Source organism: Salmo trutta, chromosome 15 (genome assembly GCF_901001165.1).
Source record: "Salmo trutta chromosome 15, fSalTru1.1, whole genome shotgun sequence".
NCBI lineage: Eukaryota > Metazoa > Chordata > Actinopteri > Salmoniformes > Salmonidae > Salmo > Salmo trutta.
In genome coordinates this window covers 46,066,251-46,184,069 of record NC_042971.1, presented here as the reverse complement: position 1 = coordinate 46,184,069, position 117,819 = coordinate 46,066,251, and the positions used below count along the sequence as shown (strand labels likewise).

Sequence of the window (117,819 nt, the reverse complement as noted above, 5' to 3'; positions counted from 1 at the left end):
TTTAGTGCAAGACCAGCCAGCAGTGCACTGTCATTGTAAGATCTGACAAATTTGAAGTCACTGTTGCGTGAGCCCGTTGTCAGCGATGCGTCATAATTATTGCTACGTCGGGTTCCTTCTCCGTCCACCTCTGAATAGTTGGGAGGGAAATACGCACTGGGAACAGAAACTGCTCCATCAAACAACATTCTAGGCTTTCTCCTACGGCAGAACCTCACGGCAGGAATGACAATAATGAAAGTCAGGATAAAGGTGGAAACAGAGACCAGTGCGATGATCAAATAGAAAGTTAGTTTGGAACTATCCTCATAAGCCATGTCTTTCAGTTCTGGAACTTCAGCCAAGTTATCTGATATGAGTAAATATACATCACACGTTGTAGAGCGAGAGGGCTGTCCGTTATCTTTCACTGATATAACAAGGTTCTGCTTCATACTGTCAGATTCAGAAATGTCCCGCTGTGCCCTGATCTCTCCAATGTGGAGACCAATAGTGAAAAGTCCCGTATCAGTCGACTTCACTATCTGATATGAAAGCCACGCGTTCTGTCCAGAGTCAGCATCCACATCTATCACCTTGGAAACCAGGGACCCCACCAGAGCAGCTTTGGGGACCATCTCAGTCATCAAGGAGTTCCTTGCTGGAGCAGGGTATAATATCTGGGGAGAGTTATCAATCTCATCTGTTATGAAGACACTCACAGTCACGTTACTGCTGAGTGGAGGAGAATCATTGTCTCTGGCTGCAACGTGGACTTTGAAGATCCCAAACTGCTCCTAATCAAATGATCTAACAGCTTGGATCCCCCCGTGTCTCCGTTGATGGGAAAAAAATGAGGACACCGGAACACCGTTGATCTCACTGGGCAATAGAGAATAGACCACCGTGCCGTTCTGTCTCCAGTCTGGGTCTCTGGCTGTAACAGAACACATAGAGGAGCCAGGCTTGTTATTTTCAGTCACATAGGCGCTGTAGGATTATTCTTCAAACACAGGTGGGTTGTCATTCACGTCTGACATAGATACATGAATAGTCTTTGAGGGGGATAAGGGTGGAGACCCCTCGTCAGTGGCAGTGATAGTTAAATTATAATCTGATATATTATAATCTGATATAATCTCGCGGTCTAGTTCACTGGTTGTTACCAGATAGTAATAGTTTTTAATCAAAGATTTTAGTTTAAAAGAAACATTCGGTTGAATGGAGCAGCGGACCTGTTTATTTCCCTCAGAGTCTTCATCCTGTATATTAATGATGCCACCTCTGTGCCAGGTAACACGTTCTCAGGGATGGGATTTTTCAAAGATTTTATGAATATCACAGGTGCATTGTCATTTATATCTGTGATTTCGACAATTACTTTTGTCATGGAAACTAAAGCAGATCCATCTTTCACCTGGATAGGCATTTCATAATGTGTTTCCAATTCAAAATCTATTAGTCCAATTACGCTGATATCTCCAGTATCCTTTTGAATAGAAAACAGCTGCACTGCTTTATCAGATACACGACAGAAATCAGAGCTCACTTTCCCCATTTTGTCCCGCGTCAGCATCCGTGGCACTAACTGTAGCTACCATGGTACCCAAAGGAGAATTTTCCAGAAGACTGACTTTACAGGCGTCTTGACTAAATACTGGAATATTATCGTTTGCATCCAACACAGTGACGTGTATCACTACAGTTCCAGATCTCTGTGGAGTCCCACCATCAACCGCAGTAAGTAACAATGTCACCTTCTGCTGTTGTTCTCTATCCAATTCCTTCTCTCACACCATCTCGTCATATTTACCACCGTCTGTATCTGTACGAACAGCCAAAACAAAATGTGCATTCCTCTCGAGCGTATAGCTTTGAACTGCGTTTAATCCTATGTCCTCATCATGGGCTTCATCTAGGAAAAAACCTTGCCCTTTATCCGCTGATTGTCTAATTTCTAATTCTATGTGGTCACTAAAAAATACCGGTGAATTGTCATTTAAATTCTGATTTTGAACAGTAATACGGTGTAACTCTAAAGGATTTTCAAGTGCGAGCTCGTATTTCAAAGTACACGAAACCCTTGGACCGCACAGCTCTATCTATTGTTTCAGCGATAATCAAATCCTCCGAGTTAGCATTGATATCACAGTAGCGTGTTCTGCTGCCATCCGTGTCTAAACGCGCCAACGCGCCGACAGCCTCTTAGCATCCAACCCGAAATCCTTTGCTATATTTCCGACCACAGATCCACGTTTCATCTCTTCCGGAATAGAATAGCTCATATCTCCGTGGCTCGTGTTCAGTTTTAACAGAGAAAGGAGAGTCACACAGAGTATTGAGTCAGAGAAAAGGTTGTGTCCCGTCTTCGAGGTACTGAAATGCTGCACAGTCTGGTTGTTCTTGCTGAAAACATTTTAAATAAAATAATATAGGTTTACAGCAGTAGGCTAAACGAAGAGAAGAGACGCAGCGCCTACAACCAGATTATCCAGCGAAATGATTATGTCACTCAGAGGTTGTTTTCTTGCTTTGAATATTACCGTTGTGGGAGGAGAGGCTGAGGAGAGATATATCTCTTCACGGCTGGTGTATAGCGACACACTGAGTATTTATATCAACACTGCCGTTACTGACTGTAAAAAAGGGTGTGGATTTGAGGTCCAAAATGCTTAGAGACCCATTTTTCTATGTCTGACAGTTTATGAAATAAGCGATAGTCTACACTTCACATGCTTTAGGCTATACTAAAGTAAATAATGGAAGTCAGAGGTAGCCTATACGGTAGTCTGCTATCATAAGGTCCGATATTGAACTACAGAAGACTTCGCAAGACGTTGGAAAACGTCACAAAGAATTGCAAAAACAGCAGCAGAGTATAAACAAACAAACAAACATCATACTAAATCAAACCAGTATTCACTGTATTCTCAAGTAAATCCTCCATTTTAGAAACGGATGTATGCTAGAATTCAAATTATTAGATTCGTTTTCCTGAAGCACCATTACATGACACTTTTATTTAAATCTAAAATAACGAATAATCATATGAAATAATGATTTCAAATGGTCGTAAAAATCCCTGATGAGGTTCCTTAGAAAAAGGTAAGACCAGAAAAAGTTAAACTATCGATATCTTTAGCGTTCCTGCTGTGTTCCGGTCGAATTGGACCGATATACTAATTTTCTCTCTGAAAAATTTAGTTCATTAAATCTGATTGCATAAGGTTCCATGACTTTGTCCACACAGGGTATCTGAACACACAATATACATTTTGATGATTGTCATTACATTTTTGGTGTTTTATTTAACTTTTGTGCACCTGTGGTGTTCCCGGTCAAAAAATGACTTGTCATTAGAAATGAATGGGTGAGACTACAATTAGTGTAGAACATTGAGTTCAGGCACATGCCCATTCATCAGATGCACACACTTCCTCTCCCAGACCCCAAATGCATGTGTGTTTGAGCACACACACGCACACACACCTCACTCCTCTTCTTGTCTTCCACTGCAACCCCCACGGGAACCTTTCCCCAATAGAATCTTTCCTCCACGGGAACCACACCTGTTGGCATTCTCACAAACAATCACAACATTGTTTCAATAATATATAGAACTTTTCTCGCAGCTCTGGTATATAAAGCTTTTTTGATGCCTGTGGCAGCACAATGGCCAAACGATATATTGTATGTGAGGCTCTTGATCATATCTTTGATCATGACACTGGTGAGGAGGAGAGAGTCCTTGTTAAACTTTGACACAAAGTAGCCTGTGATAAATAGAACAATATGTTTCATCTGAGTATTTGTTATAGTCAAAATAATCCATACATTATGCTTTTTTTACTCAAAAACGAGTTGTATGAGCTCAGGTCAACGAGGCCTACAGGCCAGAAATAGCAAATAGAAGTTCAAAACGTGTAATGTTCACAATAACTTAAGTTGATAAAAGATCAAACACAACATTAGGTGATAATATATGTATTATTATGGATTTATAATCAGCTATAATGGGGAGGTCATTTTAGACACAGGAACACAGAATGAATTAACATGAAACGAACACAACAGGAGGGTTAATGGAGCCTCATAGTAAATATGTCGTCTGTATTGGCCATGCAGCATTTATGGTGACATGGCCTCTGCAGAAGTCAGGGCAGTCATACTTCTTGCGATTCACGGAGCAGCGCAGAGCTGTTGAGCAGGACTGTTGTGAAGGAAGTTGTCAAGGAAGTGAGTTTGTGTTTATACGGGACCTCCCGCCCCCACTTACCATCAATCAATCATGTCAATGCGGAGCTATACGGAACCCGCCGCATTGTTACGACATTTGGGAGCCGCACGGCTACGCGGTACAGAGCTCAAATTGTCCTCTGCATGCCTCTGGAGGCTACGCAATAGCTACGCAAAGCTCCATACGGAGCGTCCGTACACATTTTCCGATCAAGCATAATTGTCTTTTAGTCATTCCATTGCGGAAGCCTGCAGAGTTGTGGGCGCTGTCCTTAATAGTGGTGCTGAAATTCCAACGACCTCGAATAGGCGAACGGCTGCCATAGGATCTCTTCAACCTTGCGTCGACACTACACGAAAAGACAGAAAGACACTTTTGGCAAATATTTAGAGACTGTGGCTACCCATTTCAAGTTTCACTGTGTCCAGAAATGATTTAAAAACATTAAAAAGTGGGCGCTGAATCAAAATATTTTCATGGATAAAGTTATCATAAGAGCGAGGAGCAAAACCAATGGCAGAAAGTAAGCACACTGGAAACGTTTACTACATTTATTGAATTAAGTCAAGGCTAAACAAGCCTACCATGCTTTAAACCCTTATGAGTCTTAAGTGGATATTCAAACTGCACATTTCAATTTGGTAACTCAGTAAATTATATCAGGCCACTGTTATCTTACCTCATCACAATATTCTGCACTGTTCTGAGTAATTGTACTTTCTCCAATAGGCTCAACTCGTCTCTTCAATGTAAGATCAGCAGGCAGCGTGCTGTCATTGTAAGATCTTACAAACTTGAAGTCACTGGTACGTGAACCCGCGGTCATGTATGCGTCCACCTCTGCATAGTTGGGAGGGAAATACGCACTGGGAATGGTGACTGCTCCATCAAACAACATTCTAGGCTTTCTACTGCTGCAGAACCTAATGGCCAGGATGACAATAATGAAAGTCAGGAAAAAGGTGGAAACAGAGACCAGTGCGATGATCAAATAGAAAGTTAGTTTGGAACTATCCTCATAAGCCATGTCTTTCAGTTCTGGAACTTCAGCCAAGTTGTCTGATATGAGTAAATATACATCACACGTTGTAGAGAGAGAGGGCTGTCCGTTATCTTTCACTGATATAACAAGGTTCTGCTTCATACTGTCAGATTCAGAAATGTCCCGCTGTGCCCTGATCTCTCCACTGTGGAGGCCAATAGTGAAAAGTCCCGTATCAGTTGACTTCACTATCTGATATGAAAGCCACGCGTTCTGTCCAGAGTCAGCATCCACATCTATCACCTTGGAAACCAGGGACCTCGCCAGAGCAGCTTTGGGGACCATCTCAGTCATCAAGGAGTTCCCTGCTGGAGCAGGGTATAATATCTGGGGAGAGTTATCAATCTCATCTGTTATGAAGACACTCACAGTCACGTTACTGTGTTCTTCAAACACAGGTGGGTTGTCATTCACGTCTGACATAGATACATGAATAGTCTTTGAGGAGGATAAGGGTGGAGACCCCTCGTCAGTGGCAGTGATAGTTAAATTATAATCTGACACTATTCCACTAACTAATTCGATTGTAGTTACCAGAGAGTAATAGTTTCTGATTGAGGGGTTTTAGTTTAAAATAAACATTCTGTTGAATGGAGCAGCGGACCTGTCTATTTCCCTCACAGTCTTCATCCTGTACATTAACGATGCCCACCTTTGTGCCAGGTAACACATTCTCAGGGGTGGGATTTCTAAGCGATTTGATAAATATCTTCAAAAAGAAAGGAGGACCAAGGCACTCTTCATATAATTGATTAAAATGCCTTTATTAGTATGGCATGTTCAATAGAAACAATGTTTTTAAAAAACCGACGCGTTTCGGCTGCATGGCCTTCATCAGGGTGTACAAAGAAATAATACAATGTTCTCTGTTTAACAGCTTTTCCAATTAACCCTAATTAGAAGGGGGAGTGGTTAAAATTGATTGGACACACCTAGTAAGCAATAGTATACACACTTTACAGTGAAATGCTGTAGCTATGTTATCATAAAAATGTAACTCCAAACTAGAAGTATCAGAACACTTAGAAAGGTAGTTCTAACCTTAAATATGTCTGGGCGAAGTGTCAAGAATAAGAAAGCAATACATTCCATAGTACACTAGAACACAGCAAAACATGAACAACAAGAGTCTAAACATAGCTGAGGGCAATTGAGCAAAGATATCCACTAGATGACAGCAAATGTACCCATCACAACCCTACAGGAAGGGTGAGAAATCCATATCTTCATTCAAACCCGGGTATTTAGTGGCCTGTAGTTTGTAAATCCAAAAACTTTCCATTTGGTTTAACTGTTTAAGGCGGTCCCCTTTTCTAATAGAGGCCGGGATATGATCAATACCCATAGCTTATAGGGAGGCAGGGTTGCCATGGTGTAAGGACTTGTAGTGCCTTGCCATGGGGTAGTCTTCATTGCCTACCCGTATGGCGTACTTGTGTTCCGCTAGGCGATCTTGAAGGCGTCTCTTTGTCCGTCCAATATAGAACACCTTGCACTGTGGACATTCCAATCTATAGATGACATGAGTGGTTTTGCAGTTAATGAAATGCTTGACGTAATACTCCATTTTGGAAGCTGTATCAACAAAATACTTTTTCTGTGCAATATTTCTGCAATGGTTGCACTGGTTACATTTAAAAGAGCCCTTGGGTTTGTGGCCAAGCCACGTTTTTTGAGAGTCACCCGGAAGATAACTGTGGACTAATTTGTCCTTTAGGGTAGGACATCTCTTAAAGCTTATGACTGGTGGCTCAGGAAAGACTTGGCGTAGTAGCGTATCACTTTGGATGATTCCCCAATTATTTTTAATGATTCTTTTAATGTTCTCTGCTTCAGTGCTGTATTTTGTAACAAAATACACTCTCTCTGATGCATCACGAGGCACTCCCCTTCGCAACAAGTTCTCTCTGTCAAGTAATCCAGCCCTTATACCTGCATCTTTCAGGACCTGGACGCTGTTGCCCCGATTCAAGAAACGATTCTCCAATTCAGCAGATTTGACAACATAGTCTGTTTCCTGATCGCAAATTCTGCGGACTCTTTGGAATTGGCCATATGGAATATTCTCTTTTAGCCTTTTGGGGTGAAAGCTGTCTGCTCTCAGAATGGTATTCCCATCTACAGACTCTTGGATTTGTAATTGAAGTCGTTTTTTTAGAAATTAGGCCTCGTAAAACTATAAGATCCCATGAGATGTCGGGTAGACTGTTTCAATAAAAAGTGTGAACGTGATTGCCCGCTGGGAAGTAAACAGACATAGCATACAAATGGGATTAATGTGTTATTCAATTTCAAACATTACTTACAAAATATATCTAGTTAAACTTAAGTATTAGGGGGAAAGCATTTTTAAAAAACTGATAGGTCGAGAATGAGCACTTTGCAACTTTGCCTGTCAAACTGAAAAATACGCTTCCCGGTGGCGCTGTCCATCTGTGTGGTTCTGAAACACTACTGGCGTTGCTTCCTCCGAATTGAACATGATGGATATGTATTTTCAATGTGTGAATCTATTAATTTAAGTCACAGTAATTTTTACTAAAACGGAATATATTAAAATAATAGAAACACTTAAATTTAGCAGAAAAAGAAAAACTCAGATACAGTGCTGGAAAGGAGAACATGCCACATTGATATTATTGAGTAGTAGTGAGAAGATGTGTCTTACACATGATTGAATTTCAGTTTAAGGGGTGTCAAATTTGGTGAACAAGGTGCCTATATGTACCAGTAGGCTACAGACAGAATAGAATACGTAGCCTGATTTTAATGTTCTAGTCATTTTTTACATTTTTTTAAACATTTTTAGTCATTTTAGCAGACACTCTTATCCAGAGCGACTTACAGTAGTGAATGCATACATTTCATACAATTTCATACATTTTTAAATTTTTTAAATTTTTTTATTTTTCTGTGCTGGCCCCCCGTGGGAATCGAACCCACAACCCTGGTGTTGCAAACACCATGCTCTACCAACTGAGCTACAGGGAAGGCTGCTTCTCCTGATACAAAATAACAGCCTAGAATAATACATACATTCAAGCTAATAGAAGCTAATAGAAGAACAGTAGATGCCACCAATGACCAATAATATATACATTCAAGCTAATAGAAGTACAGTAGATGCCGCCAATGACCAATAATATATACATTCAGGCCTAAAGAAGAACAGTAGTTAGTCTTCTGATGACTTAATATTGCTCGACCTCCATACCACATTTTTCATTTTATTATTTAGCAGAAGCTCTTATCCAGAGCTACTTATGGGATAAATTAGGGTGTCATTGACAACTGTAATTTCTACGACTATATTGGCAAATTACCTAGATCGCGAGGCATATTTGGCTTGGATACTTATTTCATAAATGGTCTCTTTCGAAGTCCATCCGTCCAGTTAAACTGATGTCTCCCATTTTGGGGTCAAGATAAAATAATGTATTACATTTGTCACGCCTTGGCCATAGAGAGGGTTTTATTCTCTATTTTGGTTAGGCCAGGGTGTGACTAGGGTGGGCATTCTATGTCCTTTTTTCTATGTTTTGTATTTCTTTGTTTTGGCCGGGTATGGTTCTCAATCAGGGACAGCTGTATATCATTGTGTCTGATTGGGAGCCATACTTAGGCAGCCTGTTCTTCCTTTGGGTTTTGTGGGTGGTTGTTTTCCGTTTAGTAGTTTGGAATCCGGACGGAACTGTTGGCTGTCATTTTGTTTCTTTTGTAAAGTGTTCTATTTCTTCTTTAAAATACATGATGAGCACTCAACATGCTGCGCCTTGGTCTACTCCCTGCAACAGCCGTTACAAAATTCCACTGAGATGGGTCCAAAACCGTACTTAACTTCCCCATTTGCTCCCTCATCTGCGTCTGTTGCTGTCAGAGTAACAACTAATGAACCTAATTGAGAATTGTCGGCTACACTGACCATATAGATGTCCTGGCTAAGTACTGGAATATTATAATTTGCATCTAGAATAGTAACGGGTATAACTACAGTGCACACACATGATAACACAAGCACTTTACGGACACGTACACATTTATTTTGTATTGTAGATACAGTATGTGGTAGTAGAGTAGTAGCCTGAGGGAACACACTTCATGTGTTGTGGAAAGTGTTATGAAATGTAACGTCATGTAACATTTTGTAATTGTATATAACTGCCTTAATGTTGCTGGGCCCCAGGAAGTGTAGTTGCTGCCTTGGCAGCAGCTAATTGGGATCCTTAATCAATACAAAATACAGTGCCAGATCTCTATGTTGTACCACCATCAACAGCAGTAAGCAATAATGTCCTGTTGTTGTGCTTGGTATGGTTCTTACTCTAACACTAACTCACCATCTTTTTCAGCACCATGTTTGGTATGAACAGCCAGAATAAAATGGTCGTGCCTTTGTAGTGTGTAGTTTTGAACAGCTTTCAGTCCCATATCCCCATAGTGAGCCTGATTAACCGCAAAACGAGCACCTTTAACGGCTGATCTCAAATGTAACGATACCCTCCCCTATATTTTGTACCCGAAGAACTATGTTATGTAATTCTAAAGGATTCTCCAGAACAATTTCATATTTTTGAGCATGAGATCCTCCCACAGCAAAGCTGCTCATTTTCTACGACGAACACATCACCAGTATACAGATTGATTTCACAATAGCGTTTGCTGTTCCCATCCGTATCTAAGTGAACCTTCCTATAGAACAGCTTTTTAGCATCCAGATCCAGATCCTTGGCTATATTTCCGATCACAAATCCGCGTTTCAGCTCCTCCTGAACAGAATAGGTTAAATCGCCATAACTGGTTTCAATCTCCATAACTGGTGCGCAGGAGGAAGATAAACAAAGCCAGGCAGAACATCGAAGCAGAGAATGACAATCCTCTGTATTCCATCAACAGAGAACACAACTTAATCCAAATAGGCCAAATTAGAAAAAATACAGTACTATCGAACAAAATAAATGTTTGCGACCAGTAAATCAAAATGTACCACGTTAAAATGTTAAGTGGGCAACCTCTCTACATGGCAATAATGAGGTCTCCTTCCTCCCTGGAAATGGCATCAATGGGTGGAGAGATGGATTTGAAAGCTACTGCTGGTAAATAGCGACACAACATGTAGTTTCACAAAACTGCAGAAAATCGTGTGCAAGTCTCTCACCAATTGTATGGAGGAGAGTCTGCCACACATATGAAAACCAAAAATGCGGAGGTAAATTGTTTTCATGGATAAATAATGTGAACTTTCATATCAACAAAGGCATTTCTACATCCCATATGAGTTAACATATCACGTCCTGACGTTAGAAAGCTGTTATTTTCTATGGTAGAGTAGGTCAGGGCGTGACAGGGGGGTTTTCTAGTTTTGTATTTCTATGTTGTCAGGTTCTAGTTTTGTATTTCTATGTTGGGTTTTGTTTGGGATGATCTCCAATTAGAGGCTGCTGGTCCTCGTTGTCTCTAATTGGAGAGCATACCTTAAGTTGGCGTTTTTTCCACCTGGGTTTGTGGGAGATTGTTTTTGAGTACGTGTATGTTAACTCTGCGTCACGGTTTATTTTTGTTATTCAGTTTATTTATATGTATTGCATAGTTTCACAGTGTAAATAAAATGTGGAATGACACACACGCTGCACTTTGGTCCGCTCCTCCTTTCGACAACCTTGACAGAATCTCCCACCACCAAAGGACCAAGCAGTGTGGAATGGACCAGTGGACTTGGGAAGAGATATTGGACGGGAAAGGACCCTGGAGGCAGGCTGGGAGTATCTCCGTCCTAAAGAAGAGATTGAGGCAGCGAAAGCGGAGCGGCGATATTACGAGGCACTATACCAACCACGAGGCAAGTGCGAGAGGCAGCCCCCAACATTTTTTTGGGGGGGGCACACGGGGAGATTGGCAGAGTCAGGTTGGAGACCTGAGCCAACTCCCCGTGCTTACCGTGGGGAGCGAGTGACGAAGCAAGCACCGTGTTATGCGGTGATGCGTACTGTGTCACCAGTGTGCATTCACAGCCTGGTGCGATCAGTGCCCGCGCCCCGCATTTGTCGAGCCTGGTTGAGAATCCAGCCAGGACGGGTTGTGCCAGCTCTAAGCTCAAGATCTCCAGTGCGCCTCCACGGACCAGTATATCCTGTGCCTGCTCCTCACATTTGCCCTGAGGTACGTGTTACCAGTCTGGCGCCACCTGTGCCAGCCCCACGCATCAGGCCTCCAGTGCGCCTACCCAGTCCGGGATGTCCTGTTCCTGCTTCCCACACTCGCCCTGAGGTGCATGTTACCAGTCTGGCGCCACCTGTGCCAGCCCCATGCATCAGGCCTCCAGTGCGCCTGCCCCGTCCGGGGTGTCCTGTTCCTGCTTCCCGCACTTGCCCTGAGGTGCGTGTTACCAGTCTGGCGCCACCTGTGCCAGCCCCACGCATCAGGCCTCCAGTGCGCATTCCCAGTCCGGTGTGTCCTGTTTCGGCTCCCCGCACTTGCCCTGAGGTGCGTGTCACCAGTCTGGCACCAGCTGTGCCAGCCCCACGCATCAGGCCTCCAGTGCACCTGCCCAGTCCGGGGTGTCCTGTTCCTGCTTCCCGCACTCGCCCTGAGGTGCGTGTTACCAGTCTGGTGCCACCTGTGCCAGCCCCACCTATCAGGCCTTCAGTGCGCCTACCCAGTCCGGGGTGTCTTGTTCCTGCTTCCCGCACTCGACCTGAGGTGCGTGTTACCAGTCTGGCGCCACCTGTGCCAGCCCCACGCATCAGGTCTCCAGTGCGCATTCCCAGTCCAGAGCTTCCGGCGACAGTTCCCAGTCCAGAGCTTCCGGCGACAGTTCCCAGTCCATAGCTTCCGGCGACATTTTACAGTCCGGAACCTCCTGAGACGGCCTACAGTCCGGAACCTCCTGAGACGGCCTACAGTTTCTGGAGAGATTAAAAATTAATCTCTCCAGAAAAAAGTATCTTATTGTTGCCGCCTGTTATAGACCCCCCTCAGCTCCCAGCTGTGCCCTGGACACCATATGTGAATTGATTCCCCCCCATCTATCTTCAGAGTTTGTTCTGTTATGTGACCTAAACTGGGATATGCTTAACACCCCAGCAGTCCTACAATCTAAGGTAGATGCCCTCAATCTCACACAAATTATCAAGGAAACCACCAGGTACAACCCTAAATCCGTAAACATGGGCACCCTCATAGATATTATCCTGACCAACTTGCCCTCCAAATACACCTCTGCTGTTTTCAATCAGGATCTCAGCAATTACTGCCTCATTGCCTGCATCTGCTATGGGTACACGGTCAAACGACCAGCCCTCATCACTGTCAAACGCTCCCTAAAACACTTCTGTGAGCAGGCCTTTCTAATCGACCTGGCCCGGGTATCCTGGAACGATATTGGCCTCATCCCGTCAGTCGAGGATGCCCGGTCATTCTTTAAAAGTAATTTCCTCACCATCTTAAATAAGCATGCCCCTTTCAAAAAATGTAGAACTAAGAACAGATATAGCCCTTAGTTCACTCCAGACCTGACTGCCCTTGACCAGCACAAAAACCTCCTGGGTCGGACTGCAATAGCATCGAATAGTCCCCGCGATATGCAACTGTTCAGGGAAGTCAGGAACCAATACATACAGTCAATCAGGAAAGCAAAAGCTAGCTTTTCAAACAGAAATTTGCATCCTGTAGCTCTAACTCCAAAAAGTTTTGGGACACTGTAAAGTCCATGTAGAACAAGAGCACCTCCTCCCAGCTGCCCACTGCACTGAGGCTAGGTAACACGGTCACCACCAATAAATCCATGATAATCAAACATTTTAATAAGCATTTATCTACGGCTGGCCATGTTTTCCTCCTGGCTACCCCAACCCCAGCCAACAACTCCGCACCCCCCGCAGCTACTTGCCCGAGCCTCCCCAGCTTCTCCTTCACCCAAATCCAGATGCCAGATATTCTGAAAGAGCTGCAAAACCTGGACCCGTACAAATCAGCTGGGCTAGACAATCTGGACCCTCTCTTTTTTAAATTATCCGCCGCCATTGTTGCAACCCCTATTACCAGTCTGTTCAACCTCTCTTTTGTATCGTCCGAGATCCCTAAAGATTGGAAAGCTGCCGCAGACAGCTCCCTCTTCAAAGGGGGTGACACTCTAGACCCAAACTGTTATAGACCTATATCCATCCTGCCCTGCCTTTCTAAAGTCTTCGAAAGCCAAGTTAATAAACAGATCATTGACCATTTCGAATCCCACCGTACCTTCTCCGCTGTGCAATCCGGTTTCCGAGCTGGTCATGGGTGCACCTCAGCCACGCTCAAGGTACTAAACGATATCATAACTGCCATCGATAAAAGACAGTATTGTGCAGCCATCTTCATCGACCTGGCCAAGGTTTTCGACTCTGTCAATCACCATATTCTTATCGGCAGACTCAATAGCCTTGGTTTCTCAAATGACTGCCTCGCCTGGTTCACCAACTAGTTCTTAAATAGAGTTCAGTGTGTCAAATCGGAGGGCCTGTTGTCCGGAGCTCTGGCAGTCTCTTCCACAGGGTTCAATTTTCTGGCCGACTCTTTTCTCTGTATATTACGATGATGTCGCTTTTGCTGCTGGTGATTCTCTGATCCACCTCTATGCAGACGACACCATTCTGTATACATCTGACCCTTCTTAGGACAATGTGTTAACTAACCTCCAAACGAGCTTCAATGTCATACAACACTCCTTCCATGGCCTCCAACTGCTCTTAAACGCTAGTAAAACCAAATGCATGCTTCTCAACCGTTCACTGCCCGCACCCGCCCGCCCGACTAGCATCACTACTCTGGACGGTTCTGACCTAGAATACGTTGACAACTACAAATACCTAGGTGTCTGGCTAGACTGTAAACTCTCCTTCCAGACTCATATCAAACATCTCCAATCCAAAATCAAATCTAGAATCGGCTTCCTATTTCGCAACAAAGCCTCCTTCACTCACACAGCCAAACTTACCCTAGTAAAACTGAATACATGAGGTTGCATATCATATCATTTCAGCTTGTTAGTGAACACAGACACGCTCTGCCACATTTCAGCTAATTGACTGCAAAATGCAAATCCCAACAAGTTGATGGTGGAATGTTTCAAAAATACTCTGACACCTAACCAGCCTCTGACTTCAGCGCTGATGTCTTTGATGTCCATCATTCCATTCCCTTGATGGCTCCTCTCCTGGCCTCTCCCCATATGAACAGATTGATTGACAAATACAAGGATAGTGCAGTGAATTTGACTCCATCTTCCTCATCTGCCTTGGCATAGCAGCTGGAGCCACTGGATGCCTTAACTCCTCCATTAGTCTTATACTTCCTTCCTTCCTTCCTTCCTTCCTTCCTTCCTTCCTTCCTTCCTTCCTTCCTTCCTACAGACAGTCTTAAACAACACACCCTAGATATCCAGTGGCCTGTTTTAAAGGATGCTCTCTAGAGTGATCTGTTTTTAATGATGCCCTCCTCCCTTAAGGACACTTTAGGTATCTTGGGTGTGTTTATTGAAGGTCAAACAGCAGCTGATGTATGGTGGTACATTATAAATATATATCATTTGAGTCAGTGGGGTTGAGAGAGGTCAACATCAGGAGTGGTGGAAAAAGTACTTGATTGTCATACTTGAGTAAAAGTAAAGACACTTTAATAGAAAATGACTCAAGTAAAAGAGAAAGTCACCCATTTAAAATACTACTTGAGTAAAAGTCTAAAAGTATCTGGCTTTAAATGTACTTAAGTTCCATGGGAGGAGAATGTACTCAGCTGTCATACTTGAATAAAAGTAAAATGTAAAAGTAAATGCTATCAAATTCCTTATATTAAGCAAAGCAGATGGCATGAATGTCTTGTTTTTAAAATTTACGGACAGCCAGGGGCACACTACAACACTCAGACATAATTTACAAACACAGCATTTATGTTTAGTGAGTCCACCAGATCAGAGACAGTAGGAATGACAAGGCATTATATTGATAGGTGCATGAATTGGACCATATTGATGTCCTGCCTGAGCATCGCCTTGCTCCTAACTGAAGTCTGCATTTGTAAGTTTAGCGATGTTTGCTCAAAGTAGACCAAATTCTAACAGTAAAGTGGCTTAAACCCAAAACACTGCACAACATACTGATGTTGTAGATACTGTATATGTATTGCATTCCCCACACGTGGGACCTATGCTTGGTGCTGCCCCCTGTGAGTGATTGCCCCAGTTTAGCCTCTGTGAGGGAAGCAGCCGATATGAATGAAGCAGCTTGTGAATGATTTTACTCCCAGACTCCCAGATGGCATGGCTGGGTACTCAGCCAGACAAGCCCAGGGGGAAGAGGAAAAGATATCTTCACTGCTTCAGCTCATTCAGGCCCTGGTTAACCTTTAACCCAGGCCAACAGTCAGCCTGTTTCCTTCAATCAAGCCCCCTTATAATGAAATGTCCTCTTCTTACCTTTCTGACCTTCTACTGCCAGTCTATTGTTCACTTCTTTTTACTGTGTTTTTGTTGACTAGATTACCGTTGCCGTTGGGATGAAAATGGTAATATGTCTTTGAACAAATAAGAGATGACATTGATACCCTGATGGCACTACAAGACAGATCGTCCTCCTAGTGCTTATTACATTTTATCTGTCTGTATGCCATGTCTCTTTCTGTCAATCATATTCTAACACTTACTCATTCTCAACGTCGATATTCAGAATCAAAGGAGACTACCTCGGTGCCCCGGTGCCATGTCATTCCTCCGTATCCATGGAAACCATCCCCTGTATCACACAAAGGACGTGTAGGTGAGGGTGGGAATCCTCTCTCTGAGTATGTGGGCCCTTGAAGTCTTGCCAGCTTCAGTCAGACTGCAGTACAGGTCTACAGAGCACAGGGTGGCAACAGAGAAGAACGTAACTGCTTCAGAGTGCCATCAGCGGAGCACTGGGACTGGCAGCACAAGGCCTTCTGAATAAACTCAATCCCTCCTCTGGAATAATCAGGAATACTTCTGCCATACTTCCACATCACGCACACACAAGGACCATTTAAATCATCTGTGCTATGAAGGTTTATGGGTCTATGTAATCAGAGAAGAGTAAGCCGAGACATAGTTTATCCATTTGCCTAAATTCATTAAATGAGCTGGACATGGAAATGAATTAACCCTTGTGTGGTGTTTGGGTCTGAGGGACCAATTATCAATGTTTACTAAAAGAAAAATGATACAATCAATCATTTTTTTAACCTGAGTCTCATTGTCCTTGGCTCGTTTTGTGTAAAGAACATGTAAAAGAACACAGTTTAATTGAGTGACACTGTGCACCCCCCTACACATTTATAGTACATATGTGGTGTTCGGATCAAATCAATTCAAATCAAATCAAACTTTATTTGTCACATTGCCAAATACAAGTGAACACTTTACTGTGAAATGCTGACTTACAAGACCTTAACCAACAGTGCAGTTCAAGAAGAGTTAAGAAAATATTTACCAAGTAGACTAAAATAAAAAGTCATAATAAAAAGTAACACAATAAGAATAACAATAACGAGCCTATTGTTATGGGAATGTTCGAATCCCAATGATAATAATTAACAATCAATAAGCCTTGACTAATTCCCAAGGTTTGTAAGACACTGGGTAAAGAATAATTAGGCAAAAGGTCTGGACAGTTTATTCAGAGAACGTTCTAAAGTCAAAAATTAGGACTCAGTCCTTTTATAATACAAACATATTCTTATCTTTAGACCACTCCCTTCTCAAACAACCAGTACTTTTCCACTCACCACAAAGAACCATAAAAACTTGTCACATTCTTCAAGGCTTTCACCTTCCCTCCCCTGTTGGGACCCTTTTGGTTTGAAACCCTCCAATGATTTTCTATTATCTACTCTACAACTTCACTCTGTTTACATCCCTACTAAAGGATATCACCTCAAAGTTTTACAATCCTAACCAATCTCCCCATATCCTGATTTTATCTTCCCATTATTCTTAAACATATCACCCTATTCTATAATAACAGAGTGGAACAGTTAAGTCATTTTCCTAACACATACAAATTATTCTAACAGCTATATACAGGGGGCACCGATACCGAGTCAGTGTGCGGGAGTACAGGTTAGTTGAGGTAATTTGTACATGTAGGTACGGGTGAAGTGACTATGCATAGATAATAAACAGCATGTAGCAGCAGTGTACAAAAATAGGGGGGGTGGGGGGTCAATGTAAATTGTCCGGTGGTGATTTTATTAATTGTTCAACAGTATTATGGCTTGGGGGTAGAAGCTGTTGAGGAGTCTTTTGGTCCTAGACTTGGTGCTCTGGTACCGCTTGCCATGCGGTAGCAGAGAAAACAGACTATAACTTGGGTGACTAGAGAATCTGACAATTTTATGGGCTTTCCTCTGACACTGCCTATTTTATAGGTCTTGGATGGCAGGAAGCTTGGCCCCAGTGATGTACTGGGCAGTTCGCACTACCCTCTGTAGTGCCTTGTGGTCAGATGCCGAGCAGTTGCCATACCAGGTGGTGATGCAACCGGTCAGGATGCTCTCGATGGCGCAGCTGTAGAACCTTTTGAGGATCTGGGGACCCATGCCAAATCTTTTCAGTTTATTGAGGGAGAAAATGTTTTGTTGTGCCCTCTTCACAACTGTCTTGGTATGTTAGGACAATGATAGTTCGTTGGTGATGTGGACACCAAGGAACTTGAAACTCTCGACCCGCTCCACTACAGACCCGTCGATGTAAATGGGGGCCTGTTCGGCCCGCCTTCTCCTGTATTCCACAATCAGCTCGTTTGTCTTGCTCACATTAAGGGAGAGGTTGTTGTCCTGGCACCACACTGCCAGTTCTCTGACCTCCTCCCTATAGGCCGTCCCATCGTTGTCGGTGATCAGGCCTACCACTGTTGTGTCATCAGCAAACTTAATGATGGTGTTAGAGTCATGTTTGGCCACACAGTTGTGGGTGAACAGGGAATACAGGAGGGGAGTAAGTACACACCCCTGAGGGGCCCCAGTGTTGAGGATCAGCGTGGCAGATGTGTTGTTGCCTACTCTTACCACCTTGGGGTGGCCCGTCAGGAAGTCCAGGATCCAGTTGCAGAGGGAGGTGTTTAGTCCCAGAGTCCTTAGCTTAGTGATGAGCTTTGTGGGCACTGTGGTGTTGAACGTTGAGCTGTAGTCAATGAACAGCATTCTCACATAGGTGTTCCTTTTGTCCAGGTGAGAAAGGGCAGTGTGGATTGCGATTGAGATTGTGTCATCTGTGGCTCTGTTGGAGTGGTATGCAAATTGGAGTGGGTCTAGGGTGTCCAGGAGGATGTTGTTGATGTGAGCCATGACCAGCCTTTCAAAGCACTTTATGGCTACCGATGTGAGTGCCAAGGGGTGGTAATCATTTTGGCAGGTTACCATCGCTTCCTTGGGCACAGGGACTATGGTGGTCTGCTTGAAACGTAGGTATTACAGACTCGGTCAGGGAGAGGTTGAAAATGTCAGTGAAGACACTTGACAGTTGGTCCGCGCATGCTTTGAGTACATGTCCTGGTAATCCGTCTGGCCCAGCAGCTTTGTGAATGTTGACTTGTTTAAATGTTTTGTTCACATCGGCTCCCGAGAGCGTTATCACACAGTCATCCAGAACAGCTGGTGCTCTCGTGCATGATTCAGTGTTGCTTGCCTCGAAGCGAGCATAAAAGGCATTAAGCTCGTCTGGTTGGCTCATGTCACTGGGCAGTTCGCGTCTGGGTTTCCCTTTGTAATCTGTAATAGTTTTTAGGCCCTGCAACATTCGAAGAGCGTCAGGGCCGGTGTAGTAGGATTCAATCTTAATTCTGTATTGACGCTTTGCTTGTTTGATGGTTCGTCTGAGGGCATAGCGGGATTTCTTATAACCGTCTGGATTAGTCTCCCACTCTATGAAAGCAGCAGCTTTAGCTTTTAGCTCAATGCGGATGTTGCCTGTAATCCATGGCTTCTGGTTGGGATATGTACATAGTCACTGTGGGGATGACGTCGTCAATGCACTTACTGATGAAGCCGATGACTGAGATGGTATACTCCTCAATGCCGTTGGATGAATTCCGGAACATATTCCAGTCTGTGCTAGCAAAACAGTCCTGTAGAGTAGAATCCACGTCATCTGACCACTTCTGTATTGAGCGAGTCACTGGTACTTTTTTTTGCTTGTAAGCAGGAATCAGGAGGATAGAATGATGGTCAGATTTGCCAAATGGAGGTGGGGGAGAGCTTTGTATGCATCTCTGTGTGTGGAGTAAAGGTGGTCTAGGATTTTTTTTCCTTTGGTTGCACATGTGACATGCTGGTAAAAATTTGGCAAAACTGATTTAAGTTTGCCTGCATTAAAGTCCCCGGCCACTAGGAGCGCCGCTTCTGGGTGAGCATTTTCCTGTTTGCTTATGGCCTTATAGAGTTGGTTGAGAGCGATCTTAGTGCCTGCTTCGTTCTGTGGTGGTAAATAGATGGCTATGAATAATATAGAGGGGCGAGCAATACCTCGAGACGTCTTTAATATTAGACATTGTGCACCAGCTGTTATTGACAAATAGACACACAACCCCATCCCTTGTCTTACCAGAGGTAGCGTCTCTGTTCTGCCGGTGCATGGAAATTCCCGCACGCTTTATATTGTCCGTATCGTCATTCAGCCACGTCTCGGTGAAACATAAGATGTTACAGTTTTTCATGTCCCGTTGGTAGGATAATCTTAATCATAGGTCATCAATTTTATTTTCCAATGATTGCACGTTAGCAAGAAGAAAGGATGGCAATGGGAGTTTACTCGCTCGAATACGGATTCTCAGAAGGCTGCCCGATCTGCTATCCCCTTTTCCTGCATCTTTTCTTCGTGCAAAAGGCGTGGATGTGGGCCTGTTCCAGTGAAAGCAGAATATCCTCGTTAAAGGAAAAAGTTTCTTCCAGTCCGTGGTGAGTAATCGCTGTTCTGATGTCCAGAAGTTATTTTCGGTCATAAGAGATGGTAGCCGCAACATTATGTACACAATAAGTAAAAAAAAGTACACAAAAGACAAAAAAACTAACAAAATAGAGCAATTGGTTGGGAGAATGTAAAACGTCAGCCATGTTCTTCGGTGCCATCTTCTAATACGAGACTGGACCCACTAGACCCGAGGGTAATAAAAGTGTGGAAAAGTGTATGTGTAGGTGAGCACAAGTAAAAATGAAACTAAAAGGTTTGCTGTGACTTCAGTCTGTCTTCCTCCTCCCCGGGCCTTCTGTTTCAACATAGCACCAAGAACGTGTCTGTCTCCCTGTCTCTCTCCCTGTCTGTCTTCCTGTCTCCCACTTTTCTTGCACTCTATGCCCTTTGTAGAGTGTGAAACTACACAATGTCTTGCGCGAACCTGCACAATGTTATTACAATACATTATTTAGATACCTCATTTCGACACATTGTAAAAATTCAGTACTTTCCCACATTCTACCCCAGCCAGGTGCAAATTGGGGGAGAAAAGGAGCGTCTTCCACTTTGGACCCCCAGACAGCCACAGGACCAGGCCATTAGCAGCCATCCCCAGGACTAGCCCGTCAGCATCCAACTCATTTTTATTTATTTATTTATTTTACCTTTATTTAACCAGGTAGGCAAGTTGAGAACAAGTTCTCATTTACAATTGCGACCTGGCCAAGATAAAGCAAAGCAGATTCGACACATACAACAACACAGAGTTACACATGGAGTAAAACAAACATACAGTCAATAATACAGTAGAAAAATAAGTCTATATACAATGTGAGCAAATGAGGTGAGATAAGGGAGGTAAAGGCAATAAATAGGCCATCAGCAACCTGCAGGAGGAGAAATATGGACGTACATTTCTTTTTAAAATGAATGGTCTTCTTGTCCAAGGAATGAGCCATCTGCATGGCTGTCAATGTTATAAGGATGCAACCAGGGCCGACGCGGATGGTGGTTCCTCATGTGCAGGACATAAAGTCTATTTTTGAACTGTTCATCCCAGACACCATCCAGAAAATCATTCTGGACTACACTAATTGAGAGGGAAGGTGTGTTTTTGGAGAGAGATGGAAGGAGATGGACCAAACACATTTACATGCATACTTTCGGGTTCTTATCCTTGATGGTATTTTCAGATCCAATGGGGAATTCACAGTATCCCTGTGGGATGCAGAAACGGGCAGATAACTTTTCCCTGCAACAATGTCTCTGGAAAACTGTTTTACAACCCTGGGCCCAACGTTACTGTTTATGAGCAGCTTATGCCATTTAGGGGCCGCTGCCTCTCCAGGCATTACATATCATCTAAACACGCAAAATATAGAATCAAAATCTGGTCTGACTGTGATGCTGCTTCATCATATGCATGGAACTTGGAAGTGTAGATGGGGAAGCCAGATGGAGGAGCCCCTGAGAAAAACCAAGGGATGTGAGTTGTCCTGGACGTGACACAGGGACTCTTATCACATGCGATAAATCTTTAAATTTGCACAAGCTGGGACAGGAGCTCCTCAAGAGGAAGCTGACGATGGTAGGAACAGTACGAAAAAACAAGCCAGAGCTCCCACCTCAGCTGTTGAATACACGGAGGAGGTCTATTAGTTCCTCTAAATTTGTGTTCACGGCCGACACGTCCCTAGTGTCCTACATGCCAAAGAAAGGCAAAAAATATGGTACTCATGAGTACGCTGCATAGGGATGGGAGAATATGTGGCCAGGAACATCAAAAAACAGAAATCATAATAGATTACAATGCCACAAAAGGAGGGGTGGACAATTTAGACAAGCTGGTGACTGGCTACAGCTGCAAAAGAAGAACCCTACCCTGGCCACTTCTTCGACACACATTCTTCAACATCTTGGACATCTCGGCGTACAATGCGTTTGTCATCTGGATGGCGTTGAACCCAGATTGGAACAGCAGTCGAGCAGCTGGGCAAGGCATTGGTGAGACCTCAAATCCAGAGAAGGCAACATATCCCAAGGACCCCAGCTTCTGCAGCCATCGTGAGGAGGATTCAGGAGGAGGATGGCGGTTCCCCATCCGCCCAACCCACAGAACCAACAACTCCAGTACCGGAAGTAAGTGTGAGTGATGTTGTTGCATGTGTGTGTGACTCTCCTACCTTGACCTGTTGTAACTATATATGTGGGTGAGATGTTAGTAAAATTCCTTAACTAAGTGTTTTCATCATTCTAGATTGCAGCCAGTAGCAACAAGAAGTGCTGGGATGTGTGTGGACTCAAAAAGGACAGGAAGACACAGTACACGTGCATCAAGTGCAAGAAATACATTTGCAATAAACATTATTTATTCCACCCATGTCTTGATTATAATTGTTTTTTGTTTAAAAAAATCTAATTTTATAAATAAAAAGCGAATAGCGCTTTAATTGATAAATGTGATCTAGCAGAGGTAAATGGTAAATATTAACCATGTATACTGTCTATATTGCTTGTAATTGATATGTCAACATCAAAGTATTAAGTATTTTATGTACATTGTTATGGCTGTATTGTTTAAAAACCCAATAATGTTGTGGGTCCATCAGACCTGCAAACATTGGGTGAATAACAAAAACATGAACACCACACAAGGGTTAAGTTCTTCTTGCTCTGACTGGGAGAGCCCTGTCAGCCACAGATATATAATTTATCATAGAGCAGAGCTGTCTCTTCCTCCAGTGACAAACTCAATGAGATGTGTTATCTAACCCAGATGAGAGTCCTCGTTGGGTCCTGCTCTCTCAGATTTGCCCCTAGCACTAATAGCAGGTTAGGATAACTAATATAGCAGGTTAGGATAACTAATATAGCAGGTTAGGAGAATTAACGTAGCATGTTAGGATAATTAACATATTAGGTTAGGGGAATGAGGTTGCTTTAGCGCTCAGGTATTAGACTCAGGGGTGTTTGTGTGGGTCTTTCTGCACTTTTTGAGCGTTTTTCTCTTGTAGCCGTTAGGTTGCTACAGAACTTAAGATATTATTTTGTCAATTGTAGCCAAAATGTGTAAATATATGTAATTATCAATTTTGCAGTGGGCCTACAACACTAAATAAAGCCACTGCTGTCACGCTCTGACCTGAGAGAGCCTGGGGTGGGCATTCTATGTGTTGTATGTCTATGTTGTTTTTTCTTTGATTGGCCGAGTATGGTTTCCAATCAGAGGCAGCTGTCATTCGTTGTCTCTGATTGGGAATCATACTTAGGCAGCCCTTTTGCCCACAGTCAGTTGTGGGATCTTGTCTTGGTGTTGCATGTCTTTGCATGCCTAGCTTTTCGTTTGTTGTATTGTTTATTGTTGGTTCACACTGAGAAATAAATATGATGAACCCAAACCACGCTGCACCTTGGTCTACCGTTAATGACGAACGTCACAACTGCTTTGATCCCGCTACTCCGTCTACTGTTCAACCTTGTTCCCAAAACCCAACTAACCAGGCTGCTGGGCTTAACAGTAGACATTAGTTGAAATCAAGGCACAGACATTTATTTCCCAATATTTAAGAAATAACATTTTATTTGTGATTTATAAACAAAACACAATACCAGATCCATCAAATAATAAAATAAGAAAAATCACTATATCACCATTACACTGATGAGCAGGTGTACAAAAAGGTTATTAACAGATCTGCAATGTCGCAGTCGACTGCTTAGTGCCACCCAGGCACCAGATGACTGAAGAAACATTCACTACACACAAGCAGAGAGTACATCAAGATTAGCATCTTGTTTTGGACAATTCTGTTTGAGTTTTCTTTTCTCAACATTATAAAAACATTTTCAAAGGTGTTCGGGATATATATCCAAGGTGAATAAATGATTCAGTATTACATTACATTGTTTCTTTGATCATCAGTTCATAGCTTAACACAAGGTAAAGGACTCATTTTGTAATCCTCAAAAATCATAAGAGCATGAACAAAAATAGCATTTCATAGCATAACTACAGCATTACTTATATTTAGAAGGTTATTTTAATTGAACTTCAACAGAATAAAAACAAGTGATTCCTGTTTGTCTAGGAATACATAGTATGTGTGTATTTGTGTTCATGTGTGTTTTCGAGAGTGAGTATGTGTACATATTTTAGCAGAGATGATATTCATATCTCTGAGTTTGTGATAAATGGTTGAAGGAAATGAAACATATCTATCTATATAGATCTATATATATCTTTCCTCTGCTTATAACATGCAAACAGTCACTTAGTGATCTGACAGCACAGATTCACACCTGAAGGGGGAGCATGTGTATAATATGGGAGAATTCAGTCCAATAGCAGTGCTAGCATCATCCCTCTGTCCCCTCTGATTGGTCAGATATCAGCCAGGAAGAGGAAACAGAGAGGTGAGTAGGAGATGCTGTGGAATTAGCCCTCACACATACTGAGTTCATTCTGGGGATGCTCTATTCTGGAGAAGACTCAATGCTGTTGATGCTTCCTTTTCATCACAAAATATGAGCAAAGAGTTTAACACAGCAACAAAGCTCTCCAGTGAATGTCTGTGGACTGGAGTGCCCATCACTACAAATCCACTTCTCTCTCCTTGCCTCTACGTCCTTCCATCCCTCTTTTTCTCTCCATCTGGACAGAAGGAAGCCAGTCCATATTTCTGCTAAACTCCTTATGTTTGCCCCACTACCCTGCGTGTAACTGGTGGAAGAGAAGGTAACTTGTCCCCAAAACAGTGCTAGGAACGTTGATATTTCAGTAGCAAGGCTCGGTTAAAGCTAACAGAAAGTGTGTGAGTGTGTTAAACAGGTTCATTCTGTTGCTGTGTTTGCAGAGGAACAAGTTATCAGAAGTTAAGAGTGTTTTTGGGAGAGGCCTCCTGAACATGGTGATCGGAGGACGGAGGAGTCAAGGGTCAACAGATGAGGCGTGCGAGTGAATCCTACTAGCACCAAAGCGGGCAAGGTAAGGGGGCGGGGCTTTAAGAACTACTGAACATTGACTATTGAACATTGACTGACAGAAGCGGGGGAGGGGTGGGGGTCAGGCTAGAACAGAAATGAAACAACAAGCAAGAGTTCCTGTCATATATTACACTCCCATAGAAAAGAGGCCACTGAAATAGGCCTCAGTCTTTTAGCTGAGTTAGAGCTGTACACTATCCAGAGAGGTGTGTGCATGTCCACCCTGACTGTCTAATATGTGTGTGTGTGTGTGTGTGTGTGTGTGTGTGTGTGTGTGTGTGTGTGTGTGTTATAGTGGTTGTGTGCTGCACAGACTGTGGGTCCAAGGTCCCACTGGCCTATTTTGTGTTCTAGGTGAGAAGGCGGGGCCAGGTCTTTAGCCCCTGCCCTATGCTGCCAACAGTGTCAACAGTACCAGGCATGAAACAACCCACGGGCAGCCTAATCCAGAACACGGGCAGCCTAATCCAGCCTTTAATCCCAGCCAGCACTAATCTCAACCCATTCCAATCTCACACAGCTCACTGTACTGTACATATACACGTCAGGTGTCTTGTTTGCACCACTTTTTCTTTTTTTATATTTTGTAGAAAAAAAACGTTTTTTTTTGTTGCAGAAGGCTTCCATTTTACTGTAGATGAGAGCCTCTGTGTCAATCTTTGTCAGATTGAGTTCCTCCTCTCCCCCTCCAATCAGGAGAGCAGAGGAGGCAAGGGGAAGAGTAAAGACAGAGATGCCAACAAGGGGCCAGAAGGGCCAGGAAGGAGGCTCCCATTTCAAGCCAGGTTGGGGAGGCGGGCTGGCTGGCAGGACTATAGCACCACCATTAATAGGATATGTGAGGTTTCTCTCACATACTGTATGGCATTTTATACATGAAACGTCTGGGCATCTGTAGTTGATTGCATTATCATCTTTATAGAAAGGTTATTCTAATCAAATAGATTTTTGTGGAATGTTCAGCAAATGTCTGGTAAATGAGAGCCTATTAAATATATTTAAAAATACTGTTTTATAGCCAGAGGTATGGATGCTTCAGAGGGCCAATCTGGCAGAGGCTACTATTGGCTGCTTACATGTTTTATAGAGATAGGCCTCTGCTAATGGGGACTTGGCTGGGCAGACTTAACTATGCAAACACAACACATGGAGACTCTCCTGATTCTAAAATATACATTTGGCTTTTTGTCTTGCAGCTGTTATTCGGACTTTAGTTGGTAGCTCTGTTTTCATATCTCCCCTTTCTCCTCTACTCGTCCACATCCTCCTTCCCCTTTTCTTTCTTGTCTTTCTTCTCCTTCTTCTTCTTTTTCTTCTTCTTGGCTTCTTCCTTCTTGCTGAAGGAAATGAAATCACTCTTGTCCTCCTCTCCTCCCGGGCCCTGGCGGATAGAGATGATGGCGGGGGAGCCGGGGATGATGAAGGCTTCAGGGGGAATGTCGCCAGGCCTCAGGACCTGAGGGGGGCCGTAGCCAGGGCCAGGCCCGTAACGGAAGTGCCAGCTGTTACTGTCGATGCCAGCTCCAACCGGAGGGGACAGCTCACCCCCCTCACCATCTACAAGAGAGAAAGAGAAGAAACAGAGAGAGATAGAAGAGCTATGTAAGTAAAAATACTTTAAAGCACTACTTAAGTCGTTTTTTGGGGTATCTGTACTTAACTATTTCAATTTTTGATCACTTTTACTTCACTACATTTCTAAAGAAATATTGTAATATATACACTGCTCAAAAAAATAAAGCGAACACTTAAACAACACAATGTAGCTCCAAGTCAATCACACTTCTGTGAAATCAAACTGTCCACTTAGGAAGCAACACTGATTGACAATAAATTTCACATGCTGTTGTGCAAATGGAATAGACAACAGGTGGAAATTATAGGCAATTAGCAAGACACCCCCAATAAAGAAGTGGTTCTGCAGTTGGGGACCACAGACCACTTCTCAGTTCCTATGCTTCCTGGCTGATGTTTTGGTCACTTTTGAATGCTGGCGGTGCTTTCACTCTAGTGGTAGCATGAGACGGAGTCTACAACCCACACAAGTGGCTCAGGTAGTGCAGCTCATCCAGGATGGCACATCAATGCGAGCTGTGGCAAGAAGGTTTGCTATGTCTGTCAGCGTAGTGTCCAGAGCATGGAGGCGCTACCAGGAGACAGGCCAGTACATCAGGAGACGTGGAGGAGGCCGTAGGAGGGCAACAACCCAGCAGCAGGACCGCTACCTCCGCCTTTGTGCAAGGAGTAGCAGGAGAAGCACTGCCAGAGCCCTGCAAAATGACCTCCAGCAGGCCACAAATGTGCATGTGTCTGCTCAAACGGTCAGAAACAGACTCTATGAGGGTGGTATGAGGGCCCGACGTCCACAGGTGGGGGTTGTGCTTACAGCCCAACACCGTGCAGGACGTTTGGCATTTGCAAGAGAACACCAAGATTGGCAAATTCGCCACTGGCGCCCTGTGCTCTTCACAGATGAAAGCAGGTTCACACTGAGCACGTGACAGACGTGACAGAGTCTAGAGATGCCGTGGAGAATGTTCTGCTGCCTGCAACATCCTCCAGCATAACCGGTTTGGCGGTGGGTCAGTCATGGTGTGGGGTGGCATTTCTTTGGGGGGGCCGCACAGTCCTCCATGTGCTCGCCAGAGGTAGCCTGACTGCTATTAGGTACCGAGATCCATGCTGCTTGCCTACGGAGCTGTGAGGGGAACGGCACCTCCGTACCTTCAGGCTCTGATCAGGCCCTACACCCAAACTAGGGCACTGCGTTCATCCACCTCTGGCCTGCTCGCCTCCCTACCTCTGAGGAAGCACAGCTCCCGCTCAGCCCAGTCAAAACTGTTCGCTGCTCTGGCACCCCAATGGTGGAACAAGCTCACTCACGACGCCAGGACAGCGGAGTCAATCACCACCTTCCGGAGACACCTGAAACCCCACCTCTTTAAGGAATACCTGGGATAGGATAAAGTAATCCTTCTACCCCCCCCCCCCCCGAAAGATTTAGATGCACTATTGTAAAGTGGTTGTTCCACTGGATATCTTAAGGTGAATGCACCAATTTGTAAGTCGCTCTGGATAAGAGCGTCTGCTAAATGACTTAAATGTAAATGTAATGTAAATGAGATTAACTCCTCAGACCCCTTGTGAGACCATATGCTGGTGCGGTTGGCCCTGGGTTCCTCCTAATGCAAGACAATGTTAAACCTCATGTGGCTGGAGTGTGTCAGCAGTTCCTGCAAGAGGAAGGCATTGATGCTATGGACTGGCCCGCCCGTTCCCCAGACCTGAATCCAATTGAGCACATCTGGGACATCATGTCTCGCTCCATCCACCAACGCCACGTTGCACCACAGACTGTCCAGGAGTTGGCGGATGCTTTAGTCCAGGTCTGGGAGGAGATCCCTCAGGAGATCACTCAGCCTTCCCTGTAGCTCAGTTGGTAGAGCATGGTGTTTGCAACACCAGGGTTGTGGGTTCGATTCCCACGGGGGGCCAGCACATAAGAAAATAAATTTATGAAATTGTATGAAATGTATGCATTCACTACTGTAAGTCGCTCTGGATAAGAGCGTCTGCTAAATGACTAAAATGTAAATGTAAAAATGAGACCATCCGCCACCTCATCAGGAGCATGCCCAGGCGTTGTAGGGAGGTCATACAGGCACGTGGAGGCCACACACACTACTGAGCCTCATTTTGACTTGTTTGAAGGACATTACATCAAAGTTGGATCAGCCTGTAGTGTGGTTTTCCACTTTAATTTTGAGTGTGACTCCAAATCCAGACCTCCATGGGTTGATCAATTGGATTTCCATTGATTATTTTTGTGTGATTTTGTTGTCAGCACATTCAACTATGTAAAGAAAAAAGTATTTAATAAGATTATTTCTTTCATTCAGATCTAGGATGTGTTGTTTAAGTGTTCCCTTTATTTTTTTGAGCAGTATATTTTCCCTGACACCCCGATACATTTTGATATGCTTAGCAGGACAGGAAAATGGTCCAATTCACACATTCATCAAGAGAACATCCCTGGTCATCCCTACTGCCTCTGATCTGGCGGACTCACTAAACACAAATGCTTAATTTGTAAATGATGTCTGAGTGTTGGAGATAGCCCCTGGCAAATTTGGCCGTCTGGTTTGCTTAATTTAAGGCATTTGAAACGATTTATACTTTTACTTTTGATACTTAAGTATATTTGAGCAATTACATTTACTATTTATATTTAAGTATATTTCAAACCAAATACTTTTAGATTTTTACTCAAGTAGTATTTTACTGGGCGACTTTAATTTTTACTTGAGTCATTTTCTATTAAGGAATCTTTACTTTTACTCAAGTATGACAACTGGATACAGCATAAATAAGCAAAAGAATTAAAGCCAGAGGCACACTGATAAACTAAAGAAGGGGAAAGTGATTGCAGGGAGTATAACTTTATCAGCCAGTGGTGCAGCTGAGAACACAAGGTTAGACTAAACAGACGTGACCTTTAACGGCAGAGAGGTACTGGGATGTTTAACACTTGTGATGTTACATTTTACATTTTAGTCATTTAGCAGACACTCTTATCCAGAGTGACTTACAGTAGTGAATGCATACATTTCATACATTTTTTTTTTTTTTCTGTGCTGGCCCCCCGTGGGAATCGAACCCACAACCCTAGTGTTGCAAACACCATGCTCTACCAACTGAGCTACAGGGAAGGCGTAGCTGATGTGACAAGAATTAGCACGTAAAGATGACAGGAACTGTGAAAACCCAGCACTAACCTAATCCCACTCTCACAAGGGCTCGACACAGCAGTGGAAAGAGAGAGAGAATCTCATATAATATGCAATCCCGAATATGACAGAGAGAGAGAGAGAAGCAGGGCGAGCGGAAGAGACAATGAAAGAAAAAGACCAAGAGAGCCTAGAGTGGGTGAACTGAAGTACTAAGAGAATGAGACCCTATTCTCCTTTCATTTAGCATACAGTATAATGCAAGATATGAAAGAAATGTAATTATAACCAGCAGGCAAGAGACAGAGGCATACGAAGGGAGACAGCGATTGAGGTGAAGAACGATGCAGAAAAAGAAGAGGGGAAATGAGAGGGCGTTAGTAAGGGAAAGAAAGAGTGAGGTGATGTTCTCTGGGCTCGACAGACACAGTGCTCTCAGTCCCACACCAGCTTATCTGGGCTCGGCAGACACAGTGCTCTCAGTCCCACACCAGCTTATCTGGGCTCGACAGACACAGTGCTCTCAGTCCCACACCAGCTTATCTGGGCTCGGCAGACACAGTGCTCTCAGTCCCACACCAGCTTATCTGGGCTCGATAGACACAGTGCTCTCAGTCCCACACCAGCTTCTCTGGGCTCGACAGACACAGTGCTCTCAGTCCCACACCAGCTTCTCTGGGCTCGACAGACACAGTGCTCTCAGTCCCACACCAGCTTCTCTGGGCTCGACAGACACAGTGCTCTTAGTCCCACACCAGCTTCTCTAGACTCGACAGACACAGTGCTCTCAGTCCCACACCAGCTTCTCTGGGCTCGGCAGACACAGTGCTCTCAGTCCCACACTAGTTTCTCTGGGCTCAACAGACACAGTGCTCTCAGTCCCACACCAGCTTCTCTGGGCTCGACAGACACAGTGCTCTCAGTCCCACACCAGCTTCTCTGGACTCGACAGACACAGTGCTCTCAGTCCCACACCAGCTTCTCTGGGCTCAACAGACACAGTGCTCTCAGTCCCACACCAGCTTCTCTGGGCTTGTCAGACACAGTACTCTCAGTCCCACACCAGCTTCTCTGGGCTCGGCAGACACAGTGCTCTCAGTCCCACACCAGCTTCTCTGGGCTCGACAGACACAGTGCTCTCAGTCCCACACCAGCTTCTCTGGACTCGACAGACACAGTGCTCTCAGTCCCACACCAGCTTCTCTGGGCTCAACAGACACAGTGCTCTCAGTCCCACACCAGCTTCTCTGGGCTTGTCAGACACAGTACTCTCAGTCCCACACCAGCTTATCTGGGCTTGACAGACACAGTGCTCTCAGTCCCACACCAGCTTCTCTGGGCTCGACAGACACAGTGCTCTCAGTCCCACACTAGTTTCTCTGGGCTCGACAGACACAGTACTCTCAGTCCCACACTAGCTTCACTGGCCCCTGACCTACTTTCTGCCTGTGTTTTATTTAGATCCAACTAAGGCACTGCAAAGAGATTATTTTAGTTTTTCATTTGTAGGTTAATTATGAAATGGCTGGAGTGCCTAATTGAATTCATGCATGGTCCCACAGGGACGTTGTACTCGAATATAGCCTACTATTCTAACAAGATCCTTAAAGTGAAACAGTGTGTGTGTGTGTGTGTGTGTGTGTGTGTGTGTGTGTGTGTGTGTGTGTGTGTGTGTGTGTGTGTGTGTGTGTGTGTGTGTGTGTGTGTGCATGCCTGCAATGACTGTAGAATACAATGCAAGAGCTCCCAGAAATAAATTAAAGTAAATAAAATGAAACAAACCCAAAGATCCACTCAGACTCCCGCTTCGACTCCCTATTCAGTACTTTAGGTTCCCTAGGGCTTGATGGAGCTAGTATGACACCCTCTTCAGTACTTTAGGTTCCCTAGTGCTTGGTAGAACCAATTTGACTCCCTCTTCAGTACTTTAGGTTCCCTAGGGCTTGATGGAGCTAGTATAACTTCCTCTTCAGTACTTTTCCCTTGGGCTTGATAAAGCCAGTATGACTGAACAGCTCAGATAATTGTGGCATGCAGCTATAACAATTACTTTACAGTAGAAACTAAATTAAACCTCTGTCCCTGGTTGGTGTGGGGAAGTTATTACAGTACAACACCATTACCACACCTAAAGTACATCACTTCCCTCAAGCTCACTGTGATTGTGTTAATGGGGGTAGCCTATACTGATCAACAACATTTTGAGTGCATTGATTATTTGTCAAAGCAGGTCAGTTGAGCTTGCCATTGGTTTGGAGAGGGCGTGTGTAGATGGAATAATCTAATGTATTTATCAAATGTGCACCTATTGAAAGAAACCAACAAACAGTTCTACACCTGTACTTCCTCTTCTCTTTCTGTTTTTATCTCCCCTCTCTTCATCTCTTTTGCGTGTCTACATGAGAGAGTTGTATCAATTTGTAGAATGTTACTCTGCGGAAGATGTGGCAGAGTCTTCTGTGAGTCTAATTCTCGGCGGGGGCTATGCGGGAGCAGGCGTGACATGCTCTGCACACACAGTGCCTTTGTATCTCCAGGAATATGGAGGCTTATTTGGAGCTCTGCTCCACCCTGACCATTGCCTATTCCTATTACTTTTCCACCTCCATTTTCATTCTTCCCCATGTCTGACTGTTCACTCTTTCCTCTTAACACCTATCCATCTCTTCTCTCTGTCTCTCTCTCCCCCCTTCCTCTTTGTTTCTCTCTCATCCTCTAAGTCTTCCATTCAGGTTTTGAATGGTTGCCGTGGAAACTGCCTTCACCCACTCCCTGTTGATGTAGGCTGGTGCAGCTGCAGCAATCTCTCAGTTAGACAGCGTTGCCTAGAAACAAGTCACATAGCTTTCCCTAGCAAGTACTGCAGGGCCCTGACAATCCTAAACCTTTCTCTTTCTCCAAACTCCCATACCTCTCTTTCCTTTACCATCCTTGTCATTTGTGTCTCTCTTTTGTCCTCTCCCAAATTACTCAGAATTCCAATAGTACTCTAAAAAAGATGTCTGTCTTGCCATGCCTTATTCAACACCCTCTATCTAACTCTGTGTCTGGTCTTAATCCAACCGTGCCCCCTTCCCCTTTCTCTGCAGGTAACTCAAATGAAGCACATTGAGGAAGTATACTCTCTCTTTGAGGTGCAATAGCTCTACTATGCAGTATGTGAATTCTTTCCTTTACACTTCCAACCCTACTTGATACAACATTTAGAAACAAAGCCAATCCTGCTATATTACATCATATATGTATACTGTATAAGCCATAAGGCTTTGCTTACTTCCCCTATTATGAAAACTGTCTCACCCTGCAGCATACCAGGATGTAGCACTAAGCCCCTATTAACCCTGTATGACATTTCTGATAAGCCTGCAGTACACTCTGCATGTCCTTTGCCTCCACAGAGTATTGGATTCTCTGCAAGACCACAGAGTGTAGGTTTTCCATAAGCTCAAAAAACATCAGTCAGTAAGAAAAAAAATCTATAGCTTGATACACTCTCTCCCTCTCTCAATCGTTACCCCTACTCTCTCTCTCCCTCTCGTTAACCCTACTCTCTCTCGCCATCTCGTTAACCCTACTCTCTCTCTCCCTCCCTCTCGTTAACCCTACTCTCTCTCTCCCTCTCGTTAACCCTACTCTCTCTCCCTCCCTCTCGTTAACCCTACTCTCTCTCTCCCTCCCTCTCGTTAACCCTACTCTCTCCCTCCCTCTCGTTACCCCTACTCTCTCTCTCCCTCTCGTTAACCCTACTCTCTCTCTCGCTCTCGTTAACCCCACTCTCTCTCTCCCTCAATCTCCCAACTCAATTTCAGCTTGTGCAGACACACACATATAAACAGACACACTTCAGTCCATCACCGTGATGATACCTCAACCACCTTAGGGTCCTACACCTGTGTTCTAACTCCTGTCACTGGACAGTAAATCGATGAGTCCTCAGCCTGGGCTGGCAGGCATTAGAGAGGAGGCAGGCAGCTGACAGGAACACCAAACCAGCGCCTAGGCATTCTGACAACCCCTCAGAATACAACCACAGGAGCGAACCAGTCAACTGTGATGAAGTCAGCCCTCTCTGTCTCTCTCACTCGTCTAGTTATCCCTCTCTTCACTACCAGACAGATTCCTAAAATAGTCTTCAAAGGCAATTGTTTTCGCTCCGTTTTATCTAAGATACTGTGTATATGGACAAATGAATGCCTTGCTTTCTCTCTTCTTTTGTCAGTGGCAATGGCTTCAAATGTACCACTCCCAGCAGCACCCCATCACAACTATTAAGTCGGACATGGTGCAGTGTCACACTTCACTTCACCTATCAAAGTCTGTCCCAATTTCCCCTACCTGACCAACAGACAGATATAAGCCCACATTTGCTTGTCTTGTAACAGCTTCTCATTGGCTCTTTTATTTTGGCAGATTGTGTTGCTGTCTGTCATTGGCTTTCCTCTAGTCTTTCCAGCATGCGTCCCCTGGAGTCTCAGCGCTAATGCTTACTATTCATCTGGCAGGGATTCTAAAAGGTCACCTGCATGTTTCCCATCTGACTTCCTTATTGCTATTTATCTTCTGTCATTTCACATCGCTATGTGTGCAGGGTGCCTCCATTACAGGAGCGGGCAGCAGATAAACACTGTGTGCTTTTGACCCCCACCCAGCCAGCCATTTCACCTGCAGCACTGGACACTGTGGGCCAGTTCTGGACCAGCATCCCCTGGGCTCCCTGCATCACTGACGACTCCTCCATATGGACCGAGCTGGAACACAAAACACACATTCACATATGCTCATTAGATACATCAATATTCTCCCCTGTCGTATCAACACATTAATGAGCTGAAAGTAAAGTACAGCTTTGGTCATAGCCTATCACAACCAGCCAGATGTGTGTGCTGGCCCACCAGGTTTTTTAGAAAACCTCAAACATTGTGATTGATGGCATCACAATAGGCTACCAACTCAGTCCTTGGTCAGTTTTGCTGCCTGATGTCATAACTCAAGCCTGTACATTCTGATTGATGACATCACCATAAGCTACCAACTCAGTTCTTTGTCATAGTTTTCCCATACGGTGTCATAATTCAGGACTGAATATTCTGATTCATGACATCACAAATAGCTGCCAGTTAAGTTTATATTCAAATATTTTTCCGGGTGATGTCATAACTTGAGTTCAGGTCACAATTTATATTTTGACCATCATTCTCTGAGTATGGATCACGTAAAGGCTATGAATTGTTTTTTTGCAACACTCAAGCTACCAACATATTTTACATATACCTAAGAAGAAACTATTGGAAAAAACAACAATAATAAAAAAATATCAACTTATGTCTTATCAAAACACCATTAGACATGTAATAAATAAAGACTAAAACAGACTTATTTTAGCAAAATTATCATTAATTTGCATATTCTGGAAAACGAAAATATGATTTTTTATTTTATATAAATGTGTAGTTTTACAAAGTACAATCCACATTAGTAATAAAAAGCTAATTTACCATCATATAGCATCATTTATTTTTCAGATTTTTTTAATCAATATTACTTTTGTCATATGTATGTGGTAAAAACTACTTCCATTTAAAAAAATAAAAATAAAATTGCAAAAAGGGATTCTATTCAATTCAAAAAGTAATCCTTTGAGACATTGAACAACAAATATGGCTTAGTTTTCTTTATTTAATTATCCCACAGCCAGTATTAGCATCGCTGTTAGTGAAAGAATGGAAGTGGTAGGGGCTTTGGCAGCATGCTTCAAAAAGTATGCCCACATGTTCTAAGTCACTTCAAAGCAAATTATATAGCAACCAAATCATAACAGGTTGCACATATAGAATATTGGAGGATATTATAGGAATGCTGGTATTTATATCACATTTTCAGTAGAATAAAGAATTTTTGGAGAATAACTTTGGTTTTGTACACAGTCATATGATGTGGTATTGAAAAGTACAATCTTAGGCAAGTACATGGGGAGCTAGCTGCAGTGTATCTCTGCAGGTGATCTGTCTATCTGGTCAAAATGAATGATACAGGTCCCCTTCCACCCTCTGATGATGTGTACTACTTAATAGTATGTATCCAGAGTAACCTAGATTAAAATAAAGGTCCAATTTATCAAATTACTATAGGGCAGGGTTTCCCAAACTCAGTCCTCAGGACCCCAAGGGGTGCTCTTTTGGGTTTTTGTCATAGCACTACACAGCTGATTCAAATAATCACCTAATCATCAAGCTTTGATAATTTGAATCACCTGTGTAATGTTATAGCAAAAACCAAAACGAGCACCCTTTGGGGTGCCGAGGACAGAGTTCGGGAAGTGCTGGTATAGGGGGAATTAGGTGTTTTTGGCTAGAGTCAAAATGACCCCAAAGGACTAGAAATTAGATTTTGAAAGTCCATATAGATACAGAAAAACAAAACAATGATTTAGATTTCTTAAGAACAACTTGACTGACAAAGTCTAGGCTATGCGAAGTGATCAGAAAACGCTACCATTGTAACGGTTGTCGTCGGGGATAGAGGACCAAAACGCAGCAGAAATGTGGATGCTCATCTTGTTATTTATTTTTAAATAAAAAGAACACCAAAATAACAAAATGAAGAACCCACGAACAACAAAACAGTCTTGTCATGCTCACACAGGCAAAACAAGAAACAATCTCCCACAACACCAAACCAAACAATTACCCATATATAGGACTCTCAATCAGAGGCAACGAGAAAGCACCTGCCTCCAATTGAGAGTCCAACCCACCATCAACCTAAACATAGAAATACAAAACATAGAACATAGACCAAACCCAGAAATAATAAATCAAACACCCTACTACATAAATCACCACCCCGAACCACATAAACAAAATACCCTCTGCCACGTCCTGACCAAACTACAATAACAAATAACCCTTATACTGGTCAGGACGTGACAACCATCCGTTTTTCAGGGATACAGTATTTTCAACCTAACTTCCAATTACCCTGAAAAACGGAAGTGGAACCTCCGCTCAGGCGTCTTTTTACGCTTACTAAATTAGGTTAGACAAAGTCATGAAAATTTTGAAGAATTGAATAAACTACTTTTGGGATATGATAAAAAATACCCCTCTAGGGTCAAAATAACCCCAGTCGGTAAGCTTAAGGGTTAAAAGTTTAAATACATGTCAAGAAAGTGACTCCCATAGTCCAGCCAATACTACATTCATTAAAAATACTCTCCAAAAAGGAAATGGAAACAGACGATACACTTTCAATATCAAAAGAACTATACAATCAGACACCCACAGACCCACTCTCATACACACTTCCTCCTCTAATGCTCTAATTATCCCTTCAAGGTTCACACCATGCTTTTAATCAGTCCTGTTTAGGTAAGCCCGGCAGCATTTCATTTGGTGGATGTTTCCAGTGTGCCAATATAATCGCAGTTTGATGTGTATCTGGGAACTTGTGTGTGTGTGTGTGTGTGTGTGTGTGTGTGTGTGTGTGTGCCTGTGTGTCTGTTAAGGTGCGTGCAAATATCTTTGCACACTGACGTGTCTCTGGTCTGTGTAAGTTGACAATCTGGCTTGCCTTGGGTTATCATGGTCTGTCGTGTATCACTTCACCTCCCATTAGATGTGCTGACTGAGAGGCAGAGCGACAGAGGAAACATCGCATAAACATGCTGCTACTCTCTGTTTATTGTCTATACATGGTCGCTTTAACTCTACCTGCATGGGCGTATTACCTCAATTGCCTCGACTGACCGGTGCCCCCCACATTGACTCTGTGCTGGTACCCCATGTATATAGCCTCGCTATTGTTATTTTACTGCTGCTGTTTAATTATTTGTTAATTTTAATTTTATTATACATTTTTTAAATATCAATTTTTTTTAACTTGTTTTCTTAAAACTTAAAGCATTGTTGGTTAAGGGCATGTAAGTAAGCATTTCACTGTAAGGGCTACACCTGTTGTATTTGGCGCATGTGACAAATGCAATTTGATTTGATTTAAGGAGGAGGAGAGAAGGACAGGAAATGTATTAAAAATAAAAAACTGAAATACCTTTTTTATATGTATTCAGACTCAAAATTGAGCTCAGGTGCATTGATCATCCTTGAAAGCTCCTGTTTCCATTGATCATCCTTGAAATGTTTCTACAACTTATTTGGAGTCCACCTGTGGTAAATTCAATTGATTGGACATTATTTTTGAAAGGTACACACCTGCCTATATAATGTCCCACAGTTGACAGTGCATGTCAGAGAATAAACCAAGCCATGAGGGTGAAGGAATTGTCTGTAGAGCTCAGAGACAGGATTGTGTCAAGGCACAGACCTGGATTAGGCTACCAAAAACATTATGCAGCATTGAAGGTCCCCAAGAACACAGTGGCCTCCATTTCTTAAATAGAAGAAATTTGGAACCACCAAGACTCTTCCTAGAGCTGACTGCCTGGCCAGACTGAACAATCGGGGTAGAAGGGCCTTGGTCAGGGAGGTGACCAAGAAATCGATGGTCCCTCTGACAGTGCTCCAGAGTTCCTCTGTGGAGATGGGTGAATCTTCCAGAAGGACAACCATCTCTACAGCACTCTACCAATCAGGCCTTTATGGTAGAGTGGCCAGACGGAAGCCACTCCTCAATAAAATGCACATGACAGCCTGCTTGGAGTTTGCCAAAAGGCACCTAAAGACTCTCAGACCATGAGAAACAAGATTCTTTGGTCTGATGAAACCAAGATTGAACTCTTTGGCCTGAATGCCAAGCGTCACGTCTGGATGAAATGTGGCACCATCCCTACAGTGAAGCATGGTGGTGGCAGCATCGTGCTGTGGGGATGTTTTTCAGCGGCAGGTACTGGGAGACTAATCAGGATTGAGGGGAAGATGAACGGAGCAAAGTACAGAGAGATCCTTGATGAAAACATGCTCCAGAGCACTCAGGACCTCAGACTGGGGCGAAGGTTCAACTTCCAACAGGACAACAACCCTAAGCACACAGCCAAGACAATGCAGGAGTGGCTTTGGGACAAGTCTCTAAATGTCCTTGAGTGGCCCAGCCAGAACCCGGACTTGAACCCGATCGAACATCTCTAGAGAGACATGAAAATAGCTGTGCAGCGACGCTCCCCATCCAACCTGTCAGAGCTTGAGAGGATCTGCAGAGAAGAATGGGAGAAAGTCCCCAAATACAGGTGTGCCAAGCTTGTAGCGTCATACCCAAGAAGACTCAAGGCTGTAATTGCTGCCAAAGGTGCTTCAGCAAAGTACTGAGTAAAGGGTCTGAATACTTATGTGAATGTGAAATATAAAAACCTGTTTTTGCTTTGTCATTATGGGGTGTTGTGTGTAGATTTATGAAGAAAAAAAACATTTAATCAATTTTAGAATAAGGCTGTAACATAACAAAATGTAGAAAAAGTCAAGAGATCTGAATACTTTCCGAATGCACTGTACGTCAACTCTTATCCACTGTTTGTCACAACTAACCATGCTACTCCAACATTCACAATCACTACCACATCTAATGCACACACAAACCTGAGGGCATGTATGAGTCACAGATGCATTCAGGACTGCATTATTTGTCTTGGCAACCACACATACGAAAAAAGGCCATAAACATAAAAACACAGACCCACACAAACACGCACCCTTTTTCCTAAACATGCATAATAAATGTAAAGCATGTAGGCCTGCAGAGGAGCAGCTAGCCCTGGCTGTAGCCTCTGCAATGCAGCTCGCAGTGTCTATTCTCCCTCTGCTTTATGAACTATATGCCATCCTGCCCTCTGCTGCAATACACATCACTCAGAGAGAGATGTGGCTGTTTATAGTGGGTTTCCCATTGGGTGATGTTGGGTGAGGGATATGAACTAAGGGGTGTGGGTGGGGGTGTGTCAGAATGGGATGTCTGGAGGATGTGTGTGGGTGGAGAATATGGAAGCAAGGGTTTGGATTGGCTGTGTGCAGAAAGAGGTATAGGGAGTGTACCATTTGAAACTGCTGCAGCAATGCCAAGATGGTGGATGAGAGTCTATGAGAGTGGTGAGAGTTCATGAGAGTTCATGAGACTCTATGTCACCATGATATGATACACAATCTCTCTGCATACCAGATAAATCATCAATCCAATATATCAAAATATCCAACATTTTTGTACATTTTTGTACATTTTTGTACAGGGGACTGTGGCTCAAATGCATTAAAACCAAACCGGAAAATCAGACTCCATTGAGATACTACACAAAAGGAGGACCTGCACTCTTAGCAGATGATTGCGTAATTCTTGTAGAATGTCTAAATTGTATGCAGGGGAGAAGCATTGCCCCTGGAGGAGTATATTAATGTGTTTGTATAGCAGTGCTGTTATTAATCTAAAATGTCTTCTGCCGTCTGTGTTCACACCCTCTCTCCTTCCCTTCCCTTTCCCTTCCCTTCCCTCAACACACACACACACACACACACATACACACACACATACACACACACTAGGGTTGAATGGCGGGAACCCGGTTACCAAGATTTACCGGCCAAAACCACTCCCTTTTCCCGTGATAAATAACTGCAAGAAACCAGAAATTATAATACATTATTTATATGAAGAGCATTGGGTGAAACGGAACTGTTAAATTATATGCGATATCTAAATCTGGCTTCTCTAAAGCCTCTGCATGATGAATCAAAGCTCAGGGTGGGGACAGACAGCCCATCTCAGTATGGAGCGCAGTTCACAATGCATGAAGACCCATCATCTCATCACGGGAACTCTTTTTGTGAAAGGTAGGCCTACATTTTCTGCAGCATAGCCTATGCTACAGTAAAATAAACACAGAATGAGCGTCGAATTTACCATCTCCATCTGGCTTTCAGGGGTCACCTTGTTTTTTCATTGTAAAAATTATAATTGTTTTAATTGTAGCTCCAGTGTTTTAAAACAACCTATCACTCAAATATTATTGCTTTAAATCAGTGCACGCGCGAGCAGTCTCTCTCTCTCTCTCTCCATCACCCCCATTCAAATTAAATCCAAAATAGATCATCCTTTTCTAGATTGATATATAGCCCTATATATAGATGTCCTAGCCTACCTCTTTCAAGTAATACATTCAATGCAGTATTAGCCTTATATTTAGCTAATTAATGATGGGTTATGCACAATAAGCTTCTAACTTGCAGCCTCTATCTCTTGCGCAATACGCAAGCACCTGTGCTCTGCTGGCCTCTCCTTAAAAACTGCTCCTTAGCTTTTGGTGTCCCATGCAGAAAAAGTTAGACTAGAATAGCTTGTTGGACATAATTATTTTAGCATTTCTTATAACAATAGACTGTTTGAAGAGGGACACAAGCTCTTTTTGCTGAATGTTAAGCAGCCAACAGAACTCACGGGTAGTTTGAAAGAAGAGTGAAAGTGCGATGGCGGTAGGCTATAGCAGTTATCTATTCAGACCCATAACCATCAGCCTTCGTGAATAGAAGTGAAGCCGTCTGCATCTAATTCTTGTCCTATATTATTCAAGCATGTCATTAGAATGATGAAGATGAGGACAACAAAACTTATTTCATTTATCTGTTGAAAGGGAAGGAGGAATGAAGCAACAATAGAGAGAGAAAGAGGAGGTATAGGCTAATAACATTAGGGGAAATATTATGAAAGGTAGACTATACAGTACAAGTCAAAAGATTGAACACACCTACTCTTTCAAGGGTTTTTCTTTATGTTTACTATTTTCTACATTGTAGAATAATAGTGAAGACATCAAAACTATGAAATAACACATGGAATCATGTAGTAACCAAAAAAGTGTTAAACAAATCAAAACATATTTTAGATTCTTCAAAGTAGATTTTATCTTGATGACAGCTTTGCACACTCTTAGCATTCTCTCAACCAGCTTCATGAGGTAGTCACCTGGAATGCATTTCAATTAACATGTGTGTCTTGTTAAAAGTTAATTTGTGGAATTTATTTCCTTCTTAATGCGTTTGAGCCAATCAGTTGTGTTGTGACAAGGTAGGGGTGGTATACAGAAGATAGCCCTATTTGGTAAAAGACCAAGTCCATATTATGGCAAGAACAACTCAAATAAGCAAAGAGAAACAACACTCCATCATTACTTTAAGACATGAAGGTCAGTCAATCCGGAAGATTTCAAGAACTTTCAAAGTTTCTTCAAGTGCAGTCGGAAAAACCATCAAGCGCTATGATGAAACTGGCTCTCATGAGGACTGCCACAGGAAAGGAAGACCCAGAGTTACCTCTTCTGCAGAGGATAAGTTCATTTGACTTACCAGCCTCAGAAATTGTAGCACAAATAAATGCTTCACAGAGTTCAAGTAACAGACACATCTCAACATCAACTGGGCACAACCCCTTGGGCACAAACCCACCATCGCTGGACCAGACAGGACTGGCAAAAAGTTATCTTCACTGCCGAGTCGCGGTTTTGTCTCATCAGGGGTGATGGTCGGATTCGCGTTTATCGTCAAAGGAATGAGTGTTACACCGAGGCCTGTACTCTGGAGCGGGAACGATTTGGAGGTGGAGGGTCCGTCATGGACTTGGGCGGTGTGTTACAGCATCATCGAATTGAGTTTGTTGTCATTGCAGGCAATCTCAACGCTGTGCGTTACAGGGAACACATCCTCCTCCCTCATGTGGTACCCTTCCTGCAGGCTCATCCTGACATGACCCTCCAGCATGACAATGCCACCAGCGTACTGCTCGTTCTGTGCGTGATTTCCTGCAAGACAGGAATGTCGGTGTTCTGCCATGGCCAGCGTAGAGCCCGGATCTCAATCCCATTGAGCACTTCTGGGATCTGTTGGATCAGAAGTTGAGGGCTAGGGCCATTCCCCACAGAAATGTCCGGGAACTTGCAGGTGCCTTGGTGGAAGAGTGGGGTAACATCTTACAGCATGAACTGGCAAATCTGGTGCAGTCCATGAGGAGTACTTAATGCAGCTGGTGGCCATACCAGATACTGACTGTTACTTTTGATTTTGACCCCCCTTTGTTCAGGGACACATTATTCCATTTCTGTTAGTCACATGTCTGTGGAGCTTGTACAGTTTATGTCTCAGTTGTTGAATCTTGTTATGTTCACACAAATATTTACACATGTTAAGTTTGCTGAAAATAAACGCAGTTGACAGAGAGAGGACATTTCTTTTTTTGCCGAGTTTAGATTGTGTGTATTAGTTTTGTTGTGGAATTGTTAGATATTACCTGTTAGATACTGCTGCACTTTCTGATCTAGATGCATAAGCATTTCGCTACACTCGCAATAACATCTGCTAACCATGTGTATGTGACCAATAAAATGTGATCTGATTTGATTTGTATGGTTCCCACTGTGAACTATGGAGGAGGTGGTGTGATGGTGCTTTGCTGGTGACACTGTCTGTGATTATTTAGAATTCAAGGCACACTTAACCAGTATGTTACCACAGCATTCTGCAGCGATACGCCATCCCATCTGGTTTGCGCTTAGTGGGATTATCATTGGTTTTCAACAGGACAATGACCCAACTCACCTCCAAGCTATGTAAGGGCTATTTGACCAAGAAGGAGAGTGATGGAGTGCTGCATCAGATGACCTGGCCTCCACAGTCACCCGACCTCAACCCATTTGAGATGATTTGGGATGAGTTGGACCGCAGAGTGAAGGAAAAGCAGCCAACAAGTGCTCAGCGTATGTGGGAATTCCTTCAAGACTGTTGGAAAAGCATTCCAGGTGAAGAATGCCAAGAGTGTGCAAAGGTGTCATCAAGGCAAAGCGTGGCTACTTTGAAGAATCTAAAATATAACAAATATTTTGACTGGTACTTTTGACTGGTACTATAATATATATATATATATATATATATATACAGTACCAGTAGGGCCTATTTGTATAATTAGTAGGCTGGTACTGTATATATATATATATATATATACAGTACCAGCCTACTAATTATACAAATAGGCCCTATTTCAGTATATTTCGAAATGTTTATCAAATTCGCTAGCCTATACTTGTAACTTTGTAGGCCGCATGTGCTGCACTAGAATTGCATGTTCTCTTCTGCTTTATCATGGTTTGAACGATGTGTGTAAATACTGTCCATATAATACAGTATAATACAATACAGTAACACAGATAACACTCAAAAAGATTATTCCTACTGTTTTGTTAGTTTACCCAAGATAGCATACACACCCCCTCAACCGCCAGGGGCTACTGATTAACACATTCATGTAAATAACGAAACAGTCTGCAGCCCTTTATAGTGTGTGTGTGTGCATGCATGCATTTGTGTGTGTGTGTGTGTGTGTGTGTGCTTGTGTACATGTGTGTGTGCATGTGCGTACGTGCATGTGCATGCATGTATTAGTGTGTGTGATGATCTGAGGTTGAGAAAGCTCTCAGTCAGTTCATCAGCTCATTTGTCCTTCACGGTTCCTTCTGAAAGACTGTATCTGGGAAGAGTGGCGCTCGGAATGTAGATGACCTATATACACTATGGCAGAGCAGAGGAGCAGAGCTACTGGGGCCTGGCTGAAACAGCATGGCTCTGCCCCACTGTCTGTGTGTGTACCCCTCTGGGGTGGCTGGCAGGACAGCCAGGGCACAGCTGGCCCAAACAGGGCAACAGGGGGCTGAGTGGGGTCAGACACATGTTGAGGAGCCACTAGTTGTTATGGAGGCTGTTGCTAATCTGATCTGAGACCTGTCTGTGGTCATGTTATGCTATCTGCAGGCAGGTGCTTCTGCAGAGTGCAGTAGTCAGAGTGGGTGCCTCCCAGTCTTTGTTGTGCAGACAAGCATGGCGACTCTGGACTGGGTTCAACATTTCCTTGGCTACACACTTCAACAATATTCCTCCAAGCAATTGATAGTGTTTCACTGAGATGCTCTCTTCAAGCAATATACTGTAATTCTAAGAGCTAAAAGTGGTAAGGGGCTTGGGAATCTTTTTAATTGAGGGCAGAATTTACAAGAGGGCAAAAGAGTAAAGTGCTTACCTCTGCATCCCTGTCCTCAGAGAAGTGGAGTATTGCCAGTCAGCATTCGGGGCCTTCGGCTGAGAGAGAGAGAGAGTGGGGGAGGGGGGGTAGATATGGTCTCATTAATTAATCATGGTGCACATCCCAACTCTGCATCCTGATTGGAACACTGCAGTTCTGGAAGACAGTGTGCCACTGCCATCAGATACACACACACACGTGCCCTTTACCAAAGCAATGACCTTGGAAGACACACTGATACATTCTTAGATTACCTGTATCCCTGTGTGTGTGAGTTCTTCTGTGAGAGGTTGAGGAGTTTGTGTATGAGTCAGTTTGTCGTATTGTGTGTGTGTGTGTGTGTGTGTGTGTGTGTGTGTGGTCCTGATGAAGTTTGCTTGAGTGCCGTGAGCTCAGAGCTCCAGGCAGCCCTTTTAAATTATTGCCTCATCAGTCACACTGCAGCTGAACTTTGAGCTAATCCAATCAGGATGAGCCCCTCTATCACCAGGCCAATCACATCCTCCATCCCTGCTCATGTTGGGCTGGGGTTAAGAGGTTTTAAGGGCGGCTCTCCTAGGGCAGTTACACATTACTCAAGTTCATTGATGTTCTCCTCCAGAAGGCTGCTCCATGTTGATGTGTGTTTTTTCAATTCATGTAGTTTGGTTCCACAAGGTTTACACATTGCATGAAGGTTCATAATGGAGCTTCAGAGATTTGAATATGTACATCTTGAAAACACAAATCATAACCACTGACATCATCAGAGCCCTAGACATCAGATCTGTGGGTAGGGGTGGGTACTGTAGTAGTTTAAGACTCATACCTGTTTAGGCTTCAGTAGATAAAGAGGGTACATAATGTTCTTTAATTAGTTTCATTCTGAAGGGAGTATTTCCTGCTCTGAGACACAACCTCTCTGAGTCAATCTAATTTGTGGGGCTGGAGGTTAATTTCATTTCCACCACCATTCTTATCTTGGCCAGATGCTGCCTCTGCTCATTGCTCCATCTTGACCCATCCACGACCACAACCTAAACCCCAAAACATTCCAATCAACCCCATGTGGCCTCCGAACTATATTCTGACAATGTTTTGTCAGCCTATCCAATCCCGAGAGCAGAGTGCTGAAACAGCAGAGCATCAGATCGTACAACAGCCAGCCCATTAGAGGACACAACCCAGATCTCTGCTCGTTAGAGTAAACATGAGTTCACGCCAATTAAACAGACAAAAATACAGCAAATCAACCTTAAAACATGGCTAATGTAAGCAGAGAGCCCATGGATTTCAAAAGACATAGCTGCTGAATATAGCCATTTGCACACTCTCCAGGAATGTTAATTCCTTGAGCTCTAGTCTGTAATGAAGCACCCCTATTGGGAGTTTTACTGAGGTTAAACGAAAACGAAACTTGTGGTTCCTCGTTAGTGAACATGTTTATCATGAGTGCTGCTGCAATACTTAACATTCCAGCCCTGTTGTGGTAAACATATGCAGGGCTGTTTATTTTTCATTTCCTGTAGCACTCAGCCTTGACTCCTAAGCCATGCTCCACCATGAATGCCAACACTTTCCTACGGCAGCATAGTGCTGCAGTGGAATAGGTTCTAGAGAGGAGAGACAGCAGGAAAGACTGCTGGAGAGAACTCTGAGTGAGGAGTCAATGTGGCAGACTGGAGAGGAAGGAATACAGGAGTAAAGTTATGACAGGATCTTTCAGTTACTGCAATTTAACACAGACGTTGTTGTGACTAAAGAAAAAAAAGACACAAATACACACACACACACATGCACACAGACAGACAGACATATACACACACATATACAATGTGCAGCCACATATAAACTGGTGAAATCACAGGCACACACAAAGCCTGACACTGTGAGATATGATGAAGTCAAACACACTTGGATAGAGAATGAGCCAGTGGTAGAGTCAAAATGACCTGCACTGACTGAATATGTGATGACAACATCAAAGTGAACTACAAATCCCTGAATAATCAGAAATACAGCAGGACTCCAGAAAGTCTGAGCTGGGTGGAGGAAGTAGCTACACTGTGCAACTAGAGAGAGGAACTAAGAGACACACGGACACACAACCATACACACACACACACACAAAGAAACATGTCATATCTGACGCAGTCTCAAGATGTACTGGCAAATAAAATGAATATGACAACAAAGCACACAATATGACCATGAAGGACTTCAGCTAGCATGTAAAACCACTGAGCCTCTACAGCCCTTCATGTAACAGACAGTTCAAAGAGCAGTGGTAGGATGGAATGTGTTCTACAACACTCATCTAAAGACAACCAGCACCAACATAGCCAATACATATAAACGCCTAGTACAGGGGTGTCAAACTCGTTCTGCCCTGGGGGCCACATTCGGTCTTCAACATGGTCCAGAGAGCCGCTCTGAAAATGTGTAATATTTCCTCACCGTCGAAATTTGCAAAAGACAGTCCTCTATCCTTCGTTTTTAACATTTTTGATACTCCTAGACTGTCTAGCTTTAATTTCTGTGATTATTAGCGAGCTGGACACAGTCAAGAAACTTTATAAATGTAGGTCCATTATAATTTCTACACAATTTCAATTTGGTTTTAGTCATTTTAAAGTATATTGATAATTTCTGTACTCAAACCACCCGCAGGCTGTATGCTTGACACCCCTGGCCTAGTATGTCATCTGGAGAGACGGAAGATTGTGAGGCTATACTTCTGTTATGCCATGCATGACCTGTTAGTCATTTGGCTTAATAGAAGAGAAAAAATATGACGCACCTCTGGGCAGACTTGCAGTGACGCATCGGGCATGCTTAGTCTCCGTACAAACCCACTACCTCCTGTGAAGAAGCGCTCAGAACCCCAGGTGCCGCTAATGGGCCGGCCTGTGTTGTAGAACATGAAGGTGTCGCTGCCTGAGGTGGCCGTCAGACAGGTCTTGTAGCAGTAGGTCTTGGTCATAGAGCCATTCCCACGCACCTCAATGTAGTGAGGCTCCACCTTGAGGTCTCTCCGCAGCGCCACATTGTTATTGGGTTGTCCCCCACCACCACCCCCAGCACCACCTACTATGCTGCTGCTCCCGCCGTCAGGGGGGGTCTTTTGGGATACGCAGCAGGGGGAGCAAGAGCCAGGCTGGGTGCAGTAGGCATGGCACCGCACGATGGCCAGCACCACCACAGTTACCAGGAACACAAAGGTGGTGGCGCTCAGAGCCACGATCAGATAGAGGGTCAAATTAGAAAAGAGCAGGGTGCTGTGGGGCCGGATGACCCTCTTAGGGTCAGGCGTCACCTTGGGTGGCACCTCCATGACAGCCACATTGACAGTGGCGGTGGAGGAGAGAGGCGGCTGGCCGTGGTCCCTCACCAGCACCGTCATGCTGAAGGAGGTGGAGTTGTCCTCCAAGACCCTGCGTGTGGTGCGGATCTCCCCCGTGTGTTCATGCACCTTGAACAGTTCCAAGTCTGTGCACTGATCCAACACATAGATCAGCCAGGCGTTGGGACCTGCGTCTGCGTCATACGCCACCACCTTGGTCACCAGGGCACCAGCCTCAGCGTTCTTCAGGACTGTCTCTGTGGAGCGCGTACCGTTGCCTGGGGGATTGACGATCTCAGGCACGTGGTCGTTCTGGTCCATGATGTAGATGTAGACAGTGGCCACCCGGCTGAGGGGCGGAATGCCCCCATCCTGAGCTTTGACCTGGAAGTGGAACTCCCTGAGTGACTCATAGTCAAAGGCGCGCAGGGCGTAGGCCTCTCCCGTGTCGGCCTTCACAGAGACGTAAGAAGTGACAGGGATCCCGTGGTTGTTGTCATTGAGGACGGTGTAGGTGATGCGTCCGTTCTCGTTGACATCTGAGTCCTGAGCCTTCACAGTGCACAGCGAGGCCCCGGGGGCGTTGTTCTCCGTCACATAGACCGTGTAGGAGGTCTGCTCGAAGCGCGGCGGGTTGTCATTCACATCAGCCACATCCACCTGTATGGTCTTTTGGGAGGAGAGGGGTGGGGTGCCGCCGTCAGTGGCGCTGAGGGTGACATTGTAGGCAGCGGTGGTCTCACGGTCCAGGAACGCGGAGGTGACCAGGGTGTAGTAGTTTCTGAAGGACTTGATCTTGAAGGGGAGGCCCGGAGGTATTTCCAGGCTCACCTGTTTGTTAGCACCAGAGTCCCGGTCTGTGACACTGATCAGGGCCACCACGGTGTCAGCCCGGGCATCCTCCCTCACTGGGCTGGAGAGAGAGGACAGGACTATCTCTGGGACGTTGTCATTCACATCCACCACCTCCACCACCACCTTACAGTGGGCTGCCACAGCACCAGGGCCTTTATCCATGGCCTGGATATACATCTCATAAGAGTTGGTTTCTTCATAGTCCACATTGCTCCTCACTCTGATCTCTCCCGTGTTGCTGTCCATGCTGAACATCTGTCTGACTCTCTCAGGAGTGTAGCTGCTGAAAGAATAATACACCTCACCATTGGTACCCTCGTCAAGGTCTGTGGCATTCAATTTGATGACCAGTGTGTCTTTTGGGGAGTTTTCTAACAATTTTACTTTGTACACTGAGCTGTCAAATACTGGGACATTGTCATTGGTGTCCAGGACTCGCACATTAATTTTAGCTGAACAGGTTTTTGCTTGTGTTCCGCCATCTGCAGCAGTCAGAATTAATTGGTGGTAAGGCGCCAGCTCGCGGTCAAGGGGCTTTTTGAGCACGAGCTCAATGTGCTTGCTGTTGATGGAGGGTTTGTTGGAATCCAGCGCGAAGTGTTCGTTTGGGCTTAGTCGATATAGACGAACGGAGTTGGATCCCACGTCCGGATCCAGGGCATTCTCAATGGGGAAACGAGACCCTGGTAAAGCCGATTCTGTAATTTCCAATTGATACTCATCTCTAGGGAACTTCGGCGCATTGTCATTAGCATCCACAATCTCCACCTCAACAATGTGCACCTCGGATGGGTTTTCAACAAGCACCTCTAAATTTATAAGACATGTGCTGCTTAAATCACACAACGTCTCTCTGTCGATTCTTTCATTGACAATTAATTTTCCATTTTTGGGATTGACATCCACATACCGTTTTCCAGTGGTGGAGGTTACCTTTATCTTTCGATTGGAGAGCTTTCGGATATCCAACCCCAAATCCTGCACAAGATCCCCCACCGCCGCTCCATTTTCTAATTCCTCAGGAATAGAGTACCGTAGTTGTCCAAGTGAAAGGCCACAAAATAAGAAAAATACAATAAAAGAAAGAGCCACATTGTTTCCTATACAGTTACATATCCCCGTAACAGCCATTGCAAGCTCATGGGATCCGCAGACGGATTAAATACAGCTTTCCGCCTTTTTAGCTTGCAGTACCTCGCCTCCCACCACCGCATTAAAATAAGATAATTGGTTCCCCGTTAAGTGCAGGAGGAGCGGCACATCCATTCCGTTATCTGTTTGAACGGATACTTCTCCAATGCATCCATGTTGCCTTTGTCCGTGATGTCTTTTTTCTCTCCTCGGCGCGCGGCAGACGGGTGTGTTTCCCTGCCACTGGTGCTGCGTATCTCGCTCTCGCGCGCTCACGGTCTCTCTTCTCCTCTTCTCCTTCCCTACTGGTGCAACCTCCCCCGCCTCCCCATCAATTTCTCCCTGTGTCTCTCTCTACCTCCAGTGCTCAATGTTATGGTGTCGATGCAGAGCAGCGGGGGAGGGTCCGTGTGCTCATAGACGGTTGGCTGCATTTCACATATCAGAACCTTAATTAAGAAAAATAACAGAACTGAATACAAATCCACCGCCTTAGATTGGTTTCATTTATGGCCATTTACCGTGTCTGTGCACATGATAAATTGAGTCAACACTGCAATACATCACTCGTTTAAATGGATATGGAAAACCAGCACAGCGGTATGGTTGAAAATTAAATTGTTAATTTGGGTTGTCCCACCAATTATTCTCTAGCCTTTTTTTCATCATTATATCAAACTGTGCAATTAGCCTGCCTCATGCTGCGACGCAAAACCCTGCAGTCAAATTTTACAACAGGTAGCCGATCTCAAACATGGCACGTTTTGGGGACTGGAATTGCCCTGATTTGTTTGAGCCTGAACCGCTGCATGGCGGCTTCCCCTAAAGCAGCTCTAATAGCTATGTCCTCTGCTGTAGCGCACCCTGCACCTCCACATTTGGGAGAGGCATATAACGATGCAGATCACTGGAATTGCCCTTACATCCATAACCTCTAACACAGGGATCGCTGTCAGTGCTAGACTTCAGAGTGTCAGCTCAAATAATCACATCTAACATGCCCGTTGTCCCCAATAAGCCCTACGTCTCATTCCCTCTCTGTATCACCACTGTGCACGCGGTACCCGCTTATTTTCTTCACCATATACCTAACTATCAGCACCATCACTTTCCACATCACCATCACAATAATAATCGTCATCTTCATTATCATCAAGATTATTATAATCATCCTCATCATTGTCAAAATGTTAACAGATTTACACGAGACAGTCCAGACCATACTGGCCAGCATGCCCCAGGCACGCTCTCTGTGCATCCATCAACAAAATTGGAGTACATGAATCTGTCACTCTGAGACTACTGTCTATTCAGAGTGACAATTGAGTCCTGTGCACAAGAGTTGGCGAATGGGGAACATGTGGTAGGCCTAGGCCTATTACTGGGAAGACACTAAAACATCTGTCTTTATAACATCTGTAGGCATACATGGTTTATGGCACTGGCAGAATTCACTGTAATTTTATGGATTTTAATGCAGTTGTTTACTTTCTCATTGAGCAAGTTAACACAAAGTCAGTCTTATACTGTCCGTTTTGGACTAGAAATATCTTGAAGTTGGTAAATCGCCAACACAAACCTGCTCCAACATATAATTAACATATAATTAATGAACCTTGCCATCCAAGAAAACAAATACAGATGTAGCATCTTAATTTGAGCCAGTTTGCTACAGCAGGAATATAATCCTGCAGCAACAGGAAATGTGAATTATTATGTGGATTATAATTAATGTACATTTTTGTTGGGGTTGATAATTACAAAGTGGAAATTACAAACTTCAGAAGCCTTTTTAAACTTCAAATACACTACAAGTTGTTTTCCTGCATTGCAGGAAAGTTCCCCTGAAACAGGGTGATCAAATTAAGATCCTACATCTGTAGATCAAGTTTTTCCTACAGAAAAGAAAGAAGGTTCTTTCTGTGGTTAAAAGCAGGAGTGCACAAGACTTCAAGATGATATTGTGTTGCCAATGTCATGTATTTGCTGAGAAACACTTTGCTTGGGGCGCTGACTTCAGTGAAATAAATTCAGGTGACGCATGAAATCACAACTTGAGTACCAAAGTTAATGACGCTCAATACATTTTGTACCGAGAGCAGTGAAGTCAGTGTGTCAATAGCTTTAGCTATATCTAACAGGCCGTTGAATGGAACGATTTGCTTGTGTTACACACTCTATGAGCTTATAAGGTAAACTCAAATGTGAAAGGTACTGTTTACTTACTTTTGATGTTGCGACGTGTGTGTATGTGTGTGTGTGTGTGTGTGTGTGTTTGTGTGCGTATGTGTGTGCGTGTGTGTGTGTGTGTGTGTGCGTGCGTGTGTGTGTATGTGTTTGAGAGAAAGAGAACGGCTCTGACTCATTCCTGAAAAGCCCATTATCTCCAACACAGGCCCATGGACTTGTAAGTCTAAACCCAAGCAAGGCTATGTGTCAGTGTGAGGACAGATCAGACCAGCCCATATCCGCAGTCCTCGCCACATGCAAGGGGTAACCCACATCCGAACAACTCTGGCTGACCAAGACACCCTGACCCCATCACAAGAAGAGGAAACGAGAACTCTGAGCTGGACTCGCAAAGGAATACTGGGTGGAAAGGTCACATAGACATATCTAACATAGCCAATCTATTCTAGAGATTCTGTTGATGCACACCAGCAATAAACGTTTATCAATCATGCCATGTTATGGTGTTGGATACTGAAGAACCAAAGGGAAAAATGACATCTGGAATGGTTCCACTTAGACAGTTTGCATAATTTCCCAACTTTACACTAACAAATAAGGGTAGCAGTAACTAAATCATTTAATAAATAAGTCATCTCCTGGTTTTATATCCTGATTTTCATCTGTTGACATGAGATTAGAGAACAACATGACATTTAGTCTTTCAGCTGGAGGGAATGGTTATCACTGCCTGAAGAACAACACAATCCTATCAGTTACACACACAGCAGCACAATCCTTCCACCTGGCTCCTGCAGCAGGGAAAAGTACCTCTTCTGGCTCATATCTTAAATCTTGTCTATCTAATTGTCTCTTTTAAGGAGCTCGTCAGGCAGCTGCCCCATCTGTTGTCCACGTTGTAAATAAGAGCCTTTTCCTGTTGTAGACTCTGAGATATATCATCCTCACTGTGTATATAAAACACAACCCTTCCTAGTGAGTCAAGAACGGCAGGTCCAGAACAGATTTCACAGGAACACTAAGTAACACTGTGTACTAATGACCTGGGTCTGCTTTTCATCAACAAGACCAGGAAGATATCTGACACAGACAGGAAGAAAGATGGAAAGACAAAAACACAATAAAGAGTACACAGATACTGTAGATACAGTGTGTGAAAGAGATCTCGAAAGTGTGAGTTGAAGAGATAGGTACATTTCTCCTGTTCTATAAAAATAGCAAATTCCAAAACTCAACATACAAAAAGTTACTGCAAAACTGTCAGGGGGTTGTCTTTGCGTCCCAGAACTGTGCCTTTTAGAAAGTTCAAAATGATTCTGTGCAAACACAAAGTGAAAATATAAATACTTCTTCGAGTGAGAATGAAAGAAAGAGAGAGAGAGACACACACACAGAGAGAGAAACAGAGACAGAGAGACAGAGAGACAGAGAGAGAGAGAGAGAGAGAGAGAGAGAGAGAGAGAGAGAACGAGCATAGAGTTGGGAATGAACATCCATTTCCAGTCCAATCTTTTATTCTGTGTGGTATTTTGATTACTTGTGCAATGTCTTGTGTGTTATTTCTGTGTACTATAAATGGCTTTTTGCAACATTGGATGGTACCTCTCATGTCAATAAAGCTTATTTGAATTTCAACTAGAGAGATACATATAGATAGAGCGAGATGGTCAGGGGAGGACACAGGACAGTGAGTAGGGGGAGAGGGGTCTGTCTAAGTGGATTAAAGGCTGATGGCGTCGCTCCATTCCCCTTCATGTTGACACAACATAATGATGATCTATGAACTCCAGAAAGTGATACATTCTTTTTAGCATCTGACCTTACACCCAAAGGGGTCGAGACACCAGAGTTCAGACATGCCCTCCATCTCTCTCTGAGGATCCTTGTTTCACCTTTGCCCTGACCTCCTCGCTTATGTAAGTGTACTGGATTTCAGCGAGGTGCACACATCTGAAAGAGTAGACAGACAGCCCCCACCACAGCAGAACAGCGCCCTCAGCAAGAGCAGACAGACAGCCCCCACCACAGCAGAACAGCGCCCTCGGCAAGAGCAGACAGACAGCCCCTTCCACAGCAGAACAGCACCCTCACCAACGGCAGACAGACAGCCCCCCTCCCACAGCAGAACATCGCCCTCATCAACGGCAGACAGACGGCCCCCACCATAGCAGAACAGCGCCCTCAACTAGACCAGACAGACAGCCTCCACCACAGCAGAACAGCGCCCTCACCAACGACAGACAGACGGCCCCCACCACAGCAGAATATCACCCTCATCAACAGCAGACAGACAGCCCCACCACAGCAGAATATCACCCTCATCAAGAGCAACGGGGGACACACAACCAGCTACAGGCACGACAGCTACAGGGACCACTCAAGACAAACTCTCTCTCTCTCGCTCTCTCTCTAACCCTCCCTTTATCAAACTCCATTCTCCCACTTGTTCCATGTATTTATCCAGCTCTTTCTCTCCCCCCTCTCTTGTTCTCAAGCTGAGACTGGACACTGCCGCAGCCTGCAGCTGAAGGTTGTGATCACAGACTAGATCTGACAGTGGGTGCCCTCTAGTGTCCATTACTCACTGCAGTATTGTATGACGTCCCAACATAGTGCCCATTTCACAGTGCCTGATGAATTCTGCCCTGTTTATCCGAACACCTCAATATATCTAGCTATCAGAGGAGCAATTCAGGTATATTAGTTCCTAAGTCTGTGTTATTATACAGTACCAGCCAAAAGTTTGGAAACACCTACTCATTCCAGGGTTTTTCTTTATTTGTACTATTTTCTACATTGTCATCAAGGCAAAGGGTGGCTACTTTGAAGAATCTCAAATATAAAAAGTATTTGGATTTGTTTAACACTTTTTTGTTTACTACATGATTCCATATGTGTTATTTCATAGTTCTGAGGTCTTCACTATTATTCTACAATGTAGAAAATAGTAAAGATAAAGAAAAACCCTGGAATGAGTAGGTACTTCCAAACCTTTAACTGGTACTGTATATCTACGTCAAGCACGTGACAATCAATATTACATTTAACCAACAACTACACCCGTATTCATTCTCCTATGGATTGAGAGATTGGTTTGTCTTAGTACAATAACCGGAACAGTACCTTACTCATACAAAACTAGCTGCTAGTGAACTTTATACAAGGAGATAAATCCTGACGTGCACAGAATGTGGCAGCAGATGAATGTAGCTGTTGAATTTCAGAAATCTGCATCATATACATAACCTCCAAGGTCAACTGGATTTATTATGACATAGTAATATAAACCAGCATGCCTTGAGTCAGTGTTTGTTTTTGTCTGTGTCTCTGCTGATGCATAACATGGTAAAGAGAACATCCCATCACACAGAAATTGTGGGGGATCAGTGACACGTAAAAAAGGTAGACCTCTACAAACAATTTCAAGCACTGAGGAGTTCTAATGGATAAATCTCTTGGCTGAGTAAGACATCTAAAATTGGAGCCTTCTAAAGACACTTCCAGAGACAACTCCCATCCTTCCCCCTTCCATCACCACCACTACACAGACAGAGGGCGCCAGTGAACTTGCTAGCAGCCAATGCACCCAGCTCGGCTTAGCTTGGTCTGCCACCTGCAGCCCTCGACAGAAACATACCAGCCAATCCATGCAAAGACTGACTGATCGAAACACTAGATTATCATGACCTGGGCCTTGCAGCTATAGAAATGCATAATAAAGAACATACTGCACATCTTAGAGAAGACAATGAAATGACTAGAAACACATCACGTACTTACAGCCGTGATATACTGCAGATAAAGGGATATCTAGGTGTAGCTCTGTGTGTGTTCTCTCTACCTATTCATCCATCTTTCAGTCAGTCAGTCACACTCTCTCTCGTACTGATCTGTAATGATGTTATGCCCTTGGCTCTGACCCATGATCTTTGGATGTGAGCAGACTAATGGATGAGGGTGGACTAATGATGGTTGTATAACGGTAGATAGATGGCTACGGATGAGCATTTTTGTAAGAGGGATGCTGCTGCCTCCCCACTGGCCCTGCTGAATAATACATAAAGAGATGCATGACCGATAGAAGAGTTGACATTTGTGAATCATCTGTCCAAGCAACACACAGGTGTTGTGGCACGGAGAGGAGAGAGATGGCGAAAAGAGAGAGAAAAAAGGGAAATAGGAAGAGAATGAGGTAGGGAAGGACACAATAAAAGAAGGTGGGGGATGAGAAAAGACAGAGAGAGACCTGCATGTGACAGTGTGTGTATCTGAAGCCACACCTTTCCCCCAGCATAGCCCTATATCTGGCTTCAGTGGTGCAGTGGAGAAATACAGAGTGGAATATTACTGGCAGGCATCCTACACAGCCTGCAAGCCAATGTGTGTGAGAATTTGTGTGTGTGACTCTGCATATTACATTACACACCCTCCTTAATGCAGTACTCAGCATAAATTAAACACAGATGTTTCCAAATATATCAGTCTATTAATATGATTGTAAAATTCTTCCTGAATTCCCTTGGGCATTTGGAGCAGGCTCGCTTAAGGTACAAACAAAAGAAGAAGGCATGAAAGGATATCCTGTCTCTCCTCTCCTCTCCTCTCCTCTCCTCTCCTCTCCTCTCCTCTCCTCTCCTCTCCTCTCCTCTCCTCTGTCTTTGCTGCACTGCAGGGACTTGATTATCTCTCTTCCTTTGACAGCCTTACAGCACTACTAACTAAAGACAGACAAAGTTTAGAAACTCACCATTTTCGTGGATGCTATCTGAACAATAGTGTTAATATAGCATGGGTAATTGTCCCTGTGGTGCCCCAGAGCACCAGCAGTACGACTCCCAGAGAAATGTAATCTATCAGCTCAGGGAGTGGACTGGGGAAATCAAATCACACAATAGGAATGTACCATACACTCTCAATTTAAACTAATACGGGATAAAAAGTAAATTAAATATTGTCATATACAGCCACTTTGTGAGATGTGTCATCTCCGTGTGAGACACACTTCATCTGTAAGGTCAACAAGTGAAAAAATTCCTTTATCATAATCCTCATCCCAGCCACCCAACATAGAAGTGGGCTCTGTGTAATCTCCTGCTCTCAGGGAGGAGGTGATTAAGGAGGAGCACAATTTGATTCAATCTCCTCAATTGGTTCAGAATGACTCTAGAAGTACTTACAAAGAGTTAGAGAAAAAAAAGTGTAGAACACATTTAACGAGATCCTGCTTCTATATGGTGATAGAAGACACTGTGAAATCTGTGAAAACAGAGAGAAAAGAAAGGGAAAGAGACAGAGCGAGAGAGAGACAGAGAGAGAGAGAGAGCAAGACGGAGAGAGAGAGAGAGAGAGCAAGACGGAGAGAGAGACGGAGAGAGAGAGAGAGCGAAGGAGAGAGAGACAGGGAGACAGAGAAAGACAGAGAGAGAGAGAGAGAGAGAGAGAAAGAGAGAGAGAGAAAAGGAGAGAGACAGGGAGACAGAGAGAGAGAGCAAGATGGAGAGAGAGACAGAGAGAGAGAGAGAGAGAGAGAGAGAGAGAGAGAGAGAGAGAGAGAGAGAGAGAGAGAGAGAGAGACATGGAGACATAGAGAAAGACAGAGAAAGAGGAGCAGGGCTCTAGCCCAGGCGTGTCTCTGGGGAGTGAGGCTGCAGTATCACTCTCAATGCAGCAGTGAGAGTGAATCCTACTGCCTTCCACACATAATGCAAGTGGGATTGCTCCAGTGCTCCGGCTTGCAGACCCAAGACCCTCTAATCCATGTATCTCTCTCTGCCAGATGGGCCAGGCGGAACCACAGGCCTGACCCACTTACAGCTGGAGTCATCCATGTCCTCTGTCAAGGACTCATGCACAACTGACCCATGGGATGGCATTACAGAAACATGCTATCATTACCTATCCTCAGTGAGAACCACAACACACAGTCAGAGCTGAGCTCAGTGGCATAGAGTATAGGCAATTATAGGGAAATAATGCACTCTCTAGAATGCCCTTCATGCCAATCAGAAGGGAGTATTCAACAATGCCATGGTATAAGCTGAAATCATGCATCGATGTCAATGGGAAGTTTACATGTAAGTTTGAATGAATTGGATCAGTATACATTGTCACAGTCCCCTCTGGTCCTTAGAATGACGGCTATATTATCTTTGTTCCCTGAGAGGCCATGACAGAATGGCTACACAAGCTGTGACAAACACAGACACAGACCAAACACAGAGCAGGCAAAGAAAGGTTAACATGATTATATGGAGGTTGACTTGTGAGGTGAACAGGCAGGCCGCCCACCTGTGACTGTCTCTAAACACAGACCCATCCACAGTGGCCATGCACAGAGATGGATAATGAGCACGGTATACCATAAGACTGAATCTATGTCGATTAACATGATTAACTGACACACTGACGTTGAGATTGTACTGTACTTACGGTACTTGAGCTAATAAGAATAATTATTATATATTCACATTAATACCAATTACAGTAGTTAAATGTGAAAGTCCATTTGAAGCTTTAGGGTGGAGGTGTAAAGGGCATCACTACCATTAGGAGCCTCTGTGAACTACAGTAATGCACTGCCCTAGTTCATAATCACACAGCTAAATAAATGACATACTAACCAAGTTTCCATCCAACCTTTTTATGCTGTAAAGATCATGTCGGATAAAAATGTCATGACAGGCCTGACAGAAACACAACATTATTCGGTAAACATTTCAAATGTAGACAAGACAGAATACGCTAGACAAGCTGGGATCTTTTTGTGTCAGTAAAATTAATTATGCGAGAAATGGCTTTGGAAACGTTTTTATGCGCAAATATTGATATAATAACTATCATACTGAAAGAAACTTGGAGTCATGAAAAGTCTGTGTGGTCCTCCCAATACTACTCGGGAAAGCATGCAGTTTGTTAGGGTATAGAGTAAATAAATCTCAGATACAGGTAGGCTGTGCACTATAGTCTATATTATGAGATTACTATGGATAAGAGATAGAACATTTTTATTTGTCAAACGCAGTCAAGCATCGATCATCAGAATAAGACCCTCAAAATGTATTGGAAAGGAGCATCAAGAACACAGTTCACTTTCACCACCCTGTGAAGTTTCATCTGTAGCCTAATAAATTGTATGGTTTCCTAAGTCGTAGTGGGAGGACCACCCGCCATAAAATAACGTGACTCCAAGTTACTTAGATATGATGGTTATTATACTGTATCAATATTTGTGCATAAAGGCACACATTTCGCGCATAATTAATTTTACCGACAGAAAAAGATCCCACCATGTCAAACGAACAAATTATCTGTTGGGATTTATAAAACTGTACCCAAACTTCCTGTTTCCATCACAGCTGTCATAAAAATGTTTTATATATGGTATAACTTTACTCGCAATAAAACTGTGGATGGAAACTTGGTTAAAGACGATATTCCCATCCATCTGGAACCAAACTGATTAAAGTTCACTTCAGTAAAGTTGTGCAATATAATCTTCAATATAATCTTAAAGCCTATATAAATATGGTAAGAATGGAAAGGCTGAGTTTTGTGTTGATCTATGTTTGACAAACAACAGTAAATTAGGAGAGTGCAGAATGCTGATGTGGACTTGTAGACTTGTTTACGTGCTGCTGTGCGGTTTGATTCTAACTTTTCTTTGCTACCTGACAACTTTACGGTTTTTACTTTTTAATTACGGTTTTATTTTTTTATTTTTTCCCTCGCTCGACTTTTTTCATTCAACTTTTTCAGCCCGGACGCTTTATCTGGACATGGTTCTACACGACCTCCACCAGCCGAAGCTAAGTAGTAACATTAACGCGATGCCTTCTAATTGCAGTCGCTGTACTCATAATATACAGGAGAATGATCGCCTTACGGCGAGGATAGCTGTGCTGCAAGCCCAGCTTCATACGCAATCGTTAGGCAAGGGTAATTTAAGTGTAGGAAAGGATGAAACAGCGTCTGTGCCACCAGTTAAGTACAGATAGTAGTATAAACCCCCTCGCACAGACCCCGCAGCCGTACAACTTTCTCATGGCTTCTGGAGGGAAATGCTGTAGGAATGCTCAACCTGTGTCGCTCATTCAGCCAACAAACTTTCAACCGGTTCTCCCCATTAAGCAACGAGTCAGAGTCTTCTCTGGTCTCTCCTCCTCCCGTTACGTGGTCTGAGACGCCGAAGCCTCGCACCCATACCTCTGACAAATGGAACACCATAGTCATTGGCGACTCCATTATCCGTAGTATTAGACTTAAAAAATAATCATCCAGCGATCATACACTGTTTACCAGGGGGCAGGGCTACCGACGTTAAGGCTAATCTGAAGATGGTGCTGGCTAAGGCTAAAACTGGCGAGTGTAGAGAGTATAGGGATATTGTTATCCACGTCGGCACCAACGATGTTAGGATGAAACAGTCAGAGGTCACCAAGCGCAACATAGCTTCAGCTTTTAAATCAGCTAGAAAGATGTGTCGGCATCGAGTAATTGTCTCTGGCCCCCTCCCTGTTAGGGGGAGTGATGAGCTCTACAGCAGAGTCTCACAACTCAATCGCTGTTTTCTGCCCCTCCCAAAATATATAATTGGCCCTCTTTCTGGGACTCACCCACAAACAGGACCAAGCCTGGCCTGCTGAGGAGTGACGGACTCCATCCTAGCTGGAGGGGTGCTCCCATCTTATCTATGAACATAGACGGGGCACTAACTCCCCTAGCTCCACAATGAAATAGGGTGCAGGCCAGGCAGCAGGCTGTTAGCCAGCCTGCCAGCTTAGTGGAGTCTGCCACTAGCACAGTCAGTGTAGTCAGCTCAGCTTTCCCCATTGAGACCGTGTCTGTGCCTCGACCTAGGTTGGGCAAAACTAAACATGGCGGTGTTCGTAATCTCACTGGAATAAAGACTTCCTCCATTCCTGTCATTATTGAAAGATGATTGTGATATCTCACATCTCAAAATAGGGCTACTTAATGTTAGATCCCTCACTTCCAATGTAGTTATAGTCAATGAACTAATCACTGATCATAATCTTGAAGTGATTGGCCTGACTGAAACATGGCTTAAGCCTGATGAATTTACTGTGTTAAATGAGGCCTCACCTCCTGGTTACACTAGTGACCATATCCCCCGCGCATCCCACAAAGGCGGAGGTGTTGCTAACATTTACGACAGCATATTTCAATTTACAAAAAAAAGAATGACTACGTTTTCGTCTTTTGAGCTTCTAGTCACGAAATCTATGCAGCCTACTCACTCACTTATAACTACTGTTTACAGGCCTCCTGGTCCGTATACAGCGTTCCTCACTGAGTTCCCTGAATTCCTATCAGACCTTGTATTCATAGCAGATAATATTCAAATTTTTGGTGACTTAAATATTCACATGGAAAAGTCCACAGACTCACTCCAAAAGGCTTTCGGAGCCATCATCAACTCAATGGGTTTTGTCCAACATGTCTCCGGACCTATTCACTGCCACAGTCATACTCTGGACCTAGTTTTGTCCCGTGGAATAAATATTGTGGATCTAATGTTTTTCCTCATAATCCTGGACTATCGGACCACCATTTTATTACGTTTGCAATCGCAACAAATAATCTGCTCAGACCCCAACCAATGATCATCAAAAGCCGTGCTATAAATTCTCGGACAACACAAATATTCCTAGATGCCCTTCTAGACTCCCTCCACCTACCCAAGGATGTAAGAGTACAAAAGTCGGTTGACCACCTAACTGAGGAACTAAATGTAACCTTGCATAATACCATAGATGCAGTCGCACCCCTAAAAACAAAAACAGTTGTCATAAGAAACTAGCTCCCTGGTATACAGAAAATACCCGAGCCCTGAAGCAAGCTTCCAGAAAATTTGAACGGAAATGGCACTACACCAAACTGGAAGTCTTGCGACTAGCTTGGAAAGACAGTGCCGTTGTTGCGGTTGTGTGGAGAGACAGACCAAGGTGCAGCGTGCTCTGAGTTCCACATCTTTATTTTTTGTGAAACTTACAAAACAAAAAGGAAACAAACAACGAACCATAACATAAGAGGTGCAGCATGCATAAGAGGTGCAGCATACTCAAAATAAGATCCCACAAAAACCAGTGGGGAAATGGCTGCCTAAATATGATCCCCAATCAGAGACAACGATAAACAGATGCCTCTGATTGGGAACCATACCAGGCCAACATAGACATAAAACAACCTAGATAACCCACCCTAGTCACACCCTGACCTAACCAACATAGAGAATAAAAGGCTCTCTATGGTCAGGGCGTGACAGCCGTACAGCATCGAAGAGCCCTCCATGCTGCTCGATCATCCTATTTTCCAACTTAATTGAGGAGAATAAGAACAATCCAACATTTACTTTTGATACTGCCATAAAGTTAACTAAAACGCAGCATTCCCAAGAGAGGATGGCGTTCACTTCAGCAGTGATAAATTCATTAACTTCTTTGACAAAAAGATCATGATCATTAGAAAGCAAATTACGGACTCCTCTTTAAATATGCGTATTTCTCCAAAGCTCAGTTGTCCTGAGTTTGCACAACACTGCCAGGACCTAGGATCAAGGGAGACACTCAAGTGTTTTAATACTATATCTCTTGACACACACATTGATGAAAATTGTCTTGGCCTCTAAACCTTCAAGCTGCATACTGGACCCTATTCCAACTAAACTACTGAAAGAGCTGCTTCCTGTGCTTGGCCCTCCTATGTTGAATATAACAAATGGCTCCCTATCCACCGGATGTGTACCACTCACTAAACTCACTAAAAGTGGCAGTAATAAAGCCTCTCTTGAAAAAGCCAAACCTTGACCCAGAAAATATAAAAAAACTATCGGCCTATAGCGAATCTCCCATTCCTCTCAAAAAGTTTAGAGAAGCTGTTGCGCAGCAACTCACTGCCTTCCTGAAGATAAACAATGTATACGAAATGCTTGTCTGGTTCTAGACCCCATCATAGCACTGAGACTGCACTCGTGAAGGTGGTAAATTACCTTTTAATGGCGTCAGACCAAGGCTCTGCATCTGTCCTCGTGCTCCTAGACCTTAGTGCTGCTTTTGATATCATTGATCACCACATTCTTTTGGAGAGATTGGAAACCCAAATTGGTCTACATGGACAAGTTCTGCCCTGGTTTAGATCTTATCTGTCAGAAAGATATCAGTTTGTCTCTGTGGATGGTTTGTCTTTTGACAAATCAACTGTAAATTTCGGTGTGCCTCAAGGTTCCGTTTTAGGACCACTATTGTTTTCACTATATATTTGACCTCTTGGTGATGTCATTTGGAAACATAATGTTAACTTTCACTGCTATGTGGACGATACACAGCTGTACATTTCGATGAAACATGCTGAAGCCCCAAAATTGCCCTCCCTGGAAGTCTGTGATCCAGACATAAGGAAGTGGATGGCGGCAAATGTTTTACTTTTAAACTCAGACAAAACAGAGATGCAAGGTCTAGGTCCCAAGAAACAAAGAGATCTTGTGTTGGATCTGACAATTAATCTTGATGGTTGTACAGTCATCTCAAATAAAACTGTGAAGGACCTCTGCATTATTCTGGACCCTGATCTCTCTTTTGACGAACATATCAAGACTGTTTCAAGGACAGCTTTTTTCCATCTTCGTAACATTGCAAAAATCAGAAACCTTCTGTCCAAAAACGACGCAGAAAAATGTATCAATGCTTTTGTCCCTTCCAGATTAGCCTACTGCAATGCTTTACTTTCCGGTTACCCGGATAAAGCACAAAATAAACTTCAGTCAGTGCTAAACACGGCTGCAAGAATCTTGACTAGAACCAAAAGATTTGATCATATTACTCAAGTGCTAGCCTCTCTACACTGGCTTCCTGTTAAGGCTAGGGCTGATTTCAAGGTTTTACTAACCTACAAAGCATTACATGGGCTTGCTCCTACCTATCTTTCCGCTTTGGTCCTGCCGTACATACCTATACGTACGCTATGGTCACAAGATTCAGGCCTCCTTACTGTCCCTATAATTTCTAAGCAAACAGCTGGAGGCAGGGCTTTCTCCTATAGAGATCCATTTTTATGGAATGGTCCGCCTATCCATGTGAGAGACGCAGACTCGGTCTCGACCTTTAAGTCTTTATTGAAGACTCATGTCTTCGGTAGGTCCTATGATTGAGTGTAGTCTGGCCCAGGGGTGTGAAGGTGAACGGAAAGGCACTGGAGCGACGAATCTCCCTTGTTTCTCTTCCTAGCCGGTTCCCCTCTCTCCACTGGGATTCTCTGCCTCTAACCCTATTGCGAGAGCTGAGTCACTGGCTTACTGGTGCCCTTCCATGCCGTCCCTAGGAGGGGTGCATCACTTGAGTGGGTTGAGTCACTGACGTGATCTTCCTGTCCAGGTTGGCACCCCCCTCGGGTTCCTGCAGTCGGGGAGATCTTTGTGGGCTACACTCGGCGTTGTCTCAGGGTAGTAGGTTGGTGGTTGGAGATATCCCTCTAGTGGTGTGGAGGCTGTGCTTATGCAAAGTGGGTGGGGTTATATCCTGCCTGTTTGGCCCTGTCCGTGGGTATCGTCAGGACAGGGCCACAGTGTCTCCCGACCCCTTGTCTCAGCCTCCAGTGTATTTCTCCTGTCTTATCCGGTGTCCTGTGTGAATTTAACTATGCTCCCTCTAATTATTTCTCTCTCTTTCTCATTCTCTCTCTCTCTCTTTCTCTCTTTCTCTCTCTCTCTTCTCTTCGATGACCCGAGCCCTAGGACCATGACTCAGGACTACCTGGCCTGATGACTCCTTGCTGTCCCCAGTCCACCTGGTCTTGCTGCTGCTCCAGTTTCAACTGTTCTGCCTGCGGCTATGGAACCCTGACCTGTTCACTGGACGTGCTACCTTGTCCTGGACCTGCTGTTTTGGACTCTCTCTCTACCACACCTGCTGTCTTTAACTCTGAATGATCGACTATGAAAAGCCAACAGACGTTTTCTCCTGAGGTCTGACCTGTTGCACCCTCTACAACCACTGTGATTATCATTATCTGACCTTGCTGGTCATCTATGAATGTTTGAACATCTTGGCCATGTTCTGTTATAATCTCCACCCGGCACAGCCAGAAAAGGACTGGCCACCCCGCAGAGCCTGGTTCCTTTCTAGGTTTCTTCCTAGGTTCCGGCCTTTCTAGGGAGTTTTTCCTAGCCACTGTGCTTCTAAATCTGCATTGCTTGCTGTTTGCGGTTTTAGGCTGGGTTTCTGTACAACACTTTTTGGACATCGGCTGATGTAAAAAGGGCTTTATAAATAAATTTGATTGATTGATTGATGTTTTGCTATAGCTTGGTGGTGCAGAAATAGACCTGTACTATAGCTCAGTACTGATGCTGCTGTCCACACCGGTGGTGCTGAAATAGGACTATACTATACATCAGCACTGATGCTGCTGTTCTCCACAGTGGCCCTAAAATGGGCCTATACTATACATCAGTACTGATGCTGCTGCGGGGTGCTGAAATAGGCCTATACAAAACTCTGCGGGTTTTCGCTCCCCCTTGTACTTGATTGATGAATTAAGGTCAGAAATTTGTAAGGTCAGTAATTTGTAAGGTCAGTAATTTGTAAGGTCAGTAACTAGTAAGGTCAGTAATTTCCTAGCCACCGTGCTTTTACATCTACATTGCTTGATGTTTGGGGTTTTAGGCTGGGTTTCTGTATAAGCACTTTGTAACATCTGCCGATGTAAAGCTTTATAAATACATTTCATTTCATTTGGAGAACTCCCTTCACCTAGGTCTAAATTGAAATGAAAAAACTAAACCCCGCAGACACTATGCCCTCCGTGGAATGAGTTTGACAGCCCTGCTTTAAAGTACTAACACCACGTATGATGAAGCAGCAGTAGCTGTTATGTGAAATCTTCACAATCGAAGACAATGTATAGGCTTACATGCACACTAATAATTCGATATTAAACGGATTGTGCCATTAGCCAGATTATGCAATAGTCATGTAAACACTTTACTCTGTTTATCTTAATCAGCGTAAGGTCAAAATAGAAGTAAGCATGCGCCGATTAAAACATCTGATTTTCTAAGCAATCTGTAGAATTATTAGGACATGTAAACACCTTTATCGGCGTTCCAGCTGTGTGTTTGATCTGCGCATGTGCTAGCACGAGCCGAGCGAGCCTCCCTCTTTATCGCGAGTGAAGTGAGTTTGGAACAACTGAATGTACGCGTCTTAGAAGTTTTTTTTCACATACAAACGTTATGTCGAACTTAGAATCAAATATGTTTCCCAAAAATAACATGGTCGATGTGGTAGAACGTATATTTTGATTGGGGATTTTCTGCATTCATCAGAGTGCCATCAGGTAGCCTGATTGTAAAGATTATTAGGGAAATTGTTATTCTTGCAAAGCATGTAAAAGTTTTAATTGAACTATTATATTAATCTGACTATCCACAATAATCGTACTATTGTGTGCATGTAACCGTACTCAATGTCACTGTCAATAATCATCCAACAACATTTTTATAAAAGCCAAATCCATAAGCAGTGAATGAATTAAATAGGGGGTCTTAAAGAAAACAATAGCTCACCTTCTCACTACTAGGAAGCGTTCTTGTCCTTTGAAAAGTATCCCCGCCATTAATGCTGATCAGCTCGCCATCAGCAGATGAAAACGGCGTGGGGGAAACTACTACGTCACTCTTCATTGTGTCAGAGCTGAAACACACGTCATACTGCTGAGTAGATTTGGAGTAAGACCAGCTCCCGTCAGGGTGGGTGGTGATCATGGGGGCGCTGTACCTGCTGAAACTGCCGTCTGTCCTGTGGCATTTTACAACTATTAAACTGATGAGGCTCAGTAGAAATATCACTGATACTGACACAATGGCGACGAGCAGATACAGATTTAAATCTGAGAAACTCTCCTCCTTTACAGGCAGTTGTCTGAAAGTTGTCTGCATGTCATCTGTACTTTCAACGACCACAACATCAATAGACACAGTCGCAGACAGGGACGGTTCTCCATTATCAGACACCAGAATGACCAACGGGTGAGTTTTTAAGTCATTGTCACTCATGCGTCTCTTAGTCCTTATTTCTCCGTTGTTGGTTCCAATTCTGAATAGATTGGTCCCCTTTGGTTCAGAGATGTGATAAGAAAGCAGCGCATTATAACCAGAGTCGGCGTCTACAGCCCTGATCTTGGCCACAAAGTATCCCGCGTCAGCAGAATAAGGAATGTTCTCAGAATGAACGGAGCCGTGGTCAGAATAGGGCGGGAGAATCACAGGACTGTTGTCATTCTCATCCAGGATAAAAACGTTGACAGTGACGTTGCTGCTTAGTGGAGGAACACCAGAGTCTGTGGCCTGAACTTGAAAGTCAAACTTTTTCAACTCCTCGTAGTTAAAAGATTGCAAGCTGTAAAGTTCACCATTTAATGAGTTAATACTGACTAAATGAGAACCTACAGCTCCCTTTGAGTGGCTGTTCAAGTCTGAATACCTCACCTGGGCGTTTTCATTAGAGTCTGGATCATATGCGGACACAGTGTACATGAGCGCTCCAGTGGGTGCATTTTCCTTGACGTACACATTGAGGGTTCTGTCTGCGAAACGTGGTGCATTATCATTTACATCAGAAATATAAACCGTGGTAACGCTCGTGCTAGACAGAGGAGGAGTCCCTTCATCTGTTGCTATGATGGTGACATTGTATTGTGAGTCACTCTCTCTATCCAATGCGCCGTTGAGAACGAGAGAGTAATAATTACGATACGAAGTTTGAAGATTGAAAGGTGATTCGCCGACTAATCTACAGTTCACCTTCCCATTGTTTCCTCCATCTTTATCTATTACAGTAACGAGTGCTATAACAGTGCCAGATGTAACATTTTCCCTCACCGTGGGCAACAATGACGTAACACTTATCTCTGGCACGTTGTCATTAACATCAACTACTTCAACCAACACTTTACAATGAGTGTTGGTTGGAGATTGTCCCTTATCCTGTGCCTCAGCCCTTATTTCATAAAATGCAGTTTCTTCAAAATCTATGACTCCTTTGATGGTGATGTCACCGGAAATGGGATTAATCGCAAATGTATGCAGGTTTTTTTCCTGACCATGTCGGCTGAATAGATATAAAACCTCGCCATTTGGACCGTCATCTAAATCAGTTGCATTCAGTGTTAAAATCTTAGTTCCTGGAGCTGCATTTTCATTCACACGTATTTTGTAAAGAGGGCTGCTAAAAACAGGTGTATTGTCATTGTTATCCAACACATTAACTACAATTGCCATTGTCCCGGATAGAGCAGGGTTTCCCCCATCAGTTGCAGTCACTAAAAGATTGATAACCGCCTGTCTCTCTCGGTCTAATGCTTTCTGTAATACCAACTCAGCAGACAAACGTTGCTCTCCACCGCTCTGTACATCCAAAGAAAAGTGCTCATTTGGGCTCAACGTGAAGATTTTTACCCCATTCGAGCCAACATCAGGATCCAATGCGCTCATCAACGAGAACCTAACACCAGGAGGCACCGATTCAGATATATTAAAGGCGTGTGCTTTCACAGGGAAAGTGGGTGGATTGTCATTGATGTCCACAACATGTATCTCCACCCGATGCAGGCTCAATGGATGATTAACAATGGCCTCTAGATGTAAAGCGCACGAACGAGCATTTGGACAAAGCTCCTCCCGGTCGATTCTCTCGGTCACATACAAGACTCCCGTTTTCAGATTTACATCGAAGTACCTCTTATTTGAGGCAGAGACGAGCTGAAACATTCGTGACTCCATATCTTGTACGTTCAGATTCAAATCCTTAGCCAAATTCCCAACGAACGTACCCTGGTTTACTTCCTCGGAAATATAATACACAATTTGTTCGGAGGATACTTGCATGCAGGAACACATGAGTAACAAATACAAATAAATCCGCGAGTGGGTGTAAATTGTAGAAGTAGTCATTGTCTCCACAAACAGTAACAATGCAACCCAGTAGTCATTAAAATTCAAACCACTTATTGCTAAACATAGCTTCACAGATTAAAGCAAAACAATATCCTTCACAACTCGTTCGCTCCAATTCCCTGTTTCATTTCACAGAGGATGCTACTGTCCTTGGTCACATGAGATTCTGTGAGAGGCGGAGTCCACTAAAATACGTTTTTTTTATACATGATTCATGGTCTGTAGTGCCACCGTGTGGAACATTTTTTAAAGACAAAACAATGCACATCTCTGCTGTTTAACGAGTAGTAGCCAAAATGATATGCATTCTATATATACAGTACCAGTCAAAAGTTTGGACACACCTACTCATTCAAGGGTTTTTCTTTATTTTTACTACAAAAGATGTGTGAAACAAATCAAAATATATTTGAGAGTCTTCAAAGTAGCCACCCTTTGCCTTGATGACAACTTTGCACTCTTGGCATTCTCTCAACCAGCTTCCCCTGGAAAGCTTTTCCAACAGTCTTGAAGGAGTTCCCACATTTGCTGAGCACTTGTTGGCTGCTGTTTATTCACTCTGCGTACCAACTCATCCCAAACCATCTCAAATGGGTTGAGGTCTGGTGATTGTGGAGGCCAGGTCATCTGATGCAGCACTACATCACTCTCCTTCTTGGTCAAATAGCCTTTACACAGCCTGGAGGTGTGTTGGGTCATTGTCCTGTTGAAAAACAAATTATAGTCCCACTAAGCGCAAACCAGATGGGATGGAGTATCGCTGAGGAATGCTGTGGTAGCCATGCTGGTTAAGTGTGCCTTAAATTCTAAATAAATCACAGAGAGTGTCACCAGCAATGCAGCCCCACACCATCACACCTCCTCTTCCATGCTTCAAGATGGGAACCACATATGCAGAGATCATCCATTCGCCTACTCTGCATCTCACAAAGACACGGTGGTTGGAACCAAAAGTCTCGAATTTGGACTCATCAGACCAAAGTACAGATTTCCACCGGTCTAATGTTCATTGCTCGTGTTTCTTGGCCCAAGCAAGTCTCTTCTTCTTATTAGTGCCCTTTAGTATTGGTTTCTTTGCAGCAATCCAACCATGAAGGCCTGATTCAAGCCGTCAGCTCTGAACAGTTGATGTTGAGATGTGTCTGTTACTTGAACTCTGTGAAGCATTTATTTGGGCTCCAATTTCTCAGGCTGGTAACTCTAAAGAACGTATCCTCTGCAGCAGAGGTAACTCTGGGTCTTCCTTTCCTGTGGCAGTCCTCATGAGAGCCAGTTTTATCATAGCACTTGATGGTTTTTGCGACTGCACTTGAAGAAACTTTCAAAGTTCTTGACATTTTCCAAATTGACTGACCTTCATGTCTTAAAGTAATGATGGGCTGTCATTTCTCTTTGCTTCTTTGAGCTGTTCTTGCCATAATATGGACTTGGTCTTTTACCAAATAGGGCTATCTTCTATATACCACCCCTACCTTGTCACAACACAACTGATTGGCTCAAACGCATTAAGAAGGAAAGACATTCCACAAATTAACTTTTAACAAGGCACACCTGTTAAATGAAATGCATTCCAGGTGACTACCTCATGAAGCTGGTCGAGAGGAATCTAAGTGTTTACAAAGCTGTCATCAAGGCAAAGGGTGGCTACTTTGAAGAATCTAAAATCTAAAATATATTTTCATTTGTTTAACACTTTTTTTCTTACTATATGATTCAATATGTGTTATTTCACAGTTTTGATGTCTTCGCTATTATTCTAATAACTTCTAAATGTGGATACACTGATGTGTTGTGGAATGTCTGTGTAGATTTTGTATACAAACATGATGCTGTGGGTCATTTTGACCCAGAGGCTTTCATGTGTATAGATATTTGCACAGGTCCAAAATAAACAAGTCTCTTTGATGTATTTTGTTTTTACTGGTTCTGGATCAACTATTATAACTATGTTTGGGTGAAAATGACCATTCCCAAGCTTCTCTTTCTCAGTGTGAAGCAGCAGATCTCTCACACAGACACTCAAAAATGAGCTCCAAACACAAAATGCTTGTTTGTGAGAAAGGAAATATGTTTAACAAATAGCTAAATATAGAGAAAGAGGAGGAAGGGAAGCGCTACTAAGGTACACAATAGTAAATGTTGGTAGACAGAAGGTGCTCTTTGGTAAAAGGGTTGAGTTGGTCATCAAAAAGAAAGGAGGACCAAGGCACTCTTCATATAATTGATTAAAATGCCTTTATTAGTATGGCATGTTCAATAGAAACAATGTTTTTAAAAAACCGACGCGTTTCGGCTGCATGGCCTTCATCAGGGTGTACAAAGAAATAATCCAATGTTCTCTGTTTAACAGCTTTTCCAATTAACCCTAATTAGAAGGGGGAGTGGTTAAAATTGATTGGACACACCTAGTAAGCAATAGTATACACACTTTAAATTGAAATGCTGTAGCTATGTTATCATAAAAATGTAACTCCAAACTAGAAGTATCAGAACACTTAGAAAGGTAGTTCTAACCTTAAATATGTCTGGGCGAAGTGTCAAGAATAAGAAAGCAATACATTCCATAGTACACTTGAACACAGCAAAACATGAACAACAAGAGTCTAAACATAGCTGAGGGCAATTGAGCAAAAATATCCACTAGATGACAGCAAATGTACCCATCACAACCCTACAGGAAGGGTGAGAAATCCATATCTTCATTTAAACCCGGGTATTTAGTGGCCTGTAGTTTGTAAATCCAAAAACTTTCCATTTGGTTTAACTGTTTAAGGCGGTCCCCTTTTCTAATAGAGGCCGGGATATGATCAATACCCATAGCTTGTAGGGAGGCAGGGTTGCCATGGTGTAAGGACTTGTAGTGCCTTGCCATGGGGGAGTCGTCATTGCCTACCCGTATGGCGTACTTGTGTTCCGCTAGGCGATCTTGAAGGCGTCTCTTTGTCCGTCCAATGTAGAACACCTTGCACTGTGGACATTCCAATCTATAGATGACATGAGTGGTTTTGCAGTTAATGAAATGCTTGACGTAATACTCCATTTTGGAAGCTGTATCAACGAAATACTTTTTCTGTGCAATATTTCTGCAATGGTTGCACTGGTTACATTTAAAAGAGCCCTTGGGTTTGTGGCCAAGCCAAGTTTTTTGAGAGTCACCCGGAAGATAACTGTGGACTAATTTGTCCTTTAGGGTAGGACATCTCTTAAAGCTTATGACTGGTGGCTCAGGAAAGATTTGGCGTAGTAGCATATCACTTTGGATGATTCCCCAATTATTTTTAATGATTCTTTTAATGTTCTCTGCTTCAGTGCTGTATTTTGTAACAAAATACACTCTCTCTGATGCATCACGAGGCACTCCCCTTCGCAACAAGTTCTCTCTGTCAAGTAATCCAGCCCTTATACCTGCATCTTTCAGGACCTGGACGCTGTAGCCCCGATTCAAGAAACGATTCTCCAATTCAGCAGATTTGACAACATAGTCTGTTTCCTGATCGCAAATTCTGCGGACTCTTTGGAATTGGCCATATGGAATATTCTCTTTTAGCCTTTTGGGGTGAAAGCTGTCTGCCCTCAGAATGGTATTCCCATCTGTAGGCTTCCTAAAGATTGATGTATGCAAACAACCTTTGTCATTTTTACTGATGTCGAGGTCCAAAAAATGAATGTTATCCTTGCTATACTCCATAGTTAGTTTGATGTTAGGGTTAATGCTGTTAAGGTATTGGTGGAAGGAAATAAGTTCATCTTCTGAGCCAGACCAAAAAAGGCAAACATCATCAATATAGCGTCCCCACCATATAATCCGGTCAAAGAAATGGTTATTAGAAGGATCCAAAATGAAGTCATTTTCCCATTTACCTAAGTACAAACCAGCATAGGAAGGGCTATAGCAAGCTCCCATGGCACATCCTTTGACCTGTTTAAAAATACGGTCCTGAAAGATAAAGATGTTATGATTAAGAGTCCATTCAGTCAGTGAAACAATGAATTCTGTAGGAGGCATCTCAATTTCAGGTCGGATACTCAAGAAATGGTGCATAGCTGCCAAACCTTGTTCATGTTCAATGGTGGAGTAAAGAGACTCCACATCCATTTAAATGAAGATATGGATTTCTCACCCTTCCTGTAGGGTTGTGATGGGTACATTTGCTGTCATCTAGTGGATATTTTTGCTCAATTGCCCTCAGCTATGTTTAGACTCTTGTTGTTCATGTTTTGCTGTGTTCAAGTGTACTATGGAATGTATTGCTTTCTTATTCTTGACACTTCGCCCAGACATATTTAAGGTTAGAACTACCTTTCTAAGTGTTCTGATACTTCTAGTTTGGAGTTACATTTTTATGATAACATAGCTACAGCATTTCAATTTAAAGTGTGTATACTATTGCTTACTAGGTGTGTCCAATCAATTTTAACCACTCCCCCTTCTAATTAGGGTTAATTGGAAAAGCTGTTAAACAGAGAACATTGGATTATTTCTTTGTAGACCCTGATGAAGGCCATGCAGCCGAAACGCATCGGTTTTTTAAAAACATTGTTTCTATTGAACATGCCATACTAATAAAGGCATTTTAATTAATTATATGAAGAGTGCCTTGGTCCTCCTTTCTTTTTGAAGTTAAATATAGAGTTTTGAAATGAAATATTCTTGTATTTCTTATTTCTGAAAGGTCTGACAAGACAAAATCAAGTTGTCTGTTTTTACTTTGACTGTCTTGAGTGTGTTTAAACTGTGCCTGGCTCAATGTGACCCATACCAAAATGGACGTTTTTTTTTCTTCAGCAAAGCACAAGGGTTAAATACATATAACTTCCTAGTACTGGCAAGTCACATTTCATTACCTAAAAGGCTAATATAAGCCAACAATCAAGAAAATGTAAGTTAGGCCTAAATAAAATATTGGGAAATCCAAAACGAAAACACAACCATAACAGTATGTTAAAATCATGGTTTTGAATAGAATAGGGGGTCATTAAAGAAAACAATAGCTCACCTTCTCACTACTAGGAACCGTTCTTGTCCTTTGAAAAGTATCCCCGCCATTAATGCTGATCAGCTCGCCATCAGCAGATGAAAACGGCGTGGGGAAAACTACTACGTCACTCTTCATTGTGTCAGAGCTGAAACACACGTCATACTGCTGAGTAGATTTGGAGTAAGACCAGCTCCCGTCAGGGTGGGTGGTGATCATGGGGGCGCTGTACCTGCTGAAACTGCCGTCTGTCCTGTGGCATTTTACAACTATTAAACTGATGAGGCTCAGTAGAAATATCACTGATACTGACACAATGGCGACGAGCAGATACAGATTTAAATCTGAGAAACTCTCCTCCTTTACAGGCAGTTGTCTGAAAGTTGTCTGCATGTCATCTGTACTTTCAACGACCACAACATCAATAGACACAGTCGCAGACAGGGAAGGTTCTCCATTATCAGACACCAGAATGACCAACCGGTGAGTTTTTAAGTCATTGTCACTCATGCGTCTCTTAGTCCTTATTTCTCCGTTGTTGGTTCCAATTCTGAATAGATTGGTCCCCTTTGGTTCAGAGATGTGATAAAAAAGCAGCGCATTATAACCAGAGTCGGCGTCTACAGCCCTGATCTTGGCCACAAAGTATCCCGCGTCAGCAGAATAAGGAATGTTCTCAGAATGAACGGAGCCGTGGTCAGAATAGGGCGGGAGAATCACAGGACTGTTGTCATTCTCATCCAGGATAAAAACGTTGACAGTGACGTTGCTGCTTAGTGGAGGAACACCAGAGTCTGTGGCCTGAACTTGGAACTGGAATGTTTTAATTTCTTCGAAGTTAAATGACAGTAAGCTGAATATTTCACCAGTTAGAGAATTTACGTTTAGAAATGTTGACAAACGGCCGTATGTTTTGTTTTTTGATAGTGTATACGTCAATTGAGAGTTTTCATTGATATCCGGGTCATTCGCTGTCACGCTGCCAACACGAACCCCCACGGGACTGTTCTCCTCTATATAAAAGTTCAATGTGGGCTGCGGAAAGAGTGGGGCGTTGTCATTCACATCAGAAATGTGTACAGTAATAACAATAGAACTGGAGAGAGGTGGGGTCCCTTCATCAATGGCTTTAATAGTTACGTTATGAAGAGAGGCACTCTCTCTGTCTAGAGGCCCGTCTACCACTAAAGAATAATAGTTCTTATACGACGACTGTAATTTAAAAGGAAAATCTCCTATAATAAATGCGTTGATGAGTCCATTTTTACTCCCATCTTTGTCTCCAATACTCAATGAAGCCACTGCTGTACCTTTTTCGGCATCTTCTTTGACTGCAGTGGTCAGTGATGTTATTTCTATCTCGGGTGTATTATCATTGATATCAAGTATTTCAATTAGGACTTTTGAATGGGCACTCCTTGGTGGATTACCCTTGTCTTTTGCTTGTACACGGATTTCAAACGCAGGGTTCTCCTCGTGATCTAAACCTCCTTTAATGGTCATTTCACCTGTGTGCTGATTGACTGCAAACAGCCTATGAAGATCCATTTCTCTGTTACCAATGAATGAGTATTCAATCTCACCGTTTGCAGCTTCGTCTATGTCTGTTGCGTTGATGATTAGAACTAAAGTTCCAAATGTAACATTTTCTAAGACTTGGACTTTATACAGAGATTTAGTGAAAATCGGGCTGTTGTCGTTCACATCTATCACATTAATTATTACCTCTAAAGTCCCGGATCGTGGAGGTTTTCCTCCGTCAACAGCTATCAGTACCAGCTTAATCACAGCTTGTTTCTCTCGGTCTAAAGCTTTCTGCAGCACTAACTCAGCAGTCACACTCTGCTCTCCACCGCTCTGTACATCCAGAGAGAAGTATTCATTCGGGCTCAGGTTGTAGGTTTTTATCGATTTACTGCCAACGTCCGCATCACCGGCAAGTGGTAATGGAAATCTTTCACCTGGAGAGGCATATTCGGTCATATTGATAACGTGAATGCGCTCTTGAAATGATGGCGCGTTGTCATTTATGTCCAAAATGTTTACTTCAATACGATGGATTCGCATGGGATGATTCATTATAGCTTCTACATCTATGGAGCATTTTATGGAGTTGGGGCAGATGGCATCTCTGTCAATTATCTCATTGACAAAAAGAACGCCAGTCTTCACGTCGATATCAAAATACCTCCGTCTGGATCCGGTTACTATCTGAATCTCTCTAGATTCTAGTTCCCTCACGTTAAGATTTAGGTCTTTGGCGATATTTCCAACAATTGTTCCTTTATCCACCTCCTCTGAGACTGAATACACGAACTGTCCGGAACACAATCCCCATGAACAAAGCAGCAGAAGACATTGTATCCCAACACGTCTTATGTGGTCACACAGGCCCATGGCTGTGCAAGTAAACGCTTGTCCAAAATATACTAAAAGGGAAAGAATTAAAATAATACAAGCTCTGCTAATCCGTGTTGATACAACCCAAGTAATCCAGGACGCACAAGCATTTTCCTCTCATCCCAAAACACACTACTGGTTTCAACTCCATTCCTTTTTTAGTATTCACATGACTAGTCCAGCATTACTCCTCCTAGAATTAATGTTCATGGTCAACAGCGACATCCTGTGTTTGTTGTATATATACAGCACAAATACTATTCACATAGCAGTTTATTTATTTTACCTTTATCTAACTAGGCAAGTCAGTTAAGAACAAACTCTTATTTTCAATGACAGCCTAAGAACAGTAGGTTAACTGCCTTGTTCAGGGGCAGAATAGCAGATTTTTACCTTGTCAGTTCGGGATTTGATATTGCAACCTTTCGGTTATTAGTCCAACGCTCTAACCACTAGGCTCCCTGCTGCCCCTGTAAGTTTGCTATGTCTCTATTACACTACCGTGGTTCTTAATGATAAAAATAAACAACCATTTACAGAGTTCAAGTTCAAATATAAGGATGAAACTGTAACAATAGTGTATCTTCGACCTGTAAACAAGCTGGTTTGGTCATGTGTGTGTAACAGTTTTACTTCCGTCCCTCTCCTCTCCTCTACCTGGGCTCGCACCAGGGACTGTCTGAGCACATCAACAACTGCCTCCCACAAAGCATCGTTACCTAACGCTCCAGCCAAGGGAAACAACTACTTCAGTGTGTCAGAGCGAGTGACGTCACCGATTGAAACGCTTTTAGCGCGCTCCCGCCAACTAGCGATTTCACACCAGTTACATGTGATTACACATGGGAATCGAAAACAATGAACAATTCTGAGACATTACAAACATGACCAAGTAGGCTACATTATGTAGATTGAGAGACTTGCTAGCACATGAAAATATGGGGGGAAAATGAGTTACATAACTACCCGTGACAGTAATGAGACTGCTGGTAATGATTTAACATAAATGATGCGCAGATAATAACTTTACCGGTTGTTGCTTCTACAATAAACAACCCAAAACTACAATATGTTGACAGGTTCACAAATGAATCTGATAGAAAGGAATAACATAGGAAAAAAACATAACAGGTCCTGAATTGAAGAGCCAAACACCTCATCAATTTAGAGCTGGATTTTTCCTGACCAAAACCGTACCCAGACAACTTCAGCTGTCTCATCAAGTTAGAAGGGATGAACTCCAACAAAGTATGTAGAATTTGCGCCGCAAGATAATAATTAGTCAGTTAAACAAAAAACGATAAGAACGCAATGACAAAAAAGCAGATACCTTATGAAAAGTTATCCTTCCTTACGTTCTCAATATTTGGCAGAGTGGAGTCCTTTGAAAAGTGTACCTTCCATTAATACTTATCAGCTTCCAATCAGCATCAGCAGGTGGAAACAGCGTGGGGAAAACTACTACGTCACTCTTCAGTGCTTCAGAACTAAACACACATTTTTCTGCTGAGTAGATTTGGAGTAAGACCAGCTCCCATCTATTATCCTTTAAATCCGTGTTAATAAGACGTTCTGGATAACGGGGTGGATTGTCTTTTACATCAGAAAGTGTACAGTAAAAACACTGGGGATGGAGAGAGCTGGGGTCCCCTCGTCCATAGCAACAATACTGATGTTGTACTGAGAACATTTCTCTCTGTCTAGAGGCCCGTCCACAAATAAAGAGTAGTGATTTTTATAAGAAAACTGCAGTTTGAAAGGAACAGTATCACTTATCTGACAATTCACAATTCCATTTTTACCCCCATCTTTATCTGAGAGCATTACTAAAGCAACAGCAGCGCCAGACTTGTCATCCTCTCTTACTGTGCTCATGAGTGATGTTATCGCTATCTCTGGAGCATTGTCATTTATATCGACTACTTCCACCAACACTTTACAATGTGTCGTTTTTGGAGGTTGGCCTTGGTCTGCAGCCTGGACTCGTAACTCAGTCCCAACGTTTTCTTCATAGTCAACATTACCTTTCACTGATACATCCCCAGTATATGGGTCAATAGCAAATATACTAGGTCCTTTTACATTCCTGTTACCAACAAAATAGTAAACAATGTCACTGTTCATACCCTCATCCAAATATAATGAAGTGAGATATATTATTTTGGTTCCAATCGGAACTTTCACATTGTAGAGAGGTTTGCTGCAAAATGGATTGTTGTCATGTATTTCCATTACATGTACAATGATCTATAATGTCTCGGATCGAAGGAGAAAATTGTCTTGCCGAAATCCCCCCCCCCCCTTCTAATTTTCTTCATTTTGTGGCTAGAGTCAAATACTCTCTGTGGCACACATCAGAGTCAAATAATTTCTATAGAACAAACTTCACGTCAGCATAGGCAACCAAAATGAATAGTTAATGTAGGTGTGTTATATAAAACATAGAGGAGGGAGTAAACTGTAGGCAAGCAATAAACATTTCAGAACAACTACTAGTCAAATAAGATATGGGAGAGATGACAAATTTTGGTAAAGAGATTTAAATCAAATCAAATCAAATCATTACATGGGCTTGCTCCTACCTATCTTTCCGATTTGGTCCTGCCGTACATACCTACACGTACGCTACGGTCACAAGACGCAGGCCTCCTAATTGTCCCTAGAATTTCTAAGCAAACGGCTGGAGGTAGGGCTTTCTCCTATAGAGCTCCATTTTTATGGAATGGTCTGCCTACCCATGTGAGAGACGCAGACTCAGTCTCAACCTTTAAGTCTTTACTGAAGACGTATCTCTTCAGTAGGTCCTATGATTAAGTATAGTCTGGCCCAGGAGTGTGAAGGTGAACGGAAAGGCTGGAGCAACGAACCGCCCTTGCTGTCTCTGCCTTGCCGGTTCCCCTCTTTCCACTGGGATTCTCTGCCTCTAACCCTATTACAGGGGCTGAGTCACTGGCTTACTGGTGTTCTTCCATGCCGTCCATGGGAGGGGTGCCTCACTTGAGTGGGTTGAGTCACTGACATGGTCTTCCTGTCTGGGTTGGCGCCCCCCCCATGACCTTGGGTTGTGCCATGGCGGAGATCTTTGTGGGCTATACTCGGCCTTATCTTAGGACGGTAAGTTGGTGGTTGTAGACATCCCTCTAGTGGTGTGGGGGCTGTGCTTTGGCAAAGTGGGTGGGGTTATATCCTGCCTGTTTGGCCCTGTCCGGGGGTATCATCGGATGGGGCCACAGTGTCTTCTGATCCCTCCTGTCTCAGCCTCCAGTATTTATGCTGCAGTAGTTTATGTGTCGGGGGGCTAGGGTCAGTCTGTTACATCTGGAGTATTTCTCTTGTCTTATCCGGTGTCCTGTGTGAATTTAAATATGCTCTCTCTAATTCTCTCTTTCTCTCTTTCTTTCTTTCTCTCGGAGGACCTGAGCCCTAGGACCATGCCTCGGGACTACCTGGCATGATGAGTCCTTGCTGTCCCCAGTCCACCTGGCCATGCTGCTGCTCCAGTTTCAACTGTTCTGCCTGCGGCTACGGAACCCTGACCTGTTCACCGGACGTGCTTGTTGCACCCTCGACAACTACTATGATTATTATTATTTGACCATGCTGGTCATTTATGAACATTTTAACATCTTGACCATGTTCTGTTATAATATCCACCAGGCACAGCCAGAAGAGGACTGGCCACCCCTCATAGCCTGGTTCCTCTCTAGGTTTCTTCCTAGGTTTTTGGCCTTTCTAGGGAGTTTTTCCTAGCGAGTTTTTCCTAGCCACCGTGCTTCTTTCACATGCATTGCTTGCTGTTTGGGGTTTTAGGCTGGGTTTCTGTACAGCACTTTGAGATTTCAGCTGATGTACGAAGGGCTATATAAATACATTTGATTTGATTTGAATTAAGAATTGAGTGCGTGCACTTTCACACGAAGGTGTGGGGGATTCAGGCAAGGGAGAGGGTTCTGCACTACCGGAAAGGCCCATCACTATCCACGGACCTCCCGATTCTTATGTAGGCTTAAGTTGTTTATGATAGTTTCATTATATTGCAAAGTATCGTTAAGAATAATCTCTTGACTAGTATACCGCGGTTCTTTTTACATACAGTACATCTCAAGTGCATTCTCCTCTCACCAAACTTGCTTGACTGTGCCTTCAGCAGGGGAAGTGCGGGAAGGAAGGAGGAACCTGATCAACACAATATAATCACGGTTTACAGCAACACCAAGTGTTTTTACTGTATTTTTAAATTTTTTATAATAAAGATGTATTATTTTAGTTATTCAAAATATTGGTATCAACAGAATTGCAGAAATGGAAGCAGATTGATTTGTTTGGTTTGCTATGCTAGCTAGCTAACTAGCTATAGCTGTGTACTGTTTGCATTAAAAAAATGCATTCAGCACCACTCACTTCTAGTTTCCCCCACTTCTAGTTTCCCCCTATATATATATATATATATATATATATACAGTTGAAGTCGGAAGTTTACATACACTTAGGTTGGAGTCACTAAAACTCGTTTTTCAACCACTCCACAAACGTCTTGTTAACAAACTATAGTTTTGGCAAGTCGGTTAAGACATCTACTTTGTGCATGACACAAATCATTTTTCCAACAATTGCTTACAGACAGATTATTTAATTTATAATTCACTGTATCACAATTCCAGTGGGTCAGAAGTTTACATACACTAAGTTGACTGTGCCTTTAAACAGCTTGGAAAATTCCAGAAAATGATGTCATGGCTTTAGAAGCTTCTGATAGGCTACTTGACATAATTTGAGTCAATTGGAGTTGTACCTGTGGATGTATCAAGGCCTATATTCAAACTCAGTGCCTCTTTGCTTGACATCATGGGAAAATCAAAAGATATCATCCAAGACCTCAGAAAAACAATTGTAGACCTCCACAAGTCTGGTTCATCCTTGGAAGCAATTTCCAAACGCCTGAAGGTACCACGTTCATCTGTACAAACAATAGTACGCAAGTATAAACACCATGGGACCACGCACCCATCATACTGCTCAGGAAGGAGACGCATTCTGTCTCCTAGAGATGAACGTACTTTGGTACGAAAAGTGCAAATCAATCCCAGAACAACAGCAAAGGACCTTGTGAAGATGCTGGAGGAAACAGGTACAAAAGCATCTATATCCACAGTAAAACGAGTTCTATATCTACATAAACTGAAAAGCCGCTCAGCAAGGAAGCAGCCACTGCTCCAAAACCGCCATAAAAAAGCCAGACTACTGTTTGCAACTGCACATTGGGACAAAGATCGTACTTTTTGGAGAAATGTCCTCTGGTCTGATGAAAAAAAAATAGAACTGTTTGACCATAATGACCATTGTTATGTTTGGAGGAAAAAGGGGGAGGCTTGCAAGCCGAAGAACATCATCCCAACCGTGAAGCACAGGGGTGGCAACATCATGTTGTGGGGATGCTTTGCTGCAGGAGGGACTGGGGCACTTCACAAACTAGATGGCATCATGAGGCAGGAAAATTATGTGAATGTATTGAAGCAACATCTCAAGACATCGGTCAGGAAGTTAAAGCTTGGTCGCAAATGGGTCTTCCAAATGGACAATCACCCCAAGCATACTTCCAAAGTTGTGGCAAAATGGCTTAAGGAAAAGAAAGTCAAGGTATTGGAGTGGCCATCACAAAGCCCTGACCTCGATCCTATAGAACATTTGTGGGATGAACTGAAAAAGCGTGTGCGAGCAGGTTTGACCCAAGTTAAACAATTTAAAGGCAATGCTACCAAATACTAATTGAGTGTATGTAAACTTCTGACCCACTGGGAATGTGATGAAAGAAATAAAAGCTGAAATAAATTATTCTCGCAACTATTATTCTGACATTTCACATTCTTAAAATAAAGTGGTGACCTAAAACAGGGAATTTTTACTAGGATTAAACGTCAAGAATTGTGAAAAACTGAATTTAAATGTATTTGGCTAAGGTGTATGTAAACTTCCGATTTCAACTGTAAATAACATAAGGAACGCCTAAAGAAAAAAACAAACAAATGTATCCAATGAACAACACTTTCTTCGTAAATTTAAGGTATTGCTTACCTTACCTTAGTGGTGTAAACTAGGGCCTACATCTAAATGTAATTTCAGTTTTCTATTTTACATTAAACAACTAAAAACTACAATATTCTGACAGGTTCATACCTTTATCTGTTAGAGGAGAATACGACACAACTTTGCTGCAGTTTTATCTAGAAAAAGTGAGCAAGAATGAGACTGACTAACCAAAGTAGCCACAGGTCGCTGTCCATGGTGTTGAATTGAAAAGCTGCATGCTGCATCAATTTGGAGCAAAATTTCACCCAAACTACACCGTACCCATTACATTTGTCAAGTTAAAAGGGAACTTCCCCAAGGTTTTCGGGAACTTGAAAAAATATAATGTGCACATAAGACAATGTCAATTTTAAAAAAGCAATTACAAAGCAAAATCCTTAGAAAAAGTGATCCTTACCTTCTCTGAGCTCGGAAGCGTTCTTGTTCTTTGAAAAGTGTCTCCTCCATTAATACTGATCAGTTCATCATCAGCAGGTGGGAACGGCGTGGGGAAAACTACTACGTCACTCTTCATTGTGTCAGAGCTGAAACACACGTCATACTGCTGAGTAGATTTGGAGTAAGACCAGCTCCCGTCAGGGTGGGTGGTGATCATGGGGGCGCTGTACCTGCTGAAACTGCCGTCTGTCCTGTGGCATTTTACAACTATTAAACTGATGAGGCTCAGTAGAAATATCACTGATACTGACACAATGGCGACGAGCAGATACAGATTTAAATCTGAGAAACTCTCCTCCTTTACAGGCAGTTGTCTGAAAGTTGTCTGCATGTCATCTGTACTTTCAACGACCACAACATCAATAGACACAGTCGCAGACAGGGAAGGTTCTCCATTATCAGACACCAGAATGACCAACGGGTGAGTTTTTAAGTCATTGTCACTCATGCGTCTCTTAGTCCTTATTTCTCCGTTGTTGGTTCCAATTCTGAATAGATTGGTCCCCTTTGGTTCAGAGATGTGATAAGAAAGCAGCGCATTATAACCAGAGTCGGCGTCTACAGCCCTGATCTTGGCCACAAAGTATCCCGCTTCAGCAGAATAAGGAATGTTCTCAGAATGAACGGAGCCGTGGTCAGAATAGGGCGGGAGAATCACAGGACTGTTGTCATTCTCATCCAGGATAAAAACGTTGACAGTGACGTTGCTGCTTAGTGGAGGAACACCAGAGTCTGTGGCCTGAACTTGGAACTGGAACTTTTTTACTTCTTCATAGTTAAATGACTGCATGCTGTATATTTCACCAGTTAAAGAGTTTATGTTTATCATTGTAGACAAGGGTATTGCATTATTGCCTTCTAAAAATGAATAAGACATCTGAGCATTTTCATTTATGTCTAAATCATTCGCAGTCAAGCTGGCAATATGACCTCCAACTGGACTGTTTTCTTTTAACTGCACCACGATGGGCTCTGAGAAGCGAGGTGCGTTGTCATTCACATCAGAAATGTGCACACTAATAACTCTAGTACTGGAGAGAGGTGGGGATCCTTCATCTGTTGCAACAATGGTTACATTATACATTGAAACAAGTTCTCTGTCTAGTGGCCCATCAACTAATACAGAATAGTAATTATTATATGAAGACTGCAACTTGAAAGGACCAGAACCTGCAATGTTACACTGAACTATTCCATTCTTACCCCTATCTTTGTCAGTGACTGTGACTAAGGCAACAGCTGTGCCTGTTTTCACATCCTCGCGAACAGTGTCAATGAGTGACGTCACTGATATTTCTGGAGTGTTATCATTCTCATCAATAACTTCAACTAAGACTTTACAACGTGTACTCCTAGGTGGAATACCCTTGTCTTTTGCTTGGACTCTTAACTCAATCGCAGCATTTTGCTCATGGTCAATCACTCCCTTTACCTCAATCACCCCTGTCTCAGGAACGATAGAGAATAGAGCTTCGTTTTCAGGCCCATATCCAACTAGAGAATATATTACTTCACCATTTACTCCTTCATCTATATCCGAAGCAAGAAGAGAAGTTACTTTTTTTCCTACCGGCGAATTTTCATTCACTTTCACTTTGTAAAGAGGTTTGCTGAAAATTGGATTGTTGTCATTTATATCCATAACGTTTACCACTATCTGTAACGTCCCTGATCGAGGAGGGTTTCCTCCATCAACAGCAGTCAGTGTCAGCTGGATCACAGCCTGTTTCTCTCGGTCTAAAGCTTTCTGCAGCACTAACTCCGCAGTCACACTCTGCTCTCCACCGCTCTGTACATCCAGAGAGAAGTGTTCATTTGGACTCAGCTTGTAGCTGTTTACCGAGTTACTACCAACATCTTGATCTTTTGCAGTGGGTAATAGGAATTTGTCTCCTAAAATAGCTATCTCTGTAATATTCATTGTAAGTGTATTACCTGAGAAAAATGGTGCGTTGTCATTTGTATCCAAAATCTCTATCTCGATCCGATAAAGACTATGCGGGTTTTGTGCTAGGGCCTCTAAATTTAAGGCACAAGTCTTGCTCGTCACACATAGGTCTTCTCGATCGATTCTCTCGATCACAAACAGAGCACCAGTCTTAACATTTACATCGAAATACTTTTTGTTAGATCCGGCTACAATCTGAAACATACGAGACTCCAATTCCTGAACGTTAAGATTGAGGTCCTTGGCTATATTCCCAACTACAGTTCCCTTGTTCACCTCCTCTAAAACAGAATAGACAATCTGACTGGATGATACATTCCAGAAACAAAGAAGAAGCAGAATCCGAATCAAAATACATGCATGGAGAAAGAGGCCCATCGTTATCCACGGTTCAGTTGTTAGTGCCAAACATCGATAATTAGATTCTGAAACTTGTGTTATCTACCATAAGAACATAAGACATAAAACGCCCAAAACGCAGTGAGAATGTTTTCTTGGATAAAACACAGAGTGCGATGTATCCTGGACCTGTACAAAGCCCACCCACCTCATGACAAACCATAGAGGGAGGGGCACCAGACTGAGCAACAACCTTCATATCCATGGTCTGCAGCGACACGGTGTGACATGAAACGTGTGTTTTTAAAAACGACCAGCGACCCAGTTATGTGGCTGTCCACCCCAGTGGTGCTGAAGTCAAAAGAAAAGTGCTTCTTAAACGAGCTGTCTTTTTTGACCTACAAATAATCATAACATTTACACCATATGAACCCCAAATTATGAAAATATTGTTTGAACAAAGTGATTAATATCCAGAAGGCAGAAAAGTTAAACAAGGTAGGCCTAACTCTATTCAACAACATAAGGTACCCCTACATGACCTTTTCAAAAGGCGCATTAAACGAAACAACAACATGCTGAGACATAAGGATTTCCTGCTCAAAACTAATGATATAAACAAGAGGCATATTATCGACTTAGAAATAGCATTTTGGTCAATAGATGGTACATAGTATGCTTTTATAATGAAGGGTAATTACCTTCTCGCTATTGGAAAGAGTTCGTGTCCGTTGAAAAGTGTCTCCTCCATTAATACTGATCAGTTCATCATCAGCAGGTGGAAACGGCGTGGCGAAAACTACTACGTCACTCTTCATTGTGTCAGAGCTGAAACACACGTCATACTGCTGAGTAGATTTGGAGTAAGACCAGCTCCCGTCAGGGTGGGTGGTGATCATGGGGGCGCTGTACCTGCTGAAACTGCCGTCTGTCCTGTGGCATTTTACAACTATTAAACTGATGAGGCTCAGTAGAAATATCACTGATACTGACACAATGGCGACGAGCAGATACAGATTTAAATCTGAGAAACTCTCCTCCTTTACAGGCAGTTGTCTGAAAGTTGTCTGCATGTCATCTGTACTTTCAACGACCACAACATCAATAGACACAGTCGCAGACAGGGAAGGTTCTCCATTATCAGACACCAGAATGACCAACGGGTGAGTTTTTAAGTCATTGTCACTCATGCGTCTCTTAGTCCTTATTTCTCCGTTGTTGGTTCCAATTCTGAATAGATTGGTCCCCTTTGGTTCAGAGATGTGATAAGAAAGCAGCGCATTATAACCAGAGTCGGCGTCTACAGCCCTGATCTTGGCCACAAAGTATCCCGCGTCAGCAGAATAAGGAATGTTCTCAGAATGAACGGAGCCGTGGTCAGAATAGGGCGGGAGAATCACAGGACTGTTGTCATTCTCATCCAGGATAAAAACGTTGACAGTGACGTTGCTGCTTAGTGGAGGAACACCAGAGTCTATGGCCTGAACTTGAAACTCGAACTTCTTCACCTCCTCGTAGTTCAATGACTGTAGGCTGAATATTTCACCAGTTAAAGAGTTTATGTTTATCATTGTAGACAAGGGTATTGCATTATTGCTTTCTAAAAACAAATAAGACATCTGGGCATTTTCATTCATATCTGGATCATGCGCAGTCAAGCTGGTAATAAGCCCTCCAACGGGACTATTCTCCTTCAGATGGACATTAATTATGGGTTCTGAAAAATGAGGCGCGTTGTCGTTCACATCAGCGACATACACATTAATGACACTGGTACTGGAGAGAGGTGGGATGCCTTCATCTGTAGCTGCAACGGTCACATTGTACTGGGATCCACTCTCTCTATCTAGAGATCCATCTACTACTAATGAGTAATAGTTATTATAGGAGGATTGCAATTTGAATGGAACAGAGCCTACTATTTGACAGTGTACTTTTCCATTTACACCCTTGTCTTTATCAGATACTGTTATTAGACCAACAGCTGAACCTGATTTTGCATCCTCTCTAACTGCATTCATCATTGAAGTCACTAATATTTCTGGGGAATTGTCATTGACATCCATCACTTCTATTAGGACTTTACAGTGTGTTGCACGGGGACTATAACTACTGTCTTTAGCCTGTACGTGTAACTCAAACGCAGCATGCTCTTCGTAATCAATTGTTCCTTTAACTGTAATTTCACCAGTGACTGGGTTTATTTGAAAAAAATCCAGTGCGTTTTCCTCCCCATGGCCTATCAAAGAATAAATGATTTCCCCATATACTCCTGCGTCCACATCAGTTGCGTTCATTTTTATTATAGGTGTGGCAGTAGGGACGTTCTCAAATATACTTATTTTATACAAATGTTTGCTAAAGGCCGGGCTATTATCGTTTACATCTATCACATTAATACATATATTTAATGTCCCGGATCGTGGAGGTTTTCCTCCATCAACACCAGTCAGAAGGAGCACGATAACCGCTTGTTTCTCTCTGTCTAAAGCTTTGTGAAGCACTAAGTCAGCAGACACCGTTTTCTCACCGCTCTGTACATCCAGAGAGAAGTGCTCATTTGGGCTCAGTTTGTAGGTTTTAACAGAGTTACTGCCTATATCAGGATCATTAGCTCTTGGTAGGGGATATCTTTCACCTAGAGAGGTAGATTCTGTGATATTTAATGTATGATCACTTGTACGAAATGAAGGTGCGTAATCATTTCTGTCTAATACTTGGATCTCTAAACGGTACATGGTGAGAGGGCTCTGTGCTATGGCCTCCAAGTTTAGAGAGCATTTTGGACTGGTCATACAAAGCTCCTCTCGATCGATTCTTTCTTTCACAAACAGAGCACCGGTCTTTAAATTCACATCAAAATACTTCTTGTTAGATCCGGATACAATCTGAAACATACGAGACTCCAGTTCCTGAACATTGAGGTTGAGGTCCTTGGCTATATTCCCAACTACGGTTCCCTTGTTCACCTCCTCTGAGACAGAATAGACAATCTGACCGGAAGATAAATCCCAGAAACAAAGAAGCTGCACAACCGTAATCCAACAATATCCACAATGCATGGAAGGACCCATCGTTAAATCCACGGGAATCCCACACTTTCCGTATTCTATGAGAAAATCATGAAGATAATAAGGCAAATATTTCAGAAAAGAACCACATCATATCCTCTCACGAAAGAGCTGTCGTTTCTAAAGGAATCTGGCTCTGTTATTCTGACAAAAGCCTGCACAACACTGACTGCTAGGCTCAGAAGGAGGGGCCCTAAATAATTAAATCAAGGGTTTATATCCACGGTCTACAGCGACACCCTGTGGTTTTCTTACTAAATGGACATGACACTGCTCAATTAGAAATAAGCACATGACCTATGTATGCATCATGTCTTTGCCTGAAATAAAACGGTTTAATAGTCTAAGTAAAACATTCTGCTTCATTGCAAGAAGAGACAAATAGTACCCCAACTTATTTCACTTGTGGTTTACTCTATATAATTTAGAGACCACCTACCACTTGGACTCATCAATAGCACAACACTTGGGATAGTTATGATACAGGCTTCCGCTATAGTTATTAGTCGTTGAATAAGAAACAGAGAAACTGAAGGTTATATGGTTGAATACATTGCAAAAGGAGATGGGTCACAACATTTAGGCAGTTCACAAAACGAAGCACTAAAGAAGTTAAAGAAAAAGAAAAATCCTTAATTTAATAATGTGGAAGAAAGACTATGAGAAAACTGATGCTTAATATGTGGTGCCCGTTAATTCCGGTTCTAAAAGAGAACGGTGTCACAGTTGAAGGTTAATTGAAAGTCGAGATATGTTAACACAACCCCTCAAAGATGAAGCATTTAAAGAAAGAACAACATTGTATACTGCTCTTCATTCACCAATCCACTGATGGAGATGGTTTCTGTAGCGGCTTCGCAGTCCACAAGCGTGGTGCTGAAATCACCACTGCTCGAATCTCGGCAGGTTTCACGAGCTCTGCACTAAAACTTTAATGAAAAATTCGAATATTGGTAAAATAAAAATATGTTCTTACCTTTTCAGTGTTGGAAAGCATCCGTGTCCTTTGGAAGGTATCCCCTCCATTGATACTGATCAGCTCACCGCCAGCAGGTGGACAAGGGCGTGGGAAAAACGACTAGGTCACTCTTCAGTGTGTCAGAGATACAACACACGTCAAACTGCTGAGTCGATTTGGAGTAAGACCAGCTCCCGAAACAGAGTCGGCGTCTACAGCCCTGATCTTGACCACAAAGTATCCCGCTTCAGCAGAATAGGGAACGTTCTCAGAATGAACGGAGCCGTGGTCAGAATAGGGCGGGAGAATCACAGGACTGTTGTCATTCTCATCCAGGATAAAAACGTTGACAGTGACGTTGCTGCTTAGTGGAGGAACACCAGAGTCTGTGGCCTGAACTTGAAACTGTAACTTTTTTACTTCTTCATAGTTAAAAGACTGCATGCTGTTATTTCACCAGTTATAGAGTTAATGTTGACAATTGGCGAGGGCGATATATTATCACTTTTACTTTCTTATAGAGAATATGATTCAGGCGTGTTTTCCATTTCATCTGGATCATAGCACTTACACTAACTATCAGACCTCCCGCTGGGCTATTCTCATTTAAATCCGTGTTAATAAGACGTTCTGGATAACGGGGTGGATTGTCTTTTACATCAGAAAGTGTACAGTAAAAACACTGGGGATGGAGAGAGCTGGGGTCCCCTCGTCCATAGCAACAATACTGATGTTGTACTGAGAACATTTCTCTCTGTCTAGAGGCCCGTCCACAAATAAAGAGTAGTGATTTTTATAAGAAAACTGCCGTTTGAAAGGAACAGTATCACTTATCTGACAATTCACAATTCCATTTTTACCCCCATCTTTATCTGAGAGCATTACTAAAGCAACAGCAGCGCCAGACTTGTCATCCTCTCTTACTGTGCTCATGAGTGATGTTATCGCTATCTCTGGAGCATTGTCATTTATATCGACTACTTCCACCAACACTTTACAATGTGTCGTTTTTGGAGGTTGGCCTTGGTCTGCAGCCTGGACTCGTAACTCAGTCCCAACGTTTTCTTCATAGTCGACAGTACCTTTCACTGATACATCCCCAGTATATGGGTCAATAGCAAATATACTAGATCCTTTTTCATTACTGTTACCAACAAAATAGTAAAGAATGTCACTGTTGATACCCTCATCCAAGTCTGATGCCGTGAGAGTGATTATTTTAGTTCCATTTGAAACATTCTCCTCAACTTTTACTTTGTAAAGAGGTTTGCTGAAAAATTGGAGTATTGTCATTAGTATCGAATACATGTACAGTGGTACAGTGATCTGTAATGCCCCAGATCTGGGAGGGTTTCCTCCATCAACAGCAGTTAGTAAGAGCTTCATCACAGCCTGTTTCTCTCTGTCTAAAGACTTCTGTAACACAAATAAAAATGTTAATTTGTACTTAGCTTGTAGGTTTTCATAGAGTTACTGCCCCCATCCGCATCCTCAGCCACTGGCAGAAGAAATCGCTCTCCCGCAGCAGCGTTTTCAGAAATATTTAATGTCAGAGAATTTTCTATGAAACAAGGTACATTGTCATTTGTATCCAAAATCTCTATTTCAACACGAAAAACATTTAAAGGATTGTGCGCAATGGCCTGCACATTCAAAGAACACTTCACATTGGTCTCACAAAGCTCCTCACGGTCGATTATCTCATTCACGAACAGAACACCAGTTTTTGGATTTACATCAAAATACTTCTTGTTGGATCCGGATACAACCTGAAACATACGAGACTCCTGTTCCTGAACATTGAGATTGAGGTCCTTGGCTATATTCCCAGCAACGGTTTCCTTGTTCACCTCCTCTAAAACAGAATAGACAATCTGACCGGAAGATATATCCCATAAGCAAAGAAACAGCACAATCCGAATCCAAAAATATCCACAATGCACGGAATGGTCCATCCTTATACACAGACCTTCTGATTCTTCTGTGAGTTGTTTATGATAGAGTTCTAATATTGCTAAGCAACGTTTTATATAAGAACAATCTATCTATTAGTATACAACGGTTGTGTCTACATACAGGCCTATCTCGAGTGCGTTCTCGTCTCAACAACTCGCTTGACTGTACCTGCCTCATCAGTGGAAGTGAGGAGAGGAAGGAGGAGCCCCGTATAGTTATCAACTGAATATAATCACGGTCTACAGCGACACCAAGTGCTTTTACTCTGCTCTTAAAATGAATACAGATGTGATTGCTTTAGTTATTCAAGATGTTGGTATCTATCAGAAGAGTTCATATAAAAAAAAGATCATCCAATGAACAACGCTTTGCATGATCCTCTCAAATGTAATTTATTGCTTAGCCCTAAATCTGACAAACAGCTGATGACCAGTAGTCGAACTCAATGGCTAAATCTTCTGTGGTGTGCATATACATTTAAATAACTTCACCAGTTACTGCGTCAACCATAAACCATTAAAAACTACACTAATTTGACAGATGCACAAGATTATATGATATAGGAGAACATGAAACAACTTTCCTGCAATCTAATTGAGAAAACGTGAGCAAGAATGAGACTGACACAAATCAAAGCGAGAAGCCATATGTCGCTGTCCCTGGTGCTGAATTGTAACGCTACACTCTGCATCGATTTAGAGGAGAATTAAAAAACAAAAAACTATCCTAAACCGTACCCATACAATTGGAACCGTCTATGTAAATTACAACAAATCTCGGGAATTTAAAAAATGTAATGACAAGATAATAATGCTAATAAGATAAATCAAGACGTGACAAAAACATCCCATATCATGAACATTTCTCCTTACCTTCTCTGAGCTCGGAAGCGTTCTTGTTCTTTGAAAAGTGTCTCCTCCATTAATACTGATCAGTTCATCATCAGCAGGTGGAAACGGCGTGGGGAAAACTACTACGTCACTCTTCATTGTGTCAGAGCTGAAACACACGTCATACTGCTGAGTAGATTTGGAGTAAGACCAGCTCCCGTCAGGGTGGGTGGTGATCATGGGGGCGCTGTACCTGCTGAAACTGCCGTCTGTCCTGTGGCATTTTACAACTATTAAACTGATGAGGCTCAGTAGAAATATCACTGATACTGACACAATGGCGACGAGCAGATACAGATTTAAATCTGAGAAACTCTCCTCCTTTACAGGCAGTTGTCTGAAAGTTGTCTGCATGTCATCTGTACTTTCAACGACCACAACATCAATAGACACAGTCGCAGACAGGGAAGGTTCTCCATTATCAGACACCAGAATGACCAACGGGTGAGTTTTTAAGTCATTGTCACTCATGCGTCTCTTAGTCCTTATTTCTCCGTTGTTGGTTCCAATTCTGAATAGATTGGTCCCCTTTGGTTCAGAGATGTGATAAGAAAGCAGCGCATTATAACCAGAGTCGGTGTCTACAGCCCTGATCTTGGCCACAAAGTATCCCGCTTCAGCAGAATAAGGAACGTTCTCAGAATGAACGGAGCCGTGGTCAGAATAGGGCGGGAGAATCACAGGACTGTTGTCATTCTCATCCAGGATAAAAACGTTGACAGTGACGTTGCTGCTTAGTGGAGGAACACCAGAGTCTGTGGCCTGAACTTGAAACTGGAACTGTTTTACTTCTTCATAGTTCAATGACTGCATGCTGTATATCTCACCAGTTAAAGAGTTTATGTTTATCATCGTAGACATTGGAAGGTTGTTGATGGTTTCTGCCAATGAATATTTAACTTGAGCATTCCCATTGACGTCGGGGTCAATTGCAGTCAAGCTTGCAATTAAATCTCCCGCAGGACCATTCTCCTTTAGAAACATGTTTATTGTGGGTTCTGAAAAGTGAGGTGGGTTGTCATTCACATCAGAGATGTCTACTGTTATAACACTGGTACTGGAGCGAGGAGGTGTTCCCTCATCTTTAGCAATGATGGTGACATTGCACTGCGATGCGCTCTCTCTGTCCAGAGGTCCGCCCACTACTACAGAATAATAGTTCTTATAAGTAGAGATAAGTTTAAAGGGAACTTCTCCGACTATGGCACACAAAACACGTCCATTTTTACCTCCATCTTTATCTAATGCATTTATAGATGCGACAACAGTGCCAATTGGAGAGTCCTCTTTCACTGCGCCCATGTGTGATGTTACAGCTATCTCAGGGGCATTGTCATTCTCATCAAGCACTTCAACTAAGACTTTACACTGCGTGCTTCGAGGAGGGACGCCTCTGTCCTTAGCCTGTACACGGATCTCAAATGCTGCACTTTCCTCGTAGTCTATTTTGCCTTTAGAAGTGATAACTCCCAACTGCGGATCAATGGAGAATATTTCAGCATGTTTTGCATCTCCCTTTGCCGTTAAGGAATACATTATATCTCCGTTTACACCCTCATCAAAATCAGTCGCATTTAAAATAAGAATTGTCGTTCCACTTGGGACATTCTCAGGAATCTGAACTTTGTAGAGTTGTTTGCTGAAAGATGGGGAATTATCGTTTACATCAATAATGTTGACAATAATCTGTAATGTCCCGGATCTAGGTGGTTTTCCTCCATCAATGGCAGTCAGCACAAGCTTGATAACAGCCTGTTTCTCTCGGTCTAAAGCTTTCCGTAGCACCAACTCAGCAGACACCTGCTCTCCACCGCTCTGTACATCCAGAGAGAAGTGTTCATTTGGGCTCAGCTTGTAGGCTTTCACCAAGTTACTGCCAACATCCATGTCCTGGGCTTCAGGCAGAGAAAATCTCTCTCCTGGAGAGGCATACTCAGTAATATTAAAAATATGAACTGGCTCTCGGAATGATGGTGCATTGTCGTTTATGTCTAAAATATTGATTTCTATTCGGTGGAGATGTGTTGGATCTTTCAAAATGGCTTCAACGTTTACAAAACATTTTACTGAATTCTGACACAGCATCTCCCTGTCGATTATTTCATTGACATACAGAAGCCCAGTCTTCCGGTTTACGTCAAAATACCTCTTATTCGATCCAGTTACAATCTCAACTCCTCTCGATTCCAGATCTTGCACATTTAGATTGAGATCTTTGGCGATATTTCCAACAACTGTGCCTTTATCCACCTCCTCTGACACCATGTAGACGATCTGTCCTGAAGACAATCCCCATGAACAAAGCAATACAAAACACTGTATCCAAACATGTATTCTACGGTCACACAAATCCATCGCTGCTCAGTAACTTGACACTGTAATCCAGATTAATCCCAAATTGATCAAATTGGTAGGCCTACGATAAATCCGCGACATTCCACCCAGCCGATGTATCTGTGCAGCAAGGTATTCCAATGTGTTTTTAAACAAAGCCTCACTACTATGCTACCCTAGATCTACACACCCTGTAGCAATGGATAGGAGGAGCCCGGGCTTTCTAAATCAGGTGCATTTCTATCGTGGTCAATAGCGTCTCCCAGCGTCGAAACACAATAATAGTAACCCACTGCTGAACAGAAAAAAATGTAAAAACACTTCAATGTGAAAATAATAGTTACAGCCTGTGGGTCTTTCTATGTCCCTCTGTGTGCCCTCTGTGACTTCTAGGAAGATTTGAAATCACTTAAGCCCTAAAAGTCCTTTTCAACATCATTGTAAAGCATTAGTTATTTTGTTGCTTTGACAATGTCATTTCTGGAGATTGTTATTTATTTCATGTGATTAGTGATTCAGTTTATGGAGAAATCAACCTGTGTCTCATTTTAAGGTCAACCCTGTTACGTGAACTGAACTCGTATTTTAATATGGTGAAACTGTCCTTTTTTAACCTTCACACTACCAACATCTCTTACATACATGGATTACCAACTGGGGTCATTTTGACCCCAAGAAGAAACAAATAAAAAAAGCAACAATCAGTCAAATATAAACTTCATTCTTTTCAAAACATCATTAGACGTGTAAATAAAGTTATCATAAATAAATAAAAAAATAACCAAAACAGACAGTTATTTTAGCAAAATTACAGTTAATTTGCATATTTTGCAACACAAAAATATAAATGTTTCATAAAGTGCAGCTTTTTTCCAAAGTACAATAAAACCCCTATAAGTACTAAAAAGCTGATTGACCATCAGTGATTGTAGTATCACTTCGTTTTCGAATTTTTAAGTAAATACTAATTCATGTGGTAAAAACGACTGCCATTTAAAGGGGTGGTACACAAAAATGTGAAATATACTTCTTTATTTACTTACCCCACAGCAAGCATTACCATTGCTGCTAGCGAAACAATAGGAGTGGTAGGGCCTAAGGCAGTTCGCTTAAAAAAGAATGCCCAAATACTGAAAGTCACTTCAAACCAAATGTTATATCAACCCAAATGCCCTAAGTTCCACATATATAATATTGTGGGATATTGTAGGAACACTGATATTTACAGTGCCTTCAGAAAGTTTTCAGACCCCTTGACTTTTCCACATTTTGTTACGTTACAGCCTTATTCTAAAATTGATTAAATAAAATATTTTGTCAGAAATCTACGCACAACACCCCATAATGACAAAGCGAATACAGGTTTTTAGACATTTTTGCAAATGTATTCAGAAAACCCCCCAGAAATACCTTATTTACATATGTATTCAGAAACAGTTGCATCCTGTTTACATTGACCATCCATAAGATGTTTCTACAACTTGATTGGAGTCCACCTGTGGACTCAATTGATTGGACATTCAACTGATTGGACATGATTTGGAAAAGCACACACCTGTCTATATTAAGTCCCACAGTTGACAGTGCATGTTAGAGCAAAAACCAAGCCGAGGTCGAAGGAATTGTCCGTAGAGCTCCAAGACTGGTATGTGTCGAGGCACAGATCTGGGGAAGGGTACCAAAACATTTCTGCAGCATTTACTGTCCGCAAGAACACATCATTCTTAAATGGAAGAAGTTTGGAACCACAAAGACTCTTCATAGAGCTGGCCGCCCGGCCAGATTGAGCAATCGGGGAGAAGGGCCTTGGCCAGGGAGGTGACCAAGAACCCAATGGTCACTCTGACAGAGCTCCAGATTCCCTCTGTGGAGATGGGAGAACCTTCCAGAAGGACATCTCTGCAGAACTCCACCAATTAGGCCTTTATGGTAGTGGTCAGACGGAAGCCACTCCTCAGTAAAAGGCACATGCATGACAGCCCGCTTGGAGTTTGCCAAAAGGCACCTAAAGACTCTCAGACCATGAGAAACAAGATTCTCTGGACTGGTAAAGCCAAGATTTAACTAGCGTCACGTCTGGAGGCAACCTGGCACCATCCCTACGGTGAAGCATAGTTGTGGCAGCATCATGCTGTGGGGATGTTTTTCAGCGGCAGGGACTGGGAGACTAGTCAGGATCGAGGCAAAGAGGAACGGAGCAAAGTACAGAGAGATCCTTGATGAAAACCTGCTCCAGATTGTTCAGGACCTCAGACTGGGGCGGATGTTCACCTTTGAACAACACAACAACCCTAAGCACACAGCCAAGACAATGCAGGAGTGGCTTCGGGGCAAATGTCTCTGAATGTCCTTGAGTGGCCCAGCCAGAGCCCGGACCTTAACCCAATCAAACATCTCTGGAGAGACCTGAAAATAGCTGTGCAGCGATGCTCCCCATCCAACCTGACAGTGCTTGAGAAGAGAAGAATGGGAGAAACTCCCCAAATACAGATGTGCCAAGCTTGTAGCGTCATACCCAAGAAGACTCCAAGCTGTAGTCACTGCCAAAGGTGTTTCAACAAAGTGTCTCAGCCTCCAGTATTTATGCTGCAGTAGTTTATGTGTCGGGGGGCTAGGGTCAGTCTGTTACATCTGGAGTATTCTCTTGTCTTATCCGGTGTCCTGTGTGAATTTAAATATGCTCTCTCTAATTCTCTCTTTCTCTCTTTCTTTCTTTCTCTCGGAGGACCTGAGCCCTAGGACCATGCCTCGGGACTACCTGGCATGATGACTCCTTGCTGTCCCCAGTCCACCTGGCCATGCTGCTGCTCCAGTTTCAACTGTTCTGCCTGCGGCTACGGAACCCTGACCTGTTCACCGGACGTGCTTGTCGCACCCTCGACAACTACAATGATTATTATTATTTGACCATGCTGGTCATTTATGAACATTTTAACAACTTGACCATGTTCTGTTATAATATCCACCCGGCACAGCCAGAAGAGGACTGGCCACCCCTCATAGCCTGGTTCCTCTCTAGGTTTCTTCCTAGGATTTTGGCCTTTCTAGGGAGTTTTTCCTAGGGAGTTTTTCCTAGCCACCGTGCTTCTTTCACATGCTTTGCTTGCTGTTTGGGGTTTTAGGCTGGGTTTCTGTACAGCACTTTGAGATTTCAGCTGATATACGAAGGGCTATATAAATACATTTGATTTGATTTGATACTGAGTAAAGGCTTAGAATACTTATGTAAATGTAATATTTCTGTTTTTTTTTATATATATTAGCAAACATTTCTAAAAAACAGTTTTTGCTTCATCATTATGGGGTATTGTGTGTAGATTGATGAGGGAAAAAAACTATTTTAGAATAAGGCTGTAACCTAACAAAATGTGGAAAAACTCAAGTGGTCTGAATACTTTCCAAAGGCACTGTATATAACATTTCTCGTAGAATAACTACTTACGTAGAATACATACCAATACAGCACTATGTGTACATTTAGAAGGTAGCTGGTTTCTGCATTACAGTAATACCAAGTATTCATCCCACTGACAGATTTTATGAGCTGTTTTGACTGCAACTGAGCATATATGTAAGGTAATTTTGTACACGGTCATACCTAGTTATAACCAGTTATAACCATAGGCAAGTACATAAGTGCTCCATCTCTGCAGGTGGTCTGTCTGTCTAGTGAAATCCATGATACAGGTCACCCTCCACCCTCTGAGGATGGGTATAACTTAATATTATGTCTCCAGAGATACCTGTATTCAATAATTTTTTAGATTAGCCATAGAATAACACATTTTCAGCGAATACACACCAATACCTTTTAGTAGACACTCTTTTGCAGTGCGACTACAAAGAGCAATTAAGGTTAAGTGCCTTGCTCAAGTGCACATTGATAGATTTTTCACCTAGTCGGCTCTGGGATTCAAACCAGCAACCTTTCAGTTACTGGCCCAACGCTCTTAGCCATTAAGCTAACTGCAGCCCCATACAGCTTTCTGTGTAGATTCAGAGAGTATCTGAGTTCTGTGTTGCAGATTTATAAAATATTTATACCATTGGCAGACTTTTTATATGCACGAAAATAAGGTAATTTTGGTTTTGCACACAGTAATATGATACGTGGTATAAAAAAGTACAATCATAGGCAAATACATGGGGAGCTATATCTCTGCAGGTGATCTGTCTGTCTGGTCAAAATCACTGATACAGGTCCCCTCCACCCTCTGATGATGTGTACTACTTAATATTATGTCTCCAGAGAAACCTGGATTCAAATAAAGATCCATCTACCAAATTACAATAGACGGAATTAGTCGTTTTTGCCTGGGGTCAAAATGACCGCAAATGACGCAAATGACTGCTCAGGGAGGTGTTTAGGGGTTTCCGTTGGTGCTACTACGGTGGAAAGTCCAGACCAGGACTCCACCGTGCGCATTCCCCCTGAATATGCCGATTTGGCTCTCGCCTTCTCCAAAAAGAAGGCGACTCAATTACCACCTCATTGACGGGGCGATTGTGCGATAGATCTCCTGGTAGACGCTGCACTTCCCAGGAGTCACGTGTATCCTCTCTCACAGGCGGAGACGGAGGCTATGGAAACATATGTCTCCGAATCCCTGTGTCAGGGGTACATTCGGTCCTCCACCCGCCTCCTCGAGTTTCTTTTTTGTGAAGAAGAAGGAGGGAGGTCTGCGCCCGTGTATTGACTATCGGGGTCTGAATCAGATCACTGTGAGGTATCATTACCAGCTACCGCTCATAGCCACAGCGATTGAGTCAATGCATGGGGCGCGCTTCTTCACCAAACTAGATCTCAGGAGCGCTTACAATCTGGTGCGTATCCGGGAGGGAGACGAGTGGAAGACGGCTTTCAGTACCACCTCAGGGCACTATGAGTACCTCGTCATTCCGTACGGGTTGATGAATGCGCCATCAGTCTTCCAGGTCTTTGTAGATGAGATTTTCGGGTAGGGGCAGGGTGTAGTGGTGTATATTGATGACATTCTGATATACTCCGCTACACGCGCCGAGCATGTGTCCCTGGTGCGCAGGGTGCTTGGTCGCCTGTTGGAGCATGACCTGTATGTCAAGGCTGAGAAATGCCTGTTCTTCCAACAGTCTGTCTCCTTCCTAGGGTACCGCATTTCCACCTCAGGGGTGGAGATGGAGAATGACCGCGTTTCAGCCGTGCGTAATTGGCCGACCCCCACCACGGTAAAGGAGGTGCAGCGGTTCTTAGGGTTTGCCAACTACTACCGGAGGTTTATCCGGGGTTTTGGTCAGGTAGCGGCTCCCATTACCTCACTGCTGAAGGGGGGCCCGGTGCATTTGCAGTGGCCAACCGAGGCAGACAGGGCTTTTGGTCACCTGAGGGTTCTGTTTACCTCGTGCTCCCTTGCTGGCCCATCCGGATCCCTCTTTGGCGTTCATAGTGGAGATGGACGGGTCCAAGGCAGGGATAGGAGCTCAGCACTTGGGTATGCCACCAAAGCTCCGCCCCTCCGTACTCCGTTCGCTCCATACTGGATTTGAGGCGTCGGGCGAGGGGCCTTCAGTATCTCGTGGAGTGGGAGGGGTACGGTCCGGAGGAGAGGTGCTGGGTTCCGGTCGAGGAAGTGTTGGACCCTTTAATGCTCCAGGAGTTCCACTGTCGACGAACTGCTGGAGCCGTGCGTGGGGGGGGGGGGGGGGGGGGGGTACTGTCACGACTTCCTCTGAAGTCGGTCCCTCTCCTTCTTCGGCGACATTCGGCGGTCAACATCACCGGTCTTCTAGCCATCGCCGATCCACTTTTCATTTTCCATTTGTTTTGTCTTGTCTTCCCACACACCTGGTTCCAATTCCATCAATTACATGTGTATTTAACCCTTTGTTCCCCCCATGTCCTTGTCCGGTATTGTTTATTGTAAGTGCTTGTGCACGTTATGTCTGGTGTGCGTCGGGTTTTGTACCCATTTATTGATTGTTCAGTTTTCCGGTGGGATTTTATTATTAAACTACGCCGTTGGAAACACCGTTTTTGCTCTCCTGCTTCTGACTTCTCTGCCGCCAGTACGCACCCCTTACAGAGGTGGGAAACTGAGCGGTCAAGCATAACACGTCAAGCCTGTTACCCACAGCTAGACAAGCTAGAAATGTTTCAACAATTTAAATATTTTTGTGAAGCTTGCATTTAATTGCGCCTCCCTGTTCCACACAGAAACCTTCTATTCCCCCTGTCACAAGGGGATTTATGGCTGATTTAAGTTGAAATCGCCAACCCTGTTACTTTAGTAGGCACTTACTAGTCTTTTTTTCCCTTATTGTTTTACCTCTTGAGACGGAAAACGTGTTTTTTATGAAGTTGACCATGTGGTATTCATACCAAAATGTTAATAATGTCTGAAATAAAACGTTTTATTTTCACCAAGTTACACCACCGAAAAGGGACTAATTTCTCGGAAGTCAATAGTTCCTGATAGCCACTCTGGCACAGGTGGGATTGCAAAAGTTAATATACACGTGCAAAACAAACCACTTCCCAAAATTGGATCTTGGGTTGGATCATTTGCCCATTAATTAGCAGTAAAGATATAACATACCATTAATCCTTACAGGCAAACTACCGTAGTTGCAATCCATAGCTCCAACGCGTAAACGATGAGCACGGTAGTATGCTCTCCATTCCTACATCGATACTCACTGGTCACCTGTCCGCATATATAGCCTACAAGTTACCAGTGACCCATGACCCGACATACAGTGCCCTCTAATGTACAAATGAAGTGGAATATACAAAGACAAACAACCACAACACAACAACCACATTGTCTATAGAAATGGAATTTAAACAGTTTCAAAACAACATTAGTAGAAAAATATTCAATAGGCTAATATAGAATTAGACATAATAAAGTTATCGGCATACCTTATCTGTGTTGGGAAGCGTCTGTGTCCTTTGAAAAGTGTCTCCTCCATTAATACTGATCAGTTCATCATCAGCAGGTGGAAACGGCGTGGCGAAAACTACTACGTCACTCTTCATTGTGTCAGAGCTGAAACACACGTCATACTGCTGAGTAGATTTGGAGTAAGACCAGCTCCCGTCAGGGTGGGTGGTGATCATGGGGGCGCTGTACCTGCTGAAACTGCCGTCTGTCCTGTGGCATTTTACAACTATTAAACTGATGAGGCTCAGTAGAAATATCACTGATACTGACACAATGGCGACGAGCAGATACAGATTTAAATCTGAGAAACTCTCCTCCTTTACAGGCAGTTGTCTGAAAGTTGTCTGCATGTCATCTGTACTTTCAACGACCACAACATCAATAGACACAGTCGCAGACAGGGAAGGTTCTCCATTATCAGACACCAGAATGACCAACGGGTGAGTTTTTAAGTCATTGTCACTCATGCGTCTCTTAGTCCTTATTTCTCCGTTGTTGGTTCCAATTCTGAATAGATTGGTCCCCTTTGGTTCAGAGATGTGATAAGAAAGCAGCGCATTATAACCAGAGTCGGCGTCTACAGCCCTGATCTTGGCCACAAAGTATCCCGCTTCAGCAGAATAAGGAATGTTCTCAGAATGAACGGAGCCGTGGTCAGAATAGGGCGGGAGAATCAAAGGACTGTTGTCATTCTCATCCAGGATAAAAACGTTGACAGTGACGTTGCTGCTTAGTGGAGGAACACCAGAGTCTGTGGCCTGAACTTGAAACTGGAACTTTTTCACTTCTTCATAGTTCAATGACTGCATGCTGTATATTTCACCTGTGGCATAATTTACATTGACAGGTGTCTGCGAAGCTGTAGGCCTATTTCTGGGCTCTAGTAAAGTATATGTTATCTGAGCGTTTGCTTTTGAATCTGGATCCAGCGCAGTCACAGAAGATATCACAGATCTTGCCGGACTATTTTCTTTTAAGAACACGTTAACAGTGGGTTCTGGAAAGCGTGGCGTATTGTCATTGACATCAGAAACGTGGACAGTAATAATGCTAGTACTGGACAGAGGAGGGGTCCCTTCATCTCTGGCTATGATGGTGACATTATACTGAGAGTTGATTTCCCTGTCCAGCGTTTCTCCAAGGACCATGGAGTAGTATTTACCCTGAGATGACTCCAATAGAAACGGCGATACACCAGATATGGTACAATGCACATTGCCGTTTTTACCACCATCCTTATCAATAATCGTGATTAGCGCAATTGCCGTACCCTTCTTTGCGTCCTCTCTCACACTTTCCAAAAGCGAGGAGAGTTTGATGTCCGGGGCATTATCGTTTACGTCAACTACCTCTACCAACACTTTGCAATGTGAAGCCAGAGGTGAGTGGCCTCGGTCCTGGGCTTCTACACGAATCTCATACGCACTGGTCACTTCATAATCTAAAGGTCCCGCTACTGTCATTTCCCCAGTGCTCTGATTGATTGCAAATGTACCATAACTCCCCCTTTGTCCTTGTTTGCTGAACAAATACATTATTTCACCGTTCAAGCCTTCGTCTAGGTCTGTTGCGTTAAGCCTTAGAAAAGCAGTGCCAATTGGCGCAGTCTCTAAGACTTTTGCCTTATACAGGGCTTTGGAAAACACTGGCGCATTATCGTTTGCATCGAGTATGTTGACAATGATTTCTGTGCTCCCTGATCTGGGAGGCTTTCCTCCATCAATAGCAGTCAGCGTTAGCTTGATCACAGGCTGTTTCTCTCGGTCTAAAGCTTTATTTAGAATCAACTCTGCTGATGGACCACTATCAGCCTCAGTATGTACGTCTAGATTGAAAAAGGCATTTGTGGAGAGTTTATATGCGTCGATAGAGTTGCTCCCTACATCCATATCGTCAGCTGTAGACAGAGGAAATCTTGCTCCAGGTGAAGTATGCTCAGAAATACGAATAATCTGTGATTTCACAGGAAATTGTGGTGCGTTGTCGTTTATGTCTAGTATATTTACTTCAACATTGTACATTCGTAAAGGATTATTAACAATAACCTCCAAGCTTTCAGTACAAAGAAGGCTGTTGGGACAAAGCTTCTCTCGGTCTATGGCTTCGCTAACGAAGAGAACGCCAGTTTTCAAATTTACCTCAAAATGTTTCTTATATGATCCAGATTCAATCTGAATCCTGCGTGCCTCCAGTTCAATCACTTTTAGATTTAAATCCTTAGCCAAATTCCCAACAAATGTCCCCGGTTTTACCTCCTCGGAAATTGAATAGGTCATTTGTCTAGAAACAGAATCCCGAAAACAAAGCAACAGCCAAAATATATTCACAATCCAACCCCACTCACGGTTCTCGAGTACAGCCATTGTTATATAATCCTTTTTAGAATGTAATCCATAGAGTGTGACGGAGAACAAAGAGAACCCAAGTAACGCAATGGAAGATGTTCATTTTTTTCTTTTAAGAAAGAGAAACATAATCCTCATATGTCCGTGCGCCACCTCATTAAGATTTCACTGACAGTCGGCGATGTGTGGGATTTTTGCTATTGTACCAGGACCTAGGTGGAGTTCAAGAGTAAATTGGTCTTGCTGGTAGACACTGACACCGTGTGGATAAGAACTGGTCCGACATAAGAGCTACATGCAAGAAAACCGTAAACTCAAAAACTGGCATAGACTAGAAAGGGAAGACAGAAAAACATTTCTGCACAACAAATCATTGTAAATTCGCATTAAGGGGGAAATTATGAGGTATAATAAACTAATTGGCACATAGCCTAGTGAAAGATAAGTGTCCAGGGCTGAAACAGATTTCTCTAACTCTCAGGTAAATATAGGCTACAGTAAAATGTGTTATGCAATGATTGCACCCTAACACAATTCACTTGATATTTCAGACGTTCCCACTTTAAGGTCCTAAATAAATGTCTAGTGGTTATGAACGGAAGAGAAAGGGGAAACCCCCCCAGAAAACGTTGTAAATAAAGAAGCCACTCTGAGTTACGAGGGAATCGGAATTCAGAACCATAGACAGCTCCTGATTCCGGAGATCTGTAAATAACGACGAGATGTCTCCGCCCTAACAATGGGAGTCGTTGTCCCAAAGACGGGAAGCCAGACGATAGGCGTAGGTCCAAAATAAGCCCAGAGAAACACATTGGATTTATTTTGGAAAGACTTTGTCGAGAGTGAAACCTCTCGCTTCGTCTGTTCCTCTCTGCTGATACACAGTCAGATTGGTGGTTAAACCAGGACACAGGAGCGGCGCTCAGAGGCCAGATAAGTAAATGATCCCGCCATAGAACAAGCACACAGTTCTACATAGAGAATATTCCCCCATTCAATAGAATCAACACCGCAAACAGCAATGTAAGCACACATAGCCATCATAAATCCCGTATTGCGTTATATAGCTTATACATGCTATGTTAATACTGTAGTCACACAAACATGCAGACACAGGATAGAGCGCACCTACCACGGGTTTTTACTCATACTAACCTTTAATTACTCAGTAAATTTCATCAATCATAGGATATCTCTTTCAAATCTAGAATTCTCACATAGGAAATAACATAATGTAACATGATCACTGTCAAAGTATCACCAAGGTAGCCAACTCCTAATTATTGTTTATGTTTTCACTTAACTCCTTCCTTTTGCTAGTCAGATGTGTTCTAAATATCTACCACGAGGATGGGCTTCCTCTCTAGTCTGAGGAGCATATTTCGCTCTATGAGTGTTTCTGGGGTCTCTTTTCTGAAAGGTTCAAGTCAGTATGATCATGTAGTGAAGCAGAGTATCAGTAGTGTTCAGATTTTCCTCAGGGCAGACTATACCCAGGCTGCTGTCTGCCCACTTTATGTAGGCCAGGCATCAGCCAGAGCCTCATCAGCAGAAGATAAAGAGAGAGGAAGAGGGAGAGAGAGAGAGAGGGAGGGAGAGAGCTGAGCCATAGACCCAGAGAGGGCAGCATTCAGATAAAACAGAGAGCTGAGCCACAGACCCAGTAACAGTCTGCCTATCAGCTATACAATGGAATGAATAATCAATGGTGCACTGTAAAAGCTTAGGGGTATATTTAAGCAATATGGCCTGAGGAGGTGTGGTATATGGCCAATAAGGTACCTCGGGTTTGTGATATATGGCCAATATACCACAGGTGAGGGCTGTTCTTATGCACAACGCTATGCGAGTGCCTGGACACAGCCCTTAGCCGTGGTATATTGGCCATATATCACAAACCCGAGGTGCCTTATTGCTATTATAAACTGGTTACCAACGTAATTAGAGCAGTAAAAATACATGTTTTGTCATACCCATGGTATACGGTCTGTCAGCTAATACCATCGCTGTCAGCTAATCAGCATTCAGGGCTCGAACCACCCAGTTTATAATTACACTTAGTGCAGCATGCACAAGACTCCAGTATAAAAATAAAGAAAAACCCTTGAATGAGTAGGTGTTCTAAAACTTTTGACCGGTAGTGTACTTGTCTGTCCAAATAAAACATTGAAATGTTGATCATTTATTTGACAGAAACAGCGCTCCTCTTTCTCAGTCTGTGTAGCCATGTATCTGATGCTGTCTGGACCAAAAGAGTATGGCATGTCATGCTATTTCTGGTCAGACAGCATCAGATGTATGGGCTACATATAGTAAAACAGAGGGGGCGCTGTTTCGCTCACTCGGATGCTTTATTCGGTGATAAAGTTTCAGCAACAAGGAAGGACTCACTCTCGCCAGAATCTGTCCAGAATAAACCCAATGTGTTTCTATGCGCATAATATGCAGACCTAAGCATGTCGTCTGCCTTCACACCTTTTTGACACCGACTCCAATTGTTAGGGTGAAGACATTGCCATTGTCATTATATACAGATCTCTGCTTTTAGCCTCTTGGGAATTGGAAAGGAAAGTTGGCGAGTGCACGCACCGTGCACTTTTAGGTTGCTGGCTTCCCCTAAAGCAGTGGTTCACAAACTTTTTATAGTCCCGTACCCCTTCAAACATTCAACCTCCAGCTGCGTATTCCCTCTAGCACCAGGGTCAGCACACTCTCTAATGTTGTTTTTTTTGCCATCATTGTAAGCCTGACACACACACTATACGATACATTTATTAAACATAAGAATGTGTGTGAGTTTGTCACAACACGGCTCATGGGAAGTGACAAAGAGCTCTTATAGGACCAGGACACAAATAATAATATAATAATAATCAATAATTGTTCTCTATTTAGCCATCTTACAATTAAAACTTTATTTGTTAATCGAAAATTGCGAATAACTCATCACAGGTTAATGAGAAGGGTGTGCTTGAAAGGATGCACATAACTCTGCAATGTTGGGTTGTATTGGAGAGAGTCTCAGTCTTAAATCATTTTCCACACACAGTCTGTGCCTGTATTTAGTTTTCATGCAAGTGAGGGCAAAGAATCCACTCTCACATAGGTACGTGGTTGCAAAGGGCATCAGTGTCTTAACAGCACGATTTGCCAAGGCAAAACTCTTTCTGAATCCAAAAATCTGGCAGTGGCTTCTGATTAAATTAAATTTTCACAGAACCGCTTGTTGCAATTTCGATGAGGCTCTCTTGTTCAGATATCGGTAAGTGGACTGGAGGCAGGGCATGAAAGGGATAACGAATCCAGTTGTTTGTGACATACGTTTCGGGAAAGTACCTGCGTAATTCCGCACCCAACTCACTCAGGTGCTTCGCTATATCACATTTGACATTGTCCATAAGCTTGAGTTCATTTGCACACAAAAATCATACATTGATGGAAATACCTGTGTGTTGTCCTTGTTAATGCAGACAGAGAAGAGTTCCAATTTCTTAATCATAGCCTCAATTTTGTCCCGCACATTGAATTCAGTTGCGGAGAGTCCCTGTAGTCCTAGATTCAGATAATTCAAGCGAGAAAAAACATCACCCAGATAGGCCAGTCGTGGGAGAAACTCGTCATCATTCAAGCGGTCAGACAAGTGAAAATTATGGTCAGTAAAGAAAACTTTAAGCTCATCTCTCAATTAAAAAAAACATGTCAATACTTTGCCCCTTGGTAACCAGCGCTGTTGTAAAAGCGTTACATGGTCGCTGCCCATATCATTGCATAGTGCAGAAAATACACAAGAGTTCAGGGGCCTTGCTTTAACAAAGTTAACCATTTTCACTGTAGTGTCCACGTTGTCAGGCTGTCAGGCCTCCTTTGGCAGCAAGAGCCAAAGGTGCGTCGGGAGCAACTGCTTGCACGCGCGTTACCACTCCACTATGTCTCCCTGCCATGGCTATTTCGCCATCAGTACAGATACCAACACATCTTGACCACCAAAGTCCATTTGATGTCACATAGCTGTCCAGTACTTTAAAAATATCCTCTCCTGTTGTCCTGGTTTCCAGAAGAGGATGTCTTCCTTAAATGACCCCCCATAAACGTAACGGACAGATACCAGGAGCTGTGCCAGAACCGCCACGTCCGCTGACTCATCCAGCTGTAACGCATAGAATTCACTGGCTTGTATGCAAAGCAGTAATTGTTTCAAAACATCTCCTGCCATATCACTGATGTGTCGTGAAACAGTGTTGTTTGATGAAGTGTCACGGGCGTCGTAAGGAGTGGACCAAAATGCAATGGGTATATTAATCATCTTCTTTACTTTATTACAGAGAAGACACTTAAACAAAACAAACGACAAAAACAGTCCAATAAAGTGCACAGACTATACTGGAAACAACCACCCACCAACACAAGTGAAAAACGAACACACTTAAATATGAACTCCAATTAGGGACAACAACAACCAGCTGCCTCTAATTGGAGGTCATTGAAAAACACAACATAGAAATAGAAAACTAGAATAAACATAGAAATAGAAAATATAGAACCTAAATCAAAAACCCCGAAACACACAAAACACACACACCCTGACCAAACTACAATAACAAATAACCCCTTTTACTGGTCAGGACGTGACATGAAGGCATTGTCTGTAGTTTTTTTGGGCATTTTCCCTCAGCATTGTCCCAGCCATATCCGCAGCAGCAGGAAGAATTAAATACTCCACAATAGTATGGGGCTTGCCTGTCCGAGCCACTCGGTAGCTCACCATATAAGACGCTTCTAGCCACTTATTATTAATTGCATCTGTTGCTTTTATACTTGTTTTACTACTCAAAAGTCTTCATAATTCTCGCTCAAAAAACTCCCGTGGCTTATTTTTCAAATTGGCATGTTTTGTTTCTAAATGTCTGCGCAAGAGTGAAGGTTTCAGAGTTGTTAGATGGTACTTCTGCACATATAACACACTGTGGCTGAGGAAAGGCACTACTACCAATATAAGTGAACCCCAAATCAATGTAGTTCTAATCATATTTGCGCCTCTTCGATGGTGCAACGTCCCTGTCTGTTGTTCGGTGCTTTCCCGGATAAGGGGGCAGTAGCTCTTCGGCTGCATCAGATTCACAACTGTCAGTGTCCATGCTAGCTGGGCTAAGAATAAATGTAGAATCACTGATGCTATCATTGGATGTGCTCGTGGAAGCAGAACATCTTGTATCGTCGACAGGTGCAGGTGTAGTACTGCTGGTAGTAGCAGTACTACCAGTAGAGCTGGTATGTGTCTTTATGGACGCGTGCCTTAAGTTTTTTAACTATTTATCTATTTTCGAGCAAACGGAATGAGCAGCAGCTACGTTTGGCTACATACGGAGCGTTAGTGGAATTCCCGCGAGAGAGTAATGGTTAATGTGATCGGGTGTTAATTATTTGACTAGGCTACCTGTATTTGACATTGTGTTGTTATTTTGCTAAACACTAGATGGTTTAATTTTTGGGGGGGCAGTGAAACGAGGCTACTCAGGCGAGAAAAAAACCTCACCCAAATGTAAAGCCCTAGTCCATATAAATGGACTATTTGTACCCTTGGGGGTACGCGTACCTGTCAAGCCCTGACCTTAAGAGATCCTTTTATGTCTCTATTTTGGTTGGTCAGGGCGTGAGTTGGGGTGGGCATTCTATGTCCTTTTTTCTATGCTTTGTGTTTCTTTGTTTTGGCCTGGTGTGGCTCTCAATCAGGGACAGCTGTACTTCGTTGTCGCTGATTGGGAGTCATACTTAGGCAGCCTGTTTTCCTTTGGGGTTTGTGGGTAGATAATTTCTGTTAAGTACCTGACAGGACTGTTCGGTTGTTCTTTTGTTTTGCTTGTCGGATTAAGTGTTCAGTTTTGTCATTAAAAATGATGAACACTTACCACGCTGCATTTTGGTCTGATTTCTCTTCATCTGAGGACGACGAAGACCGTTACAGTACCCCAGTTTGGGAATACCTGCCTTAAAGTAAATTCATGCATGTATTAATTAAATTAATTTACCTGGCTTGCTGCGTGCAAACGTAGGAAAGTGACCATTTGTCAATGTCTGTTTTCTGATTGTCTTAACTCACCACGTCCACCACTAACTTCTCAGTAATTTTTTGTTCACCTCACACGTTGTAAACAAAGTCTGTTTTTTTTACATCCATTGCAATTGATAGTTCCTCAGTATTTGAAAAATCTTTCCAACACTCTCGGCCTCGATAATCATCAAGCCTTTGTGTGAAAGAGCAAAATATCATGATCTGATGATCCCATATATCCAGTGGAAACAGCTGTCTGTCCTGAGCTCACTGGCGTGGGAAACTCTAAGGGCCTGATATAGGCTAGTTGATACAATGTTGTAAGTTCGCTAGCAACAGCTTCTGGCCAGACCCAGTTGATGATTTGATACAATGCTGCACTTCACTAGCAATTGCTCAATTTAAAGGGAGGCAGGAAGGTGGAGTAGAGAGATTAATGTGATTGAAAGAACCAGAATTTTCATCAAGATATTTTCTGATGTTTTTATTTGTCGGTTTTAGGCCTATGTATTTAATTTAGTTGACCATGGAAGTTATAGGCCTACTGCTGCATTGGCCTATAGGCTATCTCTGAGTTCTATGCGCTCATTTCTTTAGCCGCTAATGGACCACAGTGTATCTATTTGTATCCATATGGCAAAGGTGTCACGTCCTGGCCAGTATATAAGGTTAATTGTTTGTAGTTTGGTCAGGGCGTGACAGAGGGTATTTGTTTTATGTGGTTCAGGGTGGTGTGTTTGGTTTAAGGGTGTTTGTTTTAGTAATTCCGGGTGTTGGTTTATGTTTAGGTATTTCTATGTGGAGTCTAGTATGTCTGTTTCTATGTCTGGTGAATTGGTGTTGGGACTCTCAGTTGAAGGCAGGTGTTGTCTATCTGCCTTTGATTGAGAGTCTCATATAGTAGGGTGAGTTTGGGATTTGTGGGTGAGTGTTCTGTGTTCAGCCCTAGGCTTTGCCAGACTGTTTTGTTGTTCGTTCGTTTGTTAGTTCTAGTAGTTTTGTTATTTTGTATTCAGTTGTTTTTGTAAGTTAATAAATCTAAATATGAGCATCCACGTACCTGCTGCATTTTGGTCCTCATTCACCAACGACAACCGTGACAGAATCACCCACCAAACCAGGACTAAGCAGCAGAGGAACGAGGAGGAAGGATGGACATGGGCCGAGTTAAGGAGGAGCATTTCCAGGGCGATGGAAGAGTTTAGGGAGACCGAGAGGCATCCCCAATAATTTTTTAGGGGGGGGCACAAGGGCTGTTTGACGGGGCAGGAGCTGCCCGCCAGTCAACAGTCGTCGGAGCTGCCCGCCAGTCAACAGTTGTCGGAGCTGCCCGCCAGTCAACAGTCGTCGGAGCTGCCCGCCAGTCAACAGTCGTCGGAGCTGCCCGCCAGTCAACAGTCGTCGGAGCTGCCCGCCAGTCAACAGTCGTCGGAGCTGCCCGCCAGTCAACAGTCGTCGGAGCTGCCCGCCAGTCAACAGTCGTCGGAGCTGCCCGTCAGTCAACAGTCGTCGGAGCTGCCCGCCAGTCAACAGTCGCCGGAGTGGTCAGACTGCGCTGAACTGCCGGAGTGGCCAGACTGCGCTGAACTGCCGGAGTGGCCAGACTGCGCTGAACTGCCGGAGTGGCCAGACTGCGCTGAACTGCCGGAGTGGCCAGACTGCGCTGAACTGCCGGAGTGGCCAGACTGCGCAGAACTGCCGGAGTGGCCAGACTGCCCCGAACTGCCGGAGTGGCCAGACTGCCCCGAACTGCCGGAGTGGCCAGACTGCCCCGAACTGCCGGAGTGGCCAGACTGCCCCGAACTGCCGGAGTGGCCAGACTGCCCCGAACTTCCGGAGTGGCCAGACTGCCCCGAACTGCCGGAGTGGCCAGACTGCCCCGAACTGCCGGAGTGGCCAGACTGCCCCGAACTGCCGGAGTGGCCAGACTGCCCCGAACTGCCGGAGTGGCCAGACTGCCCCGAACTGCCGGAGTGGCCAGACTGCCCCGAACTGCCGGAGTGGCCAGACTGCCCCGAACTGCCGGAGTGGCCAGACTGCCCCGAACTGCCGGAGTGGCCAGACTGCCCCGAACTGCCGGAGTGGCCAGACTGCCCCGAACTGCCGGAGTGGCCAGACTGCCCCGAACTGCCGGAGTGGCCAGACTGCCCCGAACTGCCGGAGTGGCCAGACTGCCCCGAACTGCCGGAGTGGCCAGACTGCCCCGAACTGCCGGAGTGGCCAGACTGCCCCGAACTGCCGGAGTGGCCAGACTGCCCCGAACTGCCGGAGTGGCCAGACTGCGCCGAACTGCCGGAGTGGCCAGACTGCGCCGAACTGCCGGAGTGGCCAGACTGCGCCGAACTGCCGGAGTGGCCAGACTGCGCCGAACTGCCGGACTGCCCAGACTGCCCCGAGTTGCCGGACTGCCCAGACTGCCCCGAGTTGCCGGACTGCCCCGAGTTGCCGGACTGCCCAGACTGCCCCGAGTTGCCGGACTGCCCAGACTGTCCCGAGTTGCCGGACTGCCCAGACTGTCCCGAGTTGCCGGACTGCCCAGACTGTCCCGAGTTGCCGGACTGCCCAGACTGTCCCGAGTTGCCGGACTGCCCAGACTGTCCCGAGTTGCCGGACTGCCCAGACTGTCCCGAGTTGCCGGACTGCCCAGACTGTCCCGAGTGGCCGGACTGCCCAGACTGTCCCGAGTGGCCGGACTGCCCAGACTGTCCCGAGTGGCCGGACTGCCCAGACTGTCCCGAGTGGCCGGACTGCCCTGACTGTCCCGAGTGGCCGGACTGCCCTGACTGTCCCGAGTGGCCAGACTGCCCAGACTGTCCCGAGTGGCCAGACTGTCCCGAGTGGCCAGACTGCCCTGAACGTCCCGAATTGCCAGACTGCTCAGACTGCCCCGAGCTGCCAGACTGCCCAAACTGTCCCGAACTGCCAGACTGCCCAGACTGCCTGGAACGGCCAGAACCTGAGCCGCCTCCAATATAGGTGGGTTGGGGAGGGGGGGTGTAGCACAGTGCCGTCGTTGACGGCAGCCACCCTCCCTTCCCTCCCTTTAGAAAGGGGGAATTTTTCTTTTAGGTATTGTTTGGGGGTATTTTTTGTTTTGTTTTTGTTTTTAAGGTGCTTCTGGGGTAGCACCTTTAAGGGGGGGGTACTGTCACGTCCTGGCCAGTATATAAGGTTAATTGTTTGGTCAGGGCGTGACAGAGGGTATTTGTTTTATGTGGTTCAGGGTGGTGTGTTTGGTTTAAGGGTGTTTGTTTTAGTAATTCCGGGTGTTGGTTTATGTTTAGGTATTTCTATGTGGAGTCTAGTATGTCTGTTTCTATGTCTGGTGAATTGGTGTTGGGACTCTCAGTTGAAGGCAGGTGTTGTCTATCTGCCTTTGATTGAGAGTCTCATATAGTAGGGTGTGTTTGTGTTTGGGATTTGTGGGTGAGTGTTCTGTGTTCAGCCCTAGGCTTTGCCAGACTGTTTTGTTGTTCGTTCGTTTGTTAGTTCTAGTAGTTTTGTTATTTTGTATTCAGTTGTTTTTGTAAGTTAATAAATCTAAATATGAGCATACACGTACCTGCTGCATTTTGGTCCTCATTCACCAACGACAACCGTGACAAAAGGCTTATTATTTTACTTCAGATGTGTATGATTAACCACATGACAATGACTTTGACAAACTACACTGTTATTATTGAAATGAAACTTTTCCACAAAATGCTAATTTAAAAATAATCATAACTGTCACGCAGATCAGAAAAAACGGTAGTATAAATTGTAAGCTTCCCCAAACTTGAAACTCACAAGCTGCCTATGGTCTTTACTATAACACAAATTAAAATAAATTGTGAACACGCATGTGCAAGCACAAATAGGAGGTCCTGTGAAAAAACGTGCCCGCCTATGGATATCAAAGGCCAATCCAACTGATTCGTTCTGGCGCTGGCCCTGAACCATCCTACTCAGTGAATTTTATAAAAATAGTCAAACATTAGAAACATTATCCTTTTTAGGTATAATGAATGTAATACTCAAAGCATAAGCTACAGTTAACTAACACTGTGGTGCATAATGTGTGGTGAGTAGTTGACTCAAAGAGAAGAAACACAATAGTTGAACAGTTTTGAACAAATACAATTCTTAAGGAGAAGTAGCTGAAAGAGAGCTAGCTATATTTTGTTGTATTTTTTTTTCTTCTGAGAGGAATGATATTTATGTTAGTTAGCTGGCTAAGGCTATCCAACACTGCAACTCTTCCAAGTCAAGGTAAGCTCTTGGTTTTGTTAATTTTTTGCCACCGGGGCCCACTGGTATAACTGCTAAACTGCTTGCTGTACTGTATTGCGTGATTGTACACATGGATTGGATTGAGGGTTTACTCACGCGTTAGTTGTAGTTTGTTGATTATGACGTTAATATGGTGGCAACGATGTAGGCTGTGTAGTGGTTAGTGGTAATGGGATGAAGGTTTGTCTTGTAGAGGTTTTTTTGCCTGGTCACAGACAGCTGTTGTGTTGTGCTCTGAAGTCCACATGCGAAGGGAAAAGGTGAGAGAAGGAGAGACCTTTGATGCAATGTGGCTGCTATGAAAGTGAACCGTGTGTGTGGGTGATGAGGGTTGTAGTCATTCAGCCGATTCTGTTGCAAAACCTTTCTTAAACAGAAGCAAACAGAAGGAAACGGGGAGGGTCCTTCCTGAATTTGTCCAATAGAAATTCTCGTTTTAGTTTCGACTAATGATTACACCCCAGATCAGCTAGATGCAGGCAAGAGTGTGCAAGGCAGAATTGAATGTGCCACTGTCTCTCACCTTGACTAATCCAATTTGTCTAGGTTGTAGCAACCTCATGATGGGAGTAGTGCAAATTAGAGTATCATGTAGTAGCCTAAACCTATCAATGTTACATTGAGCTGGGTGAATGGAATATGAAGTCATCCAATATGTTGTAATAGAAGAACAAAAATATGTCCTCCCTAATCTTAAACGGCACCAACCGCCCGACACTGAACTAATGCTCCATGATCACACACGGGGAGAGGCAGACAACGGATCGAGAGCTCCCCCTAGTGGCTCATTGTTTGCATAGACGCAAACAGTACATGATGAAGGCATATACACTGAGTGAACATACCATTAGGAACACCTGCTCTTTCATGACATAGAGTGACCAGCTGAATCCAGGTGAAAGCTATGATCCCTTATTGAGGTCACTTGTTGAATCCACTTCAATCAGTGTAGATGAAGTGGAGGAGACAGGTTAAAGAAGGGTTTTTTAAGCCTTGAGACAATTGAGACATGGATTGTGTATGTGTGCCATTCAGAGTGTGGATGGGCATGACAAAAGATGTAAGTGCATTTGAACAGGGTATGGTAGTAGCTGCCATGCATACTGGTTTGAGTGTGTGAAGAACTGCAGCGCTGCTGGGTTTTTCACGGTCAACAGTTTCCCGTGTGTATCAAGAATGGTCCACCACCCAAAATACATCCAGCCAACTTGACACAACTGTGGGAAGCATTGGAGTCAGCATGGGCCAGCATCCCTATGGAACGCTTTCGACACCTTGTAGAGTCCATGCCCTGACAAATTGAGGCTGTTCTGAGGTCAAAAGGGGGTGCAACTCAATATTAGGAAGGTGTTCCTAATGTTTTATACCCTCAGTGTACATTTTAAAGCATGCATGGTTAGCTTGATGAACAGTTTAATGAGTAAACATCCAGGTGATGAAGAGCATATGTCTGAGTCAGACATAGGAAATGACCTATAGAAAGAGAGGGGGGGAGAAGAGAGGGTGGAGGAAGGTAGACAAAAAGAAGAGAGTGGAAAATAGAGTGTGTGGAAAGTTAGGGGAAGAGAAACTGTAGAAAAAGATATGTGCAGACCCTAGTCCACATACTTCACCACAATCCCCGTCCACTTTTTTTGCTTCAACTTCTCAGATGCTGAATGCAAATCAATACGGGAGTTTCAAACACCCAAAACCCAGAAAAATATACAAGTCAGTGGGCATGTCATATGCAACTTTTGTCATTTTAATATGTGGCTACTTAAATGATGAACAACGAGCCGCAACCTGTCAGGTCATAAATTATTGGTTCAATACAATAACTGGTAGGCTTCAATTTAGACAATTAAGATATGACAAAGTAGCTTTACGAATGTGTAGGCTTACCCCCACAAAGAGGAAGCTAATATAGACAGTGAGTGCTGGGCAAACTATTGGAGTTCTTGATATACAATGGGTTGCGAAAGTATTCACCCTCCTTTGCAGTTTTCTATTTTGTTGCCTTACAACCTGGAATTAAAATGGATATTTTGGGGGTTTGTGTCACTTGATTTACACAACATGCCTACCACTTTGAAGATGCTAAATATTTTTTATTGTGAAACAAACAAGAAATAAGACAAAAAAACGGAAACCTTGAGCATGCATACCTATTCACCCCCCCCCAAAAAGTCAATACGTTGTAGAGCCACCTTTTGCAGCAATTACAGCTGCAAGTCTCTTGGGGTATGTCTCTATAAGCTTGTAACATGTAGCCACTGGGATCTTTGCTCATTCTTCAAGGCAAAACTGCTCCAGCTCCTTCAAGTTGGATGGGTTCCGCTGGTGTACAGCCGTCTTTAAGTCATACCACAGAGTCTCAATTGGATTGAGGTCTGGGCTTTGACTAGGTCATTCCAAGACATTTAAATGTTTCCCCTTAATTAAACCACTCGAGTGTTGCTTTAGCAGTATGCTTAGGGTCATTTTCCTGCTGGAAGGTGAACCTCTGTCCCAGTCTCAAATCTCTGGAAGATTGAAACAGGTTTCCCTCAAGAATTTCCCTGTATTTAGCATCATCCATCATTCCTTCAATTCTGACCAGTTTCCCAGTCCCTGCCGATGAAAAACATCCCCACAGCATGATGCTGCCACCACCATGTTTCACTGTGGGGATGGTGTTCTCAGGGTACTGAGAGCTGTTGGGTTTGCGCCAGACATAGAATTTTCCTTGATGCCCAAAAAGCTACATTTTTGTCTCATCTGACCATAGTACCTTCTTCCATATGTTTGGGGAGTCTCCCACATGCCTTTTGGCGAACACCAAATGTGTTTGCTTATTTTTTTCTTTAAGCAGTGTTTTTTTTCTGCCCACTCTTCCGTAAAGCCCAGCTCTGTGGAGTGTATGGCTTAAAGGACAGATACTCCAATGTCCGCTGTGGAGCTTTGCAGCTCCTTCAGAGTTATCTTTGGTCTCTTTGTTGCCTCTCTGATTAATGCCCTCCTTGCCTGGTCTGTGAGTTTTGGTGGGCGGCCCTCTCTTGGCAGGTTTGTTGTGGTGCCATATTCTTTCCGATTTTTAATAATGGATTTAATGGTGCTCCGTGGGATGTTCAAAATTTCGGATATTTTTTTATAACCCAACCTTGATCTCTACTTCTCCACAACTTTGTCCCTGACCTGTTTGGAGAGCTCCTTGGTCTTCATGGTGCCACTTGCTTGGGGGTGCCCCTTGCTAAGTGGTGTTGCAGACTCTGGGCCCTTTCAGAACAGGTATATATATAATGAGATCATGTGACAGGTCATGTCACACTTATATTGCACACAGGTGGACTTTATTTAACTAATTATGTGACTTCTGAAGGTAATTGGTTGCACCAGATCTTATTTAGGGGGTTCATAGTAAAGGGGTGAATACATATGCACACACCACTTATCTGTTCTTTTATTTTTTAGTTATATTTTTCATTTCACTTTACCAATTTGGACAATTTTG

General features: G+C 43.4%; 2 protein-coding genes and 1 pseudogene across 8 annotated transcripts; all 3 read right to left on the bottom strand.

Annotated features, from left to right (window-relative positions):
• Nucleotides 1-23,745: 23,745 nt before the first annotated feature.
• On the bottom strand, nt 23,746-104,180 carry LOC115149148 (protocadherin alpha-C2). Of its 7 annotated transcripts, none has more exons than XM_029691707.1 (5): nt 75,142-77,034; nt 66,977-67,756; nt 44,895-44,953; nt 34,566-34,651; nt 23,746-26,733 (listed from the first exon to the last, which is right to left on the bottom strand). In XM_029691707.1, exons 1-5 carry the CDS (start codon nt 76,735-76,737, stop codon nt 26,426-26,428), a joined length of 2,829 nt encoding a protein of 942 aa, XP_029547567.1. In that variant the 5' UTR covers nt 76,738-77,034; the 3' UTR covers nt 23,746-26,425. The 7 variants fall into 7 exon arrangements, with proteins under 7 accessions (XP_029547567.1, XP_029547569.1, XP_029547565.1 ...); XM_029691709.1 differs by lacking the exons at nt 66,977-67,756; nt 75,142-77,034 and adding an exon at nt 47,677-51,720 and having other exon boundaries at nt 23,746-26,557; nt 26,662-26,733; XM_029691705.1 differs by lacking the exons at nt 66,977-67,756; nt 75,142-77,034 and adding an exon at nt 101,660-104,180.
• On the bottom strand, nt 82,982-94,986 carry LOC115149150 (protocadherin alpha-3-like). The gene is made up of 2 exons (XM_029691710.1): nt 92,410-94,986; nt 82,982-83,224 (listed from the first exon to the last, which is right to left on the bottom strand). The coding sequence occupies exons 1-2, from the start codon at nt 94,780-94,782 to the stop codon at nt 83,189-83,191; spliced, it is 2,409 nt and encodes an 802-aa protein (XP_029547570.1). The 5' UTR covers nt 94,783-94,986; the 3' UTR covers nt 82,982-83,188.
• On the bottom strand, nt 89,206-91,536 carry LOC115149151 (protocadherin alpha-4-like; annotated as a pseudogene).
• Nucleotides 104,181-117,819: the final 13,639 nt, after the last annotated feature.

What these genes read in the sequence shown, in the direction of transcription:
- LOC115149148 (XM_029691703.1), bottom strand. Translation starts at nt 50,205, where the DNA reads ATGGCTGTTACGGGGATATGTAACTGTATAGGAAACAATGTGGCTCTT. An exon ending in CACTGCAAGTCTGCCCAGAG is followed by an intron (nt 44,954 to 47,676) that starts GTGCGTCATATT and finishes TCTCTCTCTCAG; the next exon opens with CCGAAGGCCCCGAATGCTGA. An exon ending in CTGAGGACAGGGATGCAGAG is followed by an intron (nt 34,652 to 44,894) that starts GTAAGCACTTTA and finishes TTTGTGTTCCAG; the next exon opens with CTCGGTCCATATGGAGGAGT.
- LOC115149150 (XM_029691710.1), bottom strand. Translation starts at nt 94,782, where the DNA reads ATGGATTTGTGTGACCGTAGAATACATGTTTGGATACAGTGTTTTGTA. An exon ending in CGCTTCCGAGCTCAGAGAAG is followed by an intron (nt 83,225 to 92,409) that starts GTAAGGAGAAAT and finishes AGCTCAGAGAAG; the next exon opens with GTAAGGATCACTTTTTCTAA.